Genomic DNA, 144,179 nt, shown 5'->3' on the forward strand with positions numbered 1-144,179 from the left:
TTCCAAAAAAGATGATTTGCGGCTTCGGCAGTGAAACTGTTGCATAGGAACTCCCAGAAGCACTCAGGAGAAGCCACATTTTTAATGTTCAACTTTCAGAGTTCTCTCCATGCTGTGACTAAATGTTTATGGTGACGTTAGTTTTAGTTTTCAGACTAAGTTTGCATGTGGCATCTGCTGAGATCTACAGTAACTGTAAGATCTGAGGGACTTTAATGAATTGTAGTTGCAGGGGGAAGGGGGACTGGGGTCCTCCACTCACCACCGATCCAGACTGAACGTGATGTAATTACAGCCGGGTCCGGAGAGAGTCCGTCAGCACAGCCTCCACGGGTTCTGTTACAACGCCGGCGGCGACTGCCAAGGATCCAGGGAACGGAGATGCTCAAAGACTAAACGAGCAAAACTCAATAGTGGATCCTCAACACAGATTTGATTGGAAGGCAAATGTTTGGTAGAAATGGTTACAATTCAAAATATTGGAGGATGTTGAATGGTCTCACTGACTTGACTGGGATTTCCCTCAAAATGTTGTCTTTTGACACTGTTGGAAGCTTTTTAATTTTTTTTCTGCAAAATGGAATCATCTAAAAACATCTGGTTGGGGGATGGCGGTTGAAACATGAGATCAATATTCAGGCTCGCCATTTGTCTTTTTGTGAATGGGCCCCATCACTAAACACCTGCTCTGCTAATACCATCATCTAGCTGACGGTGATGGATGATGATCATCGTTCTCCCACGATGGGAACAGTATGGCTGATTTAACCCCCACTCCCATCACACCTCCCCCCCTCGTCCTCGGTGACACACAGACGTAGAAGGCATCCCCCACCACCACCACCACCACCAAAAAAAACGAGGCTTTAACGAGCTCCTCTGCACCGTGTCAAAGCACTGGATGCTTGGCTGACCCCACCACCCCCAACCAGATCCCTGCGCAGGCCTCGGCCGCTTCGCCAGTCGGGGTGACGGATCAGACCGCTCGTTCAGACATGCTCATTAGTGGAATAACGAGATCTGCGCCGCATTATATCATCTCCATATCGATGTATTTGTGGTTAGCGACGGAACATTGGGCGCCAGCGCGTGCGTGACCATCAAATGGGGCGATGTCGGAGCAAATTAGTGAAGTTGACAGGATTCATCCATTCATCTGAGGGATCTGTGAGCGTTCGCAGCCTCTGATTCCTATTCCAACTTATTCCAAAGCGCGCTTCACACCGAATCCGACAAACAACGACAGCAAACCGTGGTCCATTCATGCCTACGGAGGATCAGAGCAAATTGGCAAAAACAGGCTTTCCCATTTTCCCCCGACATGTTTTGGGACGCAAACTCATCCGATGGCTGCTAGGAGGAGGATCCGACTGGCGGATGCTTTTTTGGATTCAATGTGAAGAGCGCTTAAATGACTGTTTGCTGGTAAAACGTGCCTATATCATCACCGACGGCCTCAGAACAAATATACAGACTTGGACAATTATCGATGATTACAGTCATAATGGCAATTATTGACTTCATTTTATTGTAAACTTCATTATTAACGTTATTGGTTATATTCAAGAATGGTGTCGAGGTGTAGAGTTGGGAGTTATTTTTGCTGTTGGTGAAACACTAATAACATTGGAATTACACGAATTATAAGTAAACATTCTATTTTTTACATATATTTTTTTATTTTATATTCTCTCTATATACTCTATTCCATGTATATACTGTACCGTTTCTGTGCTGCTGGAATCTTGAATTCATCCTGATGTGCCACTGGTGAAGGTTTGGGCCAGATAGGGTTCAATGTCAGGCTGATTTCCACCAGAGGGAGATGTTCTCTTTGGTTATTGACTTTAGTTGTTGACTGATATAATGTTTAAAATGGCTATTATTACAATGATGGATCTCTTCTGAACTTATAGGCCTGCACTTTAACATTTCTTTATTCTGTAACGAGAAACGTACTTATGTTAAAACAAGCGAAAATAGGTTGAATGAACTACACAAAGAAGAAGTAGAAGTGTTTGGAAGTATTTCTTTATGGCTTTATTTCTACAATAGCTTTCAAAGAATGGCATATTCACCAATTTCAGGTACATTTTGTGGCTGTGAAATGTTATTAGAGTGAATTATAGGTGAACCATCAAATTTTGTCTTAAAGTATTAAATTCTCTTTCTTGATATGGACTCAAAAAAACACCTCTACTCATGGGGCAGTAAATTGTACAGTTAATGAAGCTCAGTCGTTTGGAGAATTATGAAAAACCATTCGATTAAAGTCCATTACTTAGCATTGGGTTCGTTCTAATGAGTAGGCTACTTTATTCAATTTGTTATCGTAAAATATGAATAATTAATATTTTAATAAATGCCTGCACAACTCATTACAACATTCCAAAAATAAAGCATCATTATACTTGTATATGTAGACACAATGTCATTCAGAACACACAGTAAAATGTAAAAACATGAAGAAATATCATTGAAAAAATATAATATACCAGGGCGTTGTGAACACTAGTGTAGTGAATACTGACAGACTGCGAGAACGACACTGAGAACGGAGATGAGATGTATACCGTGTATATATAGTATAGTGTATATAGTGTCTATATTGTATACAGTGTATATAGTATATAAAGGGTGATGCGATGAGATGCTTGATGCCCAGACGCCGCGGTATTGTACATAGCATACAATACAGACTGGTCAGAGCTGGTCGTAAGTGCGAACGGTTGTTTAACAGGTAGGTCAATAAGTGAGGAGTACCTGTATATACCTGTTTGTGTAAAGGCAGTAATATGATAATATAAATGTAAAAATTATATATTATATACTTATATATACTTTATATAATTATATACCTGGTATATAATATAAGATAAAGGGTTACAAATATATTATGTATTAAAATGTATGTAAAAAAAAAAATCAAGCCATATGTGATTAAATTTGAATACAATTTAAAAAGTTAATTTCGAGGGGAAATTGCAGAAAACTTAACACTAAATAACAAACAATAATATAAACATAAACAAATAGTAGTATAAAAATACGATCCATTTCTTTTAACTGTATCGATGATTCATTTCAAATGACTGAAATCCCGTCTTCACTTGGCAAAAGTTGTCCCCGTCATACTCGTCCAGTTCCCGCACAGCTGTGCGGAAGTGACACAACAGGCGCGTGCCCCGTCACGTCACGTCACGTCACGTCACGTCACGCGAGAAAGCGCAGGGCGAGCGAGTGGGGGGGGGGGGGGGGGGGCACAGCAACAACACGGCAACAACATATGTCGCTGTGTGCGGCGGAACACGTAGGAACGGCATGGCCTCTGCCAACGAGTCGTCCACTCGCCTCAGCGCCCCCCAGGACTGCGTGGAATCGTAGAGGTGAGCGCGAACACACGCCAGAGGAACGCGACTCAGTCGTAGCGGCGGTGGAGGGGAAATACAACAAAAAAAAGCTCGTCCGCGCACACATTGCCGCGTCGTTACAGTTGATCGACACCCACCCACCCACTCCCTCCCTCCAGTGTTTTTGTCGTGTTTTTATTACCGTGGGGGTGTTGGCGGAGTGACGCCGGCAGCAGTGCGTTTCCCGCGGACGCTAATAACGTCCGCGCAGCCGCGTCGTCCGCTGTTTCGGTGCGCGCGGCTTTAAGGGGAGGAATGCGGAAGTGAGCCGGGTGAGGACAGGGGCAGGGGAGTGCACAGCCCCGACAGAAACACACACATGTCAGTAGCCGCAGAATAGGTGCGTTGACGCAGGTAATCCACCCATCTCGACCCAAACGCGTGATATTTGGTGATGCCTGAGCTACGGCCCGCAGAGCTGCACCTGCGTTCACATGGATATGTTGTTCTATTTTAGAGGGACGTTAGTGTAGGGACCCAGGCGGTTGACCACAACAATCTATTGCCATGCTGGGCAACTGTCGTCAGGTCTCTGAAGATGAGATCATAAAATGAGATAAAAACGTTATTAATCCCCGTGGGGAAGACAACAGTGCAAGTCAAGAAGGTATAAGAAGTAAGTAAAATTATAAAAAATAAACAACATCGTCTAATAACGTCTAATAACATGGAGTTAACCAGTGAGCCCAGTGTGGGCTTGAATTCAGGCTTACTAATATTATGGTTATAAAGTAATAATAATACAACCATTACTAATAAAGTAACAGATATACTTATTCCAATACCTAAATACTTACCCTGTTATCTAACCTGAAGGAAAGGCTTTAATAAAAGATAATGGAATAATCTAGTTCATAACCTCCCTGTTTATACCGGATGCTTGCAGTGAAATAGCTGATTAGCCCAAGAGTCTGTCCAATCAAATTCAATTTAGTCTTAAAAAGGTCAAAAGGTATTCCATTTTACTCTCTGATACCCGCTGGCAGCCTGCACTATTTAACCTTCCATTAGTCCATGCTGTCGTCATAAAGAATTCAAAACATTTTTAATAAGATATTGATACGGACCAAGTCCTACACTTGGTTTATTTCAATGAACCTCTTTGTTTCTGTTTCAAGGATATGAATTCCTCTCAGGATGGGGAAATTTCAAGTGAAGCAATGCTTGAGAAAGGTAGGTTCTACATATTGTAATTGAAAAAGTAAAGTCCAGATTTACGGCGTGTTGTATTAAAGTGAATTAATTCCAGATTATATAACTGTTCTCTATAACTAATTTCTCAATCTATCTTTCTTTCATATGTAGAAGAAACATATGTGTTTCATCCCCCTAACTCTGCAGAGCAACAACTTATCCAAGACTTTAAGGAAGAGAGGGAGGACTTTTCCATTTGCGAGCCAGTCGGCAGAGTGGGAGGATGTTCCCCCGGGCCCGCGGAGGCTGGGAAACGGACGTCTTCCGACATGGGATCTGAAATGAGCCGGTCCGCAAGCCGCAAGAGAATCAGAGTCTTGGGCAAGGTAAAGATTTTTCGATACGCTGCGGCTGAGCTTGGGTGACGGGTTCTACGACACAAAACGTAATAATAGAGTGGGGACCAGCTTAAGCTTCAACGTCATTTATTTGGAAAAACATGCTATTTTGGAAGTCTCGCCCTCACTTCCACTTTAATTTACAGCCAAGGAAAGTGATAAACACGTGTTTATCAGAAATATTATGCAGTAATGTTGGTCAACATTATACATAGGATTATACGTTTTTTTTACATTATAAGAAATTTTACATAGCCAGACATATAATATATGTCTGGTAATAGCGTCTTTTTTTCAACGCTCTGATTTGTTATTATTTACCTTTTATATATGACAAGCAGTTATTTTCCCTATGAGGTGCATTAAAATTCATGCGTTAGTTAATTCAAAGGGTCTTTTGTCTAATTTTAGGTGAGGCGGCAGTTGACAGAAGAGACCAGCCAATGCCTGACAGCAGGAGAGAAGAACGACTGTGGCGTGCAGAACTCGAGGGCCTCTTACAGGAAGCCTCTGTTTGGCATCTCCCATCGGATTATAGAGAAGAGGGTCACGCCAAGCTCGGAGCAGACAGACAGTCAAGCGGAAGGCCGGCAGCTCAACCACAGCGGTGCCTTCTCCCCGACCCTGGACAACGGCCCGTTCAAAGCCTGCCCCGCCACAAAGGCGACGGACGAGGCTTCCCCGGCGGACTCCAGCCTCTACCCGCTGATCGAGAAGATGTTCTTCATCCTCAACACGCTCAACTCAAGCATGACCCAGCTGCACAGCAAGGTGGACCTGCTGTCCTTGGAGGTCATGCGGATCAAAAGGCAGATCAAACCGACCGGGATTGTGACAGAGTTCCAGCCTCCCCCGGAGTACCTGCTGACCAGCGAGGAACTCAACCAGCTGATGGAGCAGACGTCCGGGGCCGGGGAGCTGGGGTGCCGCCTGTTGGTGCACCTCTTCCCGGAGCTCTTCAAAGCCAGGGACTGTGCCCAAGGCTGTGCGGCGAGCAAGGCCACGCTGGACTCTCTGCATCTGCAGCTGATACGGAACTACGTGGAAGTATGCTTCCCTTTGGTGAAGAACAACAGCATCTGGCAGGAAGAATGCCTCCTTCAGATCAATGACTTCTTTAGCCGCTTTTGGGCCCAGAAGGACATGGAGAGCGCCCGCTTGCACAGTAAGCAGACAATCACGGCCACGGGGATAAAGGCCGAACCCATGCAAACCTGCCGTTTTATCAACGTGGCGGGAGAGGAGGAGCACATCTCTCTGGACGCCCAGCAGGACAATACGGCTTTGCCCGACTTTGCCTCGGACACTCAAGTCACAGAGGACTTGGACGAGCTGTCGTCTCCGGAGGACTTTGTAATTTTCCTCATACACCGCCTTTTCCCGGAGGTTTTCGAAGAAGGGAAAATGCCGGAAAGCTCCAGTAGCTTCCACCGGGTCGGGCAGCTGTTCATGGACTCCGACAGGTTAGAAATTATTAGAAAATACATGGAAGCAAACTTTCCCAACATGCCCAAGGACAGCTGGCTCCAGATGTGCATCCAGCGCATGGAGGACACCCTAGAGGGTCTGCACAGCAATTGCAACGGGGGCGACCACGACAACAACACGGACGAGAGCTGCGACCTGGCCAGCCTCCCCGAGGAAGCTCCTCCCATCAAGGTCCCGGACTTGTGCGAATATGAAAGGCCCAGTCGAAGGTCTAAAAAGTCCCTCCTCGCACCCGTGGATTTTGACAACCTGGAGGTCCCGGAGCCGGACTTTGGCGTTCCCCAGGTGTATCTACTCTCCAAGGAGCAGCTGAAGAGCAACTACGACTGCAGCTTGTCCATCGGGAACTTCGCCTCGCGGCTCTTAGTGCTGATGTTCCCCGAGCTCTTCACCCACGAGAACGCGCGGAAGCAGTACAACTGCAGCGGCTCCCTGGGGAAGAAGCAGCTCGACCCCACTCGCGTCAACCTGATCCGCCACTACGTGCAGCTGCTATACCCGCAGGCCAAGAACGACAGAGTGTGGATGCTGGAGTTTGTGGGCAAACTAGACGAGCGGTGCCGAAGACGCGACACGGAACAGAGGAAGTCCTACCAGCAGCAACGCAGAGTCTACGTCCAGGAGTCGGAGCAGGAGGCCCCAGACTTGTTTTGTCAAGTGAACCAGCTCAATCCGGATAGTTTTAAGGAGGAGGCAGATATTCCCGCCTTGCCCCCTGAGAAAAGTAGCAAAGACTTTTGTAAGATACCACTGGAGGAACTGACCGCATCCTTACCGGACTTTCCCGTGCCCCCCATCTGCCTTCTCTCGGACGCCGAGGTGCGGGAAATAGTCCAGCAGAGTCTCTCGGTTGGGAATTTCGCCGCCCGCCTGCTGGTGCGCCTCTTCCCCGAGCTCTTTACCCAGGAGAACCTGCGGCTTCAATACAACCACTCGGGGGCCTGCAATAAGAAGCAGCTGGACCCCGTGCGCCTCAGACTAATCCGCCATTACGTGGAGGCGGTGTACCCTGTGGACAAGATGGAGGAGGTGTGGCACTACGAATGTGTGCCGAGCATCGACGAACGCTGCCGGCGTCCCAATCGCAAGAAATGCGACATACTAAAAAAGGCCAAAAGATCAAGCACTGTGTCATAGTCACAATATTTAACTTTTTTTCATCATAGGAATTATTGCACAGTTACATAAAGCGCAAAGTGCATTGTCAAACCTTTGCAGCTGTCACATGTAGGGTCAAACCAGGATGTTGGTGCTTTTCAATCACTACTGGCCTTGGTCATTTTGGTTTTCTTTCTGACCCCTGGAGTAGAAAACAGTTTATGTAGTCTTATTACTGTTGGACAAAGTGTTGTAAAAAAAAAAAAAATGCTTATATTTATGAGCCTCGATGAAAAAACTGACATAGCTTATCTAACATGTTAACTGATGTAGCCTTAAAAACAATAACAATGTTAGCCAATAGCATAGTCCACACAGTTGCTATAGGGGGATAGGACTTAATAACACCCAATGATATCTTTCTATTGTAGTTACTGATGTAGCATCGTGCCACCACTGTTTTAATAAGAATCTGCCTATGTTAAACCTTCTTATAGAAGTTTATATGATATAAAACAATTTATCCATGACAATGGGTCATGTTAACCTTTTCTAATAAAATCACAATTATAAATAGGATGTATGGTGGAAACTTTTGCTGCTTAAGTGATTACCAAGCCTAAGTCTGTCACTTTTCATTTCTGGTCTTGAAAAGAGGAGCCGATATACACCCATCAGCCACAACATTGAAACCACCACTAATAACCACTAATATTGTGTATGTTGCACTCATTCCGCCAAAACATGACCCATCGAGGCTTGGACTCCACAAGAACCTCTGAAGGTGTCCTGTGGTTTCTGGCACCAAGACGTTAGCAGCAGATCCTTTTAAGTTGTAAGTTGTGAGGTGGGTCCTCCATGGATCGGGCTTGTTGTTCCAGTACATCCCACAGATGCTGGAGCGGACCCTTACCCTGGTCATCCACACGATGTAGAAGAAAACATGATTCATCATTTCCACATCGAATTTCACCGCAAGGCCCCCAAATCCCATTAAAACCCATGACCTTACATGTGCTAATCACATGTAACCACATGTTATCACACCTTCAAGTTCAAGAGATTATGTCACATACATATACATACGGTCATACATATATGCAGTGAAATGTCATCAGCTTAGTCACCAGATTGACACATTTGACTTGTTAACCCTTCAGAGAAACTTTATTGTGCTAGTTCTCCAGTTCAAAGGATAACAGTAAATATTCAAATGCCTGAACACAAGTTGAATGTCAAGTCACATAACTGACGATCCTCCCAAGAAGAACGTCAGTATCCAGCAGAATGTCCGTTCCATTTTCCAAGTATTCATAACTGTAACCCTCAGTCCTCGGCTGGTATGGGGTTCCAAGCCATCTTACGGCCAGTCATCCAGGAGTCAGTGTTGCTCTGTGTACGTCACATCTTGAAGGCCTCCTCCTTGGGGAGCTCTAAACGTTTCCAGCGCCTCAGGGCAACTTTGTACTTGTTGGCGTCCCTGGATTCACCCAAGAGCTTCTTGACGACGACCCTGGTCAGCGTAACGGTGTTGGTGTCCTTGTTCTCCGATAGCACCATGTCCAAAGCATCTCCAACTTTCACCTGAATGAACAGACAAGCAGAAGCATGGACACAATGACTGACCGCAGCACTAAAGACGACACATAACAGGATACCAGTTTCCAGATAGCGCAAGCAAAGAACTCACCGATTTACTTTTCTTGATTAGCTTCTGTCCATTTAGCCGGAGCTGGTTGCCGTAGAAAGCATCTTCAACTTTACTGTTACGAGACAATAACAGAGGTTATTAGCGACCAGTTGAGCCAGTTCAAGAACACACAACAGCGCGTGCTCACTCACTTGCCAGCCATATCCAGTCCAGACTTCATGATGACGTCATAGCGAAAAGACTGCACAAATTTCTCCAAGTCTTTGTAGTCCTTGGGGAGATTGGGATCCTCCTCCTCCACCTCATTCTCTTCATAATCGCTGTCCTCCGGGTCTCGTTCGTCCTCATCGTCCCCCTGCGCCGTCTTAGCCGCGCTTCCTTTCTTCCTGCTGCTTTTGAACCTCAGCTGATGGAGGGACCAGCTGCGATCCGAGTCCCTGCCGCGGACGGCGGCCCTGTGGGGGCCCGAGGCGCAGAGGGCCGACGGCCCCCAGAGCTGCCGTGTGTGCACCGTCCTGGGGCACCAGCCGGTCGGCTTCAACTCGTATCCGGGAGGGAGGAGCTGACGGGGTTTGAGCCTTCCCAGCTGCCTGAGGGCCAGCGCCTGGACCAGCAAACCCCGCATGCTGCAAGCCGAGAAACTCCCTTCGAAGGGTTGATAATACGAAGGCGACAATATGAAAAGAAAATATGAAAGGCAGCGACCACAACTGCCTGACTAACGTGTTTACCCTCGACACTTTTTTCCCCTCAAAAGTAACGCCTTTTTCTAAATCGATTGATGTATTTATTTATTTTTTTTTTTTCTTGGTCACTTGAGGAGGTTGGGTATATTTTTTGGGGAGCGTTCATCCACAAAGACAGTTTCACGCAGCAAAATCAGCCACGCTGCTTCATCTAATTCCTGCTGGGAATGGAAAGTGGCGGACCCCAACACCACCCAGGTCAACAGCATACATAGGAGCACATATATCACCCAAAATACATTGAACAGCTGTTTCCCCATAAAGTGCCAGATACATTACAAATAAATTAAAGTGCCTAATACGATTTCCCTCCCGAATTACCTTATGGATTACCACTTTAAACTGATCAGAGACCCCGACCTCCAGCAGCTGCTACACGCCCAGCTAACGAAACACGAGCACCCTCAATGCTTCTAACCTCCGCTTTTTACGAACTTCATTTACCAGTTTGTATGTCAGAATCGCGGGCTTAAGCGTCTCCAAAACGGCAGCATACCAAAGGCTTTCGCGAGCAAACGTCACTTGACAACAAACGCACCTCTCCGGTCACCTTCCCCTCCTTCCGCCCGCGCCGCGCTCCGGGCCGGCCGCCGTCGACCGTTTGTTTTGATGGTGTGGTTGTGACTCCACCTGCAGGGCGGGGGTGGGACGACAGGCGCAGCGCCGTCGCCTTGCCCCCGTTTCAAAGCGCTTCGAGGGCCCCCGACGATGTAGCTACACTAAAAAACAACAACAACAACAACAACATTTTCTTACAGGTGCAAATCCATTTTCACAGTCGAACTGCGTTCATCGCTTGACGAGAAAGATTGAAGTCGAACACCAGATCGAATCCTCCACCCGATCCGCGCTCACGCTGCTTCTGCGCCGTCCAGGGCTTTGAGGGTGGATGCGCTGCAGGTTTCTTTCTGTTTCTGAAATGAATGCACCGTTTACCACGGTTCACTGCGAACCTCCAAATGTATTCGTTCTATATTAACACATGGGCCACATTTGGCCGCCAGTTGTGTAGGTCTGGTGTAGACAAAAAGTGCAACTACTTATCAAATGAACCAAACCCAAAATATTTTCCCTTTGTTTTTGTTCGAGTGTGGATTTATTTATTTCATTTTCTTTCCTTTTTTTTTTTGTTTGTTTATTTATTATTTATTATTTATGACTTAAAGTGTTCCTTAACTGAAAGACGCTTACAGTATAAAACAATTATTATTATAAATCTAGTATTATTAATATTATGATTATTATTATAGTTTATTGTTATTGTAGTGAAAAGTATATTACATAGGGAAATGGAAAAATTAAAGACAGTTATTTATTTCTCTGGTCAATAATGGTACCATTCTAACATAAAACATTTTTCCCTCTGACCCATAATATCAATAAAATAAATATATAAAATGTGTGTAAAACAATGTTCTCATCGCCTCAAAAACCTCAAAAACGGTTTTGCTTACAAAGTGTTTTTCTTTAAAATAATTAGATAAAAATTGGAATTGAGAAACATGCTTACCGTGCACGTTTATGTGTTATTAGTATCGTCATTCATAATAGCATTTAGACATTAACGCCTCACACAAAAAGGAGAAGAGCTCCCTACTCTGTTTCCCAACCCAATCCACCCTAGACATTTATTGCAATTTCTCCAATAAGTCCAGCATAAGATCAGAATGTCAAAACAGAACAGAACACATAACGGAAATGGAAATGTCCATATGCACGACGTTCGTAAAATGTTTATACAGCATATTTGAGAAGTAACAACAACACGAGGACGTTCATATTTTACAAGTGGGCGTGGCGTAAGTTAGTGGCACGTTCACACTCTTGGGATACGTACTCCATTACTATCATGGAGACGTACAGTACATCAACATTCAGCATGGCTACGATTCGTAAAGTCCAGTTAATAACAGTATGTCAATACGACACGTTTCGTTTAAAAAAAAAAACAAAACGGCATCTTACAAAGTTTGCGCAACGCCGACAGCGTAGAAACCCCGAACGCGCGTACCTTCTTCGCCTGTAAACTCCCTGCTCGCCCAATGCCGATTTTTATTTATTGATTTTTTTCTTCGATGTTTTGAGTTTTGTTTTTTTGCGAGGTGTGTGGTGACCTATAGGCTGGTGGTTTACATTCAGATACATGTTTGATTGGCGTGGATACATTCAGTGTTAGCGGTAGGAAATCATGCAAGTCGGGTGCACGGTTTCGATGTCGAATGTCGTTCCCATGGTCGCTCGCCTTAAGAGAACAATGAGGATATTTACACCACAGTTGCCGGCATGTTTCTTCATGGCAGTAGATTGGAAAAACAACAGCCTTACGCGATACTCCCAACATAGAGTAGTACCCATCGGACAAGCCCTTACTTATTTCCAATACCCACCCTCACGCTTGTTTTTTTTCCACGAAATAACCGTAGAGAACCGCTAGAGTACCGGCCTATGTGCCCTGTCATGTCTGGGAGCCATAGTGTGTGGGCTGTGATGTGTTCTTCCTTTTCACTCGCTCCGGTGAGATGGTGGCGTTGTCACAGTTATTGCTGTCGAAAGAAGCCGGTGGGTGGGCGAAGAGCGAGTCCGTCGCTTTCTGACAGTGTCCCGAGTGTGCGGGCGAGATGGTCCACATGAATTTACAGGATTCCGTCTCATATCCGTGGCCTTTGAGAGGAGTTCTTTTGAGGTAATTACAGCGGGTATGTTCGCCGGTCGCACGCTTGTGAGAGGGCGTGAAAGCTACGGCGTCATATAACAGCCTACGTCTTCGTGGTTTGCATTGGATGCCGAGTGAATACGTACTTTCACAACAATGTACTCTGGTGAACCGTGTCCACTGATGTCCATGTCACTCTATTATTGCTTTAGTGGGTTTTCTTTTTTTCAACGTGTTCTTTTTCTGTTTTACAGATGAATGGGTGTTGCAGCGCATGTTTGTCGCACTTATTTCGACACCTACAGTGTCGCCCAGGAAGCCTTGCTTGTGCACTCTTTCTTCTGAGGTCCGGTGTGTCCACGCGCTACAGGTGTTCCACTGCGAGCTGGGTTAGGGACTGCATAGTCATAGGGAGGTCTCCACGCAGGAGCCGTTCCTGTGGAAGGACCGGTGGTTGTGGCAGTTCTCGCTGCAGTGTACGATGAGCACAGGGAAGCAGAGGGCGTCCTGGTAGTCGGGGGGTTCTTCGTCGTCCGTGGCGAGGCGCTCCGACAGGCAGCGGGTGTTCTCGCTGGGGCTTTCCTGGTCGTCCAGGCTGCCGCTCCTCCAGAAGCAGCTGCGCTGGGAGCCGTAGCGCCTTGCCAGAGAGAAGCGGCTGCCACTGAAGGGTATGCGGGAGCTGGCGCCCGTGCAGATGCTCAGGGCGCTCCTGGAGAAGACCGACGAGCAGCTGATGGCCCGGTGGCAACGTTCGCAGTTCTGCCGGTAGCCGCTGAAGCCGGTCGGGCACTGGGCCAGGTCCATGAGGCCGGCCTCAGAGTAGCTGGGCACCAGCTGCTGGTTGGAGCGAATGTGCCACTCCAGCTCAGTGCTGTCGATGGTGTTGACGCGGGGGATGCGTCGGCAATATGGCCGATCGTCGCAAGGGGTCACCGGGAGGTAATCGGACCCAAAGAGCTTCTCCACGCGATAGTGGACGTATGCCGTGCGATATTCTGTAAAGACTCGCAGGGGCCAGGAGAAGGTGAGGAAGGAGGCCAGCCAGAAGACATAGTGGGACAGATACCAAGGGTGGTGGTCTGGGTCCGACAGCACCAGGACGTACTCCTTCAAGTCAATGTTTTTCAGATGCATGCCCTCCCGGGCTTCCATGTAATCGTCCAGGCCCTCGTTGTCGGTGAAGAACCTCGCTCGTTGGGTGAGGTAGGAGTTCTCAGACTCTACGTTGGCAAAGCTAAAGCACTTGGTGAATCGTAACTTTGTGAGAGCGGCTTTCTCCAGGCTGAGGAGCTGCTTTGAAACATCCTTCACCCCGCAGTGGTTGTAGTCGAACTCCGCCTCAGCCACGTGCGTGTTGACGCGCTCATGGTAGACCTGGGTACTGGTGTAAGCGTCCCCGTTGCGATAGCGGGTGACCTGACGCGTCCGCCGGACGTAGTGGTAGCTGATGGCCTTCCACCAGATGCAGGGCTTGGCATGCTGCATGCGTTGGATGCGCTCATAGATGCCCTCCACGTCCACTTTGTGCTGAAGCTCGTTCTTGACATGGCAGTGCCAGCATTCCACCAGGTACACCACGTAGAGCATCCCCAGCAGGGCCAGAGGAATGTAAATATAGCCGTCTGAGCAGGGGCTGTCATGGTACATCATGGATTTCCCTTTGAAGGCACTGTCAAAGGTGAGGCGAGTCACCTTCGTGACATGACACCAAACCATGGCTCCCATGCAGCCGTACATAAGGATGGAGAGCAGCAAGCACTTCCAGAAGCTCTCTCGGCAGAGAGACTTGCTCAGGGACTGCTTGAGGGGCCTTTGCTGTGGATTAAAAAAATGGCACACTCAAATCAAAACAGCAATTAAAAAATTGCTAATTTTTCATTACAGCTGTTACAATGGAAGACTTATTGCTGCACATGATATCCAAAGTTGACCATTTCTATAGACTGGCGCATGACAAATGATAACAACCATAGAATAATCAATGTAAGTAACAGTCCTTCTAAATATGCTATCACTTGGAATTATAATCCTTCTAAACATTGAATAGCAGGTCTCACATTAAACAATTCCTTGGGGATATTTGCACTTATGCTTGTTTTTCGGAATCTTGTACATGCTCAGTGTATTGATTATGTAACTGTTATTATTACTCTGATTATCATGAGTATTGGTATTATTATGATAATCATGAGGAATATTATTTTGTTCATTTATACAGGTAAAATCCCAGTAAGTCCAGGCTCTCTTTTGCGCGGACCTAATAAGACCTAATAAAAAAACTGAGGTTTTCCCAACACCTTCCCGCTGGTGTTGGAGACCACACACCTCCCACACCACCGTCGCATCTCAGCCTCCGTCCCTTTTCACCCAAGCCCAGATGAACATGCAACACCGATCATCGCTGTGCCATGATCTAATCGATGACAGCGAGAGGGAGGGAGAGAGGGAGAGAGGGAGAGGGAGAGGGAGAGAGAGAGAGAGAGAGAGGGAGAGAGTGAATTACATAAAGAAACGAATACCTCTTCTCTGGCTTCCTCCTCGAACACGGTGGTCGTGCTGCTCTCACTGGCCGTCGCGGCCGATGCAGGAGGGGACATGATGGGGATGGGGATGGCGACGGGGATGGGGGTGTTGGGGGGGGTGGGTGGGGGGCTTCCGACTGCAGGGTGTGGGATGTGCACGGAGCTTTGCCTCTGCAGCGCCCCTCTCTCAGTCTTCAAATCACAACAGGACGCGCCGCGGGGAGGCTGCCTGCCATCGTCGTCCGCAGAGAGTCCGCCTCCGTGGCCGCCTGCCGCAGTGGCATGACGGCGGATCGCGCTGTGTGGCGTGCAGAAACGAACATGCCCTGCCCCTGACGACCCGCCGTGTTCTTCTCGCCCCCGGGGGAGAGGGGATGGGGAGGGGAGGGGGGAGGTAAATACATGCAGGTAATGCCCTGCACCCGCAGCACAAGCTGGGGGGGGGGGGGGGGGGGGGGCGCAGCGCTCCTAGTCGCTGGCCGTGGCGCTGAACGGTGTCATGGCGGGATGTGCGACCTGCCGAATTCCGAGTCCCCGTTCCTGTTCCAACTTCCTCGAATCGCTTGTCTACAGAAAAAAAAGGTTGTTTTGAGATAAGATAAGGCGAGGGATGAGAAAGGGTGTCCCAGAAGCAGAGGTTTTGTACTTTTTAAACAGTTAATAAATTATTATTTTTACATAACTTATTTATTGGAATGTTCTTGGAGGCAGATGATCCGCTGTGACGACCCCTAACGGGAGAAGCCGGGAGAAAAATAAGAAGACATAACTTATTTATTATGGTATTATGGTAAAAACTACTAATATTATATTGTTTTAAACATATTGTTTTCCCTTTCCGCCCTTTAGCTCAGCAAACGAGTTCTCCTATTTTTCCTGACATCATTTGGGAACGCGAAACCCAGACGCGGTTCACCCGGCGGCCACCAGGGGGAGAATCCGACGGCCGGATGCGATCACGCATTCGACGTGAAATCGGCCAAACTGTCCATCTTGTCACACGTCTTCCCTCCTGTCACTTGACGCCGATGTTGAATTGTCCTGTTCTGTAATTAAAGACAGTCATTCTGATGTGCATTCATTCATTTATTCGTTCATTCACCATCGTTCCATTCATCCATCCATTCATTCATTCATCCATCCATCCATCCATCCATTCATTCATCCATCCATCCATCCATCCATCCACCCATCCATCCATTCATCCATCCATCCATCCATCCATCCATCCATCCATTCATTCATTCATCCATTCATCCATTCATTCATAACCTTTATTAACAAACCAAGGAGGAGACAGCACCGTGAAAGAAAGAGGATAAAGTTGATAAAAGTTATAGTGATCCCATTTCCTTTCAACACAACGATACTGTATTATCGAATAATATAGTACACCGTAATCACTAAAACATATGCCGTTTGCAGTGTGAAACTAGATCATATAACAGTGTGAAACAATAATAAAAATAACAAATAAGCCAAGTGAAGAGTGGGGTTTGCAGATTTATGTCTGTTCTCTATTTTAGATCAAATACCAAGCTTTAATCATCCAAAAAACAAGCAAATCAACATTATAAAACATCAAATAAAATACAACTTTAGGTTATTCCGGTGTTTGCTGGGCAAAACACCCACAAATAAATACCGGAATCATATCACATTTTAAGGTCACTGATATACAAAAATCTTAGAAAAGTAAAAAATAAAAACAATTCATTCCGAACCTAAATGTCATATGCTCAAGTCAACTCAGTTTGGGATGGATTCCAACCTGTCTGTTCCCCTGTCAGGTTAAACGTGCTGCTGTTTTGTAAATAATAAGCAGTTATACACTTGATTCTCTCAGACGTCATTTTGTATGGTAGATGAAGTGCAACAAATACATACATGTTATCTCCGTACATATATTTTGGCTCAGTTCTCTGCATTTTTTGTTAAAAAAAATGACAAACTATTTACTCAATAAATGCAGATAATCTGATTAAATATGAAGGAATTCTTGAACCATATGACTTGCGGGGTCAGTCCTTTTCCCAGGGTTTCTTTTTTTGAGGAAATCTGTTGCCACGGGGATTACCCTTCAAGAGATAAGAGATAGTTAGAAATAAATACATATTTTCAAACTACACATTTAAATGAATAAGTATGTAATATTTATAAATATAAGAAATATGATATATAAAAAATGTATAACATATTTAAAAATGTATATTTCTAAATATTTTTGAAATAAAAGATATTGATTTATATAAGTATTATTTGATAGTTTAAATAATATCAACATAATAAATATTGTTATAAATAAATATTTAATATTTTTACATATCTAAATAAAAAATAAAAATATAAACATATTTCGTTGAAAGACATATGTACATTTTATAAAAATAAATATTATTAGATAATTATTTACATTATTTTTATTTGATTCAAAATGAATACTTAATAAATATCAAATATCTTTTGGTATTTAAAAATAGGTAAAAAAAAACAAAAACATATTTTCTCATGGCTGCATAATCGACATTTACATTTTTGAATATTTAAAAATATTAGATGTGTATTTATATATAAAACATTTGATCAATCCACCCATCTAAGCAGATTGCGCTTCATAGTATTAACATTAAAGCTGCCGCTGGGACTGGACTCACAGCATTGGAGAGGTGGTTGAACAGCACCTGGCCGGCGCTCACTTTGTTCCTCACGCCCCGCACGGTGCCGTTCCTGCTGCAGATGTTGATCCGCCGGTGGGTGAAGAGCGGCCGCCTCTTGGCGCTGGCGTACAGCAGCAGGTCGTCGGGCTCCGAGCCGCTCTCGTCCGGGGGGTCTCGTCCCGTCAAGCCGCGGAGGTGGCTGTTGGCCTCGCTGGCAGGGGCCCGGCCATGCCGCCCCCGACCCCCTTCTGCCTCCGGGTTGCTGCCGCAGTCCGAGTCCGGCGAGTCCGAGGCGGACGTAGTGGTGGAGCCGCCGCCGAACTGGGGGGAGGCCGCGTCGTCCTTGAACACCTCCGTCAGGACCCGGCCGCTGTTGGCCGACGCCACCCGAAACCGCACCGTCTTCCCGGCTGCGTCTTTCCCCGGTTTGACCTTTGACCCCTCCATTGGAACACGCGTAAAGAAGACGGATTACATGATTATTATTATTTATTTATTCTCTCTCTCTCGCTCTCTCTCTCTCTCTCTCTCTCTCTCTCTGTCCACAGCCCTTTCTATTGAAAGCTCCTTTCTTTCAAACCGTGGGGCCGCTGGGAGTTTGCAATTATCACACAAATAATAAAAGCCGATGGTGTCGAAGCCTGAGCTACGGCAAGCACCGGACACCAAAGCGGTGAATAATGGAAGAGGCCTCGCCATGACAACAGCTAAAGCAGGTGAACAAGAAACCGATATCATCAACAATGAATTATTGATCAAGGTCACTTTTCACCTGAAGACGTGCTGTCTCAGGATGTGGTCCTTGTTGTCCTTGAAATGAACTTACAATCACCCCGAAAGTAAAAGAGCTGGTTCACACCATCTCTTTATACAATTCATACACCTATAGATAGATAGATAAATAGATAGATAGACAGACAGACAAACAGACCGATAGATAGACAGACAGACAGACAGATAGATACATAGATAGATAGATAGATAGATAGATAGATAGATAGATAGATAGATAGACAGACAGACAGACAGACAGACAGACAGACAGACAGACAGACAGATAGATAATAAGATAGATAGATAGATAGATAGATAGATAGATAGACAGACAGACAGACAGACAGACAGACAGACAGACAGGCAGGCAGGCAGGCAGACAGACAGACAGACAGACAGATAGATAGATAGATAGATAGATAGATAGATAGATACTGCTAGTACCGGGGGTCATGTATCTCAACTAAATTGAACTAAAATGAAATAAAATAGAATAAAACCAAAAAATATTAATAATAATAAAAATAAAAATAAAATAAAATAAAATAAACCGGTGCACGTTATGATGTGAACAAACCTGCATCTCATGAATTAAAAGAAATTCCCCTCCCGCGCTTATAGTGGCGCTGTGGACGCACACTGCCCCTAAGCACAGAAGAAGCTGAGCGAGCGGAGGAGGAGCGGCACACGTGGGTCTGTTCAACGCTGTCAACATGGGGAAAAGAAGGCAAAACAAACAACTCTTAACGAGTTTATCTAAAAAACAGAAGAAACATCTCAAGGAGTTTGGAGAAGAGCACCCATTCCATGACATGTAAGCTGTTAGATAAGTAGTGAGCCCCGAGAGGCAACCGGTGGCTGCTCGATTCAACAACAGCTTAATGGTAAAGTGAAAATCCGTAAGATTATTTAGTTTATTCCGTTTATTTAGCCCACAATTTCCCCCGTATTTGCTACTTTATTCGGCTGGGACTTTATGAGAAACAGCCTTTCGGTGTAGTCTGCGTCCTGTGTCCTCTACTGTATGTGCTGTCTCCGTTGTCGGTTTCCCGACGAGAACGCAGAACTCGGGCACAAGCAGCGTAGCACCGTGAAGGCGAGCGCGTTAACCAGGGTTGCCAGTTGTGGTCAGTAAACTGTCGCTATGGATGAACGTTCAGGACCCTCGGGGTGAAAGCATATCCCCGCCATCTCACGTGACCAAGAAACATTAAAAAAAAGAGTCGACCAGAAGGAGGAATAAGGCTCTAGAAATTAATTTAACAATGTTGTAAAGTTGTTGAAGTTGGGGGGGGGTTCAGGAGTTGTGGGACAGACGATCTTATGGATTTGCACTTTAAGCTCTCATTTGGTATGTGTTCTCAGTTGATACCAAATGACAGCTCTTAATAATCTCTGCTAATGACCAATCGTGAAGCGCACCTCAAGATCAAAGATGCAAATGAATCTGATTGTGTTTTGGTTTATACATTCATATATTTGTATTGATTGACAGTGTCAACGAAAGACCCGAAAGGACTCAAATAGTCAAGCTGGTGAGTGTCAGTTCACAAACATCAACCTCATTATTGTAAATAATAATGGGCTGATAATAAAAAAAATGTTTTGTCTTTCTACAGCGGAATTGCCCCCGCCCGTCAGAAGCTGAGAGTGAGGAAGAGGAGGAGCCGGAGCAGCAGACGGCCTATCAGAAGCTCCTGTCGGGTCTCGGTCAAGCGGCAGGCGACGACCAGAGTGACGAAGAGGAGAGCGTGGATGATGATGATGATGATGATGAAGAGGAGGAGGAGGAGGACAACGATGAGCTTCTAGACAAGGGCGAATGTGGGAGTGAAGAGGAGGAAGGTGACTGCCATGCCGATGTTGCGGATGGAGAAGAGGGAGATGACAATGTGACGGAAGGGAAGGAGGCAGAGGGCGAGGAGTTCACCGACAAGGAGCACGAGTCTCAGTTCTGCCTGGAGAGCAACTTTGTGGCGGAGGAGCCAGGAGCCCCTGAATCTACAGCCGAGGAAGAGGATGGTAGCGGTGAGGAAGACCTAACCTGATCTTTCTGAATGCAATATGCAGCTGTTGCAACGTCGAAAAAATTAAATAAATAAATAACCAAACAAATACATTTACATTTGAGATAAAGAATATTCATCGTGTCGCGGAACTTGCCTTCATTTTGACTGCAAATTTACTCAATAATGTTATTATCTGACTACGGGTGGGATCAGGAATTCCCGTATTTGCAAATTTATTGTTTTTTCGTTGACGTCCAGGGAATGATCGCTTCGGATTACATTAAATCAAAAGTTACTATATTGTTCTTTATAAAATGTCATTGTAGAGTTCAGATGCTAGATGCGGGGTTCTTACCAGGTCCTTGAAGTGCTTGACCTTCGTCCTCAGAAATTTCAGTGCTCAGAAATGTTGTCCTTGTGCTGAAAGGCACCAACAGCATTTGAAAACCTGTGATATTCCCCCTGGTTTATTTATTCATATCGTAACATCATAAAAAAAAATTACTTTTACTACAGTTGATCCCAGAGAAATGTAAATTGAATGCAGCATGGTTGGAAATAGACACTTATAATAGTAGATGACAATGAGATTACTAATAGATATATAAATATACTGTATATAATAGATATACTAATATAAATAATAGACAATGAGGCTAAGAATATATTTAAATGAAATAAATAATTATATAATAATTTAATTAATAAAGATAACATTACATTGATTCGATTTGTTATGCCTGAAGTCTTTAAGACTTAAAAGATAGTGCTTAAAAAAGTAGTACAATTATATATCAATCATTATGCTTTAAGTGACTTAACAGTCTTAAAAGTCCACACTGTTCTATAAAACAAATCGTTTCAGAATTGGCATCGATTGTGAAACAAGAACATTCAGACATCAGCAGTTAAGCGAGGTTGTTCTATCAACAGTTATTAATGATGGGAACCAACATTTAATACGGGCTGGGTGGGGAAAAAAAACAACCTGTAAATCTATCCTTTAAGTCAATGACGTGTACTATTGATATGTGATGTGTATTGAATTGCTATCCTCTGGTTGAGCTCTCTTGTGAGAAACTACTCTGTTTTGGTTTAGACCTGTTCCTGCAGCATGTGGACACCGAGCTTAGTGAAGAAGATGTGGCCAAAATGACATCTGGCACCAAAACCAAAACCCAGCTCAAGGTACTTTATCACTGATACAATACAAATATATTTTTGAATTCTCTTCTGTTGCTTCTTAAAAATAGGCTATCAAAATATCATTTCTGGGGGGGGTTTTTTGTTCGTTTTTTTGACACAGAAACGTGAGATGTCTCTAGTGGAGATACATGAATTATCTCTTAATCATGCTTAAATGACTAACAGTCTTAAGTTACAGCTGTTTAACTAAATACATAGAGAATTGGTATCGATAATGTATAGTACATTTTCTGGCTTGATTAAAATCAATTGGAAAAATATGTTTTGTTTATATTTTTAAGTTATCGTTATCCTTGTCAGTGCTAATCACACCAGTGTTCCCCTGTGCGACCAAGTGGCCAAAGCTTGGCACCCTGCTGTGCTCCAGTCCCCTGGAGAGGTTCAGCGCTGTTGACCAGGAGAAGGACAGCGGCCTCCCCGCCATCCACAAGGTCCTCCAGCCCCAGTGGCGGTGTGTGAACCGGGCCTCCGACCCCGAGGCTGGGGCGGAGGACCTTAGCACTCTCCAGCTGGAGCTGCTGGCCCTCATGGGCACCTACCGGGACCTCTACTACCCGGAGAGCTCGCCACTCGGCCGGGGCGAACAGGTCTGCGCCGTCTACTGCGTCCACGTGCTCAACCACGTGTTGAAGGCCAACTCCCGCGTGCTGGCACACAACTCCCTGCTCAAAGAGCAGCAGGGCGAGGCCAAGGCTAAAGCCAGGGCCAGAGCTGGGGCCAAAGCTGGGGCCGAGCCCCAGGACGAGCCCAGAGACCAAGGACTGACCCGGCCCAAGGTAAGCAGCTCAATGCGCTAACCTAGGTTCAGTGCTCACTCTTATCTCAGCGATGACCATCTCCACCCGTTATTAATTCCAGGTGCTGATAGTCGTGCCGTTCCGCGCCGGGGCACTGCGAGTGGTCCAGACACTCATCGGCTTGCTGGAGACCAAGGGCAAGAAGATCGACATCAGCAACAAGAAGCGATTCAAGGAGGAGTTCGGGGAGTACGCCGACGACAAGCCCCCCAAGGTGCAGAAGCCCGACGACTTCCGCGCCATCTTCTCCGGCAACGTGGACGATCACTTCAGAATCGGTAATAAATAAATAAATAAATAAATGGGGGAGAATTGTTGGGAGTGCTACTCAATGCCTAGCACTTATTCGTTTTTTGGTTAACAGGAAAAAATTAACTTTACTTCTGTTTCCACCTCCACCTCTACCCCTCTCTCCGGTAGGCTTATCCATCCTGAGGAGGAGCATGCGTCTCTACGCACCCTTCTACTCGTCGGACATCATCGTGGCGTCCCCGCTGGGCCTGCGCACATTGCTAGGGGCGGAGGGGGAGAGCAAGAGGGACTACGACTTCCTGTCCTCCATCGAGCTGCTGGTGGTAGACCAGGCGGACGTCTTCCTCATGCAGAACTGGGAGCACGTCCTGGTGAGCGAGTCCGCCCGTCCTGCTCACCTTACAGTAACCCTGGAGTGAAGGGCACCCTCTGCTGGCCCATAGCGGGGATTGCAGAACTTTTATCAGTTAATTTATCCTCAACTTGCAATAATCTGGTTATGACAGTGTTTACATCTCTGTCCGATTTCCGCCCACAGTAATTTAGTTTGCACCCTCTCTACTCTCATCGTTGTAATATGCATTTTGGCAGTTGCAGAAGCGTGGACCAGGTGAAGTTGTGGGAATGGCAGAAGAGCAGCGTCAACAAAGACACACTAAGAAAGAAAGAAAATCTGATGGAAAAAACTAAATGGAAAGATTTCTGTTTTTTCCCTTTCTACAATTACAGAATATCGCACTATGCCATGTAAGATAAGATGAAGAACATAAAGAGCAGGCCGGAAATATTATCACTAAATTCACAATATATACATAAAAAAATAAAAATAAAGTAATGATAGACAGTATAGTTTATGTGACCATGGCCTAGATGGCTGTGACTTTAATGAATTATACTATGTACGTAAACAACATACAAGAGGAAGTTCCCTTGTGCAAGTGATGTCTACATACGTTATGCAATATGTAAGAGTAAATAAAAATACGTTTTTAAAATATTTTTTTTTTTTTTGTTTTTCAATAAATAAGATAAGACTAAAGAGCAAATAATCAACACCCCATTAAACATCCAATGCCCCCCCCCCACCCCCCCTCATTCTACATTCCCGCAGCATGTGATGAACCACATGAACCTGCAGCCGCTGGACGCGCACGGCGTGGACTTCTCGCGGGTGAGGATGTGGAACCTGAACGGCTGGGCGCGGCACTACCGCCAGACGCTGGTGTTCAGCGGCGTGCAGGACCCGCAGGTCAACAACCTGCTGTCCAAGCACTGCTCCAACTACCGTGGACAGGTGAACGCAACTCACGACCTACTCACCATTTCCCCCTGACATTGCACTTTATCTCGCCAAGAAAAATAAAGGGAGACAAAGGGAATAGCGGAAATGAGCTCTCATGTGTTGCAAGATCAAAATTGCAACGCTGCGCTAATCTATCTGAATCATCGGTTCCTGCCAGAAGCAGCTCTGTGTTCACCAGAATGAGATTCACACTGAAAGTGAGAACTGTTAGTGGTGATGTAAGGTTTTTTGTGGGGGGGGTTAAGATTTGGTTCTCGAGGAGTCACTGTTAAAAAAAAAAAAAAGAAAAAAAAAAGAAGAGTTGTTTTATTTTCTGACTGGTCATGCGTTTGGTTCAGTCGGTGTGAGGTGCGGTGAGCGTTATTACTCATTATGACAATTATCTTGATAACTCCTTCCATATCACCCATCATAGTGCAATTTTATTTCAATTCAACCTCCACACTCTCTCAGCCCACTTCGTCAGTTTGCGGTAGATCAAATCTGCCGAAGGCGAAAGTCCCCAACAAGTTAGCGCTTGTAACGTATCGTATATTAATCGTCCATGAATGTTCCAGGTTGCCGTCAAGAACATTCCCAAAACGGGCTCCATCTGTCAGGTGCTGGTGCAGCTGCCTCACGTCTTTCAGATGTTCCACTCGGACACTTTCATGGACCACGACGCCAGGTACATGTTTGGTATGGCATTGCCACCGGCGCTCCCATCCCAGAATACACATTTACCGTTCATTTAGTTTGAGACAACGAGCATCGCTGTGTAGGGGTCCTTGGCAGTGGAGTGGAGTGGTTGGAACAGCTTGTTTAAGATAACCATAATATGGCAGCGCGCTTACGTCCTTGATCAGCTTTCTGTGTTTTCTGACGCTTGAATGTTGTTGTGTGTCGACAACCGCATGTGATCCAAAACCTTACATAGTCGCCTGTCGTACTCTGCTGAGCAAACGTGTGACGCTCCTGCTCCTGCGCTCCAGGTTCCAGTTCTTTGTGGACAAGGTGCTCCCACAGTACAAGGACTCGGTCATGTCCCACACCATGATCTACATCCCTTCGTACTTCGACTACGTCCGCCTGCGCAGCTACATGAAGAAGGAGGACATGAATTTCGCCAGCGCCTGCGAGTACTCCAGCAGGTCGGAGGTGTCTCGCGCCAGGCACCTGTTCCAAAGGGGCGAAAAGCAGTTCCTGCTCTTCACGGAGCGGTTCCACTTCTACAAAAGGCAAGTGGATAAAAAAAACAAAAACTCTTTCAAGGTCCAACAGGTTAACCTGTTACCTCATGCGATGTAAAACCTTCAAATTCATTTCTGACAGGCAACTCTTGGATTAAATTTGAAATGGTATTTATTTATTTGGCATAGTTTGAGTTTGGGCGTCTGGGCTCTGCTGCTCATCACTCCCAGCCAGGTGAACAGCAAACAGGCGTACGTAGTGAGATAGAAATATTGAAGTGGCGAGCTCAAACCCCCGCCATGGGACAGAAGAGTAGAGCCCAACAGGTCAATGCAGGGGAGGTGGAGGAAGCGCAGCAACGCAGGTAGGGCAGGGGAGGGATTGGCTGCTTAAACAGGCCGGCCCATAAGGGTGGGGGAGCGGGGGAGCGTGTGGCTCTGCGGTGCTGCTGAATCTTACCCATATTCAGACGAGACGGTCAATGGCAATTTCATCCTCGTGAGCCCTGAGCTGAGATAGTGACTTCCTGCATGCTAACTGTGTTAGCGCAATGCAAGGCGGTGGATGGAAGTAGCTAGCCTAGCTGCTGTGAATTTAGAGAAATGCGCCTTCCAGCATGTTGTGTCTATATGCAGCCACATTCTGGGCCATGTTTGATACATGCGTAGCACTGTGACGGTACGCCATTTTTCTTACATATAACCACGGTATTACGGTTCACTGGAGGGGGGGTTATCATCACAGCCCTATGCACCTAACTATTTCTCCATCCGTGATAATCAGCTGTGGTGCTGAAGGGTTGCCAGTTCAGTCTGCTATTGCATTGTCATCCATGTCCTCTTCCATGTGTTGGATGCCACCCAGTGGTGTAGAGGTGCGCATACGCAGGTGTACGGCGTATACGCACCTCCGATACATAATGTAGATGCCAAACAGTGTCCATGAAACAGCATAAACGGCGGAGAAAAGCATTCAATGCTATGGTGCAATCAAAAACAGATTGTTCAGCAACGTACTCGTGTTTCTTATTAACGTTCAGCCATGTACCAGTTGTGTCTGTCACAGGCGCATGGAAGATGGTTTGTGTTATTATATTGATGATAAACGGTATTTACACCTTCTGTTTTAATATGTGAAAACTTGGGATTTTCAAAAAATGGATTTCACTGTTTTTTCTACACACATTCGAGACTGAGAACAGCACTCGCTTCAAACGGCTTCTGCGTTATAAGACGCTGTTCATCTGCGGAGGAGGTGAGGGCCACAGAGAGGAGTACGGAGTGGAGATCCTGCGAGTACAGGAGCATAGACCAGTGCAAGTCGATCCGTCAGCATTGAATGACATCACAAGGAGGAGTGGGGCTGCTACTCAGTCACTGTTGCTAAGAAGGCGTCCTCATTGCTCACAGCAAACCAGTTACGGCCATCCCAGTTGTCTACTCACCCACCGACGCTGGCCCGGTGGAAGTGGTCGAAAAAGTTCTGTGAGGACGCTGTGCCCCATCAGTGCAGAGGGAGCAGGGCGTTTATAACTGGAACATAGTCTGTTGCAGTGTTCTCAGAAACCACGGGTGGCAGTAGAGAGAAAGTACTGTGTGAAGCAGGAAGTAGTAAACGAAGAAGAGCACTGGATAGCACGCAAACATGGCTGCACACTAGGCTTGGGCCAATTTAAGATTCAATCGTCTATCGGCGATCGACTCCATCGACATTGATGACAGACTTTTTCTTTTTTGTTTGTTTTTTTTAAATCCGCGATTTTAAATCAGAAATTTAAAATTTAAAAAGGGGCAGGTGCTCAAAAAAAAAAAAAGAAAAGGCACCTGCGATGTGCCAAGGTTCATGAGGAATTCATCACCAATATATTTTGCCCATATAATCGCTACCTCCGTGGCCGTTAATTAAAAATAAAAAAATTAAAAGCGTGCCTGGTAAGAGGGATGGGGGGGGGGGCCGTGGGGTCCATGGGGCAGGTGCTCGGACCCCCCGACATGCCCCCCCCCCCGCACGTACCTGCCGCTCAATACGCAAAGCTTGTGATTCTAATATGGCATATTAGAACATATAATATAATCTCATAGAGAAAGACTTTGATTTATTTTATTTCCTTAGTTTCTCACTTGTATGGAAAATGAAAAACATGAACCAAACTTGGAGATTTGGGGCGGAAGTTTTTTTTTTTTTGTTTTTTTTTTTGTTTCTCCTCCAGACAGCGGTGCGCGCTGGCTCCCGTTCCTGTGTTTTTATTTTTGATATTTTTATTACCGTTTGTTTCCTACATGTATCAAACAACATTTTGAACACAACTGAGTCATGGGTGAGCGTGGGGATGGAAGCCATAGTTTACCCACCTACCAAGACACCACTAACCCACTGATGGTACCTATTCTCCATCCAGACATATCACTGACTGTGAACTGGCAACCCTACAGCTGCAGATGGATGGATGGATAGATAGATAGATAGATAGATAGATGCTATACAAACACATTTGAAAAAGTTAATTTTTTTGCTTATCGGCTCATCAGCTCTTTCCCACGTGTCCCCTTCAGATTCACCATCAGGGGGATCCACAACCTGATCTTCTATGCGCTGCCCACCTACCCGCACTTCTACAGCGAGGTGTGCAACATGCTGTCGGCGGCAGGGGCGCAGGGCGAGGCTGGGTCCGCCAGCTGGACCTGCACGGCCCTCTACTCCCGCTACGACGCCCACAGGCTGGCCACCGTGGCCGGGGCCCCGCGGGCGGGCCAGATGCTGAACTCCAACAAGGCTGTTCACCTCTTTATCACCGGGGACGACGACCGAGCTTCCTGACCCAGCGCATGCGTTGCATATTTCCAACCCAGGCAGCGTCGTAAAAAACCCTTTATACTTTAGCACCCTGAACGTGTGCGGGTCTCTGGAGTGAAGGGTGTTCATAAGAGATAAGAGGCTGTAAAACTCTTCAGTGGGGTTTATATGTAAAGTGTTTGACTGTTGGTGTATCTTGGAAAAATGTTCTGCTAATACCACACTCACCTTTGTAATAACAGAATTTTTAAGATCCAAGTGTCCGCATGAATTAATTGATGATGTAAAACACGTAGTATTCCTTTTTTCTTTTTCTTTCTTAACCTTACCTTGTCTTCCTATGTTTTTTGGTGCCTTGGCAGCCACAACTCAAAATGACTTAGTCAAGTATAATCTAGGGTGGTTGTATTTGCGCTGCAGAAACTGAGATTTTCCCAGGCCTGTGATTGTGCGTTGAAGATTATTTCGTTTTACATTTAGCAGACGCTTTTATCCAAAGCGACTTACAATTATTCAAACACAGACGGCCGCAGCCATCAGGAGCAATTAGGGGTTAAGTGTCTTGCTCAAGGACACTACAGCATGCTAGCAGGAGGAGCCTGGGATCGCAACAACAACCTTTAGATCACTAGACCACCAGCTCTACCTCCTGAGCTACCATCCCCCACATTAAGTTACTTTGGAGAAAAATGATCCTCAACTACCTTGCAATAAAAATACTAATAAAAAAATACTGACGAAATTCGTCATAAAATGTTAAAAATAGTACTAAAAAATTGAAAAAGGTAATAGAATAGTATGAAATTCTAATTAAAATTGTGGGGAAAAAAAACGTTTTTTATGAACTATCTACCTTACAAATTCATTCTCGGGATATGTGTAAGTGAAATAACCTTTTAAAGCGAACCGCAGACCTTTGATCTGTATTCTGAAAGAGCACATTTCCTTAATTTAAGGATGGGTCCTGTGGACTGAGTTTCCAGGATTCTACCGTAAGTCGTTCCCATCATTTATAACTGACGTTTAAGCCTAAAATAAACGTTTTTTTTTTCAAAAATCGGAAAAACACTATTATCACACAGTAATGTAATGTAATGAAGGAAACAAATGTTCGGGAATCGAGCACTTCATCAGGTTTTTAATGGTTTTGTTGACTTTCGCTCTTTGCAAATCCCTTCTTTTGGCTACACCCACCCGAATGTAAGAGACTAGAAACAGGTAGTTGGGCCACTTCCTGGTGGTAACCCGCTGCAGCCAAAGTTACAGTCTGGATGTGTTGGAGCAATTGCAAATGTGATATTACCGTTACTTAAAACATGTTTGTATTCTACTTTGGGACATGTGACTAATGTTAATTTCCTGTTTTCGACAAGGAGATTTAACATTTAAGACTTGAAAACGTTTGCCCCATTGGGTTGCATTCAAGCAGTGAGAAGGAGGTTCTATGAACAGTTGAGCGATGGGCACCAACAATTTTATAAATTCTGGGTTGGCAAAAAAGCCAACCTATCCTTTAAAACTTTTGTACCCCAACTCAATATATTGTGACGTTTAGCGGGGTAGCTTGACAGACGAGGCGTGGAGACAAGATCCAAGTTGCTAACTCAAACACTGAGCCCAGATTTATTTTCCTGTCAGTCACGTACTGACGAACAGCTAACCCGAGGTTGAGGGCACTGGATTACAACAAATAACAGGGTGGCTAGCCCAAGGTAAATGATAGATGCGGGGCAGTGTCTCTCAGCTACTTCGTTCCCCGCGCGCACCACCAACAAAACACAACCACCACCTTCGCTTCCCTCCTTTTTTCTCCCTCCCGGAACAGAGCCTGCAGCCAATCCCCAACCAGTGACACCTCCCTCAATTAAAGCAACAGAACACACATCTACACAGTACCCCGGCGTTACACTGCCCCCCCTTTCTAAATTCCTCGTCCTCGAGGAACTAACTAACTTCAATCCAAGTAGCGCTGGGGGACTCTCCTGGGTCGCTGCATCCCCCATTCCCCGCTTCCTCTCTCCCCGAAATCCTGTGTTGGAACAACTGCTCCCAGTGGCGCGACCTGAATCTCCATCTGCTGCCGCCCCGATGTACTCTGTGGCCCCCCTGGGGAGGGCGGTGAGGATGTGGCTCCTTCAGCACGTGTAGATGAACGCTGTAAGCCCACAGGAGACTGCGGCGGGGAGAAGGCTCCGTCTTCAGGTTGTGTCTGCACAGCTGGAGGGGTGCGACGAGCCTGACTATAGTTTGGTTGACTCGCGCCCCTGTAGGGCGTCAAACGGTCACGGTGCAGCACCACCACTCTTCCCCGAACAGCCAGCTTCACCCTGTAGACCACCTCCCCCACCCGTTCCAAAACACGGCAGGGCCCGATCCATTTACTCTGCAGCTTAGGCGACTTCCCCTTGATCCTTTTCGGTGCATAGACCCACACCAAGTCCTCTGCGTCGAAGTGATTCCCTTTCGTGTGCTGATCATACGCTCACTTCTGTCGCGCCCCCGCAGTCTCAGCCTGTGCCCTCGCAAACTCATGTGCCATTTCCACCCTCTCTCTGAGCAGGATGGCATACTCTGTACCAGCCGGTACCTGGTAAGTGTCGGGGGGCAGGCCATATGCCAGAGCGGTCGGGGTCCGGAGCTCCCTACCGAACATAAGTAGGGCCGGTGTGCACCAAGTTGTCTCCTGTGTCGCTGAACGGTAAGCTATCAGGATCAACGGCAAATGCAGATCTCAGTCCTTCTGGTCCTCGTCAACCACAAGGGCCAGCTGTACTCCCAGCTTGTGGTTTAAGTTCTCCACCAGACCATCACTCTGCGGGTGAAGGGGCGTCGTCCGAGTCTTGCGGATTCCGAGTTGTTCGCACACCTCCCCGAACAGCTTGGACTCAAAATTGGTCCCCTGGTCAGAATGTAGCTCCGCAGGGACGCCAAACCGACTGAACATCGCATCAACTAACGCCGCACATACGGTCGCTGACTCTTGATCAGGAACGGCCACAGCCTCCGGCCATTTCGTGAAGTAATCCATCGCCACCATCACGTAGCGGTTGCCCCTCCGCGAGCGGGGGAAGGACCCTAGCATGTCCACAGCGACCCTGTCCATGGGCGCTCCAACCCGGTACTGCTGCAGTGGCGCTCTACTCTGGCCTGAGGGTCCTTTGCGGGCTACACAGGGATCACACTTCCGGCAAAAGGCTTCCACCTCACGCCTCATGGTGCTCCAATAGAACCCCTCCCGCACCCTATTCAGCGTCTTGTTAATGCTAAAGGCTCAGCACCTCTTCCTGACGGCTTTTCGGCACAACTACTTGCCACTTCTCTCTTCCCGATGCCGGCTCCTTACAACGTCTACAGAACACACCATCACGAAGCGCTAGGCCATCCCCTTGCGACCACAGTCCTCTCAGAGACGGGCCAGCTGCCGCAATCTCCGACCAATCTGGTCTTCGGTTAGCAGCCAGCCAGCCTAAAACCTCACACAACTCAGGGTCCCCTTGCTGCTCGCCTGCCCAGTCCATCGTCACATCCAACCTCAGGGCCATACATCTCTCAGCCTGCTCTCTCCTGCCCGCTGCATCATCATTCGCTTTGGCACGGCTGCGTTGTGCACACTCCTTCTCACATGGCCGCCTGGAGAGCCCGTCAGCATTCGTATGAGAACTTCCTCGCCTGTGCACCACTGAGAAGTTGTATTCTTGCAGCTTTTCCAACCACCTCGCTACTTGTCCCTCCGGTTCTTTGAAAGACATCAGCCATCTGAGAGAGGCATGATCTGTTCGAATGAGGAATTTCACCCCACATAGGTAGTGCCTGAAGTGGTGCACAGACTCCACCACCGCCAGCAGTTCTCTTCGTGTCACACAATAATTGCGTTCTGCTTTAGTGAAGGTTTCGCTGTAATAAGCAATCACCTGCTCGCCTTTTTCGGTGATCTGGGCCAGGACCGCTCCCATAGCATCATTGCTCGCATCCGTGTCCAACACATATTGCTCATCCGGATCTGGGGCAGACAAAACCGGGGACCGACACAGGGCTGCTTTCAGCGCATCAAATGCTTGTTGCTCGTCAGGACCCCATCCAAACTTCACATTGTTACATGTCAGACGGTGCAAAGGTGCAGCCACCGTTGAGAACATTGCGATGAACCGTCGATAATATGACGCCAGGCCTAGGAAGGAGCGGACCTCAGAAGCATTCTTCGGCACCGGCCAGTCCCGAACTGCCGCAACCTTCTTCTCCTCTGTGTCTATCCCCTGACCGCTCACTTTGTGGCCCAGGAAAATTAGTTCCCTCTGCATCATCTTGCACTTCTCTGGGTTCAGCTTCAGCCCCGCCGCCTGGAACTTGGTGAGCGCCAACCGAAGGGCCTGTAAGGCAGTGGTGAAGTCTGGACCATGGACCAGCACGTCATCCAGATAGACCTGCTTGTTCTGTGGTGGGACATCGGCAAGGACTCTCTCCATGAGCCTTTCGAATGTGGCTGGGGCGTTACACAATCCGAAAGGCATGACCGTGAACTGCCACAACCCAGAGCCTGTTGTGAAGGCCGTCTTAGGCCGGTCTTCTGGTGACAGAGGGACCTGCCAATACCCGCTCCTCAAATCAAGCGAGGAGAACCAGGCTGAACCTCTGACCCCATCCAGCGCATCATTAACTCGGGGCAGGGGATACCGGTCCTTCACAGTTATATCATTCAGTGGTCTGAAATCGACACAAAACCGCCACCCTGAATCACCTTTCTTCGACACCATTACCACGGGCGACAACCACGCGCTGCTTGAGGGTTCAATCACCCCAGCTTCCAACATCTCCTCCACACATCGTTCAGCAGCTTCGTGCTTCTTCAGCGGAATGCGCCGTGCTCGCTGGCGAATGGGGTGCCCCGTGCCTGTGTCGATTTCATGCTGCACCAAATGGGTCCTCCCCAGGTCAGTGGGCGACGTGGCAAAGACTGACCGGAACTCATACAGAACATCCCATAAATGTTGCTGTTGTTCTTCTGACATCCCCTCTCTATTTTTATCACGAACCATCTTGATAACTTGCTCCTGGGAAGGTGGTTCTTGTGGGAGACCATGGGTCTCGCCCCCACTCCCTGCTGTATTGTTGATCGCAGGCTCCGTGGACAGGCACGCCAGACGCTCTGGGCCTGATTCTTGTGGCAGGTGTCCTTGTGAATGCATGGTCTCTGCGGGGACAGTTGATGCCTCTGATTGCCCTTCCTCTTGGGCAACCTCCCCATATGTCTCTGCCCTCTCAAATATGCTGGGCGTCTAGACCGCCCCACTTCCTTCATCCCCGCATATCAGGGGTAGTGAGGGACCACCCATGAACGTCACCCTCTTTCGACCCACATCCAACACGGCATTAGCGTCTCGCAAGAAGTCAAACCCCAGCAGGCACTCTTCATGGATATCAGCCACCCACACAGTGTAAGGGAAAGTCTGTTCCCCCAACTGGATGTCAATTTCACAATGACCCAGCATTGCTGCTCTATCTCCAGTCACAGTGATGAGAGGCCGCACTGTAGAGCACCCCTGGAAATTCTCTGGAAACATGTCTGGGCGTACGATTGTCGCAGAAGAACCTGAATCAACAAGTGCACATATAGGCTTCCCATTAATCAGGGACAGCACTCGGGACACCTTGAGCCCTGACTGTGGTTGTACAGAACCCGCCACCCCGACGCAGTTATTCATAGCTGGCGAATACATGGAAGGTGAACGGCCAGGAGCGGAGTGACCTTCCTGACGCCCAGCTTCTCTCCTTCTCTGCGTGTTCTCTCATTAAACATTTGCCTGGCTGTTGACTTATTCATTGGATCACCAAACTGTCTTTCTGTGGCCTCTGCTATAGCTTGTGGGTCAGCCATTTCACTGTCTGAAAGGTCCAACAAAACCCTTCTAGCCGCCCCCTCCAGGGCTGCGGCTAACTGGACCGCCTTCTCCATTTTGTCCCACCCGTTGGCTCCGGCTATCAACTTGAATTGAACCCAATATGTCTCCCAATCAGTAGAGCCATCATATCGCCCAGCCTTAACTCGGTCTCTTCTCTGAGTGGCTGCCGGCGCTGCTGCGGGTATTCGGGGACGAGGAGGCACGAGCTATAGCTGCATTGAAGGCTTGAGCGAGAGCAGTAGTCAGCATTACAGTAGGGTCAGGAAGGGGCCGCTGACCGGAGTGCTGGGGGCTGTCAGGGGGCCTGTTATCACGGCTCATCAAGGGGGTGTCGTAAGCATGCTGAGTCACATTTTCCCCCCCTTCCGCTCCTGTAATCCCGCTCAAGGCGTCTTATTGGTTCAACATTAGGATTTTGTTTCCTTGATCCCTCAGGCTGGGCGAACACACGGTTAATAATAGTAGCCTGTTTATCTTCACCCATAAGGCTATCCTGCTCGTCTTCCAAACTCAGAACCCTCAGCTTTGGACTAGCACCCTCCCAACTAGCTCCAGATGCACGTCTCTGAGCTGCCGGGTTGCTGTTCCATCGCAGCCGCATAGCGTGTCTTCAGCCACTCTCTGAACAGTCTCTTTTCCATTTCGGGTGTGTATGCTGAACTATGATGTTGATAATCAATCGATTCGTCTCCTACTTTCCTCCGTCGTATCTCTGTTCCACCCGAACGTGCCTCCATCTCCGCCGGAGTTATATCCGAGCGCGCTTGACTCACTTTTGCTTCCACAGACGGAGGGGGGGGGGGGTTAGCGCTCCACTCAGCCTTCTTTTCTCCTCCATCGTCGTCGTTTTAGCCACCGTAGATTAGTGGGAAATCCAACACTTCTGACACCAATGGGACGTTTAGCGGGGTAGCTCGACAGACGAGGCGTGGAGACCAGATCCAAGTTGCCAACTCAAACACTGAGCCCAGATTTATTTCCCTGTCAGTCACGTACTGACGTACAGCTAACCCGAGGTTGAGGGCACTGGATTAAAACAAGTAACAGGGTGGCTCGCCCAAGGTAACTGATAGATGCGGGACAGTGTCTCTCAGCCACTTCGTGCACCACCAACAAAACACAACCACCACCTTTGCTTTCCTCCTTTTTCTCCCTCCCCGAACAGAACTTGCAGCCAATCCCCAACCGGTGACACCTCCCTCAATTAAAGCAACAGAACACACATGTACGCGGTACCCCAGCGTTACACTATATAACAAAAAAATATGCCGTCAGTAAAACCCACGTCTGTAATAATTAACTCTGTGTGTGACTTTGGACAAGGCATAGAAACATTCGACCTCAGTCTTCACATGATCGTCCGTCCACATGGAGGCCGAGGAGCAGAAGCTCAGACTGAAGCGGGAGGTGGGGCTGGTCGGAGCGGTGTCCCTCATCGCCGGCACCATGATCGGCTCCGGCATCTTCATGTCCCCGCAGTCGGTGCTGTCCAACATCGGCAGCCCCGGCGCCAGCCTGCTGGTGTGGGCGGCCTGCGGCCTGCTGGCGGCCCTGGGCTCGCTCTGCTACGCCGAGCTGGGCACCGTCATCTGCGAGTCGGGCGGGGATTACATCTACATCTTCCGGACCTCCGGCCCCGTGGCGGCCTTCGTTCTGATCTTCACCTCGGTGCTGTTCGTCAGGCCGGCGAGCGTCGCCGGCATCTCGCTTAGCTTCGCGGAGTACGCGGTGGCGCCCTTCTACGCGGGCTGCACCGCCCCGGTGCCGGTGGTCAAGTGCGTGGCCGCGGTGGCCATCCTGCTGCTCGCCACGGTCAACTGCCTCGACGTCCGCTTCTCCATGTCGGTGCAGGTGTTCTTCCTGATGGCCAAAGTGCTGGGGCTGGCGGTCGTCGTGGTCGGAGGCGCGGTGACGCTCGCCCGCGGACACTCCGGCAACTTCGAGGACTCGTTCGCCGGCACCAACGTGGGCATCGGTCAGATCGGCATCGCCTTCTTCCAGGGGTTGTGGTCCTACGACGGCTGGAACAATCTCAACTACGTGACGGAGGAGCTGAAACGGCCGGAGGTGAGAGATGGTGGGAAGGTGGGACGAGGCGATGAGATGGAGTGGTGGGGGGGGTGGATAGGGATGGGATGGTGGGGTGGGGTGGGGTGGTGGATTGGGATGCTGGGATGGGTTGGTGGGGTGGGGTGGGGTGGGGTGGGATGGTGGGATGGGATGGGATGGTGGGGTGGGGTGGTGGGATGGGATGGGATGGTGGGATGGGCTGGTGGGGGATGGTAATACGGTGCTGAGTACTAAAGTTCAGGACGATGAACTTAAATTCATATACATGGAGAGCCAGACACACTATTAATAAAAATAGCATACTTTTTTTTTTTATATAAAATATTAACAAGTATGGAAAATAGACAGAGAATGGTAATAGAAAAAAGAGTTATAAAAAAGTAAATGAAAATATTATACAAAAATAGAAATAGCACAATAAGGTAATACAACTAATAACAATGGTTTTAATAGTAATAATGTGTGGTTAAAATCGTAATAGTATAATACAAATAATAATAATTAATAATAATAGTAGTATAAAAGTGATTACAAATGCATAAAATTATGATACAATTAGTCATAAAATTATGTTAAAAATTGTAATGAAAATAATACTTCACAACTTCAATGTGAGGGAGCGGGTACGTTTTTTCAGGTGACGGCATTGGCCAGTGTCAATGTCATGTTGCTCCAAATGGGTTTGCTTACAGCCCTTGTCCCTGGCTGCAAAAATGTCCATGAACAGGTCCTGGAGTTCTTCAAGCCATTTCACTTGGTCAGCATCAAGGCCATCGCAGAGGTCTTGGACAGCCTGCACTATCTCGGCAGAGGGTGGTGTGACTGCCTGGTCTGGTGACTGGACAGCTTTCGACGTCCCTGGCATTGACCCTGGCTGGACTGCTGGTGGTGGTCGGACCCAAGTGACAACCCCGGCTTGACCGCTGGTGGTTTGCTGGATCACAGGCAACGCGCCCAGCTGGTGAGGGCTGGACAGGGGCCGAAAGCTGGACCGCTGGTGGTGGCACCGGCTGGACTGCTGGCGGGACCTCCAGGGAGAACGCCTGGCCGGACGATGGAAATGGTAGATCGAGTGTCCGCCAGGGCCTGGAGGATCAAAACATCCTGTAATAATTAAAAAATAAAAATCCTTGCCATGTCGGCACTCCACTGCTGATTGACTGCCCGTCTCCCTCCCTAATCCCGTACATGTGGGTAGAGACTCCCACAAGTGGCGTAGCTGGCAAGATACGGGAGGGACAGGGCACCGAAGGAAAGGCAGCCAGGGGCTAGTCTGCTGGCTGCGGGAGTGCTTGCAGACCTGGAGGACCAGCGGGACATCTTCTGGTGTCAGCTTCTTCTGCTGTCCCCTCTCTGTCCCCTCCCAGAGTGGTGCCGCCACGGACCCACAGACAGCTGCTCAAACGCTTGCGCAGGGGTGCTGGCGCTGGAGGCGACCTGACCACATTCGGCAGGACTGGCCCTTGATGGAGGTTGGACCGGTGACTTGTGTCGCTAGTCCGCCGGGTCCCCAACTGGGGGAGGGACCTACAACATACGGTTAAGAGTACAAGGGGGGAAACATGAGGCTTTACTAGACTCTGGCTGTTCTCAAATGATGCTCCAGCAACACCTGGTTTGTCCCTGGGCTTTGATGGAGGCATCATGGGTGGAGGTTCGGTGTGTGTGCATGGGGATATTCACACGTACACAGGTGCGGCTTGAAATTTGTTACCAGGGAAAAAGCATAAGGTGAAGGCTGTGGTTAGCTCCCGCCTGTTGCACTTCCTGCTTCTGGGTACGGATTGGCCAGGGCTGATTAGGGACAGGTTGTATCGAGTGAGACGTGACACTCAGTCGGGAGAGGATATAACTCAGTTGTTGGTGCCGAAAAGCTCACCATAACATGATCGTGGGGCACTTTGGACAGGATAAAACACGGCAGCGGATAATGATCCGCTTCTATTGGCCGGGAATTTGGACAGATGTGTGGAAATGGTGCGCCGTTTGGGCTGCTTGCCAATAAGTCAGTCTTCGAGCGCCACCAACTGCGCCGTTGAGTCCCCTTCCCATCGTCTAGGCGCCATTCAAAAGGCTCGGTATAGACCTAATCAGGCTGTTAGACTGCAGTGCGCACAGGTATCATTTTGTGTTAGTCCTAGTGGATTATGCAACCCGGTACCCAGAAGCAGTGCCCCTGTGTAGTATTACGGCCAAATGTGTGGCACAGGCGCTGTTTCAGGTCATCTCCCGTGTTGGGATTCCAAAGGAAATCCTGACTGACCTGGGCACTTTCTTTGTGTTGCGTGCACTTCGGGAACTTTACGAGTTATTGGGCGTCTGCTCAATTCGGACCAGCGTTTACCATCCCCAGACCGATAGTCTTGTGGAGCGCTTTAACAAAACACTGAAAAGCATGATTCGGAAGTTTGTTCATGATGATAGCCGTAATTAGGACATGTGGTTGGACCCCCTGTTGTTTGTGGTGTGGGAGGTTCCCCAGGCCTCCACAGGACATTTTCCCTTTGAGCTCGATTTCAGCAGGAGACCCCAGGGCATGCAAGACCTAATTAAGGAAAACTGGGACCTAGCACCAGTAAGAACAAGATACAGTACATTATGGACCTGAGAGCAAAGCAACATGCGCTGGGACAGCAGTGACGGGAGAATTTACTCCAGGACCAGGAACGGCAGTGCCACTTATACAACAGAGGGGCTGACTCAGTCAATTTGCACTGGGAGACAGAGTGTTAGTGTTGCTGCCTACGTCCAGCTCGAAATTACTCGCCAGTGGCAAGGACCCTTTGTGGTCACACGGCGGGTTGGGGAGGTCGATTATGAAGTCGCCCGGTCGGACAGGGGCAGGGTGAAGCAGCTCTATCACCTGAACCTCCTGAAGCAGTGGAAGGAGGCAGCACCATGTCTCTGGCCACCACCATGATCAAGGGGGATGAGTTTGGGCTGGAGGTTCCAACAACGACCAATTCCACCGTGGCCCTTTCCAGTAACCATCTCTGGCCGAGCCAGAGCATGGATATGGCCATGTCACAATGCCAGTTTTCTGACGTCTTCTACCCCCTGCCAGGCTGCACGTCCCTCATAGACCACCATGTGGAGACGACCCCAGGCATGCAAGTACGCTCTCAGCAGGATCGCCGGCCCGAACATAGACACAAAGGGCTGAAACCTGTGAGTTGCACATGCAGCATGTATGGGCAGTACTCAAGTCCCTGAGGCCGGGCGGGGCTCACTGGCAATCCTAAGAAGTGTGCGTTTGGCGGAGGGAGGTACGGTAACTAGGGTACCACTCGGGTGGGGGACTGGTCCGACCCCAGATAGATAAAATGGCCGCGATCATGAACAGTCTGAGACCCAAGACCAAGAAGGAGGTAAAATGGTTCTTAGGGATGGCAGGTTACTACAGAAGGTTTGTTACCAACTTTGCTATACTGACCGTCGTTTGTCTGATCAAAGGGGTGTGCCAGATCCACCACTGGCTGGGCGGTGAACGCTGCCTCCGCCGCTGCGGTCAACGCTGCCTCCACTGCCGAGTATTTGTCCGCCAACATCCTAACATTCACAGAACAACGTAAACACAAGAATAGACAACACATAATAATGCTAGAACCAAAACCTTCAATAACCTAAATGATTAGCTGCACAACCAACTAAAGTTAGTTGTGCTGTGAATGATTGTGCTCAACAGTGCACTGCATCCTGGGCCACCCTGGTAACACCCGCAATGCCATACGCTATCTCATTACAACAACTACAGCAAAATCGTTTAAATAAGTAACTGAGATGTTTTATCTTGTATAAAACATTTTGTAAGTTGGTTTGACAAGTTATTGGAAATAAGTGGTTTTAATAAAACCTTAGACATAGACACAACTTAGACACTTAGGCCAAAAGTTGTTTTTCCACCTCAAATCATTTAAACAGCTAAAACCATGAAGACCATTAAGACAGCAGCTGCGTTAAAAACAACTAAAATCTTGTTTTTATCTTTTAAATTTTACTTGTCAAACAATTTTAAGATGCTGGAAGGTCCTATTTCCCTAATTTCACAGGGGCTAGGCTAGCTGATCCCATCTACGGCCATGCATCCATCCAAAAAAGTAGCCTTTTTAAAGGTGTTTATATAGCAGCTTATTAATCACAAATAAACTTGCTGAAAATATTTTATGCCAGCGGTATTTTAATGGTGACTATATCATTTTTATGGGACTTGAGTATTATCGGTCATATGCTCGTATGCAATGTAAAACAAAAGTATAGCAATACACAATATCATATAATTGCAACAACTTATTATATTACAACATAATCTATGGTCTACATCTCATAAGTAAAGAAACAAAGTCTACTCGAGATGTTTGCGATAAAGAAGTGATCATTAACACAGCTGACAATATAAATACCACAATTGAAAAAAAGACGATTTACAATTGACCAACAAATTGCGATATATATTTACTTCAAATATATGTATGTTAATTTACAGGCAGCTTATGATCAACAATAAGCTGCCTGTAAAATAACATATATATATTTTTAATTAATGTGAATTTCATGGAATATTACACCTCAGACCTAAAAAGTGAATGCAAGTGTCAAGTGGGGTTGAGCTGTTTCTTTATTCAAACACAAACATAGCAAAAAATATATTTATATAATCACTGACTTTACTCTATAAAAAAAGAAGGCTCACCACATTTTCTACCCAAAAGTAATGTCATTCAATGCTGTTTTAACAAAATTCGACAGTACCCTTGACAAATATAGAAGTCATTCTGATGCCATACATCTTTTTTTTAAATCAATAATTAACATACAGTATATGACCAGTCCTCTTGTAGATTCCACTGGTTGTTGTCAGGTTTCAGTCTGTGTGTGTGTGTGTATCTAGCTGCTTCAAGTCACGCAGGATGGACTGTGACCAGCCGGGACTAAACTTGAAGAGGGAAGTAGGGCTTGCCGGGGCCATCTCCTTTATTGCGGGCACCATGATCGGTTCTGGGATTTTTATATCCCCGCAGTCTCTATTGTCTGCCATAGGGAGTCCCGGGGCCAGCCTTGTGATTTGGGCCGCTTGTGGACTGTTGGCCATGCTCTGTGCCCTCTGCTACTGCGAGCTGGGCACCGTCATCCCAGAGTCCGGCGCCGAGTATGTCTACTTCCTACGGTTGTCCAGGAAAGAATTGGCCTTCATGTTTGTCTTCAGCTACATCATGGTCATGCGTCCCGCCAGCGGCACAGGGATTGCGCTGAGCATCGCCGAGTACATTGTGGCCCCCTTCTACTACGGCTGCTCCCCACCGGTGTTGGTGGTGAAGTGCGTGGCTGCCACAGCCATTTTGCTGTTGGCCGTCGTCAACTGTGTTAGCGTCCGTGCGGCCATGGCCATCCAGGTGGTGTGCATGGTGGTCAAGTTGCTGGCCCTAGCTGTGATAATATTCGCAGGCGTCGTGATGCTCTGCGAGGGTCACATCGAGATCTTCTCTGGTTCCTTTGAGGGGACAGATGTTGCAGTCAGCTCCATCGGGATCTCTTTTTACCAGGGACTGTGGTCCTACGATGGATGGAACACTTTGAACTATATTACCGAGGAGCTGAAAAACCCAGAGGTACGCAGTTAATTTTTTACTTTTAATTTCATGACAATGATCAGTTGCTTGAAGTTCAGTTCAGTTCAGTTCAGTTCAGTTTAGTTTATTGTCATTCAAACATGTTAAAAATATGAAGGAACGAAATTCATTACCCAGGTACAGCAGCATACAGAATAAATTAGCATTTGCAATGTAATAGCTAAAAAACATAAATACATTTATTGTGCATAAAAACTAGCCGCATACAGTAGCAGCATTAAAAAGTGCAGTGGACAGACTTTAAGTCAGGGAGTCCATAAGGCTCACAGCCTCTGGGAAGAAGCTGCACTTTAACCTAAGAACTAATGTCGAGGAAGAGCAGCCCGACATAAGAATCCCTCCTTTCCAGATGGGTGAGAGCAGAGTGGACAACAGCTGACACTGCGTCAGACACACAGCAGTTCTTCCTATAAGCATACTGATGGGGGTCCATGTTGATGTTGATAGTGTCCCTTATGTGGGCCAAAACCAATTGTTCAAAGAATTTCCTGATTATCGGAGTGATGGCCACCGGACGTTTTATTCATGCTTCCCACAGATGAGCTTTTAGGCACCGGAACAATAGTGGACATCTTGAGACAAACAGGCACCACAGCTTGGGAGAGTGAGATGTTAAAGATAAAACCCATCTCAAAACCCATCCCGGGATGTTGTCCGGGCCTGCTGCTTTGCGGGGATTGATCCTCCACAGCGGTAGGTCCATCTTGTTGTCTAACGAGCGGACATTAGCCAGAAAGAGCGTTGGAAGAGAGGGTCTGTTGTAGCCTTTAGCCTAGCTAGAAAGCCGGCCCCGCTTGTCTCTCTTCTGTCTTCCTGCACACCGCGTCCTTTTTCCCCTGAGCCGGTGTGTCTTGCTCCTCCGGTCCATTGTCCTCAGGAGCTGCGGTCTGCCCAACACAGCTTTTAACTCTGGTTTGATCACTGGTGGGATCAACGAGTTGAAGAAGTTCAGTTGAACTGTACCTCACATTTAGTAAATATGCCAGTTGCCAGTAGCTGAGAAGGCGCTGCGCTGCTGCGTGCTTCCATGCTATGTCATGATGCGAAAGTGAATGATGAATGAAGGCAAATGAAGGTGAAGCATTTGTAAGTGCTCCTTAATGCTATGACAAAGTTTTGCTGTTTTTCTGGTGGGACGATCCTAATAAAGCCTTGACCACAGCATTCTTCTTCAGATTTGTTTAGGGTAAATCACTGAATAGGTGCTGTGCACTAAAAAATGGTTTTTGAGCTGTGAACTGAAATACAGTATGTGGCTGCTCTCTTCATTAATCCTGGTCATAATATCAACGTTTCTTAACAAATACTGTATGATCAATTTGTGCATGGTGCAGGAATGGATACTCCATGCTGCTTCTACTGTTTTGTTCCCAATCACACTGGAACCATGACACGGCCCTTTTCCGGTAGGTTTGTGACGTCCAAAGTGACACACCAGAAAAAAAAGAAATGCATACTACTATCCCGGCAATGGGAAAGGCATCAATCGCCTGTTAATTAACGCGTTTACCTGCATTAAAAATCCCGGGTATACCCGCTAATTTTATTGTAAAACAGCATTCAATTTACTGAAAAATTATCTTTATGTTTTCATTTCACCCTAATTTAGTTCTCGGGGATACATTGAGGGATGAACCCGCATTTTCAATGATGCCGAGATCACATTAGGCAGAAAAGAATATATGAGAACAAACCCCAGAGCAGATGGACAGCATGTCTCTACAATGGCTCCTCTCCTGAGTGTGTGTCCTGGGCCCAATTACCTAGACTCAGGACAGGTGTGATTGCTTAAATCATACCATCCCTATATCCTACTACGCCCCCCCCACCCCCCAAGCAGAGAAATAAAAAAGAAAGGCCTCTAGACTCCGACGCAGTGTAACCATACCTAAAATAATAAAACACTGGACACCAAAAGAGGGTTCCCCGAAACAGCACGGTCCACTGGTGACCCTCCCCCAGGGTGACGATGCAGACTCCCCTCCTCCCTTCCGTAGCGTAGGGCTTCGACCTGCTGTGTTAACTGGTGGAGGTGTAGCCGGGTTTGCTGTTGCAGGGGCTGCTTGGAGGGATGGCCTGGCTGCTGGATTATTCTGGTGGTGGCTGCTGAGCGGAGGAGCTAGCTGCAGACGGTTACCCATTGTGGTTGCTACTGGGGCCGCCTGTTGACCCGCTGGTGGCTCCAGGGCGTCTTCGGCCTACCCATCTGTGTCCCTTCCCTGTGCCCTGAAACTGCCACTGTTGCAGTTTCAAGGCCCTCTGGCACAGAGACACAGACAATGGGGTTGAGAAAACACAAGTTTATTGTGGAGAGGGGGCTTGATAAAACAAGCCCTGGAGCAGATGGACAGCATGTCATGACAAGGGGTCCTCTCCTGAGTGTTTGTGGGGATAGAGGTTTTACCTGTTTCTCGTTAGACCAACCAACGAGCAACAGATGAACAGCCACACCGATCCTGGGCCTAATTACCTAGACCCAGGACAGGTGTGGCTGCTCAAACCATACCATTCCCCACACCACAGAGCACTTTGTAAAGGAACATATACCAGTGTTGATCTCGTCTCCCAAAGAGAGGGGGCCAGCCCACTTTTTCATAGAGTACAATGATGGGTACTGTAGGCATCACTAGTTATAAAAAAGAGCAGAGTCATATATAGTGTCTAAGGGCTTTGGGGTGGTAGCAGCAGCATGTCTATATATTTTATCACCATAATCCTAGACAGAAAGTAATACAGTTTCTACAATTCATTTTCTATTAAACATGGGAAAGCATGCTCTATTTCGATAAAGAAAGCCAAATTTCGGCCACAGCTTTTCAAACAGTTTATCAAGATGAATTTTAAACGTGAGTTTATCATCGATCCAGATGCCTAAATATTTAAAGTGTGGGACTCAATAGCTATACAAATAACATGTGCTATACAAATAAACTTTCCTTGCCTTGCCTAGCTCTATCGAGTAAAATGGTAATTTGAAATTTGCTATTATTGACTTCCTTAGCTCTTATGTATAGGATCTATTTAGATTTTTGAGCATTTAACACAAGTTTGAGATCAATAAGTGCCTCTTGAAAAACATTAAAAGAAAATTGCAGATTGTCAATAGCCAATTGTATGGCGTTAGCCCAACAATATACGATAGTGTCATCTGCGTACAGATGGACACTATAGGTATGCAAAGACTGGACAATATCATTGATATAAATTGTGAAAAGGACCCGTCCTAAAATCGACCCTTGAGGGACGCCTTTTGTTATCGATAAAAATGCAGATTGAACATTACCTATTTTCACGCACTGCTGTCGATCAGAGAGGTTGTTTTGGAACCATATAAGGTGGTACTTTGACTTACGATTTTAATTCTTTCCGTGACAGAGCTCGTAATTCAATCTGCTTGTATAGCAAATCAGTTTTCCCCATTGAAATTAATTGAAATGCCATTAATCCGTTCCAGCCCCCAAAAAAACACCCACATTTTTTTTTGTTGCGTGTTTTTAAATAAGAAAAATGTATTTATAAATAACAAATATTGTATAAAAACATAATAAAACATAATAAAAGAGAATGTGTAGATCATTTTTGCCTTCTCGCAGATGATACCCTCTGTCACGCTGTCTCCTGCGAGCTGCTTCTCCGTCAACCACACCAACAGCAGATTCTCCATCTATTCATGGACGGCGGTCCGCAGCTTAGACATTATTTTAACACCCTTGGCTGGCGTAATACCCTTTATGCTGCTTCTGCTTCAGTATGGTACATATCGTAGAAGTACTACGCTCGTACTGCCTCGCCAATTCCATCACACGCACACCTCGCTCATGTTTTTCTATGATTTTGAGCTTTAAGTCAATGGACATCATCCGCTTCTTCTTCTCAGCACTTACTTTTTTCGGACCCATGGTTCGGAAAAAAAAAATTGGCAAAATAACTGCACAAAAAGCACAAATTGCGAGCACAAAACACAAAAGAGATGCTTCCACGGTCAGGTAACCACACGAAGTGAAGGAGTGAGATGTGCGATGCTGGCCGCATCCCTCGCCACGCCAAAATTAAAGATATTGTAGAGATGGTGCTGTGGTTAGCCCTGAAACCAGATTGGTTAGGGCTCAGTGCAGAATACCTAGCTAGAAAAGTCTTGAGTTGATTGATTCAAGTATTTTAGACATACAGGACAATTTAGAGATGGGAAGATAGTTATTAAGATCACTAATAAATTGAAAATATGTGTTATATATTCTGAAATCATCATGAAGAGAGCTGGAGAAAGAAAGGGTCCAGAGTGTCTTCTCCAGTTGCTTTCTTGGAGTCAACGGCAAGAAGTTCTCCAGAAACTGCCTTAGGAGTGAGAAGGCACATGGCACTGTGGTACAGTGCTTGTACTGCTTCGTCACAGCAAGAAGGTTCTGGGTTCAATACCCGCCTGAGGCACAGCTGGCACTGCGCTCCGGTGGGTTATCTTCAGATAAGGGGGCTTTCTGTGTTGAGTTTGCATGTTCTCCCCTTGCTCACATGGGTCTCCCCCAACATTAAAAAAGGACCCCAATTATAACGATTATATTATATTATATTATAACACTTTCCTGTCCCTGACCACGACATGGATTCATATCTGGAATTGGTCTACGGGTGCTGACGTAGTGAAGGCTGGCTGCCCCCTGGAGGAAGAACGGCTGGGGTGGGAGATACGTAGAGGCTGAATTTCTCCAGCTACCACTCCCTGCATGTGTTTGTGGTCATCACCACTCCCTGCTTGCGCGTGTTGAGCGCAGTTGCATCTGTGAGATGAATAATAAATGATTCTTCAGACATACATTTGTGGATTACTCATTGATTTAACCGATCCCGTGCTCTCATTTTCAAATAGGTGACCAGCTGCAGCAAAATGTTTGTTAATAGCTGTGCATAATTCCTTGCGATCACATATTTCACACTGACCAAAATTAACATGTGTGGGCAGGGAAATTGCATTTTTATTCTTAGTTGAATTCACTACCTTCCAGAATTTGGCTAGATTTTAATCACAACTAAATATTGCATTTAAATATTAATCAAATTTAGCTTTCCTCACTGACAATGTCAATTTATTTCTTAAATGCTTAAAACCAAGCTAATGGGAAGGTTCTCCAGATGTTCTCGCTCGGACCCAAGCCTTATTCTTTAATTTGAATGAGGACGATAGTTCAGAGGTCAACCAAGGACTAGACCTATCTTTAGTTCTTTGCTTTTTGAATGTGGCATGTTTTGTAATCACTGAGTTGAAGGTATTTTGATAAAATGATCCAGCGCTAGACCAACATCCGATATTTCTAATGTATTTGAAGTATCACCGTGAAAAAGATCATGTTAGAAGGCCTGCTCATTAAAATGTCTAAAATGTCTCGCGGTTAAACCTTTTTGAAATGCATTTAGGCTATGTGGCAATGGTCACTTATTCCAAGGTCAAAGACACCAGAAGCAATAATGTTATCACTCCGATTGGATAAGATCAGTTTAATTAAAGTTGACTGAGAAATGTTTTTTTAGATTCGGCGTGATAGGGTCGGTAATCAGTTGGGTTAGGTTGAGATTACCACATAACCCTCTCCAATAGTCAGACACATTGGTCAGCCAATTGAGATTAAAATCACCCAAGACTATTATCTCCATATTACTATATTGAGAGATGAAATCTGCCAATTTTTCAATGGCGACAGATTCAGCAGAGGGATGGATTATTGCATATCTGTCTACTCTTAACAAATGATATCTATTTAAAGGAATCTCAGAATCACTGATATTTTTCTTTAGCCAAGTTTCAGTCAGCACCAATAAATCAGAGTTCGTATGAGAAACCAGAATCTTGAGATGATCCAGTTTTTGATGTTGAAGCAGACTTCTAATATTCAGATGAATTAGACCTTTTCTATTTTTACAAGTACATGGATCAGGGATAAGGAAGCTGGTTTGGACTCATATGTATGCAATAAGGGAGAAGTGGTATGGGACTGTAGGGGAACCATAATTAGATTTGAAGTAGATATAGTACATTTTGAATGTTGAATATAAGCTCTAACAATGGACCTAACTGGAATGGTTTTATAGTTTGTGGTGGAAGGCATACCAGTTCTGTTCAGTAGAGCTGAGTGGGCTATTGCATCTTCACAAGCACACACACACACCAAATTATATTACAAAACATAAGGTCTTTAACAAAAGTTGTGAGATATTTGAATATTAAATCCTTGTGGTTGGAAATCTTTCCTATTTTCCATTCCATACTCCATTCCATAGGAGTAGGGGATGGAGGCGGTGACTGTATATAGTGTATATAGTGTATGCATGTGTGGGACTCGCTTTTTATTGTGCGTCATTTGAATTTGGCATCTGGGCTATACTGCTCATCACTTCATGTTTGCTGTACCCGGAGGTGTACAGCAAACACCTCTTAGTGAGCTCCAACCACTTTGTGAGCTCAAAATATAGGAGTGATAAGCTCAAATTCCACCACTGGATAGAAGAGCAGGGGAGGTGGAGGCAGCAAAGCATGTAGAGCAGGAGGGACTGGCTGCTTAAATATGGCAGCCCATTATGGGCATGGAAGCGCACCAAGTTGTCTGACAGAAAGCTACACTTCATTTTGCATTTAACAGTTTTGATTCACAAACAATATGACTACCGATTTTAATACAAAATACCATATACTTTGTAAAATCTTTTGACTATTTTTTTACAATTTCTCATACTTTCACCATATAAAGCGCATAATTGGTATTAGTGCAATAGAAAAATAAAACACTTTGCGTGGTTCAAAAGTCACAAGGCAAGTTAGTTTATATTGCAGATTTCATACACAATTGCAATTCAAAGTGCTTTACATAAGGCATAAATGACAGGTGCTACATAAACATATCTAAACTTTACTTGCTTACAATCTAAAAACGCTACCAAAAACGAATACAACAGTATATGATGAATCAAACTGAATATTGGCGACTCAACACATTTATTTGCATTCCCTGCCCTTTACTTGCCTAAGAGGTGTGTCATTTGAGACACATCAGGCGCTTGTACTGATTTCATTTCCCTTGTTAACACTTGCACTTTTATAACATTTTTTTTTTCAGATTTGACCTGTTTTTCAACAGTATTTTGAAGCACAGACACGCCCACCTTCCCACTCCCACTTCTTCAGGCATAAGCCAGGGGGTGAAAGTTAACAAGTTTAACAAGTGAATGGTCTTTGGGACAACTTCACAGATCCTATATAGTTTGCAAATCAAATACAGTATATACAAGGGTTACAGTTGTAAATGTAATTGTTTATGTAAGTCATTTGGAAGGCGGTTTATGGTTCACTGAAACTCTGAAATCATTTTAGAGTGGATAAGATGAGGCTATAAGGAATTCTTACTACATGCTGTTAAAACAATGCTGGATCATTTAATCATAATCCTAATCATGAGTGTGGCAGCTCCGCCTGCCACACGCCGCCCAAGTGCCGTTTTCAGGGCCCTCCCAGACACAGGTGATGGGGTTGAAAAGTGCAAGTTTTATTGTAGATAGTGGACAGTATGTGTGCTTCAACCACACCCCCCCCCCACACCACAATAAGTTAAGTTCACCTTGGGGTTAATATTAACTCCAGGCACTTCAAACCATATGATGCTGTCAATGATCTGTCATCTGCTTGATCCTTTGTTCATTTCATGTCAGTGGCACTCACAATTTCTCATTCCTTTCTGCACACGGATCGTGGATTGTTTTTTGCCATTGGCCTCCTGTTGTCCGTCTATATTCTGGTGACGGACGTCCTATCTTACCATGGCTGTCAAAGAATCAGAGGGACTGAAAATTAGGCGGGAAATGGGTTTGCTTGGCAGCATAGCCCTATTGGCAGGAACAATGATCGGTTCTGGCATATTTATGTCTCCGCAATTCGTGCTGTTCTATGTTGGGAGTCCCGGGGCAAGCCTGGTGGTCTGGGCTCTCTCCGGCCTGTTGGCTATGCTGGCAGCGCTCTGCTATGCCGAGGTCGGAACCATCATATCAGAATCCGGCGGGGATTTCATCTACATACTACGGATTTACGGCCCGACTCCTGCTTTCTTTGCCGCGTTCACATTCGTCCTTGTCGTTAGGCCCGCGGCCATCGCAGCCATTTCTCTCAGTTTTGCAAAGTACGCCATATCGCCCTTCTTTCCGGACTGCGCCCCTCCGCCGCCCATCCTGAAGTTTGCCGCTGTGGTGGCGATACTGCTCATCTTCATGGTCAACATTCTAAACGTTCGCCTCGCCATAAGAATTCAAGTGGTCTTCTTTGTCGCCAAAGTGTTGGGGTTGGTTGTCATTGTCATCGGAGGAATCGCGCACTTCGCGGAATCCAGTGGTGTCATGGTGGACAATCTGAATGTTGACAACTCATTCGAAGGCAGCCGGTTGAGCTTGAGCATTATAGGAATGGCTTTCTATCAATGCCTCTGGTCCTTTGCCGGCTGGTACAACTTGAACCTTGTGACCGAAGAGATGAAGAGACCAGAGGTGAGAGTAGGCTATATTGAACCACAGATGAATTGTGTGTGTGTGTGTGTGTGTGTGTGTGTGTGTGTGTGTGTGTGTGTGTGTGTGTGTGTCTATGTGTGTGTGTTTTCGTCTATGGCTTCAATTGAATAAAGGATAGAGCTGTCAGGGTTAATATTTAAGTAATTTCAACATTTGAAGTGATACATGAGCATATGTTCTGTCCAATTGGTGGGTGTGACTCTGTGTGTGTCGCATAGTTGTCAAGGTATTGCTGTTTTTCTGTTATCTCCTGGCCAGGTGAATCTTCCAAGGGCGGTGCTGATAGCCATCCCCATGGTGACGGTGTTGTACCTCCTGGTAAACATCAGCTACCTGGTGGTGTTGACGCCCAAGGAGATGATGTCCTCTAGTGCAGTAGCTGTCACCTGGGGGTAAGGTGTATTTATGTGCTAATAAATTTGAATTTCATGAAACAATTTGAATCAGGAATCAAAGTAAAAAGTACAGTGGGACCTCGACTTACGACTGCATCTACTTACGACTAATCCAAGATACGAGTAGCAGTTGGCGCGTCGGCAGCCAGTCAGCAGTCAGTCAGCAGTCAGTCAGCAGTCAGTGAGCAGCCAGTCAGCAGTCAGTCAGCAGTCAGTCAGCAGTCAGTCAGTCAGCAGGCGACCTACATCGTGTGTGCACGTAGTTGGTGGCTTATCGATATTCTTTTCTTATTTACTGTGTTTGTGCTGTGTATTTTGTTGATTTTCACCCTTCATGATGAGTCCTAAGAAGAAGGATGATGGGAAAAAGAAAAAGGCAATGACTCCCATTGAAACTAAGAAGGAAATCATAGAAAAATATGAGCGTGGTGTATATGGGAAAAATTGCTTCGACATACGACTGTTTTAACATATGACCGTTCTTATAGAACAAATTACAGTCGTTAGTCGAGGTACCACTGTACTCATAAATCCGTAATGGATTAACCATTGCAATGATAATTGTTGAGATAAAAGTGTTCAGCCAACTTGTGATTTAGGCTCAAACTTAGGGGTTAACTTATAGGTTACTTAAAAAAATATACAGTATGTTTGTACAGTATACAGCATAAATTGTATGTATTTGCTTTAAGATGTTGTCAATTAAGAAAGTTAAGATAATGTCCCCTACAGTTGGAACTACGTTAGAAAAAATAATGCAAAATTATTGGGTATTTATTTCCAACAGGAATAAAGTGCTCGGAAGCTGGGGTTGGGTCATGTCTGTGGCCGCAGCATTATCTGCTTTCGGTTCACTAAATGGGACATTTTTCAGCGGTGGCCGGGTGTGCTTTGTGGCCGCAAGGGAAGGACACATGGTGAGAATATTATTATTATTATAATTGTTATTATTATTTTGATGATTATTATTATTATTATTATTATTATTATTATTATTATTATTGTTGTTGTTGTTATTAATAATAATAATAATAATAATAATAATAATAATAATAATAATAATGTTAGTAGTAGTAGTAGTAGTAGTAGTAGTAGTAGTAGTAGTAGTAGTATCATTGTTAGGGTTATCGTTATTATATTCAGTTTCAGTCCTCTTCTCTAAAGCTTACTTCACACCGAATCCGTAATCACATCCAACAGTCAGATCCTCCCCTTTGTGGCCGCCGCATAAACTGTGTCTGGCTTCTGCGTCATTCGATTCGGTGTGAAGCAGGCTTCACCTTATTGACCGCACCCACAAGTTTGGAAGCACATTCAAAATAGCCGCCAGTATCTCAATCAGCTCCTCATTTTCACAGACAGGTCCTTGGTTTTTAAATCTAGCGCTATGCTTTGGTTTTATTTTTTTTCTTATATTTCTTATATTTCTTATATATATTAAGTTCTTGTGAATGTTGTTTTAAGTGTTTTCCCTTCAGCTTTTAATTGCAGTCATTACCTTTTTAACATGCTGAAGTAGATCCTATTTACAACGGCAAATGCCACTGCTCCTCCCGGGTTTGGGACAAATGACTCTGGTCAAAACCTTTTAGAGGTATTTGAATGTTGTAAGGTCTCATCAAATGAAAAAAAACCAATAACACAGAATCCAAACAGAATCAAGAAGGTTCCTACAACTTTGCAGTCAGGTCTAAGGCAGCGGTCTTAGCAGTATATTTCGTACAGGTGGAGTAGAAGGATACTAATAGTACTAAAACTTTTTTTGTTTGACCTTTAACTAATAGCCAGATATCCTGGCCATGGCCCACGTCCATAGACTGACACCATCGCCAGCTCTGATTTTTACCACAATCATCTCCCTTGTGGTGCTGATACCTGGGGACTTCCAGAGCATTGTCAACTTCTTCAGGTATTCCGACTCTTGAATCTTGAGTCTTAAGAAATATAGAAATATAAAGTAAATAGCATCAGTGTTTGTTGATGTTCTTATTTCCGTTTGAATTCCTTCTAATCAAACTAATAAAACTATTGTTTATATACAGTATATATATATATATATATATATATATATATATATATATATATATATATACAGTATATATAATTATTATTATTATTTTATCTATTATATATATCTGTTTTATAAATAGTGGAAAACTCTTATAGTGATCACGGCTGTCAGGGTCAAATTGATCACTATAAGAAGATGATTATTATAACCAAATACGTTTTCTTTTTCCTTATTTCTCATGCAGATTGCCATCTAATGGTATCAATGGCTCTGCTGAGCCTGACACGGGAAAATACATTGATGGAAAATTAAAACACGCTGTTTGTATTTGTTTTTTTAAGCAGGAGAAATGGGAAACACGGCTGCTCAGCGGAGGGTTGCGCACTGTTCTACATCTGCCTGTTTTACGAATAATCAGTCTTAAATACATTTTAAACTCAAAATAACTGTCGGAGACGATTTAAAATGTTTAATGAAAATGTAAAATTGTAAGGAAATCAGAACTATAGCAACAGCAAGCCCTGGCGTAGCTGCAGACGTGTTACCGCAAGACAAAGTATCATGGGAGTAAAGTTTTGTTTTTTTCCATATGTTGTCATGTATGAAAAGACCCAAAATGAACACCATAACCGGTCTAATTCATTACTATAAGCAAATTATTTAAACAGCATTTGTATAGGAATGATTCTGTCCTAAGCTTTTTCATCCATATAAGCGCTTTTATTTCACTGCATATATGTATGAACGTATGTACGTATATGTATGTATAATCTGTATATGTATAATCTGTTGAACTTGTATTTGAACTTGATATAAATATAATATACATATACATAAATATTATCTATGAGGCATGAACTCCACACCTCTGAAGGTTTCCTGTGGTATCTGGCACCAAGACGTTAGCAGCAGATCCTTTAAGTTTTAGGTTGTGAGGTGGTTCCCCCATGGATCGGGCTTGTTGTTCCAGCACATCCCACAGATGCTGGATCTGATTGAGAACCAGGGAATCTGGAGGCCAAGTCAACACCTTGAACTCTTTGTCATGATCCTCAAAGCATTCCTGAACAGTTTTTGTAGTGTGGCAAGGTGCATAATCCTGCTGAAAGAGGCCACTGCCATCAGGGAATACTGTTGCCATGATGGGGTGTACTTGGTCTACAACAATGTTTAGGTAGGTGCTACGTGTCAAAGTAACATCCACATGAATGCCAGGACCCAAGGTTTCCCAGCAGAACATTACCCAGAGCATCACACTGCCTACGCCGGCTTGCCTTCTTCCCATAGTGCATCCTGGTGCCACCTCCTTACCAGGGTAAATGACAAACATGCACCTGGTCATCCACATGATGGAGAAGAAAACATAGTTCATCAGACCAGACCACTTTCTTCCATTGCTCCATGGTCCAGTTCTGATGCTCACGTGCCCATTGTAGGAACTTTCGGCGGTGGACAGGGGTCAGCATGGGCACTCTGACCAGTCTGTGGCTACGCAGCCCCATACGCAGCAAGCTGTGATGCACTGTGTGTTCTGACACCTTTCTATCATAGCAGCATTAACTTTTCAGCAATTTGTGCTACAGTAGCTCTTCTGTGGGATCGGACCAGACGGGCTAGACTTCACTCTCCACACGCATCAATGACCCTGTCGTCAGTTCATCGGTTGTCCTTCCTTGGACCACTTTTGGTAGGTACTAACCACTGCATACTGAGAACACTCCACAAGACCTGCAGTTTTTGAGATGCTCTGACCCAGTCGTCTCGACATCACAATTTGGCTCTTGTCAGAGCCAAAGTGGTGCAGCTCCTTACGCTTGCCCATTTTTCCGGCTTCCAACACATCAACTTCAACAACTGACTGTTCAGTTGCTGCCTAATATATCCCACCTTGTATCCCATATATATATATATATATATATATATATATATATATATATATATATATATATATATATATATATATATATATATATATTATTATTATTATTATTATTATTATTATTATTATTATTTTTTTTTATTTATGTTCTATTGTGTTTTGGCCACTGTGTGTCCTGTAGATCCACTCTCCTTTTTCTGTTAAGAATTATATGTTTGGTTTTTATCTGACATCGGTCTTTGCATTTACTTTTAGTTTCACGGCTTGGTTTTTCTATGCCATCACGATTTCCGGACTGCTGTACCTCAAGATAAAGAAACCCGATCTCCCAAGGCCATACAAGGTAAGAAACGCACTTGTTACACATTTCATACAGTACATTTCATTTATATTAAATGTTTCTAGAACTACTGTGTTAACGTCTAAAGCTTGATTCACACCGAATCCGACACTCAGATGAACGCTGGGTGTCCTGCACCGGATTTTCGCATCATAAAATATGTCAGATCTTGTTTGTTACAGTACAACAGAGTGTAGTTTTAAAGTCTCCCCGTGTGTCTAAGGGGGAGACTTTCTCAGTCACTCACTTATCCCCGCCCGCCTGCCGAGCCTGACCCATTCGCTGGACGTTTTCAGGTGCCCAACCTGTGGGCGGTAATGGTGCCTGCGAAGTCTGAACAAAATATGCACATTTCACTTATATAAAAAGACATTCATTCATAGTGAATATACTAATGTAATAAGGTCATTATTTTGTATACGGAAGTCATTTTTCCCAATTCCATTAAAGACTGGACTGATGTCACTTACAGTAGTCCTGTCGAAAAAAAACTTTTCGCAAGAGTTGGACATTTTTTAACGTATCCTGGGGCCTCAATCGGACACGGGAGTTGAGTGCAGAGCGTCATACGGAGAGCGACTCTCCATAGCAATGAACGGACTTTCCATTTGTTCTTGTCGTTTGTCTGATTAGGTGTGAAGTTGTTTAAGTGTTTGTAGTGAGACTACAAATTAATTAATAGGAGCACAAAATGTTTTCCAATTTTAACTACACGACATCTAAACTGTCAAAGTGCTGTCTGATCTTGGAAATTTTGTAACTAAATAACAACTTATTACAACCTACTATAATTATAACTTCAACATTTTCTTGTGTTTTGCCAGAGGAATCTAATTCTAATCTTATTCTAATATTGGACATTTCACAGCTTTATTTTATTGTACAGCTTAATTTTATTCATTAAACGCCAAAATCGGCTTTAAAAAATACATTTGCAGAGAGATGCATTTACATAAAAAAAAAAAAATTCTATCACCCTGTGTTTTCTTATTATCAGTTTGGTCACCTCTTCACATAGCTTCATTTTTTACATTATAAGTTTAGTTTGTCAGTTATTGATCCCATCGATATATATACACTCACAAAAAGTTAGGGATATTCGGCTTTCGGGTGAAATTTCAGGATGAACCTAAAATGCACTATAACCTTTACAGGTGAACTTAATTTGACCTTCTCTTAACTTTTGAATGCACATGTCCAACTGTTCAATGTTTCAGTACTTTTTGTACAGCTTGCTGTTCTCTAACAAGGAGCTGAACGGCAAAATTCACTACAGGTGTTTGAGTCACGAATCGACCAATACATTTCCTGGTACAATTAGAATTGGAATTTAAACAGTCCCCTTCATCATGCTGTTCACATTTTGACATCATGAGACCAAGACGACACCAAACAATTGATCAACAGTACCTCGCCATTGCGAGGCTTCAAACAGGATGTTGTCAGAGGGAAGTGGCCACTGAGTTTAGAGTGTCACAGAGTGTCATCAGCAGGTTGCAACAGAGATACAGAGACTGGAAGAGTCACAGAAAGGCATAGAAGTGGACGTCCTTTGGCCACATCACACACTGATGAGCGCTTCATTGTGAACAGTGCCCTGCGGAACCGGATGATGATGCCACTCAACTCCAGGCACATTTAAGGGAGGTGAGAGGCACCCAAGTGTCACCTCAGACCATTCAAAACCGTTTCCATCAGTGTGGTCTGCTTGCTAGACGACCTGCAAGGGTACCTGACCACACCACCAGGCACAGGCATCATCGTCTTGCACGGGCCAGGGAGCATTTACACTGGACGAGGGACCAGTGGCCTCAGTGCTGTTCTCTGATGAAAGTCCATTCACGTTGAGCAGAAATGATGGCCGCCAGCGATGTTGGAGACGTCAAGGAGAGCGCTATGCATCAGCCACTGTTGTCACCAGATAAGCCTTTGGTGGTGGTGGTGTTACAGTGTGGGCAGGTGTGTCTAGTCAATACAGAACTACCCTACACTTTGTGAATGGTACAGTGACAAGCCCATACTACCTGAATAACATCATTAATCCAGTCATTGTGCCCCTGCATGAACAACACAGGCCTCATTTCATCCTCATGGACGACAATGCTCCAGCTCATGGAGGTGGCATCATTAGGGAACGGCTGCCCGAGACTGGGGCACCTCAAATGGAGTGGCCTGCACTTTCTCCAGACCTGAATCCCATAGAAAACCTATGGGATCAGCTGAGTCGCCGTGTAGAGGCTCGTAACTCTGTACCCCAGAACCTCAATGACCTGAGGGCCGCCCTTCAAGAAGAGTGGGGGGCCAGGCCTCAGCAGACAATAAGTCGACTTGTGAACAGCATGAGACGTGGTTGTCAAGCTGTACTTGATGCTCAAGGCCACATGACAAGTTATTGAGACATTGACATTTTTTGTTGTGGTGAACCCACCACTGTTGTTGGCTTTTGTTTCAATCAATTGTTTGAGATGAGGAAATCACCATTGCATGCTTCTGCTTAAATGCCCTACTTTCATAATATATTATCACTCTAGCGTAAACTTTTTACATTTTCCATCAATTTCACCCGAAAGCCAAATATCCCTAACTTTTTGTGTGTAGTGTGTGTGTGTGTGTGTGTGTGTGTATATATATATATATATATATATATATATATATATACACACACCAAACCCCAGAAGTGTGAGTGCAGCTACCAGCGCACGCCAAAAGCTACCGTAATAGTGGTAATATAGGCACATGTAAAAAAAACAGTGTAATGTTATTATAATGTAACAGCTCCGGTTCTGCATTGCACAATAACAGTAATAAATGCTATCCCCTCATCTCATACACATTTCATTGCTCTCTCTACAGGTTCCCATTGTAATTCCCATCCTGGTCCTCATTGCAGCAGTGTTCCTTGTGCTGGCCCCCATCATAGACAATCCACAAATAGAATATCTCTACGTTACTTTATTCATCTTCAGCGGGGTTTTAGTGTATGTGCCCTTTATTCATTTCAAACTCTGTCCTGGCGTGTTGAAGAGATTCACTGTATTCCTGCAACTCTTCTTAGAGGTCGCCCCGGCGGACAAAAACCTTTGATATGGGACTTTGGGGGTTAGGTACACATACGTATTATGAAGGGAAAATGATTTCACACATGGTGTTGACCAGTGGCTCACAATTTTTGAGTCTTCAGTGAAAATCCACAGGTGTACCAATGTTTAAAATGTTTGAAAAAATGGCCTGTCACTGAATGCAAAATACATGGCAATATATTTTAATCAGTTACAGAAATCCACCATCACCAAAAGCTCATCTGAATTATTTTAGATGTATTACTCTTGGTTTAGTGGCATCACTGAAATGAAGCCACAGGTAACTCCAAAGGTGTTGTGTTTCTTTGCAACACAATTATGTGCACCATATGTAGTCCTCAATAAATTTAGAGTCATACATTGAAGGCATTGATCAAGTTTTTCAACAAAATTCTCATGAGGGAGATGAGACAAGTACCGATATATACCTGTCATATCAGAACTTCTGTAGTTTTTTGTGTAGTTGTGTCTTTATTTGTGTTTATAAAGTTATTATTATTATTATTATTATTATTATTATTATTTCATGGATAATTATTTTAATTTCCATGTTTTTCATTATTTATTTTATGACAAAATAATGATATTGTACCACTATTATTATTATTATTATTATTATTATTATTGTTATTATTATTAATAATGATAATAGTAAAAATACCTTAACAAAACATTATTGGTACATTAATATTAAGGATAATAATTCATAATCTTAATATTCACGCTTACTCCCTGGTTAATAACTTGGTGTGTAAATGCTTGTTAAATAATATTTTAATATTATCTTATATTATCTTTGTTCAGTATTTTGTGAATTGTTTTTTTAATATCATGTTGCTTTTTGTCTTTTATGCACCAACCTCACCAAGTCACTTTCCTTGTATGTGCAAATATACTTTTTTCTGATCTATGGTCAAACACCACCAGCTACCACCTGGTGTTGGCTTTAGTCCAAGGATAGAAAGTCAACGATGAATTAAACTATGATGGTTTTGAGAGATTGAGAGAGAGATGAGAGATTGAGAGATTTGGGTATTGAGGGTATGGCTTACAAACAAGTGCAACATTGAAGTAACTCCGACCAAATGAGTAAAAGCAACATATCTTTCTGGAGCGTCAACATCAGGCTGACAGCGGAAAATAGAGATTTCACACGACGTTATTGGTGATTCAATTTAGAAACTTTAAATGAACTTATTTCAAGAAATGTAATTAGTTATGTAAAGTTAAAGCTTACATTAAAAAAAAATCATCATATATATCTTTAATTATTGGAATTATTTTTCTTAACAAAAAAATTAATATTTTTGCTTTCATTTTCTTTTGTTACTCCACAAGCGCTCCGCAGTTTGAATAGCACTGCTTCGAGTCTACCACCTCACAGGAATTGTTCAAAACTTGAAGACGAACCTGAATAGTAATTTAAATTTGAACAAAAAATACAATAACACCTACAGGCTCCAAACCTTATAATAAAATTAAAAAAAATTAACAAAATTAAGCCTTCCAGCCTTTGGGCAGGAAATCATAAATAAACAACAAAGAGTTTATTAAATAATGTTTTGCATCAAAATGATCAAACAAGTCTTGGTAAATCCATAGTGCAATTTTCACGTGACAAGAGATTGTTCAGCACAAAATAGGGACGAGCAAGGATAACCTTCTCCTCTGTACAAATGTTTTATGTTCTATTTTTGGAAAGTTTGAAATGGAGTCTGTTCCCATCCATCAGCGAGCCGTTTCCGTCACGTGGAAAGATAAAAACTTCTTAGAAACCTCTGTACTTCTTGCTGTAATTCCTTATTTTTTTACAAGCCCGTGTTTTTAATTGGTCGTTTTGGGGGTACTATACAGTATACACAACAGATGCTTTTCTATAGCGCTCGGATCTAAAAACAAATATCTTCACGGGAGCGAGAAGGACAACGTACCTTACACTAAGAAATGGTGACAAGTGGGTTTTTTAAATTAATGCTTAAATCGTGAAAAAAAACAAAAAACCCTTGTAAAGAACACTTTAGAGTTGTATATGTACAGTGCTGTGGAAAAAAAAAAAGTACTTGAGTACCCATCCTGGTTAACCTCAACGAATGGTTTCAGATATTGATATAAATTGTAATATTAGACAAAGGGAACCTGGGTAAACACACAAGACATATTTTGAAATTGTTATTTTATGTATTTAATGGGAAAAAAGGATAAATTCCCATATCATCAGTGTGAAAAGGTAATTGCCCACCCCGCCTTAAGCTTTTAGGTGCGATAACTGCGACCACACCCTTCCTGTCATTTGATATCAATCTTTCACATTTTAGCAGAAACTGGGTTTTTTTTCAGACACATAGTTTGGTTTTCGGGCGTGAGCGGCCGGTTTCAGGTTGAAATACCTCGGTCCGGAAAGGGGTCACAAAGACATTTTTAAGGCTCCAGGACTTCAACCGAACATCCAAACAGAGGAACACTTGCAACCATGGTGAATCTCAGTGACAGCTCGTCCAGGAAGTCACAAAAGAGGAAAAGGATGTTCCCAGAAGACCCTTCAAAGAAGAAGTGCAGGCCTCTCTGTTTCGAGACAAACACATGTATAAGACAATTGCATTTGACCACAATTATAGTACAGTGGTACCTCGACTTACGACTGCATCTACTTACGACTAATCCAAGATACGAGTAGCGATAGTGGCAAAAAATTTTATCGACTTGCGACCGACTGCTCCAAGATACGAGCGTGGAAATTTACAGTTGGCGCGTCGGCGGCCAGTCAGCAGTCAGTGAGCAGTCAGTCAGTCAGCAGCCAGTCAGCAGGCGACCCACATCCTGTGTGCACGTAGTTCGTGGCTTTTAGATTTTTTTTTTCCATATTTCCTGTGTTTGTGCTGTGTATTTTGTTTATTTTCACCCTTCATGATTTCATAATTCATATGGGAAAAATTGCTTCGACATACGACTGTTTTAACATACGATAGAACGAAATTACAGTCGTAAGTCGAGGTACCACTGTATTTGTTTTTTAATGTTATAATGAACCCATGATGTGCATATATAACTTGTTGTCCCTTTCTTGTCTTGGGGCATAGTTCCAAATTCTATAAAACATATTTCATAGGCATATCTGGCCTAAACATAATACAGCTAAAAAATCATTAAATGTTGGATCGTTCCACCAGGTCAAATACATACATTACTACAAATAAAATAAATCGTAAACAAGCAACTGACAGGATTGATTAAAAAAAAAAACAGTATGTCCCATAATACATCAGGACAGGTTGTGTCTGCAGCAGTCGCAGTCGATCACTGGAAGGCTTAGAATTCAGTGTGCTGCACGTTTTCTTTTCGAGATGAAGTAGAAATTGCTGTATCGTTTGCCTGCCCACATGGATATATTTTTGCAAAAGTGCCACTGTAAGCCGACGGATGTCGAGTTGACGATGAGGATTTAAGTACAGCTGGCCGTTTGGGGAAAACGGGGACGCGCAAAAAGTTAAAATAAATAAATAAGGGATCAGCGGAGAGTAGCGAGACGGGAAACGTAAATTTCCTCATCTTGTGTCTGTATGACGCAAGATGAGACACTCATGTCAAACGACAGGAAGCACTTTGGGTGCAGTCATTTCCACTGAAGGAGGTGCGACCAGTTATCATTATAATGAAAGAAAAATGGGTTTACTCAGGTTCCGTTGTCTCATATTACATGTTGTGTAAAGATCTAAAATCATTCAATGTGACAAATATGCAATGAAAGTGGTGATCTGGAAGGGCCAAGTGCTTATTTTCCACGGCACTGTAGGTGTTGACAAAATGGGATGAACTTGATGTTCCAGATGAGGAGTGTGATCTCTTCTGTTGTGTGTGTATGTGTGTGTGTGTGTGTGTGTGTGTGTGTGTGTGTGTGTCCAATTGACTTGTCCGATGGAGTCCAAATATGGGAATCACTCCACCGCCGACTTCTCTTCTTTGCCGCTTTGCTGCTTTCCCGCCGATCCGCATCCGCCGGCCTGCTTGCCCTTCCCGCTGGCGCCCCCCGGCGGCGCCTGGTTGTGTAACGCGTGGAGCCGCTGGGCGGTCACCTCAGCCTCCTTCACGCCCTCGCAACACTTGAGCCACGCCTCGGGAATGGCCTCCACGCCGTAGTGGGCCCCGGCAATGGCCCCCGCCATGCAGGCTATGGTGTCCGTGTCCCCGCCCAGGGCAAGGCTGTAGGCCATTGTCCTCTCCAGGCCTCCGTAGCACTGCGGCAGGCCTTCCCGTGGCTGCAGGCAGTGGAGGACGCAGAAGATGGCGGTGGGCACAGAGTGGAGCGCCGCGATGCCATTTCCTGGGGGAAAACAAGTAGTAATCAAGCTGCGCAGGGACTTTCAGAGGGGCTATTCACAGACGGGTCCGTCAGTGTGTCTACAATGACGTAAGATTTTACCCATTTTCATTTTTAGATAAAATAGAATATCAATATGTGGCGGTCAAGGTTGATATTGTGGCGGCCACCACAGATAAATCAATGTCTGGGAAACGCTGCATGCTTTTTTGAACAAATTAAACATTAATAGCGGTATTAATACCGGTACTGTTAACGGTATTGAAGTTGAAATAAGTTGAAGATATATTGAAATTAAAAAATATGGATTTTATATTATTTAGGCTATACAACCCATTGCTATATTGCAATAAGATTAAGAAATTTGTCTAAGAAGCATTTTCGCTATTGTCAGAAGAGACTTTTCTCCTCCCTTTTTCATTCCCGCTCCATCGCCATCAGAGATATGGGGACATGCGCGAGGGGGGCGGGTCCAGCTCCCTCCGTCTGGCTCTCACACACACGAGGAGACTCTGTGAGTGAGCGACGTCACTCACTCACAGCATGGAGAATGCATGGATGCGTAATGCGCAGAAAAAAAATCTGTGTTTATTCTGCTCTCAATTTGTTTTTCTCTTAAAAAATAAAAAAAGAACGGATAAGAGTGCTGTCAAAGTACTGGATCAATAAGCAGTAACTAAGAGTAGTAGTACATGTACCGTTAAAATCTTAACAATACCCATCCCTGCTCGTGCCCCGTTCCTCCGTACCCCGCCCCCACACTGTTTTTAGTTGTTGTATTTGGAGGAACCGGGTGCACGGAGAGCTGTGTTTGTGTCAGTGTCCAGACGCGCCGATTCACACATAAAAATATATTCATGATTCCCCTCATTTATAATTCCTAATTGAAATGTTATCCCTTTGCATTTTGTAAGCTGCTATCGGTTTTATCCTGTTATTGTTATGCACACTGACTGAAAAAACAAAAACGACTGCTCGACTTGGAGAATCTCAGTCGACTGACGGGTTTCCTACTGATGATTCGAATCGTCGACTTTCAGGGGGCAGCCCTACTTTATTCTGTCAAAATGATCGATTTTGGTGGAATGCAAAGTGTCAATCAGTGACATTCAATATGGATTATGCCAAATCCAAATATGGATAAGGCATTCTTTTGCCTTGGACTTTAATTTAGGAATGCACTGATCATGACTTTTCCCGGCCGATTCCAATTCCGGCCTTAAATAAAAAAAATCTCTGTGGCCATCTGAAATTAGAGGCAAGAACTGCATATTAAGCACAACGAGAAAAACAAAGATGCTACGTACATGTAGCATCAGCAGTTGTTTTTGTTTTAAATAATATTTTTTATTTCTGTATACTTGACTTACTCTCGGGGAAATTAGTTCTCTGCAAAACAGAATGGTCTGACTTGAGCCTTGTTTTGGAAAATGATTCCAATGCAGCTTGTGTACATGGAGCGCAGTGGAGTCACTTAGGGGGTGAGGACCGCACTGGGGGACAGGGCAGTGACACCAAGATGACTCTGATGTGGGGATGGGATGGTTTGAGCAGCCACACCTGACCTGGATCTAGGTGATGGGTCAAGAGTGGCTGCATACCTGTTGCTCATCTGTGTCTCTGTGCCGGAGGGCCCTGCAAACGCCACTTGGGTGGCGTGTGGTAGGTAGAACTACCACAGTGGCACCTGAACAGGGACATCGGCATGGGGAAGGGACACAGAAGGGCTGTCCAAAGACGCCCGGGTCAGTGGGCGGCCCCAGCACCAACCCTCTCCCGACTGGCGGCAGCAGCACCGAGGGGTCCGGTTGAGGACCAGGGGGGAGAAGCAACTGCAGCAACCACGATGGGTAACCGTCTGCTGCTAGCTCCTCCACCCAGCAGTCACCGCTGGGACCATCCAGCACACCAGCAGCCGGGCCAACCCTCAAAGCAGCCCCCGCTACAGCCAAGTCCGGCCACGCTTTCACCAGCCAGTGCCGCAGCCTGAGGCCCTACGCTCCAGAAGGGAGGAGGGGCCAGTCTGTCATCGCCTTGGGGGAAGGAGGCCGGTCGACCGTGCTGCTCCGGGGAACCAGGCCCTCTGGAAAGGGACCTGTTAAATGTTTTCATTTTAAATTTAAATAAATGTATTTTTTATAAAAATGTGGCGTGCATATGTCCACATACATCCTCTCTGTGTGCACAAATGACGAAGCTTTGTCCATGCGCCGCTCCATGTGCTCTGCTGCACTGTCCATCCCTCTCCGGCGTCTGTGTCTTAGAGCAAAAGCCAGCCGGTTCGGATTGATGGCCGGTCAACCAGTGCATCTCTAACTTATGTCAGTAATTTTTCAGTTTGTAAGAGTATAGTAAGAGCGATTTACGACTGCATTTAGTGGCACGGTGGCCCAGTACATCTAAATGCACAGCAAGAAGGTCCTGCGCTTCGATTCCTGCCTGGGTCGCTGTTGGCACCGTGCTCCGGCGGGTTATCTCCCAAATAGGAGCCTTTCTGTGTGGAGTTTGCCTGTTCTCCCCATGCTCACATGGGGTTTCCTCCACCTAACGTCAGTAAGGACCCCCACCAAAAACATGCACACATCATCGTCTGACCAGTGATGCACACACAAGCCAGGTGGGGTCAAATGCAGAGGCCCCATTTCACCGGCCACCATCCAAAGCATGTGCATGTGTGTGTGTGTGTGTGTGTGTGTGTGTGTGCATGTGTTGTAGTGGCGTGTCGTGTGACAAATAAAGATTCATCTTCTTCTTAAGGGTTGTGCACTACGAACGGATTGTTCCCGAGTCTTTCAGGGCTCAACACTAACTTTTAAAGTGGCAGGCATCAACTTTTGGTTGCCGAAACTGAAAATATGGTTGCCATTTTTAGTCACCTTATAATTTCAGTAATTAAGATATGCATTTATAAGTCAGCTTACTAGTGAAAATGTGAAAAAAGAATGTTTAAAAGCTTTATTACAGTAACCCAACAATTCTTTGGAGTTATGGTTTCATCTGATACTCTTGATACATAATTTGAACCTTCAGAGGGGAAGAAACAAGTCAGGACAGACAAGAGCTGTGATAACACTAACTCCTCTGGTCACACTTGGCCTGATCACACTTAGTCTCTGTCTCTCTCTCACACCCACATGTACAGTATATGCTCAACATACAGACAATAAGAATCTGAGCAGAGCTGTTTTTCCCCTCATTAACAATGGTAAATTCAAATTTGCAGCCTTCCATTTAAAAGTAATTCTCCACCAGATGAGGACTGAGCTCATTAATGCTGCCTGTCTACAAAGATAATTGTTTTTTGTATTATAACAACTATATGTTGACAAGAAAAAAAGATCAAGTTAAGACATTTCCTATATTTTAACTTTATATTTTAGTTTTTCTTAGTAAACAATATCGTTTCAGTTAGTTTTCGTTTTTTGTCTATTTTTAACTAAAATGTTTGAGGTAACTGTACAGGGATGAAGTATGTATGGTGAAAAAAGGTCGGAAATATACTTGTGGTGTGGTAGCCGACGGTCTTCCGAGTTGAACGCATCACCTACGACACGCATTACGGTTTTCTGAGCCCCTGAACGCGGCATCGCTTCCTGCTTTGGAGAGACTAGAGCCGTGTCCTAGTACTCGTTCTAACGTAATATCAGAGAACGGGTCCACTAGTTAATCAATCGCGGATGGTGCTGTTCTCCCGGACGGATACAAAAAGAAAATTAAAAATGCTAAAATGGGTTGACTTTTTTTTTTTTAGGGGTTAACAGGACAGTGGTAGTGTGCCGTGGGATTATTTCACCGCAAAAAAGGGAAAGACAACATCATCCTAGAAGATGAAAAAATAAATGAGTAAATAAATAAATAAAAACAGACATATTGTGGATACTGACCCAGTTCGGAGATGACCTCTTCGATGCTGACGTTGCTCCGGTCAACGAGGTCTTTGATTCTGTAGAGTCTCTCACAAAATGGCTTCTCTGCTTCCTTCAGCCTATCAAAAAATATCGATATAATTCACATACAGTATACCTGAAATGTCACATATAGTTTCAAAAGGTAACTTATTGGCCCCAGAGAGGACATGGATGTGCTCCTCACACTCTTGCGTCGTTGCGTGCGGACTCCTCCGCCTCCACCTCCTCCATCTCTGTTATGAGCGTGTCAAGGAAGCGGCAGGGCAGGTCCAGCGCCCCCTGCAGGGACAGGTGGACGGCCAGCGCCTGCAGCACCGCGCCGTTGTAGCCCAGCGAACACGAGTGGGTCAGCATGGCTCCCAGGCGGCTGTACTGGAGGAGGTCAGAAGAAATTCTAATTTTTGTCTTAATTGGTTCCTTTTCGGCTCAAACTGCACTCCTTGGATTGAATCCAGTCTTGGTTTCTTAACTTCCGACAGAAGATAAAAGTTAAATGCCTGTTGTGTGACTACCTTACTTACTTTCACATAACAGCCGTTTGCAGCATTTGCAACAGTGAGCTCAGTACTACTGTTAAGCATCGCGCTACTAGTAACAAAATGAAAATGCTATGTTCATAATGAACTGTCTAAAATGAATTAACAGTGTGTGACTGGATTATATATTATTTCAAGTAATGCGATCATTTTGTGTGCCTAATTGTGTGCACCCTCTAGTAAAAATGTAATTGCTCTATACATTGAATAAATACCGACGTCAAAATCGAGCACTCAAGTAATCATGCACATCCCGAAAGTCGTCAACAAGTCGGAATATTGTCATGATCGTGATATGATTTTCTTTACATTTGTCCTTTTTAAATAGTAGATTTTAATCTTGTAACGAGGATTGGCTATTGGTCGGAAGAAATATATATAGGGTTTTGGTTATTACATTGTTTACTTCATTACACTGTATGCAAAACACCTTACTTCAAGAGTCTCACACACACACACACACACACACACACACACACACACACACACACACACACACACACACACACACACACACACACACACACACACACACACACACACACACAGTGTACATATTATTTTTATCTTACATTTTTTTATCTCCACTCTTCTTTTTTCAATTGATTTTTTAGGTTGTTGTTTTATTGTATTTTTTACTGTTACTTTTATGGTTAATATGTATTGTTTATCAACAGGTTCATTGTATATTGCCATATTTTTATTAGAATTTGCTTGTTGCTTGATTGTTATGTTTATTGTGTATTTTCACACTATTTTCCATCTAGTTAACTTTGATGTTTGTGTATCGCCATGTCATTCTATTGCCTATTCTAGTTTCCATCCATCCATCTATTGATCATCGATCTATCTCTTCACCCATCTCGGTACAGTATCTATCCATCCATCTTATATATCCATCTATCCATCCCCTTTCTTGACTTGCACTGCTTTTTGCTGATCCGACACCTGAATTTTCCCCCAAAGATTAATAACATTTTATCTCACCAAAAAAGGTCCCTTTATGCGATGAAATATTCACTTTGAATTGCTATTCGCGTTGACCTCGCCAAGCCCCAATGAAACCACCAACAATAACTTGTGCAGCGGGACTCTTCATCAAAATTCACAACCTCGCCGCGATTCCAAACAGAACCAGCTCGTGTGTATATCTCCTTACCTGCTTGACGTCAGCGGGGTCGGGGAACGCCAGCGCGAAGGGCGCCGCCCTCATTGCGCCGCCGTTGCCGAAGGAGCCGCGGCCGTTGAACTGGTCCCGGGCCGGCTGGAAGACGTCGCTGAGCTGTGAGGAAGCCAACTTCTTCAGAACCTGGATCACACCGGAGCCGTAGCCACGACCTGGAGACATACTGTACTCCTTAGCAAACCTGGAGGGGAGAGAATTCGGATTAATCTTTTATTTTCAAGTACTTAGAACAAATATCATCAATTTTCAATGTAATCTTTATCAATTCAAATACAATATAATCTTAGTCTCATTGTCTAATATATATATACACATACACACACACACACAAACATGAACATTATAGGTAACAAAGCAAAATTCATGGCTGAGCGGGTGTATTGGATTACATTGGATTGTACAGGTGAACCTAATGACGTGCACACTGAGTGTATGTGGTAAAAGCCATCCTGGAATTTGTCTATTACGTAACAATTTTAAGAACAAAACCAGGGCGAATATCACAGGTTTTCATTTTTTTTCTTAAAGACTTTTTAAGCACTTCAGCACAAAAGGCACGATTTTCAAGGTACTTATTCCAGATGAAACTCAAGCGCTTCAAGCACCTCTTCATAACATTTTTACACCAGAATTAGTGGGTCTATACCCACTAATGCTGGTTGGAACCAGGTTGTTTTTTTTTTTGCTTTGTTTTCGGGGTAAACCCGCTAAAAATAAGCAACTGATGCCTTAACCATTGCCAGTAGACAAGTATGCCTTTCTTTTTTTTCCTGGTCTGGTGCATCATGTTCGATGTCAGGAACCTGCTGGAAAAGGGGAGTGTCATGGTTGCAGTGTGATCGGAAAAAAAACAATAGAAGCAGCATGGAGTATCCATGCCCACACTAGCGCACAGGCAGCCCCCGGTGCCGGTCCTTCTGCGGTTCGGAGACCAGCTTGGGGCGGTGCTGGAGTCCCTCGGAGCCCGGCGGGGAGCGTAGGGGTTCTCCACTGTGGTCCCCATGGAGCCTTCCCCACAATCAAAAAATGTCATGGTCCCACATGCAGGAAAAAAGTCAATAACTTCTGATTTTGGATTCTAAATCGTATATTAAATGATCTAATGACACACGGATATTCCTTTTTATTTAGGCCCCAACATCCAGAACTTCAAAGCGCGTCGCAACCCCCAGGTAAAGGGGCCAAAATTAGCGGGTGGACCCGGGTGTCCTCTCCACATCACAGCTGATCAGAGCTGGAGCCGATAAAACCCGTGACTATTGCAGGGTCATTTGTCCCAGGAAGGAAACCCTGACCTTTCCCACTAATGACAAATGGCAGATGTTACCCAGTTGTTGGAGCAGTGGGAAAAGGGTACAAGGACCCGGTAAGAATCCCGGATAATACTCAACAAGTCACCTGCGAGCCATGTCCCGCTCGTCAAAGCCGGCCCTGGTCAGCAGAGACTGGACGACGCACCGCGCCATGGCCGTGTCGTCGCTGTACTCCAGGGTCCCTGACACACACACACACACACACACACACACACACACACACACACACACACACACACACACACACACACACACACACACACACACACACACACACACACACACATACATTTTTAAGATACTGTTCTTGCTGTGTAAGTATAAAGTTTCCTTGTGACTTATATTTGTTTGCTATTTCTCTGCCACTTTTTCCTATGTGTTGCTGTATTTTATATGCGATTTATTTTTTGTTTATGAGATGTAAATAGATACAAGTATTTACGGAAAAAGGAGTATACAGAGAATGGTCTATTTGTGCAAACTGTGCATGTAATTTCATTGAGCCTCCAATGACTTAGATCTTCAAAGTCTCAATTGATGACAAACATCTTACGTTTGCATAATATTAACCTATTGATATTATGTTGCTTCTTCGCTTTTTAATGTTACGATTTGACAGGCCGCTGAAGTCGCGGCGCTTGCAGTGGCCGATTTGCAGCGTCTCACTTCACGCTGCGTTCAAAGTCTTCGGAATTTTCAGCAACGTGCCGCGTCTCCAATGAGACACGAACTGCTGCTGAACTTCAACGGAAACACACGGTAAATTGTTGGTGTTATCGTACGGACACTCAACCTCATCTCAAATTTGTGAAACCTTTATTCAATTTGTGAAAACAGGAAAAAGGTGGATTTTTTTTCAAAGCATTTTGAGTTGCATGCCGTGAATAATACACACACACACATATATATATATATATATATATATATCCTCACTTTTGTAATGAGGCGTTTTGCATACACAGCATAGAGTGAAATGAAGTAAAACAATGTGCAACGTCGTAAGTAAATAAAGCAGCGTTATTGGGTTATGACGCAAAAGTGCCCTTTAGTGCAACCTGAACCGTAGTGCAGCAACGTCATAAGTGGCGTCATAGCGTCCGTATGTGTTAGTGACAGACAGATGTGTTACAGCAGCTCAAAACAATACACTATAAACCTAAGAATTCACTAAGGATGATTTAATCAAAAAACAAAACACCTAAAAATCGACAATAGAAATGTGGACGAACGGATTTCCACAGGCATGGACAGAAACTAAGGCCCGTGTCAAAACAAAAGTGAACGGTTTTTCATTTTCGTGAACGAGATGAACCCGTCCCTCCCTCGGGCTCCCCCCGGATCTCACCGTCGCCCTTGGCGTCGTCATGCAGGCTGCTCAGATGCCTCAGGACGTGCTCCATCGGCACCTCTTCCGCGCCCTCGAACTCCCCGCCGACACAGTCGCCCAGCACGGCCCCGACCAGCGCTCCCTGGAACCGAGACAAAGACGCCGCCGCCGCTCCCCCGGCTCCGGCCCCGATCGCCCTGACCGCCGTCATCGCCATTCATCGGTCGGAAGACAACGATCCTCTCCCCCCGCCCCCGTTCTTCCCCTCGTGGTCGTTCAAGCCCCCGACGAGAGGTCCGGGATCCCGCGGGCAGAGTCGCTCTCCCACGCCGCGGCAGCCTGCGCTCGTCTCGCCTGCGCTGCTTCTACCCACGGAAAACCGACGACGTCCTACCGTAACTGACAGAGTAGAGCGGAACGCACAATCTGCCCTGGGACGTGGTTGTTTCTCCCCCAGTGCGAATACGTGCACATGTCCGCGAACGGGGGCGTCATGTGTCATAATTATAACTGAAGTATCTCGTCATTTTGATGAAGTACGTCGTAATTGTAATAATTTTTTTCTAGATTGTTTTTTTTTTTTTTCCATATTCTACATCCTACAGTGTGACATATTCAAGATCCAAGATTCAAGATGTTTTATTGGTCACATACATATACATACTTTCATACGTATATGCAGTGAAATGTAACGCAACGCACCCGGTGATAGCACACAATATACACACATACATACAATATGTCCTAGGAGAAAAATAAAAGTAGAAAATTCCTTTCGAATAGACCGACTTACTGACTCCTAAAACGTAATACAGTAAGTTGAATACTTGTAGAATAAGATAAAAATATATAGAATAAAATACAATAAAAATAAAATGAAATAAAATGGAATAGATAGAGGGAATATGCTTGTGTATATACAGATATGTGCATTAAGGGCGTATTCCCTCTATCTATTCCATCTTATTTCATTTGATGACATTTTATGACATGTAGGGGTTTTTTTTATTTCTTCGTTTACATACACATACATATTACCAGCGTACGCCACGAGAATCCCCGCTCGTTGTCATTGTGACGTCTGCAAAGCGGGATCCCAACGACCGCTCCTCCGAGGTAGTTCGTGTTGCACAGTGCGCCGTCGTTCCTTGTGCTGTCGCGCTCGCATGGGACCCCGCTTTGCAGAAGTCCCAGTGAGGAGGAGCGGAGGACCGGCGGGGCGAGCGCACCACCGGCGGGGCGAGCGCACCGTGCCCCGGCAGAGTGTCAAATGTTGATACAGCGGTTTAAATTACGAAACAAACCGTACGTTGGCAATTGTGTTGCCCTTTTGATTACCTTTATGAGGTGTGTTGCGTATTGTCACGTTTTAGACTCTTACTACTGTCATATTATTTTCTATTGTTTTGACGTGAGCTGCTGTCGTGTTACGCCGCATTTTCGGGGGCGAACGCGCAGTATGTCTGCGCGGACACTTATTGTGCGTTCCTCCTCAAGCCCGCGGAACTGCGCACATACGGGCGGTTTTACGGTATCGCTCCCAAGGGTGCATGGGCAGACGCCCTCCACCAGGGGGAGTCTGCCATCCGCGGGGCCTGGACACCGTTTGAATGGAGGTCAACGGGGGGGGCGCCCCGGGGCCCCCCTGGGGCGCCCCCCCCCCCCCCCGGGGCGCCCCGAACGAACTGCTGCTTCATGGACGCAGCTCGTCACATAACACTCCCATATATCTGGCACACCGTCATTCATTTTGGAGGGAGCTATGACGTGTCAACCCGCCTTTGCGAGATGAGTGTCAGTTCAGTGTTTTTGCGACAGTTAGTGTTATTTTTATACAGTTAAAAAAAATCTATATAATAATTATAAGAAATTGTGTTCAGTACAATTTATTATAATTGTCGAGAAAAAAAAATACCCCCCCCGAAGAATCGCCACCTTTCCGCGGTGGAGAGGTTTGTGTGTCCCTGTGACCCTGGGAGCGGTGTTGTCGGGGGCATTAGCCCCTGGTAGGGTCTCCCAAGGCAGAGTGGTCCCAGGGGAGGTACCAGACAAAGAGCGATTCAAAGGACCTCAATGAAAAAACACCAAAGGCAATATGGTACGTCGCCCGGAATAGGAAAACCGGGGCCCCCTACTGGAGCCAGACCTGGGAGGGGAGTTCACCGGCGAGCGTCTGGTGCCTGGGCCTTGACCCATGGGGCTCGGCCGGGCATAGTCCGAAGAAACATCATGGAGCCGCCACCCTGTGGGCCCACCACCTGCAGGGATGGGCAAGGGCTGCGGACAAAGGCTGGGGCCTGGGCCTGCTGATCCTCGGCATCGCCGACTAGTTCTAGGGACGTGGAATGTCACCTCTCTGGCGGGGAAGGAGGCGGAGCTGGTGCGGGAGGTGGAGCGGTACCAACTATATATAGTTGGGATCACCTCTACGCACAGCACTGGCTCTGGAACCAAACTCCTGGAGAGGGGCTGGACTCTTTCCTTTTCCCAGGTGGGATTTTTGCCCAGGGTGAGAGGCGCTGGGCGGGTGTGGGGATACTCACGAGCCTCCGGCTGAGTGCTGCTGTGTTGGAGTTCTCCCCAGTGAATGAGAGGGTCGCAAGTTGCTAAGGGGAAAGCTCTGACTGTTGTGTGTGCTTATGCACCGAACACCAGTTCAGAGTATTCGGCCTTCTTGGACTCTCTAGGTGGCGTCCTGGAAGGGGCTCCGCCTAGTGACTCTATAGTTCTACTGGGAGACTTCAACGCTCATGTGGGCAACGATGGAGAAACCTGGAAGGGGGTGATTGGGAGGAACGGCCTGCCTGCTCTGAATCCGAGTGGTGCTTTGTTATTGGACTTCTGTGCTAGTCATGGATTGGCCATAACGAACACCATGTTCGAGCACAGGGTGGCTCATAAGTGTACGTGGTACCAGACCACCTTAGGTCCAAGATCGATGATCGACCTTGTCGTGTCATCAGATCTGCGGCCGTATGTCTTGGACACTGGTGAAGAGAGGAGCAGCGCTGTCAACTGATCACCACCTGGTGGTGAGTTGGATCAGATGGCGGGGGAGGCTGCCAGACAGACCTGGTAAACCCAAACATATAGTGAGGGTGAACCGGGAACTGGTGGATGCCTCTGTCCGCGAGGTCTTCAACTCCCACCTCCAGAAGAATTTTCCGCGCATCCAAGGGGAGGTTGGGTACATGGAATCCGAGTTGGTCATGTTCAAAACCTCCATTGCAGAGGCGGCTGCTAGGAGCTGTGGTCGGAAGGCAGTCGGTGCCTGTCGTGGCGGTAACCCAAGAACTCGTTGGTGGACACCAGCGACGAAGGAAGCCGTCAAGCTAAGAAGGAAGCCTTTCGGGCTTGGCTGGCCCAGGGGTCTCCCGAGGCAGCAGACAGGTACGGGCAGGCTAGAAGGGCTGTGGCTTTGGCGGTCACTGAAGCAAAAACCCGGGTCTCGGAGGAGTTCGGGGAGGCTATGGAGAAAGACTTTTGGTTGGCCTGAAGGAAGTTGTGGAAAACTGTTCGGCGACTCAGAAAGGGAAAGCAGGGCTTGGTTCAGGCTGTGTTCAGCCGGGGAGGAGAACTGCTGACCCGGACTGGGGATACTGTCGGGCATTGGAAAGAACACTTTAAGGAACTCCTGATCCCGACCAATACGTTCTCAGGGGAAGTAGAAGTCTTTGAGGCAGTTAAAAAGCTCCTTGGGGGCAATGCGCCGGGGGTGGATGAGATTTGCCCTGAGATGCTCTGGACATTTTTGGGCTGTCTTGGTTGACACGCCTCTTCAGTGTTGCGTGGATGTCGTCCACAGTACCTGTGGAGTGGCAGACCAGGGTGGTGGTTCCCAATTTTAAAAAGTGGGACCAGGGGGTGTGGTCCAATTAAAGGGGTATCACATTACTCAGCCTCCCCGGGAAAGTTTACTCCAGGGTGCTGGAAAGGAGATTGTCGAACCGCAGATTCAGGAGGAGCAATGCAGATTCCATCCTGGACGTGGAGCAGTGGACCAGCTCTTTACCCTTGCAAGTATCTCGGGATCTTGTTCACGGGTGAGGGGAAGATGGACAGGCGGATTGGTGAGGTGTCAGCAGTGATGTGAGCATTGTACCGGACGAAGGGAGCTGAGCCGGAAGAGAATCGCGAATACAAGCGGCCAAAATGAGTTTCCACCATAGGATGGCTGGGCTCAGCCTTGAAGGAGCTTGGACATTCGGAGGGAGCTCGGAGTAGTGCTGCTGCTCCTTCACATCGAAAGGAGCCAGTTGAGGTGGTTCGGGCATCTGATCAGGATTCCTCCTGGGCGCCTTCCTTTGGAGGTTTTCCAGGCATGTCCAACTGGTAGGAGACCACGGGGTAGACCCAGAACACGCTGGAGGGATTATATATCCCAGCTGGCCTGGGAACCCCTCTGGGTCCCCCAGGAGGAACTGGAAAACGTTGCCAGGGAGAAGGGGGCCTGGAGCTCCTCGCTCAGCCTGCTGCCACTGTGACCCGGCCCTGGATAAGCGGAGGAAAATGGATGGATGGATGTGTTCAATACTATACCAATCGGTGTGTTAATGTAAATGTGAAATTCTGGGCTTTTACATATGCATTTACATCGTCATTTAGTAGACGCTTTTATCCAAAGCGACTTACAAGGGAGAATAACATTCAAACTACATTGCGACAGAGACATTAGTGTAACAATAAATACTGCTAGGTAGTGCTAGGTAATTGTAAGTTAGGAGAGGAGGTACTCACTGAAGAGCTGGGTCTTCAAGTGCTTCTTAAAGACAGAGAGGGAGGTCCCTGCTCTGGTCTTTTTTGGCAGCTCGTTCCACCACCGTGGAACTACAAATGAGAATAGCCTGGATTGCCGTGGCTGTATGGCCGGCAGAGCCAGGCGACGCTCATTTGACGAGCGCAGCACCCGGGGGGCAACATGTGCTCTTACAAGAGCATTTAAGAAGGTGGGAGCATTCCCAGCAATCACTCTGTAGGCCAGCATAAGAGACTTGAACTTGATGCGAGCGGCTACAGGTAACCAGTGGAGCTCGATGAGCAGCGGAGTGACATGTGCCCTCTTTGAACACCAGTCGCGCCGCCGCATTCTGTATCATCTGTAGTGGCTTCACCGCACAGGCCGGCAAGCCTGTTAAGAGGGCGTTGCAGTAGTCGAGAGAGGACATCGCCAAGGTTGGGACCAGCAGTTGAGTGGCATATTGGGTCAGGTATGGCCTGACTTTTTGGATGTTGAATAGTGCGAAGCCGGCAGGACCGGGAGACGGCGGCAACATGGTCCGAGAATGTCAGTTGGTCATCAATAATGACACCTAGATTCCTTGCAGCCTTGGTAGGAACAAGAGATAGAGAGTCGATTTTAATATCAATGTTGTGATAAATACCTTGTTTGGCTGGGAAGACCACCAGTTCCGTTTTCGCCAGATTTAGTTGAAGATGATAATCATTCATCCATGTGGATATGTCAGCGAGACAATCCGAGATCAGTCATCATCGAGACAGTGGGGTCGTTGGGCGGGAAGGACAGATAGAGTTGAGTATCATCCGCATAGCAGTGATATGAAAAGCCATGTGAGCGGATGATCGGGCCCAGTGAGGTGGTGTATATGGCAAAGAGGAGGGGTCCCAGCACCGAGCCTTGGGGCACCCTTGTGGTGAGGTTGTGAGGCACAGCCAGCTGGCCTTGCCATGTCACACTGAACGAGCGCCCAGTAAGGTAAGATTCGAATCAGGAAAGTGCACTGCCCGTTATGCCCATACTTGAGAGTATGGACAGGAGTATGCTGTGATTGACAGTGTCAAAAGCAGCTGATAAGTCTAGCAAAATGAGAACCGAGGATTTGGAAGCAGCTCTAGCAGTTTTTAAGGCCTCTGTCACAGACAACAGGGCTGTTTCGGTGGAGTGACCACTTTTGAAGCCAGATTGAAGTGTATCGAGAAGGTTGTTTCTTGACAGGTATTCTGTAACCTGTCTAGAGACCGCCCTCTCTAAGGTTTTGGAAGGGAATGGGAGGAGAGAGACCGGCCGATAGTTTTCTACTTGATTGGGATCGAGTGAGGGTTTTTTGAGCAGTGGTGCGACCCAAGCCACTTTGAAAGCGGAGGGGAATGTGCCGGAAGTTAGGGAAGAATTAATCATATGTGTGATTGCCGGGGTGATAGTCGGTGATATGGCTTGAAGGAGGTTAGATGGGATCGGAGCTAGCAGACAGGTAGTAGGACGGCTACATGTTAGTAGTTTAGATACCTCACTTTCAGCGAGGGGGGTGAAACCAGGGAACGATGAGCCTAGGGCTAGAGAAGACAGGTTGTGAGTAAGTTGTTTAGTGAATTGGCTGCTGATGGCTGCCACTTTGTTAGTGAAAAAGGAGGCAAGGCAGTCAGCAGTACTGACTGCCTTGAGCTGGGGGAGGTGGTGGAGGGTAAAGCAGAGACTTGAAGGTGGCGAATAACTTACGTGTGTCTGTGGCACCGTTGATCCTATCGTTGAAGAAGGTCTTCTTAGCAGCAGTGATACTGGAAGAGAAGGAGGACAGCAGTGTCTGGTAGCTTGCTTGCTTGGGTTGATCGAGCAGGTCTGGTGGATAGTGGACACAGGCTATCCAGACATGAGCTCAAGGTGGAGCAGAGATATGATATGAGATATGATATGTAAGACCTGACATTTTCATCTATAGGTACGATAAGCAAGGACCCGTGTTATTTCACGGTAAGGGGCTGTGGCGATTGTGAATGCTAGTGTAGTGAATACTGACAGACTGCAGGAACGAGACTGAGAACGGTGATGAGATGTATACAGTGTTTATAGTATACTGTATATAGTGTATATATTATTGTGGCAGTTTCGCCAACCACATGGCATTTTAGGGCCCTCCAGCACAGAGACAGAAGATGGGGGATTGTAAACACCAGTTTATTGTAGAGGGTGGGCTAGCTGGAATTAGCCCAGGAGCAGCCTGAACATGTCATGACACAGGCTCCTCTCCTAAGTGAGTGTGGGAATGGGGGTTTTAACCTGTTGTTTGCTAGACAAACCAACGAGCAACAGGTATGCAGCCACCCTGATCCCAATCACCTAGATCCAGTTCAGGCTGCCCACCACACCATCCCAACACCACATACCCCCAACACCAAACTGAGGTCAGGGAGCAGCTACACCTGATCTTCACATATGTAGGTAGATCCAAAGAGGACTAGAATCTTCTGAGCATGCCTCCTCATGTGTGGAAAGGTGAGACTGATCTAAAGTGCTCTGCCAGAAAAATGTCAGACTGCAGGTCAATGAGTTCCATCTGAACATCACTGAGCGCATTATTCACATTGCAGGTGAAGCGAGAAGAAACCATGTGCATTTCACTCTCAACTGTTTTAAAGTCTTGAAATCGCCTTGAAAACTCACCATGCAGTGCTTATTACATGGATGAGTACCTGTGGAGGTGATCACTTGATGGTGTGGCTTCCTTCAGTGTTGGCAAGTGGGTGAGAATGTTGTCCTCCATTTGGCTTGAGAGAAGCTGCAGCTTTCTCATGAAAGCCTTCACTGCGCTGTACATTTCATGCACAAAAAGGCCCTTGCATTGCAGTTTGACATTTAGTTCATTCATTAGCGCAGTCACATCTACAGCAAAACCAAGGTCTGCCATCCAGTCTGCATTTGAAAGCTGTGGGATGGCATTTCCTTTCTTTACACAGAACTTGGGAATCTCTTCTCTCAGGTCCCAGACACTTTTCGGCACTTTGCCCAGGCTGAGCCACCTGATAGCTGTGTGGTAGCTTATGTCACGATGTTCAGTCTCATTTTCCTCCAAAAGTGCAACAAACTGTCTGTGATTCAATGCTCTTGCCCTGATGAAGTTAACTATTTTAGTTACAACATCAACAACATGGTTCATGATTAACACTGTCTTACACAACACTTCCTGATGTATAATACAATGCAAAAATGTCAATATCTGCTCAGGGTTAATTTCTGTCACTTTATCCTGCATTCTCTTCAAAAGTCCAACATTTTTCCCCATCAGATTTGGACAAGCATCCAGTGTCACACCTGCCAGCCTGTCCCATTTCAGTCCCAACTTGTCCAAACATGCATTTACCTCTGTGAACAAATCACTCCCAGTTGTTGTCCCTTTCATTGACTGCATGGCTGCCAGCTCCTCCCTGATTTTAAAGTCTGTAGTTATCCCGCGTAAGAAGATGCGTAGCTGGGCAGTGTCACGTACATTGCAGCTCTCTTCCAAAGTCAGGGAAAAACAGTCAATGTTGACCGCTCTTTTCTTCAGCTGAAGCTCAAGATTTCCCGCGATGTCCTTAACCCTCCTCGTTACAGTGCGTCGGAGAGGGGCACGTTCTCAAATGCTCCCTTTTTCTCCGGGCGTATTAGTACTGCAGAGTCCAACAAACACTGCTTAATATACTCTCCGTCAGAAAACGGTTTACTTTTTCTAGCGATTTTGTGGGATATGACATAACTTGTCTTGACAGCTGCATCTCTGGATGTGCAATGTTTAGTAAAAAGGTCCTTGTTGGTTTTGCAGCTTATCTAGCAAAGCATGCGACTCTCTTGCAAGCGCTTGATCAGACAAGATCTTGTATTTCTCCTTGTGTTTGGTCATGTAGTGGTGACTCAAATTTGTAATCCGTGAACACAGCGACCTGTGTACCACAAACTAAGCACAAGGCTTTACCTTTGACTTCTGTAAATAAATATTTAGCATTCCACATCTTGTTGAAAACGCGGCATTCGGTATCAATTTTTCCTTTTTTGGCCTGAGCTGACATTTTGAGGGCTAGCTGGCCAGCATCACTTGTAGCTGTTCACCCATGCATGTATGCCCTTACGTAAATAAGAAAAAAACGGCACGCTTTCCAAAATAAAAGCAACACAGTTGTATTGCATGCACAGCATAAATACTTTTTAATTTATGGTCAAATTTACAATTGACCTCACGCGGGCCGGACAGGGATGCCCAAAGGGCCGGATTTGGCCCACCTCCTGTAATATGCCCAGGTCTGCCCCAGGTGCTGCTGCTGCCAGTCGGGAGAGGGTTGGTGCTGGGGCCTCCCGTTGAACCGCTGGTGGCTCCAGGAAGTCTTCAAAACAGCCGTTCTGTGTCCTCTCCCCGTTGCGGAGAGTCCCTGGTCAGGTGCGAGTGTGGCAATTTCGCCACCACACGCCACCCCAGTGGCATTTTCAGGGACCTCCGGCACAGAGACACAGAAGATAAGGGGTTGTAAACACCAGTTTATTGTAGAGAGTGGGCTAGCTGGAATTAGCCCAGGAGCAGATAGAACATGTCATGACAGGGCTCTTCTCCTGAGTGTGTGTGGGAATGGAGGTTTTAACCTGTTGCTCGTTAGCCCAACCAAAGAGCAACAGGTATGCAGCCACCTTGATCCCAATCACCTAGATCCAGGTCAGGGATGTCATCAGAGTAAATTCTACAAAATAAAAACCCAATAACATCACTGTTAGAAGTTATAGACATTCCAGAGATAATGTATACAAACTTTCTGAATTATAATTACTAGTAATAATAACCATAAGAAATTACATAACACATGGAACATGTATTTATTGTTTATGTGTTTTGAAATGTTTTTATTATTTTTGTGTTTTTGGGTTACCTTCCAGATGCCTCAAAGATTTGTTACAATTACAACAGAGCCCACTACACACAATTAATTTCATCCTCAACAATCAAAGTCAGGTAAACCACTTACCTTAGTTTATTTTTTAATAGGCTTCTTAATAGGCTGATTTACAAGCTGCCATAAGAGAATTGTGTTCCCCAAAATGGATGAATTATCATGGTAAGTAATCATGCTCACAATGTCATAGAATATCAATATCATAGAATTAGACTGAAACCAGGCCAGAGCAAATTAACTTCTGCAGTCCATGCATAAGATAAGATAAGATAAACCTTAATTTTTGCCACAGCAGAGAAATTTGCACAGTTACAGCAGCAAAAACTGACCGCAGAAAATAGAGAGCATCAATAAAGAGTCGTAGTAACTAAAGTAAGTAAGAATCAAGCTAAACACTATAAACAATATAAAATATATTGAAAAATATATACTTAAGTAGAAACAGCATAAATAGGAATCAGCGTAATGAAGCATATTGCACATATTCCGACAAATTGCACATCAGGGATTGTACTTTGTTTTTTTTTTAATATAAAAAATTGCACTTTGGATTTTTCACAGTTGTGTGTGTGTGTGTGTGTGGTCTACTCTGTTGGTTATATAGTCTGACAGCCGCAGGAAGGAAGGACCTGCGATAGCGCTCCATCCCACAATTTGGGTGAAGCAGCCTGTTGCTGATGGAGCTCTCCAGCAGTCAGTCTCATGCATGGGGTGGGATTCGTTCTCCAACATGGATGACAGCTTAGCCATCATCCTCCTTTCTCCCACCACCTGCTCCGGGTCCAGGGGGCGCCCCAGGACAGAGCTGGCCTTCTTGGTCGATTTCGCACATTTTATTTTTGGTATTTATAAAGCTTATTGTGCATAATCACCGGGTGTCATGACATTTCACTGCATATACACTACTCACAAGAAGTTAGAGATATTTGGCTTTTGGGTGAAATTTATGGAAAATGTAAAAAGTTCACTTTACAGTGATATTATATCATGAAAGTAGGGCATTTAAGTAGAAGCATGCAATGTTGATTTCCTCATCTCAAACAATTTATTGAAACAAAAGCCAACAACAGTGGTGGGTTCACCACAACAAAAAATGTCAATGTCTCAATAACTTGTCATGTGCCCTTGAGCATCAAGTACAGCTTGACAACCACGTCTCATGCTGTTCACAAGTCGACTTATTGTCGGCTGAGGCCTGGCCCCCCACTCTTCTTGAAGGGCGGCCCTCAGGTCATTGAGGTTCTTGGGTACAGAGTAACGAGCCTCTACACGGCGACTCAGCTGATCCCATAGGTTTTCTATGGGATTCAGGTCTGGAGAAAGTGCAGGCCACTCCATTTGAGGTGCCCCAGTCTCCAGCAGCCATTCCCTAATGATGCCACCTCCATGAGCTGGAGCATTGTTGTCCATGAAGATGAAATGAGGCCTGTGTTGTTCATGCAGGGGCACAATGACTGGATTAATGATGTTATTCAGGTTGTATGGGCTTGTCACTGTACCATTCACAAAGTGTAGGGCAGTTCTGTATTGACTAGACACACCTGCCCACACTGTAACACCACCACCACCAAAGGCTTGTCTGGTGACAACAGTGGCTGATGCATAGCGCTCTCCTTGACGTCTCCAACATCGTTGGCGGCCATCATCTGCTCAACATGAATCGCCTTTCATCAGAGAACAGCACTGAGGCCACTGGTCCCTCGTCCAGTGTAAATGCTCCCTGGCCCGTGCAAGACGATGATGCCTGTGCCTGGTGGTGTGGTCAGGTACCCTTGCAGGTCGTCTAGCACGCAGACCACACTGATGGAAACGATTTCGAATGGTCTGACGTGACACTTGGGTGCCTCTCACCTCCCTTAAATGTGCCTGGAGTTGAGTGGCATTTATCATCCGGTTCCTCAGGGCACTGTTCACAATGAAGCGTTCATCAGTGTGGGATGTGGCAAAGGACGTCCACTTCTATGCCTTTCTGTGACTCTTCCAGTCTCTGTATCTCTGTTGCAACCTGCTGATGACACTCTGTGACACTCGCTGATGACACTCTAAGCTCAGTGGCCACTTCCCTTCGACAACATCCTGTTTGAAGCCTCGCAATGGCGAGGTACTGTTGATCAGTTGTTAGGTGTCGTCTTTGTCTCATGATGTCAACATGTGAACAGCATGATGAAGAGGACTGTTTAAATACCAATTCTAATTGAACCATGAAATGTATTGGTCGATTCATGGATCAAACACCTGTTGTGAATTTTGCCGTTCAGCTCCTTGTTAGAGAGCAGCAAGTTGTGCAAAAAGTACTGAAACATTGAACAGTTGGAAATGTGCATTCAAAAGTTTAGAGACGGTCAAATTAAGTTCACCTGTAAAGGTTATAGTGCATTTTAGGTTCATCCTGAAATTTCACCGGAAGCCGAATATCCCTAACTTTTTGTGAGTAGTATATACTGTATGTATGTGACAAATGATCTCTTGAACTTGAACTTGAACTTGATCAGTTTATCAAGCCTCTTCCTGTCAGCTGTTGTGATGCTGTTGCCTCAGCAGACCACTCCATAAAAGATGGCTGATGCCACTAAGGTGTCGAAGAAGGTCCCCAGGAGAGCTCCCTGCACTCCAAAGGACCTAGGTCTTCTGAGCAGATAGAATCTGCTTTGACCCTTCTTGTAAAGTGCATGAGCATGTCCTAAAACGAGCCATTCTGCTTTGCTGCCCTAATATACGTCACCAAGGGTATTATTCTTATTAGGATGGCCCCCCATCTGAATAACTCCACCCACAGCTGTAGCACCACCCACTAGCATTGAAGAGCTAATCATGGGAATTGCTCTGTTGGCTGCAGTGACCAGCATAAATATTTTAAAAAGAAATAACAACAGAATAACAACTAGCCATGACAGAACTGCAGACGAGGGAAATGTAAGTGTTTAAATATAATTCTGCTTTGTGTTTCTTTCTGTGTCCACGATAGGTTGACTGTACTGTAGGCTGCGGTGCACGATCCGCTCCACATTTCTCCAGATCTAATATGAGTCAGATTCAGCAACTGGATTGCTTATTTCTTGCCTAAGATTTGTTCAGAAACAGATTTTGGTAGCCTGATTAGGGGAAATCAGTGAACGTTTATGGAGTAAATTGAACGAAACCCGGAAGCCCATGCTCAAACGCCATTGACTCACAGAACCTGGAACTTGTGCTTAAACCCCATTGGCCCACAGAGCTCGTGGCCTCAGGAGGGAGGCTCCTCCCACTGAAACAGCCAGTTTTCAGACAGGGTGGATTGGACGCATGTAAGAATGGCTCGAATGCGTAATCTGAGTGGTATTTTCAGCAAAATACATTAAAAATATGTTTTGGGGACCTCAGAGGCCGATATTAACTTGTTGATAAGGAGCATAATAGGTAACAAAGGGCCGATGACCCTGCGTATTGCTGCCTGCAGCAATCTTTTCATTAGTTATTGTATATGTTTGTATATTTAGTTATGTATATTTTTCCCGGTAATTTTTTTTGGCTCACTGCTATTTTAATGTATTAATTAAAACAATTGTATCTATCTATCTATCTATCTATCTATCTATCTATCTGACTATCTATCTATCTATCTATCTATCTATCTATCTATCTATCTATCTATCTATCTATCTATCTATCTATCTATCTGTCTATCTGTCTATCTATCTGTCTATCTATCTATCTATCTATCTATCTATCTATCTATCTATCTATCTATCTATCTATCTATCTGTCTATCTGTCTATCTATCTGTCTATCTATCTATCTATCTATCTATCTTTCTATCTATCTATCTATCTATCTATCTATCTATCTATCTATCTATCCGTATATTCCCCTGCCTTCCTTGATAGGGCTAGACAGTAGTGGTATTCAAACTGTGAGGATGCGCAAGATGAAAAAAATATATAAAAGTTTTTTTTTTCACATGGAATATTGTTAGATGGGGATGGACGAGGCGAGAAAATGGTTATTTTGCTTAGTTCAGTTAAAATGTTACAAGTCATTTATTAACATTCATTTTCATTTTTTGTTTCATTATTATTATTATTATTATTATTATTTTATTTTTATTTTTTTCAGGTGAAGCCGGAATCTTATCATATTATAAATATATGGAATGGACATAGAGATAAATATGACCAGATTCGCAGGGGTGAATCAATTCCGCACCCAGGTCTATCAAAGTCAAGGCCCCCTGTGAGGATGCTCAGCAGCGCTCTCCATGGAAACACTGGCCCCGCCCCCCGCACGCACTGCGCAGGCGGTGTTTCCAATTCGCGTCTACTGCGCATGTGCGCGCCACACGGACTCGCGCCGTAGTGCGTCGCTGGACGGCACCTGTCCGCTCGGTTACTGTCGGCGGAGGACGTCGCGTTGAAGAACCGAGGGGATGGCTTGTTCTGCGGTAAACTGCACCAACAGATATTCCGAGGGAACTTCTTTGCAGTTTTTTCGGTTAGTGGTTTGTTCATGTCAGCTGTTTGGGACACTAGAATATCAACGCGCGACGGGAGACGCTGGACGCTGTAGCTGTATATAATATCTATTCTACATATAGCGTCTACTTCGACTGCCAATTCTCTTTCTATTGTTTCTATGTTTTTATCTTAATAATTCATTATTTATGTCCATGCATTGGGTTCTTTATTAGGTGTTTAAAGAAAGCAGGCCTTGTGTAAAACTTATTTAAATGTTTTTTTTATATGAAGTGTGCTATTATAAAAAATACATGCGTGCCTATATAGAGACAATAAACAACAATACCGGTTTATTTTGCCGTTGTCTATCTATCTATCTATCTATCTATCTATCTATCTATCTATCTATCTGTCTATCTATCTATCTATCTATCTATCTATCTATCTATCTATCTATCTATCTATCTATCTATCTATCTGTCTATCTATCTATCTATCTATCTATCTATCTGTCTATCTGTCTGTCTGTCTGTCTGTCTGTCTGTCTGTCTGTCTGTCTGTCTATCTGTCTGTCTGTCTGTCTATCTATCTATCTATCTATCTATCTATCTATCTATCTATCTATCTATCTAACAACCAGCAGAGGTTTTGTATGTCAAGTAAATGATGTAACGGTATAATAACATGTGCATGGGCGTCATCTATGGTGCCTTATTGACCCTCCTGTTGTGTTGTGGGTCAGATGGACCCGTTTTAAAGTTGTGAAATCTTGGAAAATATATTCGAAAAAAATACATATATTCTTTTCTATTTCTTATTTTTTCATTAACATTGAACCGTTCCTGTTTATTTGTCTTGGTGTTTGCAGCCACTAATAGTTGACGCCATCAATTGTTGAAAAAGCACTCCCTGTAGAAAAAAAAAAAAAAAAAAAAGTACATTTTAAAACAAAACAATCTAATAAAATAAAAAAAGTCTACTTTTCATATTGCGCCTATATAGAAAAGGTTTTATTTTTTCAATGAAAATGATCTGTGAGGGGTGAAAAACACCATTGCACTAAATATTGATTGAATTCTTTGTTATTGAAGTTAAGGCGATATTTATTTGATTATTATGTATTGGAATATTTTTGGTGTTCCTGGCAGTTGAACATAACAGGAGGGTTAAAGGTAAAGATGCCGATCCAAAAACACTTTTAAAATGCTGGTATATGTTCTGCCATAGTTTTCCTTTAGGACAACCTGATGCGGCCAGACTGGAGCAGTGGGTAGAGAATATGAAACGAGAGGATTGGAAACCCAACAAATCCTCCCGCCTTTGCAGCGTCCACTTCCAGGAGGAGGCCTTCACCACCAATTGCAAGGTCTTTTTTTCTTTATTAAAATTTTTTTTAACATTCAAACTTCTGACAAGGTTGTTCATGGTTAATGACCATTTGGACCATGCATGTAAGACTATGAGTCCAAATGCAATTCCTCCCTGCGCCACTGTCTGACACGAGGCGCACAGGCAGCCATAAGGGGTGGCGCCCCATTCGCGATTCTGGGTTCTGGAATTATATAATAGAATTTATGGTCTGTGTTGTGTTAAATATGCATTTAAATCCCCCCAAATGAATTTTTAATGGATTAATTTTGCCCATGATAGCACAAATGCAGATGCTTCAGTTTGAAAATTTTCATAAATAAAAAAAAAAAATGTAAATAAAAGAATAAAATAAAAATGTATTTTCTGACAGTATTCATTTAATGCGGCTCGCTTTTTCGCACGGGAAGCCCCACCCCCCGCTGGCTCGCTGTTTCACACGGAAAGCCCCACCCCCTGGTGGCTCGCTGTTAGCTGTTTATTGAACTTTTATTAATATTACACATGTCGTGCATCCAAATTGCACTAGATTAAATTGGATTCAACTAGTTGTCATTGCACAGAGTACAAGTACTGAGGCAATGAAATGCATTTCTTTGCATTTTACCCATCCTAGCAACAGAGGTATCCAGGAGCAGTGGGCTGCCATGTAGCGGCATCCAGGGAGCAATTAGCACCATATTCGACACTGCACGCCCTTGGGTCCCTAGCGATACACCCATCAACTGTGAAGTAGATGGGATCAACGGTCGTCTGGATAATCAAAGAGCATACATACAGACAGAGATAAGATAGATAATGATATGATTAGAGAATTGTATGTTTGATGTTTTCTGTCCAAAGGGAAACCGGCGACTGAAGAATACAGCAATACCCACATTATTCTCAATTCCGAGTCATCCACTGAAGCCGCCTGTGAAATCAGGGGTGGGCCGCAGCGTCTTGGCCAGTGATGAGAATGAGGTTCGTGTTACTTTACTTTCATCAAGGGGGGAAATAAAGTATTCTAGGAAGATATTATAGGAAATAATCTCTTTGCATTGCATATGGAAATACTAATCTCAAATCGGATTAAGGAGAGTCATGATATTACAAAAAAACCCTCAAATGGTTACAATAACAATATATATTTGTTTTAATATGGAAAAAAGAAGAACTGAGTTAATATTAACATTATAGACATAATATAAATGGTGCAATAATGGCATATTTGACCATAATATCATACCAGCACCATCTAATGACTACAAAATTCTCTAGAAATATATATTCAGCGATCACAGCAGTTAAAGGATGTTTTTCAAATGGGAAATTTGAACTCCATATCAGTAAGGATCATAATAAATTATTTCTGTCAGGACAGGTTTTATCCTTAAAAATAATAATAAAATCAGGAATTACAGTTAAATATGTTGTAACTTATCTTGAATTATATATCTTGATATAAAACCCATTTTCTATTTGTTTACAATTTATCTTGAAAAGGATATAGAATCTATTTGTTGTGAAGTAACAGAAAAATGTAAACAGCACTTACAGAAAGCAATTCTTTCTGGCTGGTTTCAGGCTTTTAAAAAAATGATTCCGGTTGTTCTTCAGAAATTGTTTGCGTAATTTCCCGTGAGATAGTAAATTATAGCCTTTGCATAGATGTTCTCTTGCAAATGGTTCACCAACAAAAAATATCCGGATCAGCTACATGGTGGCGCTATAATCCAAAGTCACATTTTTAACGTTTAAAAATGCCCTAAATCCTACACCGTGTGTCTGATTTTCACTAAACTTGTTCTCTGTATCCAGACATCTGTCCTTTACAAAAAAAGTTAATCTGAGCAAAACTAGATTTCTGTCATATTGAATGTCCTGTACCAAGTTTGGAGCGATTGACACCAAACTTGGTACAGGACATAAATGGACCCAGCTTTACAAAAGTAGCCGTAACAGGCATTTGTTTGTAATAGTTATGTCACTTTGTGATATCCGTAACTGTCAAAGCATTAATCCAACAAAAGGTGACTGAGTGGAAGGCATTTTCCTTCTTAACATTTCAATGCTGTGGACACTGTACATATCTAGTTTGCAGTTTTGTACTGTGGGTCAGGCTATACTTATGTAATCACATAATTTATGCAAAATATAAGTGCTGTAGCGTGATGAGGACCTATAATTGATCTTTATAGTTTTTTTGGAAATTGGAAAATTAAAAGTCAGTCAATGGCCGCACGGTTGGCGATAGAGGTCCTTATTCTTCAGGGTCACGTGGTCTCCGGTCAGAAATTCTCACACAGAATATCAGATAAAAACCCATCTACTATTAATCAAACAATGAAGGTTTATTAGTAATAAAATAATTAAAAATTGTCATTTCTCATCCCTCCAAGTTGAGAATATTATCGTTCTTCAAAAGATCACCTGGGAAAAAACATAATGGTGGTTGCACATTGATTTAGAAATAAGTTCAATCCCATCTTGCTCTTAGTGAAACACAGAGCTGCAGAATGCAAATGTGACCTACCATGTCTGAATCCGCACATTTCGCAGTGCTGTACTTTTGGCTGTGTGTGAAAAACATCGTAAATTCAATCTGATTATAGCAGATTGATGTTCCTCAAGTTGTCTCTCAGATTATTTTCAAAACTGAGTTTGATTTCTAAATATTAGATAAATATAAAAAAATTGACGCTACGTGCTCCATCAGTATTAGTTGAGTTACTCACCAACAAGTTGTTCAACACAGTGATCTTACGGTTGGTTTCCTTTGATGCAAACATGCAGATCAAGATCATCCTTCCATATTCCAAGTCATGTGAAGTCAGAATGTGAAACCGTTTTGATAAAAAAGTGGACGCTGGCTCAGAGGACACGAAGAAGAAGAGCTGCCATCACTTCCATAAGCAATGTTTTACAGAAACGACAACAAATAACAACCAGAAGCAAGAATTTTCACTTTTCTGTGAAAATGTGATCTCCGTGATGTTATGGATTATGAGAAGAGGGTGGCCGATTCTCTCGATCATCTTGCTGAAATCGCCAAATATCGCCGCTCCCAGGAAACAGCAATTCCCAGAACTCAAATGGCTGGGAGGGCCCGCCAATTGCGATCTGGGAATTGCTGTTTCCTGGTGATTATTTCAGTAAAGTACATTCAACATTATCTCATTGAAGGAGTACAGCACAATCCAAATATAACCATTTAAAGCACTAATTGTGCTTTTAAATGTATGTTTTGTGCTGCAAAAGTCTGGAAATGCTTTCTAAAACTTTAAAGTCTGGTTTCTCAGAACTTCTGTTTTCAAAACCTTAAGGTTTGATCATATGATGTCATAGCTTCCAAAATATTTGCTTGATTCCCACAAGTGATACCTTGTTTCAAAGCTCTGATTCTCCCCTGAAAAAACAAAAATGTAAAATTTTGAAATGTGACCCTAAAGTGTCATAGCGTAAGGTGGGTCACAAATGTTCTTGTGAAATGACAAGCAGTCAATGAGCTGGCCATTTGCGCTGGGTTCCCTTCAATCAACCCTGCAGGTGTCCAGGTGTTGTCTGTGGGGGGGAAAAAAAGGAGAAGATGAATATGTCTCTCCCTATCTCCTCTTGGCGTCGTCTGGTAATTGTCTTAATTCCGGTCGTCTGTTGTCTTTAAAGTTGTCGTGGCACCACAGACTCGCATGTCACATGTGAAATGTATTTCAGAATGAGTTAAGTAGAGCAAAGACATTTTTTAATATCTGTCACATTCAACTCATTCCAAACATGTTGTTGCAAGTCATGGTAAGCAGATTGAATATGTAGCATATTCATTCTTTTCTTTTGGGTGCAGGGGACAATTATACAACAATTATACAAACGGTTAATTATTTCTATGTACAGCTGAGATAATTGCCATGATCTTTGCTGCGCAATGGGTTGAGGAAGTAAGAGCAGATAGGTTTGTGTTTCAATGGTGAATGTGATTTAAAATGGATTTTATGAATGGCTGATAAAGAATGGTAATGCAGTAGGGCTTTTTTGTGTAAATAGTCTACACACTCCGGTGCTGTAGGTGATGTTGGTTATTTTCAATCAGAAAGCAAATCCAGAAATCAGTAGAAGCACATTTCCAGGAACACTTGAACGCAGAGTGTTGTTTCCATACTGGGAAAAATTGAACAATGGTTTGTTGGACAAATGGCATTATTGTGTATTTGTGACCCACCGCAGCAAAACCCGCTTTGTTGCGCATTTCTAAAATGGCCAGGAGCAGCCAAATAAGTAGAAAAAACCTTTCTAGGAGGAAAATAATATTTTTCCAGATTCGTGTTCCTTTGTGTTTTTTTTTAATCTCGCAACGTATTTTCAAAACTGAGTTTTATTTATAAATAGTAGAAAAATGTTAAACCGTGGAGTTAAATATTCCTGTTAGATTACATGGGAAAACACAGTTCACCTACCGAGATACTGAATTGCGCTGAATAACTCCGATCGATCGTTTCCTTTAAAGCGACAGTCCAGGTGAAAATCATTCCTCCATATTCCATGTGATGTGAAGTCACAATGTGAAACCGTTTTGATAGAGTTCAACCTTTAAACTGTACTACTTTTACACACACAAAGACATTATTGTGTAGGGGGCCTATACCAATGAAGAAGTAATGCTGACTTTACTTCTGTAAACAAGAGGAGGATCCGGTTTCACTTGTCTGAAAACTTTTGTCTCTGTGTTGTTATGGATTACAAGAAGCGGGTGGCGGAAGATCTAAATCATATCGCGGACCTTAATCTGACCAGTGCGATAGATCCAAGTCAGTGTAAGCAGTGTGTACTGGACTTCATTTTCCGCGATGATAGTCAGTTCTCCGACAGCAATGTTGAATTTGATAGCGGCGTTATCCCGGACTTGGAGAACATTTCAAACAGCGAATTTCAACCTGAATGTGAAGAAGAAACTGAATATTTTCAAGAACCACCGGAGGAGACCGATGACACGTCCGTTGTTGTTACAACGGAAGAAGTTGATGACGTGATGAAGTCCGTTGAGGTTGGTGATGCAGATTATGAACAAGTAGTAATGGACAAGATTCTCAAGTTTACCTGCAAATGCAGCCAGGGTCGAAAATAAAATGAAAAGAGGCCCCAAACAGGCTCACAGAGTGTAACTGGCCTAGGGTTGGGGTTAGCCCACATAATAACTCTAAGAACTTTGAAGATATTTGGCAAACGCACATTTATATATTAAATGACACACCAAGGCTGATTTATAGAGACTCATATTATGATGGACTCTACTTTTTGTTGTGTTGTCCGCACTTTCAAACTCCTAAATAATTCCACTTTTAAAACATGTATATTATTACTGTTTAATAAAAGCCTTTTTAAAAACGAAATATTGTGTGTGTCGATGATGCTGTTCAACATTCCTTCAAAACACAAGAACAATGCAAAGATTGTCCCCATTCAACAGGATGTCAAGTCCCCATTTAGCCGGGTGTCAAGTAGCCATGTGACAAGGAGCCATGCGGCTTTGTTGGTCCTCCATCCATTTGCATTCTCAGATCTAGCTGAATGAGGCCAAATGTGTGGAAAACTTTGAAGGTGATTGTATCAGAAACACACTTGCCACACCCAAGTCATAGCTTTAAAAATATTTGCTTGATTTGCACAAGTGACACCTTGTTTTGAAGCTCTGATTCTTCACTTTCAAATGCTGCAAAAAAAAGTCAAAAGCCACCAAATGTACCTGAAGTCTGCGTTGGGTCACATTTGTAGTGATGGCCAGAACGAGGCATTCCAAAACACAGAGAAAACTGAAACATTCGATGCAGGTGGAGTCGATGCATCATGGAACGTTCTAAACATTTACTCAACAGTGACACCCTCTGGCAGCCAAAGTCTTTGCCTGGTGAGTAGATGTCTGTAGCTGAAGGGCAATGTTGGGGTCGTTACTCAAAAAAAGTCATGTATTACACATTACTCGCAATTTTTTACACTACTCATTACATTACTTTTGCGTTACTCCCAGGGGTGGACAGGTAATCTGGTATTCCGGGCATTTTCCCAGTGGGCCGATGCACCTTGGGGCCGATATAAGAAAAAAATAAAAACAAAAATAAAATTGTCCAATGGCCAGCCAATAAAGTAGGGACAGCGGCCCATTGGTTCATTTTCTATACTCATACTGGGCTGGCCCAATCACATCTATTACTAGAGACAGGACAGAGACGGACAATTTCTTTTACCATTCTAGCCCTAGTTACCCCGGAGGACATGGCATTGCAACGTCAATTCTGTGCGACTGTGTAACGCGTTATCCCCCAACACAGTCAGTCTTGTTGTCAGTATGTTATGAGATCAGATTCACGCTTTTGCTTCTCAATGTTTTGCCAAGAGTATGGTTTGTGTGAGACAATGAACACAATGTAGAAAATTCTTCCAAAATAGTTTCATACAACTGAGGTGGTGAAATTTCATACAATGGGGGAACTGAGGTTGCTGGGGGTGCTGCAGATAAATAGATCAAATAGCTGTCAGAGAAGTGCTTAAAAAAAAAACCCCAAAAAACAAAACAAAACATATATATATATACAATTTATGAAAATTCATTCTGAATCTTTGGAAACACTAATGGCTGTAACTGCAAGCGATTAATGACTTCATATTATTATTATCTTAAAATATTCCCTCATTTTTGGCGACGTGAGGAGACGCAACAGTCGGCCATGTTGCCGTGCCTGGGCCTTTAAACCTTGACAGCATCACGTCACCGGAAGTGTTTGAAACCAATCTCAGCCCAGGAGCCGAAACGCTGTTCCGATGCAGCGAGTGTTCGGAAAGTCAAGACTCGAGTGTTAGAGCCAAGCAGTCCACCCCCACTAAACTCACTGCTTCATATAAACCAGACCTTGCCTGTAATTATTTCATAGTTTGGAGAATATTTATCACGTAGCTGTCAATATGAATTTGGCTAGCTCGTTAGCCAAACAGCTAACACAGACAACAGCTCATTTGCTATTGTTCAGCGTTGTATGTGGGTAGGGTGTCATACCATGTCATCGTTTCTTAAAAAGTATAAACATTAAAAAGTACTTGTGAATTGAGTCTTTGATCGTTCATATGAAAATGACATTTCTGCGACATTTAGGTCATCCTTAGATTAAGTCTAGAATGTACAATGACCCAATGTGTTGAATAGGGTGACCACATTTTGAAAAACCCCCAAACTGGGACAATAAGCAAATTCTTTTCGGCACTCTGTTGGGGGGGGGTGGTACGAGACTGATGAGCAACCCCCCGTAATGCACAGCACATCCCTGAAATCACAGAATTCACAGCAAGCGAGCGGGCCAGTTGATAACGATGTCCACTTCTCCTGTGTGATTTTCATGCACACTCTTTTCTGCTTGTCTCTATACATTATATACACCGATCAGCCACAATATTTAAACCACTGACAGGTGAAGTGAATAACATTGATCATCTCGTTCCAATGGCACCTGTCAAGAGGTGGGATATATTAGGCAGTGAGTGAACAGTCAGTTCTTGAAGTTGATGTGTTGGAAGCAGAAATAATAGGCAAGAATAAATATTTTAGTGACTTTGACGAGGGCCAAATTGTGGTATCTAGGCGACTGGATCAGGGCATCTCCAAAAAGGCAGGTCCTGTGGGGTGTTGCACCCAGTATGCAGTGGTTAGTACCTACCAAAAATGGTCCAAGGAAGGACAACCGGTGAACTGGCAACAGAGTCATGGGCGCCCAAGGCTCATTGATGCACGTGGGGAGTGAAGTCTAGCCCGTCTGGTCCGATCCCACAGAAGAGCTACTGTAGCACAAATTGCTGAAAAAGTTAATGCTGCTATGATGTAAAGGTGTCAGAATACACAGTGCATCACAGCTTGCTGCGTATGGGATTGCGTAGCCACAGACTGGTCAGAGTGCCCATGCTCACCCATCCACCACCGAAAATTCCTACAATGGGCCATGGAGCAATGGAAGAAGGTGGCCTGGTCTGATGAATCATGTTTTATTCTCCATCATGTGGATGACCAGGTGCATGAGCATCATTTACCCTGGGGAGAGATGGCACCAGGATGCACTATGGGAAGAAGGCAAGCCGCCGTAGGCAGTGTGATGCTCTGGGTAATGTTCTGCTGGGAAACCTTGGGTCCTGGCATTCATGTGGATGTTACTTTGACACGTACCACCTACCTAAACATTGTTGCAGACCAAGTACACCCCTTCATGGCAACAGTATTCCCTGACGGCAGTGGCCTCTTTCAGCAGGATTATGCACCTTGCCACACTACAAAAACTGTTCAGGAATGCTTTGAGGAACAATGCAAAGAGTTTAAGGTGTTGACTTCGCCTCCAAATTCCCTGGTTCTCAATCAGATCGAGCATCTGTGGCATGTGCTGGAACAACAAGCCGATCCATGGGGGGACCACCTCACCACCTCACCACCTTTACAACTTAAGGATCTGCTGCTAACGTCTTGGTGTCAGATACCACAGGACACCTTCAGAGGTCTTGTGGAGTCCATGCCTCAATGGGTCAGAACTGCTTTGGTGGCACGAGGGGGACCTACACAATATTAGGCAGGTAGTTTTAATGTGTGGCTGATCAGTATAATATATATAAGGGGGACACAACTCAAAACCGGGACAGTCCCAGACAGACAGGGACATCTGGTCACCATAGTGTTAAATTAATTCTGTATCAACATCATTAAAAGTGAATTGGTTATGCAGTGTAAAGGACAGGACATGGGTAAAAAATAAATAAAAAAAATGTTCAAACTTTTTGCTTTAGATGCCACATCCCAAAGAAAAAGCAGCTTTAATGAACAAAAGATGGGCACACACATTGCTCACATTCAGATAATAAAGATTAAAAAAAAAAGTTTTTGATTATTAGAGTTTTCCACACATGAGACAACATAATGTAAAGTACTTGTGATCGACAATATGTTATATCATAGTACATAAAATGAGCAGCTATCTTGACAAGTGTAATAGAAGGTGATAATAATGTATGGAACAAACAATTAAATCAATTAAATAAAGTAAAAAGTGAGTTAACTTGGTCAGATCCATTTTTAAATTGAGGAAACATTTTCTCCGCATTTTTTAAATCCCAGAAAAGCCTTTCATTATGCACCAAATTTTTTCTATCTGTATATGATTTGACAATATCCTTTACCCATAAAGTGTGGGAAAGGGGTGTTTGTGATTTCCATTTTACGAGTATGTCTATGAGATCTGATTGGAGTTTAGGGAATGGAAATTACCCCAAATATTATTTAAATTATTATGAAGGCTCCAGCCCCGAAGGGACAGGAGCCCTCTTGTTTTTGCTCAAAACAAAATGGCCGTCAAAGTGTCTGGCATTCAGAAACTGCCAAACCCATGGACACTAATTAATTGTCATTGTATTAGGGGCAGTTCAGACACGCAGGCATCCAAGTTTTATCCATATCGGCCAATTTCTGTGGGAGAAATTAGTAAAAAAAAACAGTGTTTTTCTCATTTCCAAAACAGTCACATGATAGCACTGCACACTAGTGATTGCTCACAGACAATTGTCATTGCATCACTGGTCACGTGGAATACATGCAGACTACTGATTGGACTACGACTGACTGCGTCATTCATTATTGCCGGACCTGATCAAGATGGCGGCGCACATAAAGGCACCGGCTTTTCTTAATGTGTGGTTTTGTTTATACAATTTCACCAATGTAAAGTTTAGTCATGCGAATCCCACCTTCAGCCGCAAAGATGTTCTAATGATAGGATAGCAGTATAACAGGGTTTAAAAAAAAGTGAATTTAAGACATGGACTCCAGAAATACAAGCAGTTTATATACTGTCCAAGCAGAGAGGAGATCACACTGGACCACCACAACACCACCATCCACAACGCGTAATTACAGTTTGGATGAATACACAGACACTCACAACTCCGCGGTCAAATCAGGATACCATAGATGGATACACATTGACAATGTCCAGTTTTCAAAATAAGATGTCATAAAAAAAACCACAGAAATTGAATACAAGCATATGGAATTTATCCGAGTATAAATCAGTAGTCCGTGTCTTTTTGAAATTCATTATAAAGTATTTAAAAGTAAAAGAAAATGGCTTTATTATTTAATTTGGGGTTATGATTACCACACACCTGTGCACTTACACACAAGAAGTGAGTGCTCGGGGAACTCAGGTTAAATACAGGGAGAGTGACGAGGAAGGTGAGGACAGCCGGCAGAATGGTGTCAGGTGTGCAGCGGCAGGAATGTATCACCAGAGATAGATGGAGCTAGAGAGATGAGACAGATATCAGGACGGGTGGAACACAAGACGACATTCACTACTCACAAAAAGTTATGGATATATGGCTTCCGGGTGAAATTTATGGAAAATGTAACAAGTTCACGCGACAGTGATATTATATCATGAAAGTAGGGCATTTAAGTAGAAGCATGCAATGGTGATTTCCTCATCTCAAACAATTTATTGAAAACAAAAGCCAACAACAACGGTGGGTTCACCACAACAAAAAATGTCAATGTCTCAATAACTTGTCATGTGCCCTTGAGCATCAAGTACAGCTTGACAACCATGTCTCATGCTGTTCACAAGTCGACTTATTGTCTGCTGAGGCCTGGCCCCCCACACTTCTTGAAGGGCGGCCCTCAGGTCATTGAGGTTCTGGGGTACAGAGTTACGAGCCTCTACACGGCGACTCACCTGATCCCATAGGTTTTCTATGGGATTCAGGTCTGGAGAAAGTGCAGGCCACTCCATTTGAGGTACCCCAGTCTCCAGCAGCCGTTCCCTAATGATGCCACCTCCATGAGCTGGAGCATTGTCGTCCATGAAGATAAAATGAGGCCTGTGTTGTTCATGCAGGGGCACAATGACTGGATTAATGATGTTATTCAGGTAGTATGGGCTTGTCACTGTACCATTCACAAAGTGTAGGGCAGTTCTGTATTGACTAGACACACCTGCCCACACTGTAACACCACCACCATCAAAGGCTCATCTGGTGACAACAGTGGCTGATGCATAGCGCTCTCCTTGACGTCTCCAACATCGTTGGCGGCCATCATTTCTGCTCAACGTGAATGGACTTTCATCAGAGAACAGCACTGAGGCCCACTGGTCCCTCGTCCAGCGTAAATGCTCCCTGGCCCGTGCAAGACGATGATGCCTGTGCCTGGTGGTGTGGTCAAGTACCATTGCAGGTCGTCTAGCAAGCAGACCACACTGATGGAAACGGTTTGAATTGTCTGACGTGACACTTGGGTGCCTTTCACCTCCCTTAAATGTGCCTGGAGTTGAGTGGCATCATCATCCGGTTCCGCAGGGCACTGTTCACAATGAAGCGCTCATCAGTGTGGGATGTGGCCAAAGGACGTCCACTTCTATGCCCTTCTGTGACTCTTCCAGTCTCTGTATCTCTGTTGCAACCTGCTGATGACACTCTGTGACACTCTAAGCTCAGTGGCCACTTCCCTCTGACAACATCCTGTTTGAAGCCTCGCAATGGCGAGGTACTGTTGATCAGTTGTTAAGTGTCGTCTTGGTCTCATGATGTCAAAATGTGAACAGCATGATGAAGAGGACTGTTTAGGACTGAGTGGCGATAGTGGCGCCGCCCCTAGCGGTCGCCTGCGCCGGCGCTCCGGTTACTTTCTCACTCTTTAGTATTTTTTTCCTTTTTTTATCACAATGTTCGCCAGAAAAACATCAACAATTAACTCATACGACCGCGATGCACTCATGGATATAAAAATTTCCCTAAACGAACAACTTTGGGACTTTTTATCCGTGGGAGCAGAGTGGCCGGCGGAAATCCTACGCGGGAACACTCGCAACAACAACTACAACAAAAATGGAGTCGGTGTTCCACGAGCCGGCCCACGGAGGAAGCACCGTGGTAAACGAGGCGGCATTCGGGTCAGAATGAGGAAGCAACCTTACCGTCCACCTCTGCCAAGCATCCTTCTTGCTAACGTCCAGTCCCTGGAGAACAAGATGGATGAACTTAGAGCGAGGATTCAATTCCAGCGAGACACGAGGAACTGTTGCGTCCTCTGCCTGACGGAAACATGGCTGAACCCACTGGTGCCGGATGAAGCCATACGTCCAGCCGAGGCCTTCTCTGTGTTCCGCGGCGACAGAACGGGAGAGTCGGGGAAATCCAAAGGTGGAGGCGTCTGCCTAATGGTAAACAACCGCTGGTGTAACGCCAACAACACCAAATTCCTCTTCCACTCCTGCTCGCCGAACCTGGAACAGCTGACCATCCTATGCCGTCCATTTTATCTCCCCCGGGAATTCAGCACGGTCATCATTACAGCCGTTTATATCCCACCGCAAGCGGACACCGACGCAGCTCTGTCGGTTCTGCACGATGTGTTGTGCGGATTTCAGAACAGACATCCCGACACGGCTGTGGTGGTGACTGGGGACTTTAACAGGGCCAACCTTAAAAAAGTTCTGCCGAATTTCCACCAACACATCACGTGTGCCACCAGGGGAGACAGAACTCTGGACCATTGTTACACTCCTTACAAGAACGGATACAAGCCTGTGTCGCTCCCTGCTTTCGGGAAATCAGATCACGCCGCGATCTCGCTGTTTCCTGTTTACAGGCCTCTGATCGCGTGGGATCTGGTGATGACGAGGGAAGTGAAGCGGTGGACGGACCAATCAGAGGCTGCACTTCAGGACGCTCTGACTGACGTAGACTGAGACATGTTCCAAACAAGTTCAAGTGACGTCAGCGAGTTTACGGAGGCTGTAGTAAGTTTCGTGGCTACGCTCGTGGATGAAATCGTTCCCACGGTGAAAGTTCGGATATTTCCAAACCAGAAACCATGGGTTGATAAATCCATCCGCTGCGCTCTGAATGCGCGCACGGCCGCTTCCAACGACAGACTTGTATCTGGTAACATGGACAATTACAAAGCGGCGTCGTACAATCTGCGGAGGGCGGTGAGGCACGCCAAACGGACGTACAGAGACACCGTGGAGCTGCAGATGGAGCGGGGGGACACAAGACGCTTGTGGGAGGGGCTGCGAACAATAACAAACTACAAGAGCAGCTCCTCCCCAGCCACGAGTGTGGACGCCTCCCTGGCCAACCAACTGAACTCCTTTTATGCGCGGTTCGAGTCTGGCAACAGCACCGCTAGCTCGCCGGCTAATTGGAGTTACACCGCTGGGGACGAGCGCGCACGCTCAGTGTCCATGCACGAGGTCAGGAGGGCTTTGATGCGGGTGAACACCAGGAAAGCTGCGGGCCCAGACGGCATATCTGGGCGAGTACTGAAGACCTGTGCTAACCAGCTAGCTCCGGTGTTCACCACAATATTCAACATCTCCCTGGCTGAATCAGTGGTCCCATCCTGCTTCAAGAGGTCCACCGTCGTTCCTGTCCCGAAGATCGCCTCTCCAACCTGCCTGAATGACTACCGTCCGGTGGCCCTCACCTCGGTGGTCATGAAGTGTTTCGAGAGGCTGATTAAGGATTACATCTGCGCCTCCCTCACCCGCACCTTGGACCCGTTGCAGTTCGCGTACCGGCAGAACAGATCCACGGATGACGCGGTCTCCCAGGTACTGCACACCACGCTCACGCACCTGGATGGCCAGAAGGGGGCCTATGTGAGAATGCTGTTCATTGATTATAGTTCAGCTTTCAACACCATAGTTCCCACCAGACTGGCTGTCAAGCTGTTGGAGCTCGGATTGAATGGTCCGCTGTGCACCTGGATCCTGGACTTCCTCACAGGCCGCCCCCAGGTGGTCAAGGTGGGGAAGCACATGTCAAGCTCCCTCACCCTGAATACAGGATCCCCCCAGGGCTGCGTCCTCAGCCCCCTACTGTACTCCCTGTACACACATGACTGTGTGGCCAGGTCCAGCTCCAACACCATCATCAAGTTTGCTGACGACACCGTGGTCGTGGGCCTGATCACCGACTGCGATGAGAAGGCCTACCGCGAGGAGGTGGCTGACCTGTCACTCTGGTGCCAGGACAACAGCCTACACCTGAACGTCAGCAAAACCAAGGAGCTGATTGTGGACTTTAGGCGTGGATCACAATCGAGGACGCACGCGCCCTTGTGGATTAATGGGACTTCTGTCGATAGGGTGAGCAGCTTCAGATATCTGGGAGTCCACATCACAGAGGACTTAACATGGACTGTTCACACAGACACTCTGGTGAGAAAGGCGATGCAGCGTCTCTACCACCTCAGGCAGCTGAGGAAATTCCGGGTCTCGGTGAGGATCCTCAAGTCCTTCTACTCTGGAGCAGTGGAGAGCATCTTGACAGGCAACATCACTGCCTGGTTTAGGAACTGTACTGCCCAGGACAGGCGGGCCCTGCAGAGGGTGGTGCGTTCAGCTGAACGTACCACTGGAACTACCCTCCCCCCCTTGCAGGAGTTATACACCAGGAGGTGTAGTAGCAGAGCCCGTAGGATCATGAAGGATCCTCACCACCCCAACAACGGACTGTTCCAGCTGCTGCGGTCAGGCAAGCGCCTCCGCAGTCACGCAGCGAGAACAGAGAGACTGAGACAGAGTTTTTTCCCGCAAGCCATAAGAACTGTCAACGCTGACCTCACCAGGGGTCCTAACTGAGCCATACACTAGGCTCCACTACCTACTGTACTGTATGTAGCATACTGTACCGCATACTGTATCACTGTTCAGGGTTGTTCGTGATGCCGTATTGCTGCGCCGTACTGTTGTATACTGTGCTGTATTATCCCAAACACTACCTCACACTATTCACATTCACACGCCACTTTAATTCACATGCCACTTTAAATGCACATATCTGTATATACATACGCATATTCCTTCTATCTATTCCATTTTATTTCAATTTATTTTTATTGTATTTTATTCTATATATTTTTATCTTATTCTATAAGTATTCCACTTACTGTATTACGTTTTAGGAGTCAGTTAGTCGGTCTATTAGAAAGGAATTTTCTACTTTTTATTTTATTTTATTTGTTATTTTTTCCTAGGACATATTGTGTGCTATCACCGGGTGCGTTGCATTACATTTCACTGCATATATGTATGGAAGTATGTATATGTATGTGACAAATAAAAAATCTTGAATCTTGAATCTTGAATCTTAAATACCAATTCTAATTGAACCATGAAATGTATTGGTCGATTCATGGATCAAACACCTGTTGTGAATTTTGCCGTTCAGCTCCTTGTGAGAGAACAGCAAATTGTACAAAAAGTACTGAAACATTGAACAGTTGGACATGTGCATTCAAAGGTTTAGAGAAGGGCAAATTAAGTTCACCTGTAAAGGTTATAGTGCATTTTAGATTCATCCTGAAATTTCACCCGAAAGCCGGGTATCCCTAACTTTTTGTGAGAAGAAGAACAATCTTTAATCGTCACACAGCACACCACACTACAACACATGCACGCACACACACACACATGCACATGCTTTGGATGGTGGTCGGTGAAATGAGGCCTCTGCACTTAACCCATCCTGGCTTGTCCTTCCTTCGGGGGCACAGCCAGGAGCAGTGGGCAGCGTTCGCGGACGCGCCCGGGGACCTGGTGATGAGTGTCCATCGCTGGTCAGACGATGATGTGTGCATGTTTTTGGTGGGGGTCTGGATATACTGAATCGTATATGACAATAAAGAACTATGACTACACGCATAGAGGAAATTAAGGGGTTTTACACCGTACATTTTGAGAAATTCAAGAGTAAAACTCTCAAAATGTGGATACTATTACTGTATAGCATTGTTGGTGAAGATTGAGGTGCTCTGAAAACAAAATGGGGAATATATTATTAATCAAAGTCATACATTCATATTTTGGAATAATAACCCTACATGCACACACCTAAGTCTGCACTAATTATTATTATTTATAATTATTATTATTTATTTATTTATTTATTTATTTATTTATTATTTATAATAAACTTATAATAAACTGCTTTCTTCTCAAACAGTTTCACTTCCATGACTGGCCCATGTATCAGATCCACCCTCAGCTTCACTCAAACCCATGAATGTTTCATGTATTCATTCCTCTGGCACAACCTCACCCATTCCTGTGACTAGTCCACTTGTTTGGAATCTGCAGCATTCCTACCCAATCCCTGCCAGCTACACCCTTATTTAAAACCCATCTTGTTGCACAGTGTGCATCTTTTCCATTTCTTGGATCGCAGAGTGAGAGACTATCCTTGAGTTACCTCTAATATTGTATTTGTCCTTATTATATGCTTCTAAAGGTAGAAGGACCAGGTAAGATTGGGGTACCCCCTTTCACTGCAAATATGTTTTATTTTCTGTTAAACACACTACCTTAAAAAGGTTAGTTTTACCCCTTTTGTGTTTATTTTGGGACCCAGTTAGAGTATTTACTGTAAGTTTTCTTTTTTCCCTCATGCTCTTTTCTACTGTAGAATTTTGCAGTTTTGTTAGTTGAGTTGTATTTTTATACACTTATTGATTTGGCAGAACATGTGGCTACTTTCTTCCATTTAAGCTTCAGTATACAGGTACTCCTCACTTAAGAACCGAGATCCGTTCCTAGGACCAGGTGGTTAAGCAAGGACCCGCATTATTTCACGGTAAGGGGGCGTGGCCATTGTGAACGCTAGTGTAGTGAATACTGACACTATACTAAATACTATAAGAATACTAAATACTGCGGGAACGAGATTGAGACTGAGAATGGTGATGAGATGTATACAATGGATATAGTGTGTATAGTATATATAGCATATAAAGTATATATACTGTATAGTGTATATAGTATATATAGTCTATAAAGTGTGTATAGTATATAAAGGGTGATGCGCGATGAGATGCTTGACGCTGAGACGCCGCAATATTGTACGCAGCGTACAATACAGACTGGTCAGAGAGCTGGTTGTAAGTCTGAACGGTGGTTAAACAGGAAGGTCATTAAGTGAGGAAAGGAGTACCTGTATATGTATCACTATTTTCACGATTGTAAATATTGTAAGTACCTGTCATCTAGAAGGAAAGGAAAGCCTAAGGAAAGGAAGGCCTAAACAGAAGGAAAACAGTAGTTTAAGTGCATGACTTGTGAAAAGCCTTGTCCATTTTGTGAATGGACTTACCACTTCTTAGGCTACATGCACAAATACTATGAATTACTTTTACTGTAGTTTTTGTGTAACCCAATGTCAAAGTCCCTTCTAGAGAACAAGAATAAGCATTTTCGTTTAATTTTGATGTGGTATAAAACACATTTCCTCCCTAAGTAGTTCATGAGCCTAATGCTGCTGGAATGAGCATTTTGTAGACTACATACACAAATACCATGAACTACTTCAACTGTGTAGTCTTTGAGTAATCCGATGTTAGAGGCCCTTCCCGACAACAAAAATAAGCCTTTTCCCCTAACTTTGATGTGGGATAAAACACATTTCCTCCCTAGTAGTTCATGAGCCTAATGCTGCTGGAATTAGTACTTCTTAGTACTAATTCAAGACTTCCAATGGCACTCATACTACAAGTGACAGTTTATCCCAGAAATATAAATTATACCTTTAACTGATAATTTTTTTTATTTTTAATTTAAAAACAAGACCTTAAATGTAAACATAATAAAGTTTGTTCCAAGGATTTACTTAAATTGGGTAAGGCTAACCTAATCCTGCATATTGATGGTTCTAAAATGAAGGATTCTCCAAGGAAGATGTACCTCAAATGGTCTGGTCTGGCACAGTCTGGTCTAGGGTGGCGTCCGCGTGGCTGCTGCCCGGCTTGCTGCACTCCTGTGTTGATCTGGTTGTGCTTCGCCTATCCCTCCCAGTGCTGGAACTCAGTACATACACCTTAAAATAGGCTGTGGGTTTGCAGGACTGGTAGGGTGCGAGATATGTGGGAAGGGATGTAGCTGGCTGCTGTGCGGGGAAACCCTGTCACGCGGTGTGGCGCAACACACAATGGGGTCTCCGCGTGTAATGGGGTGGTGACCCTGGGTTATACTTAGTATTTTTAGGTTTATGTGCAGTGATTCTAAAACATTTAGATAGTATGACTAAATCTATCATTTTTATAGCCAGTTTTGACCACTTCCTCACATTCACTTTAACTTTTAGTTGTTTTTTCGATATCTTTTGAGTTAAATAGGATTTATAGAACCGTTTTTGTCAACGTTTGTAACGCCTAATAGCGTCACTAACTACGTATGGCTATTAGCGCTGGTGTTTGTGAATTGGATTATATTCGCAATGAGTCTCATTTGCATAAAAATGAGCCAATTTTGTCCCAAATGTATGAAAAGTACCTAATTTAAATACGTGCTAATTGCACTCGAGCACCGAGACACTATTTGTGTGACAGCGCAGTTAACAGTGCATTTCACCGTGCTTTGTGAATTAGATGCTCGATTTTGCTGTGATTTGCTCCGGTTTAGCAGCCGCAGAAAACGCGCAATCACTTTGTGAATTTGCCCCTCCGTGTGTAAAATCTGATAAATCCCATATGCTTGTCTTTTCATTTGAAAACCAGACGTCTTATTTTGAAAAAAAGACATCGTCAATGTCTATCCATCAATGGCAGTGGTCTCAAACTCAAATTACCTGGGCCAGGTTGTCTTCTTCTACGTGTAGGGGGACGGTGCTAAACTTCAAGGGAAAACCGACCTGTTTCTTGGTTTTGTTTTGTTTTTCTCCCACACATTAGTGAATAGCCTCGTAATCCCATTATAAATAGCGGTCTTATGATGTATTTAATTCTCTTTTATATCTTTAAAACGTTAAGTACGTAAGTCTGGATTAATTGAGCACTATTATTTAAAATTGTGCGGGCCAGATTTATTAATATATTATCACAGAGTAGTTGGCTACATTAAATTGTCTCCCGGAACCGATGTTTCCCCCAGGCCTGTACTTTGAGACCCCTAATCTGTGGTATCCATGTGCTAACTTTGCTAAGTCCGCCCCGTCAGCTCTCGTAAAAGAGAGAATACGTGCGCAATCCAATTTTAGGGGCGGCTGATCTGACCATGGAGATTTGAGTGACAGCTAGTCTGACTGCAGTGTGTGATGCCAGCTACTGTGTGGATAGAACCAACACCCACCACGTTGCTGCGTTTGGTCCCTCGCTCGTTGTTTTCATTGGGGCTTTTCTTCTGCAAAACGCGTTGCCTTTAGGATTTATAAAATTCCATAGATTAATTTTTTACAGATACCTATGTCTATATTTATCTGCATATCCCAGCATACATTTGTATTAGGCCTTAAATATTAAGGCAAATTACAATTAATTACATTAATGCTATACTACGAACTTTATATTTCATAGTCAAAACTAGATGTGTTGTCATTATAACCTATGGTTGTATTCCATTACAGACAATTCATTTGGGTATATGTCTTCCTGAATTGTAGTTAGTTATAATAATCACCATAATAAATTACCCAGTGAAAGGAACATGTGTTTACTGTGTGTTATGAAATAATTGCATTCTTTGTGTTTGTGTTCCAGATGCCACAGAGAAGCCAAAGGTCTATGACAGCGGAGAAGCGATGGGCAGGACGTGCTGCCTTAGAGGTCAGCTGCTCTCCTCTTTGTAACATTTGTTGTGTATATTACATTACAAACAATTTATGTTTTTTAATTGATGTTATACTGTATGTCATATTGAATTGTAGTTAGTTATAACATTAACCTTAATAAAGATCTACAGCAGTGTTTCTCAAATAGGGGTACATATAAAGGTACCCCTAGAGGTACTTTGGAGTACTCCAGGGTGTACTCAGAAAATAAATTTGTGTTAAAAAACATTGGTTATTGTAGTGGGTTCGCTACCCAGGTTCTTGCAAGGACGCGTGACACAGAGGTAGCAGTGAAGAAGTGCCGGCACAGCTGGATTTATTAATATCAGTTCCAGTCAACACGCTAACGTGCGGAACATTCAACAAAAAAGTGAACTTTAAAGCCGGGCTCCGACTGGGATTTCTTTGGAGCTTTCCCACACGTTCCCTGTCGTGGCTCTCCTCCCTGCAAGACATACAGACTTAAAAGAAGCCTTCACCGCTGCTGTGATTGGCAAGTCAGTCCAATTAGCCACAGCTGGCACCAAGGTGGGGAGCTTCAGTCTACCACGTTGACTTCCCCTCGCCTCCCAGAGCCCGCTCCACCACGCCCCCGAGTCTGCCAGTTATATATTATGTTTAAAAAAAAACACATACGATGCAGATACAGTACATCATTTATGTTAATTTTCATTTTAGAGGTGGTACACTGCTAAAAGAAAGTTGCGAACAACTGATCTACACCATTGCGAATAGGCCTGGAACATCATTAAGTCACAGACGTCAAAGACGTCACGCCGACTAACCTGGACCCTGTGTATTGCTGCCTGCAGCTATATTATTATAATTGCTGTCCCAGCATATTGGAAATGCCTGACTAGTAATAACACAGAGATGGGTATGATCAAAACACATGTACTGTGCATGGCATGGCTTGACAACATCTATTGCACAAGGGATCAATATTATCATCGATTTTTGAAAAGCCTAACTTTGGTTCAGTAAGTGCGGTGGACAACTTTGCATGGGATCAGACCAAACAGGGTTGCACTGATCTAAGAATTGTCTGCCAAAGTCCTCCACACATTATGGAATTCATTAGTTTAACACTTTTAACATAATGAATTTGATTGTAAATATACAATGGCATACCTTTCATGACAGGTACCTGAGTAAGAAAACCATATGAAGGCGAGTCATTAGGAAGATAAGGAAACTGGGGTACAAATTGCAGACAAAACTACAAATTTGCAAATGTAAAAAGAAAAGAAGATGTTTACAGGGGACAGAACAATACTAAAGAGCTGTTGGAAAGATGCAAATATATTATCAATATATTAAACCTTGAATGTTTTAATTGCGAGTTTGGACTGTACAGAAAATGCTCTGTCAGCCAGAGAGGGAGGAAAAGCATGATTTGCAGATAACGGAGTGGAGGTAGAGAATGTTTCCAAGTCGAAATGGCGTTAATACTGGTTCCAAATACTAATTAATGTAAAAATGTCTTGTAGAACACAGCAGGATATAACGTCCGGCCCCGGACATCTACCACACTACATAGAATTATCTGCCGTTGTGAGTTCATCAATAGTGATTTTCCCAATTGTTCAACACAGTCTAGATGAAGTTGGTGATATCTAGTGAATCAAAGAAGGTGTCAACATCTGAGGGGTCAACTGTGAGTTGAGACATATACAACGAGGTGTAATTCTCTTTGAATTCATCATTAACCTTCTGAGGGTAGGTTGGTCAGCCTGAGGCTGTTTGAAACGGGGGAATTTGACGAGAGGATGATGTCTGTCATAGTTGATGTGTTAGTAGTCTGCTGGCTGCCTTGTTCGTCGTAAGTACTGTATATCTAGATTTAAGCAGCATTTCTGATGTGTGATCTGTTGTTGGAACCTCATACTCTGATTGTAAGGAGAGGCGCCTCTTCTATATCTTTGGGGAAGGGGCAGTGCCATAAATGCTATCCAGCTGAGCAATATGTTGCGTTGACTCCGAAAACCATTCCCTCTTCAGCTTGTTCTCATAGCCAGCATACAAAATCATTTCTCATTTGATATACTGTATGCCCTCAAGTAAGGCTTCCCATAGCAGTGATGCAGACACATCTGGAGTTTAAAGAAGTCAATTTGGTTGGAAATAAACTGCACAAAATCCTCATTTGAAAGTAAACAGGTATTAAGACTCCATGGTGCATGAGTAGTGTCAGATCCTTTAAGTCTACCTCCATAGTAACTGGAGCATGGTCAGATATAACAATGGAATCATATGAGCATGATCTTACAGAAGGGAGGATTCTGTTATCTACAAGTAAGTAGTCTGTACGGGTGAATGTGTGGTGAACGTGTGGGGAAAAAGGAATATTCCTTTCCAGAGGGATTGAAAAAAAATGCCAGGAGTCAGAAACAGCAGGTGACCACGACAAGGTGGCCTTTATGAAGGACTGAATTACCTTGGCAGACCTCGAAGGCTTACCATTTTTGTAAGAGGAGCAGTCCAATTTAGGCTCGAATCTAAAAAAGAGTAAGTAATAAGTGTGAGGATGTATCAGGTAATGTAGCGAACAACATTTTAAATAGCCATCGTCATCCTAATTTGTAGCATGTATGTTAACAAGAAGCACTAGAGTGTTTTAGATCCCACCACTGACAATTAAGTATCTTCCATTTGGATCTGCAAACACCTTCTGTACCCATCTGTACTCTTGGGACTCCTGCTGCTGGTGATGGGGTGGCGTGGGATACAAGGCCAGGGGTCCGTATTGTCGCATCTATATGGGCCTCGAGTCGTTTTCCTGCTAACTGACCTTTTTCGGACACCCATGTTGCCCATGCAGGCTTCTCTTGAGCTTGGATGTTGTCCACTGCAATTCTCACTACAGGACTGGCGCTCTACAGCTTCAGCTCCCACAATCTCCCTTTCCAGAGCTAGCTCGAATGCCTCCTTCTGGATACGGGGTGTGCCAGTTGGGTCTGGATGCGCAGCCCCCTGGGAGTTATGACTTGCACAAACTGGTCCATGGCGAGCTCACTCTGCACTGCGGGGGGCAGATGGGCATATGCCCTCCTTGACAGGGTCTCAATGTCATTGGCTAACACCCGTAGCGGCTCTACGGGTTGTCTGTGCCTGCTACACAGCTCAGAGTGCAGGAGACCAGGTTGTTCACCATGTTCAAATTACCTCTGCAAAACCCCAAACAAAGTCCCGTAATCACTTCTTTCCTCTGGGCAAAATAGCATCAAGCCTGCTAATGCATCATCATGCATACGGCACAACGCCAACTGCAGAGCTTTATTGTCCTTGTAACGGGTGTGGTTAGGACCCAATTGCAGCACAAAGACAGGCAGGGATATTTGGTAATGTCTTTTATTTGTAGAGCAGATGGAAGACAGGCAGGGAGCAGGCAGGATACATCGTCGGGGACAGGTAGGTTCGATAACGAGGAGTGCAGACAGAAGACAGGCAGGATACGTGGTCGGAGTGAGGCAGAGTCGGTAGCAGGGAATCAGTCCGGAGAACGCTGGAGAGTGGTGCAAGCATCAAAGACAAACTGGCAATGGGTGACTGGTGAGAGAGGCATATATAGGGGTTAGATTACAGATCGGGAACAGCTGTGTGACCGGAGATCGGAGACCTCGTCCATCTCCACGTCCTCCGCTAAATGGGCCACGTGATCCTCATCGGAGTAGTTGGAGACCCCGTCCATCTCCTCGTCCTCCGCTAAATGGGCCACGTCCTCATCGGAGGAGGGACCCCCAGGGTCGACATCCTCCGCCTCTGAAACATCGCTGGAGGACGCAGACAAGAGAGGTGGTGGGGTCTGCGGTCGGGAGGGTTGACCCGGTCTGGAGGGCTGGTCAGGATGGCGCTGATGGAACCTCCTGATGAGGGTGTGGTCCAGAATGTGCCTCGCAGGGACCCAGGACCTCTCCTCCGGGCCGTAACCCTCCTAATCCACCAGGTACTGCAGGCCTCTCCCACGCCGACGGGAACGTAGGAGACGGCGGACAGAGAAAGCGGGACCCCCGTCAATGAAGCACGGAGGAGGCGGGGGAGGCGCCAAGGGGACCAGAGCACTCTCCCGGACTGGCTTGACCTTGGACACGTGGAAGGTGGGATGGACGCGCATGGACCTGGGGAGCTTGAGCCGCACTGCCACTGGGGAGCTGGAAGCCGTAGGCACACTGGAAGGGGGAGAGGCCTGTGGCCGAACTGGTCAGGGTGTTGTGGGCATATTCCACCCACAAAAGCTGCTCAGACCAGGACGACGGGTGTTGTGATGTCATGCAGCGAAGGGCCGTCTCCATCTCCTGGTTCTTCTGCTCTGTTTGGCCGTTGGACTGGGGGTGGTACCCTGAAGAGAGGCTGACGGTGGCCCCCAGGAACGCACGAACGCAAGAACTCCCTCCAAAAGACAGAGGCGAACTGGGGAGGCAGACGACGTGGTACAATAATAGCCTGGCGGTGCCCTTGGCCGACGGGAGCTTCGGTAGAGGCACGAAGTGAGCCATCTTGCTAAAGCGGTCCACCACGGTCAGGATGGTAGTGTTGCCGCTAGAAGGTGGCAGACCGGTAGTGAAGTCCACGGAGATGTGAGACCAGGGGCGATGAGGAACCGGCAGTAGGTGTAGGAGACCAGCAGGAGCAAGAAGAGAGGGTTTGTGCTGGTTACAGGTGGGGCAGGCATTGACGAACCCTCGGACGTCCTCACCCAGGGAGGGCCACCAGAAGCGACGCTGGACGACCTCCTTCGTCCTCTGGATCCCCGGGTGGCAGGTGAGTCGGGAGTTGTGGGCCCACTGGAGAGTCCAGGCAGGATGAACAGACGGTCGGGCGGACATGCGCTGGGTCCAGGTTGGTCCTGGGCGGCGGCTCTGACCCTCTCTTCCACCTCCCAGGTGAGTGTGGCAACTAGACGGTAGAATGGTGACGGTAGAATGGTGTCTACCGCCTGACACCATTCTACGGAGGACGGTAGAATGGTGTCAGGGTCAGCAGCGTCTTCCTCCTCCTCCTGGAACTGCCGGGACAGGGTGTCAGGTTTGATATTGCGTGACCCCGGCCGATAGGAGAGGGAGAAATTTAACCTTGTTAGGAAGAGCGCCCAACGGGCCTGACGGGAGTTCAGTCTCCTGGCGGACTGGATATACTCCAGGTTCTTGTGGTCGGTCCACACCAGGAACGGCAGCTGGGTTACCTCTAGCCAGTGTCGCCACTCCCCAGGGCCAATTTGACGGCGATATGCTCCCTATTCCCAATGTCGTAGTTCCTCTCGGCCAGGGTTAAACGCCTGGAGAAGAAGGCGCAGGGATGACGCTTCTGGTCGGAGGCGGTTCTCTGGGACAGAACAGCTCCGACTCCCACGTCGGAGGCGTCCACTTCAACCATGAACTGCCGTTCGGGGTCAGGCAATACCAGAATTGGGGCTGAAGTGAACCGTGCCTTCAGGGCCAGGAAGGCGTCGTTGGCGGCGGTGGACCACCGAAACGGCACCTTGGAGGAAGTTAGGGCTGTGAGGGGGGCAGCCACCGTGCTGTAGCCTCAGATGAACCTCTGATAGAAGTTGGCAAAACCAAGGAAGCGCTGGAGTTGTTTGCGGGTGTCCGGGGCGGGCCAGGTGGTGACGGCGGAGATCTTAGTGGAGACCATCTGGATGGTCCCCCTCCCTACGACGTACCCCAGGAAGGAGATGGACGGGACGTGAAACTCACACTTCTCCGCCTTCACAAAGAGTTCTCCAGGAGGCGCTGCAGGACCGTCTGTACATGGTGGACGTGCTCAGCTTGGGATCGGGAGAAGATCAGGATGTCGTCGAGGTACACGAAGACGAATTTGTTGAGCATGTCCCTGAGCACGTCATTGACCAGGGCCTGGAAGACGGTGGGGGCGTTGGTGAGACCAAAGGGCATCACCAGATATTCGTAGTGACCGGAGGGAGTGTTGAACGCCGTCTTCCATTCGTCCCCCTCTCGAACCCGGACCAGATGGTAGGCGTTGCGTAGGTCGAGCTTGGTGAACACTGTGGCCCCCTCCAGGAGTTCGAAGGCTGATGAGATGAGGGGCAGGGGATAGCGGTTCTTGACCGTAATGTCGTTGAGACCGCGATAGTCAATACAGGGGCGAAGCGACTTGTCCTTCTTCTCCACGAAGAAGAAGCCCGCCCCCGCCGGGGATGAGGAGGGACGGATGATGCCCGCCGCCAGGGCATCCTTAATATAGGTGTCCATGGCCTCTCTCTCCGGGGCGGACAGGGAGTACAGGCGGCCTCTGGGGAGGGTGGAGCTGGGCTCGAGGTCGATGGCAATATCTTACGGCCTGTGCGGGGGAAGGGATGTCGCCTTGGCCTTGCTGAAGACCTCCCTGAAGTCGAGGTACTCGGCGGGGACCCCCAACATGTCCGGTGCGGAGCTGGAGCTGTTGGGTGGCTGAGGTGCGGCGGCTTGCTTCAGGCAGACCTGATGGCACGCAGAACTCCATCCCAGAATAGCCACTGTGGTCCAGTCGAGGTGTGGGTTGTGACACCGGAGCCAGGGGGACCCCAGGAGGAGAGTGTGACAAGGTGAGTGCAGGATGCAGAACTGTAACGTCTCGTGGTGGTTGCCGGACAGGAGCATGCGGATGGGCACTGTCTGATGGGTGACTGTCCCCAGGAGGTGGCCATCCAGTGCAGTGGCAGGTACCGGAGAAGACAGGAGAACTCGACCAACACCCAGCTGCTGTGCTAGGTTATCGTCGATGATGTTTACATCGGAACCAGAGTCAATAAGTATGGCGAGGGAATGTGAGCCTTGGGGCAGGAGCAGCCGAGCCTGGCAGAGTAAGGCCAGGCCCCTCCAACCTACCTCCAAAAGTAGTAATGATGCCATCGAGAGAGGTGGGCAGGTCGTGGGAAACTAGCTCATCCTTCACGTACTCTGCTAATTCCATCAGGAACGCGTCAATCTGGGCTGCCGGGTTCCACTCGCTCAGTCGAGCCTGGGTGCGGAAGTCGATCGCGTAATCGACCACGGAGCGAGACCCTTGACTGAGACCCAGGAGACCACCAGCAGCATCGGGACCTTGTGATGTCACCCCGAACACCTTGCGGAGCTCGGCGGCGAAGGCGTGGAAGGAGGAGCAGGCTGGTGTGCGTCGTTCCCACTCGGCCGTTCCCCATAGCCGAGCGCGGCCCGTCAGGTGATTTACGGTGAACGCCACCCTGGCTTCCTCGGAGGCGAAGGTGTGGGGCTGCAGAGCGAAGAGGGTGGAACAGTTCGTAATGAACGGACTACAGCCGTCTGCGTCTCCGGCGTAGCGTTCTGGAACCGCCACCGGGGGCTCCAGGGAGTACCCAGGCTGGGCCGGTGCAGGTGGGTCCGGGGAAGCAGGAGATGGGATGAACTGACCAAGAGCGATGGCGAGCTGCTGGACCTGGGCAGCTAGCGTGGCGAGCCCTTGCTCCTGGCTAGCCGCTGCTAGCTGAACGTCCGCTGAGGTGGAGGCTTGGACAGCCTCCTGGTGTTGGAGCTGTGACTCCACCCTTCCCAGGCGTGCCAGCAACTCGGGGTTGTGTGCTGGGTCCATTGTTGGTCAGTTTGTACTGTAACGGGTGTGGTTAGGACCCAATTGCAGCACAAAGACAGGCAGGGATATTTGGTAATGTCTTTTATTTGTAGAGCAGACGGAAGACAGGCAGGGAGCAGGCAGGATACATCGTCGGGGACAGGCAGGTTCGATAACGAGGAGTGCAGACAGAAGACAGGCGGAGTGGCAGGCAGGATACGTGGTCAGAGCGAGGCAGAGTCGGTAGCAGGGAATCAGTCCGGAGAACGCTGGAGAGTCTGGTGCAAGCATCAAAGACAAACTGGCAATGGGTGACTGGTGAGAGAGGCATATATAGGGGTTAGATCACAGATCAGGAACAGCTGTGTGCGCAGGTGAATGGAGTTGGACTAATAGGGCAGGTAAGGAGAGGGAGGGGAAGTAGAAGAAGGCGGAGATCATGACAGTCCTCCGACCAGCCCGTTGCCTGTGAGCAGCTTGAATTGAACGTGAAACGCCTCCCATTCAGCCTTACCGGAGTACTTTGGCTTTTTAAGCGGCACCTGATTGCCAAGGGCACCGCCATCTTTCTGTACAGTTTGTGCGTAAGCCATGCCTCAGACGGAGTTGGCGTCACCGCGCTAGTGAGGGGATCTGCACCTTGTGCTCCACTCTGCTGAAGGTCGGAGGAGCTGAATCCCGCGTCGGCAGCCAGTCTCCTGACCGTCTTGGTCACACAGGTTTTGTGTTCCACCGAAGAACGTCCAAACTCCATCACCAGTCCCGACATCCATCCATCCATCCATTTTCCTCCGCTTATCCGGGGCCGGGTCGCGGTGGCAGCACGCTGAGCAAGGAGCTCCAGGCCCCCTTCTTCCCGGCAACATTTTCTGGTTCCTCCTGGGGGACCCTGCGGCATTCCCAGGCCAGCTGGGATATGTAATCCCTCCAGCGTGTTCTGTGTCTACCCCATGGTCTCCTACCAGTTGGACGTGCCCAGAAAACCTCCAAAGAAGGCGCCCAGGAGGCATCCTGATCAGACGCCCGAACCACCAAAACCGGCTCCTTTGGACGCGAAGCAGCAACTGATGTCCAAGCTCTTCACTCTATCTCTAAGACTGAGCCCAGCCACCCTACGGAGGAAACTCATTTCGGCCACTTGTATTCGCTATCTCGTTCTTTCGGTCACTACCCAGAGCTCATGACCATAGGTGAGGGTTGGGATGTAGATGGACTGGTAAATAGAGGGAAATTGAGCTTTGCCTTCGGCTCAGCTCCCTCTTCCCCACAATGGTCCGATACGACGCCCGCATCACTGCTGATGCCGCACCGATCCTACCTGTCCATCTCACGCTCCATTTTCCATCCCGAGATACTTGAACTCCGTCACTCCGGGTTGGCAGCAACTCACTCCCAACCCGGAGGAAGCAATCCACCGTTTTCCGGCAGAGAACCATGGCCTCAGACTTGGAGGTGCTGACTCTCATTCCGACAGCTTCACACTCGGCTGAAAACCGCCCCAGTGCGTGCTGGAGGTCACGGTCTGATGAAGCCAACAAAACCACATCATCTGCAAAAAGCAGAGATACAATTCTGAGGTTCCCAAACCAAACACTCTCCTCACCTTGGCTCCACCTTGAGATCCTGTCCATGAATATCACAAACAGAATCAGGGACAAGGGACAACCCTGGCGGAGTCCAACACCCACTGAGAACGTGTTTGACTTTGTGCCGAGAATACGAACACAGCTCTCACTTTGGTTGTACAAGGCTCGGATGGCTCGTACCAACGGCCCCTGTACCCCATACTCCCTCAGTACCCCCCACAGGATCGCCAGAGCCTTGAGCATCTCAGGGCAAATCTCATCCATCCCCGGCAGCTTGCTGTCGAGGAGCTTTTTAACTGCCTCAGAGACCTCTGCCAGGCATATGGACGAGACTTCCCCCGAGTCTTCAGATCTGCCTCTTCCCCTGAGGACGTATTGGTCAGGTTCAGGAGTTCCTCAAAGTACTCTTTCCAACGCCAGACAATATCCCCAGTCCAGGTCAGAAGTTCTCATCCCCGGCTGAACACAGCCTGAACCAAGCCCTGCTTTCCTTTTCTGAGTCGCGGAACAGTTTGCCAGAACTTCCTTGAGGCCAACCGAAAGTCTTTCTCCATGGCCTCCCCGAACTCCTCCCACACCCGGGTTTTTCCTTCAGTGACCGCCAAGCTGCAGCCCTTCTAGCCTGCCGGTACCTGTCTGCTGCCTTGGGAGACCCCTGGGCCAGCCAAGCCCAAAAGGCCCCCTTTTTCCAGCTTGACGGGTTCCTTCACCACTGGTGTCCACCAACGGGTTCTTGGGTTACCGCCATGACAGGCACCCACTGCCTTCCGACCACAGCTCCTAGCAGTCGCATCTGCAATGATGGTTTTGAACATGGATGAGCATCGGATTCCATGTCCCCAACCACCCCGGGATGCGCAAAAATTATTCTGGAGGTGGAAGTTGAAGACATCGCAGACAGGGGCATCCAACAGGCCAAGAAGAAGGCCGAATACTCTGAATTGGTGTTCGTTGCCTAAGCACCCCATTGATGCCCCATTCCACTGCTTCACGTCCAACAGGTGGTAGCAGGCTATCTGGCTAAGCTCAAGGCTAATGTAGCATCGCATTTAACTTCTGACACCAAATGTAGTGTTCTGCTCAACGCTTCGAATAAACACAAGGGGTGATAATGCTGTAGGCCAGTGCATTTTTTGTATAACAGCATAGGCTACTGTCGGCTGTAACCAGGCCGAAGAACAGACCTGCGCGCTCATCAACCTGGCACCCATTCCTCACATCTGGGCTCGCTCTCCCCACTTCCTTGACCCGCCCCCTTGTGTATCTAAGCCTGCAACATGGTAACCATAAACACATCAATAAGACAGTTTGAACATTTTGAACAGGGTTGCTACACTGCTCCCCCCTTACAAAGTCCCTAGTCTCGAGGGATCAAATAAAGTCTCTGAGATGACCCGGGGTCCGTCTCAGTCTCTGGGGTCATAATCCTGGTATTGGCATAGGCGACTCGGTCTGGTGAACGAGACTGCCCCACTGACTAGCAGGGACCACGGCTGGAGAAAGGGAGGGACAGGCAGTGTGCATTTCGTACAGGATTCCTACAACATTTTGACAATTCACTGTAAACAGCTACTCAATGAAACCCCTTGTGACAGTAGTAGGTCAGTCTTTCAATTTGGGCCTAATATCGATAACCTACGCACTTCACAACATTCAATCGGAAATGACACAATTACTCAAAATGACAGACTTCAGGTCTAATTTCTCAATGTAGCAAGAGTTCTTGCTTGTGTTTACACAGGCGTTGCTGTTATATGCCTGTCTTCATGGCATGATATTGTTGTAGATTATTTTGGTGATGCTAGTCTCTTTCATCACAATTTCAAGATTTCAAGATTTCAAGATGTTTATTAGTCACATACATATACATACTTTTATACATATATGCAGTGAAATATAATGCAACGCACCCGGTGATAGCACCCAATATGTCCTAGGAAAATGTCTTTCTACGAGACGAACTGATTCCTAAAACGTAATACAGTTAAGTCGAATCCCCCCTTCACCGCCCTCCGCAGATTGTACGACTCCGCTTTGTAATTGTCCATATTTCCGGATACAAGACCGTCATTGTAAGCGACCGTGCGAGCATTCAGAGCGCAGTGGATGGATTTATCACCCCACGGTTTCTGGTTTGGAGATATCCTAACTTTCACCGTGGGAACAATGCTGTCTGATAACGTAGCCACAAAGCTCACTGCTACATCCATAAACTTGCTGACGTCACTTGAACTTGATTGGAACATGTCCCAGTCTACGTCAGCGAGTGCGTCCTGAAGCGCAGCCTCTGATTGGTCAGTCCACCGCTTCACTTCCCTCGTCACCACCAGTTCTCGCGCGATCAGATGCCTGCAAACGGTCTTGTATCCATTCTTGTAAGGTTTGTAGCAATGGTCCAAAGTTCTATCTCCTCTGGTGGCACACGTGATGTGTTGGTGGAAATTAGGCAGAACTTGTATCCATCCTTGTAAGGTGTGTAGCCGCTGTAAGGTGTGTAGCAATGGTCCAAAGTTCTATCTCCTCTGGTGGCACACGTGATGTGTTGGTGGAAATTAGGCAGAACTTTTATCCGTCCTTGTAAGGTGTGTAGCAATGGTCCAAAGTTCTATCTCCCCTGGTGGCGCCGCGTCGGGATGTTTGTTTAGAAACAGAACACATCATACAGGTCCGACAGTGCTGTGTTGGTGTCCGCTTGCGGTGGGATATAAACGGCTGTAATGATGACCGTGCTGAATTGCCGGGGGAGATAAAATGGACGGCATAAGATGGTCAGCTGTTCCAGGTTCGGCGAGCAGGAGCGGGAGAGTAATCCCAACTTTTTGTTGGGGTTACACCAGCGGTTGTTTACCATTAGGCAGACGGCCCCAACTTTAGATTTCCCAGACTCCCCCGATCTGTTGCCGCGGAACACGGAGAAGGACTCAGCTGGACGGATGGCTTCATCTGGAACCAGTGGGTTCAACCATGTTTCCGTCAGACAGAGGACGCAACAGTTCCTCGTGTCTCGTTGGAATTCAATCCTCGCTCTAAGTTCATCCATCTTGTTCTCCAGGGACTGAACGTTGGCAAGAAGGATGCTTGGCAGAGGTGGACGGTAAGGTTGCGTCCTCATTCTGACCCGAATGCCGCCTCATTTACCTCGGTGCTACCTCCGTGGGCCGGCTCGTGGAACAGCGGCTCCATTTTTGTTGTTGAGCGTCTTCCCGCGTAGAATTTCAGCCGGCCACTCTGCTTCCGCGGATAAAAAGTTCCAAAGTTGTTTGTTTAGGTAAGTTTTTAAACTCGACTTTTTGGTCATTCACTTTCGGTCTAACTACAGTACATTTCAAAATAGTCGGGCATATTGCATGTATTATTTGGCTAGTGAACACTGACTGGACCCAGTGGGGAAAGACATTGATACTTACAAAATGTCTGTTGTTCATAGGTTAATGTAAGAAGTACCTGGTGGCTGAAGGTAATTAAAAATCCACAACATAATGGGACTCTGCAAAATCAGTACAAAACCATAGAAGAATATCCAATGACATACTCCATTCAAAGAGCCCACCCACCCACCAAACAGAACATGGCTTTGCTGCCTCTCATCTGTACTGCGCAGGCGCGGGTTCTAATTAGCGTCTTTGCGCATGTGCGACCAACATGGCCGCCGTTATGCCGCCATGTTTCCAGTTCCCAAACAGCTCTGCCAGTGAGCTCGAGTGGGACGGCGCTGCCTATTTTGTATGGAGCCCTCAAATCATCACATAGACCTAAAACACACTCCCCTATATGCATTCCCTCCCCTTTGGACTCAGTGTTTTTCCCGGTTATCCGGTTACATACTCCCGAAATTCATTAGCACAGTTTAGCTCCGAGCTTTAGCCAGTTAGCTTCCTGGCTAACTCTCCGTTGCAGTGGCTGGGGGAGCGGGTTCCGAAGCGCGGTGTGTGCGTCATTATTAAACATGGATCCGGAGGAGTTGCGACCTAAGCGATCAGAGGTAAAACATAGTAACGATATGCTAAACAGTTAAATGTTATGGTTTTTATCGCGGGTACTTGCGGACATGTACACGTCGCGACTCCCATTTTTTTTTTTATCATAGCCACTATCATTGTGAGCCCCCCCCCCCTTGTAAAGCTACAAAACTAAGGCTTTTGAGATATACCAGATGTTCTGCATATGTGCATGTTCAGGAGAAATGACATTTGGCATGGTTTCATTCCACTGGATTTTTTTTAAGCGAGAGGGAGGAATCCTACATTTACAATACATTTGTCCTCCTATTCTTCTTGTACACTAGGATCCCACCGACAAGCTTTGTATTCCTTCCATTTGTAGCCCTGGTCCCCTGGTGCTCCCACCATCCCCCATGCTTACACTCCTGGCAGTCTCCCAAAATCAGACACCTACACCCACAGACTGACTCCTTAGATGGAGGGATCAAGCTTTTGATTTATGAGATGTGTGATATGTGCATTTTGTAGGCTTGGTCAACAAATACACGCCGATTTAATGTGTTCAGCCCCTGCCGGCATTCACCTGGTGTGAAGTTCGGTTGGACCGAGCCAACTAGCATCAGGCTGTTTGTAAACCAGAAAGCGATGCGTCCGATGACGTCCTGTACCAACTTCCACACCTTCGTGACCCCCATCCCCTTGATTTCTTCAGCCCTGTAAAACATCCATTTGTTGCCATAGATGTTGTAACGTCAGACTACTTTGTTTTCCCGACTCAGATCTGCACCCTAACATACTAGACACTTGTGTTTTGGTCTCAAAAAAGTTTTGGGGAGGGATGATTTAATTCAACAATATGGACAGCCTGTGCAGCATAGTGACAACTGAACAAGGATGTAGTACTTCATTTACAGTGTGAATGCATTTAACCCCACCTCACTCAATGTTGAGGACTTGCATTTCTGATTAGGAAGTGCTTAATTTGGTGGAATAACCACTGTTGTAACAGCTCTTTTCGTTTCCCTCCCTCAGCACGAGCAGCGCCTGTCCAAGGTTTTCGACGAGGTGATGGGGCTGGGAGAGTTTGCAGAAAACTCCCGCGGCTCCTCCTCCTCCTCCTCCACCACCACTATCAGCAGCGGCAGCATGGCGTGGCAGAGGCCAAAGGAGGCAGAGCAAAGCTGGGTGCAACCGGAACGCATGGAGATGGAGGAGGAAAAGAAGGGCGACCACGGTGACGAGAGCGGGAGAGAAAAGCCCGTTGGAAAAGGAGAGGATGAGGCCCCGTGTGTGGGCGCTGCCACCACTATCACCACCGCTGCCGCCGCCACCACCACCACCACCTCCACCTCCTCCTCCTCTTCCCCCCCTGACCAGCACTCCCACCTATTAACCGCTGCCGGAGGAGAAAGGGGGAGTGGGGACACGGACGACAAGCTGAAAGGACTTCCTGCAATGGCTCCAGTGGGAGAGGAGGAGGAGGAGGCGGAGGAGCCCTGGCATTTTTCCCTGCCGATGGCCGGCCTGGAGGACACGGACGCTGGAAACACCTCCAGGAAAAGTAGCCCGAGCCGACCAGAGAAGGGGAAGAAGGAAAGGAGGGATGGCCAGGGCCAGCCGGAGGAGGGGAAGAAAGAAACTAGGGATGACCAGGGCCAACTGGAGGAGGGGAAGAAAGAAACTAGGGATGACCAGGGCCAACCAAAGGAGGGGAAGAAAGAAATGAGGGACGACAAGGGCCAACCGGAGGAGAGGAAGAAAGAAACAAAGGTTGACCCTGTCGCCGCTGGGCAAGAGGAGGAGAAACGGGGGAAGGAGCCAGAAAGAGGACTCTCCGAACCTGCGAGTGCCCCAAGCCAAGGTATCACTCTGTTAGATAAGCTAACTTATTTTACTCAGTTTTGGAATTACTCTAATAAAAACAAATTAAAATTATACATAAATAATAGAGGGTTTTTTTTTTATCTTTAAGTCATTAAAAGGTATGAGGTCTTCATTTCAAAATAAACATTATTTTTCTTTTTTTTTTTTTTTTTTTTTGTTTTTTTTTGGTCAAAATGAGTCCTGTTCTTCTGCTTCAGCGTCAACCATTTTTGATGTTATAAAGCCTTAAGCCAACTGCTGAACCTAATACTTACCTTCATACCTATCTTAACCGCTTTAATCACTTTATGCGTACAGCACCTGTAGAGAAATCCAAGAAAATCCTTGTACTTACTGAAGTTAATTAAAAAATGAAGTTATTTATTCCAGTACCTAAACACTTACCTTGCTCATCATTATCTCAAATCATCTCGTTCATAAACTAACCACTTTCTACCTGATCCTGACCTCTGCCCTGTACCAAATATTTAGTTACCTGCAATACTTTATTGAAAAAGAGAGAAGATCAGTCTTAAATTTTATTAAAATTGGTCTTAGATTTAACTCCATGACACTTGCAGAGATCCTAGGGGAAATCACTATTGATTTGTTGTTGAACACAAGTCAGTCATTATATCAGTTATAGACGTGTCTATTTGAGAGACCAGTGTCCAGGTTAATGAAGTTATTTAATTTAGCAGTGCTGCGGGGCCGAATCAAATAACCTTAGTTTTTTCTTCCCCGTCTTTTCTAGAGGGAGGTGTCCCGAGCCAGCGAGAGGAGCCTAAAAAGAGCCAAACAGAGGAGGTGGGTATCAGGGCACTGAGCTGGCCAGGGCAGGTGGGAGGTTTGCGTAAAATGAGTAATCAAGGGAAATAAACGTAAACAAACTGAAATTTGGTAGTGCAATAATCAAGTTCATAAACAGACACAGGAACAGGTGATAAGCTTTGATAATGGGCTTTGGATGGAAGGAAAATGCGGCTTGGATGAATCAAAATTCTGATTATCATTCCTATAACTTGGGTGGAAAAGTACAATCCGGTTATGGTGCGATGGGGGAAAACCTGTTATCATTCTTGTCCACTACACAATATGCAAAGGGTGGGAAGTGGTGTTTGTATTATTAATAGCGATATTATAAAGTAATATTAAATACAGTGGGGAAAAAAAGTATTTAGTCAGCCACCAATTGTGCAAGTTCTCCCCACTTAAAAAGATGAGAGGCCTGTTATTTTCATCATAGGTATACCTCAACTATGAGAGACAAAATGAGAAAAAAAATCCAGAAAATCACATTGTCTGATTTTTAAAGAATTAATTTGCAAGTTATGGTGGAAAATAAGTATTTGGTCAATAACAAAAGTTCATCTCAATACTTTGTTATATACCCTTTGTTTGCAATGACAGAGGTCAAACGTTTTCTGTAAGTCTTCACAAGGTTTTCACACACTGTTGCTGGTATTTTGGCCCATTCCTCCATGCAGATCTCCTCTAGAGCAGTGATGTTTTGGGGCTGTCGCTGGGCAACACGGACTTTCAACTCCCTCAAAAGATTTTCTATGGGGTTGAGATCTGGAGACTGGCTAGGCCACTCCAGGACCTTGAAATGCTTCTTACGAAGCCACTCCTTCGTTGCCTGGGCGGTGTGTTTGAGATCATTGTCATGCTGAAAGACCCAGCCACGTTTCATCTTCAATGCCCTTGCTGATGGAAGGAGGTTTTCACCCAAAATCTCACGATACATGGCCCCATTTATTCTTTCCTTTACACGGATCAGTCGTCCTGGTCCCTTTGCAGAAAAACAGCCCCAAAGCATGATGTTTCCACCCCCATCCTTCACAGTAGGTATGGTGTTCTTTGGATGCAACTCAGCTTTCTTTCTCCTCCAAACACGACAAGTTGAGTTTTTACCAAAAAGTTCTATTTTGGTTTCATCTGACCATATGATATTCTCCCAATCCTCTTCTGGATCATCCAAATGCTCTCTAGCAAACTTCAGACGGGCCTGGACATGTACTGGCTTAAGCAGGTGGACACGTCTGGCACTGCAGGATTTGAGTCCCTGGCGGCGTAGTGTGTTACTGGTGGTAGCCTTTGTTACTTTGGTCCCAGCTCTCTGCAGGTCATTCACTAGGTCCCCCCGTGTGGTTCAGGGATGTTTGCTCACCGTTCTTGTGATCATTTTGACCCCACGGGGTGAGATCTTGTGTGGAGCCCCAGATGGAGGGAGATTATCAGTGGTCTTGTATGTCTTCCATTTTCTAATAATTGCTCGCACAGTTGATTTCTTCACAACAAGCTGCTTACCTATTGCAGATTCAGTTTTCCCAGCCTGGTGCAGGTCTACAATTTTGTTTCTGGTGTCCTTTGACAGCTCTTTGGTCTTGGCCATAGTGGAGTTTGGAGTGTGACTGTTTGAGGTTGTGGACAGGTGTCTTTTATACTGATAACAAGTTCAAACAGGTGCCATTAATACAGGTAAGGAGTGGAGGACAGAGGAGCCTCTTAAAGAAAAAGTTACAGGTCTGTGAAAGCCAGAAATCTTGCTTGTTTGTAGGTGACCAAAAACTTATTTTACCGAGGAATTTACCAATTAATTCATTAAAAATCCTACAATGTTATTTCCTGGATTCTTTCCCCCCATTCTGTCTCTCATAGCCGAAGTGTACCTATGATGAAAATTACAGGCCTCTCTCATCTTTTTAAGTGGGAGAACTTGCACAATTGGTGGCTGACTAAATACTTTTTTGCCCCACTGTATATGAAAAAATGATATTTTAAGTTTTTGTATATTCTGTATATTTGGCTTTTTCTTATTTATTCGGCAATGTTATTTGTTTACCTTTTTATTCTGGTAATTCTCAGTGCACTAATGCACCAATCCTAACAAAAACAAATTCCTTGTATACGAAAATGTTCTCAGCAATTTCTTCCCCTTTCTTTGTTTTACCCCCCACCCCCCTCCCAGAGGTCTGATCCTGCGCCGCCGGAAAAGCCACCCGTCTCCCCCATCGCCAACATCAAGGATGAGCCCATCGACGAGGGCTACGACGCCGCTCTGCTGCCCCACAATTCCATCAGCAAGATCAAAGAGGAGCTGGAGCACCACGAGGTCGGTGGAGGCTCAAGAATGATCCTAAAAGAATGGATGGATGGATAAGAAGAAGACTTAAGTGTCAAAAGCCTCTTCTCAAGTGTTGCAAAGTAGTTTCTGCGCAATTAACCAAGCTTTTTTGGAGAAACACACACAAACGGTTGGATTCTATAGTCAGAGTTGGTACAGATACAGATGTGAGTGGATTTCTTGCTTTAAACCTCTTAACTTATCAGTTTTTCACTTATTTTCTATGTGTGTGATCAAGGAGGAGCTGAGGATCAGTTCTGTGTATTCTGTGGGAGGCGGAAACACTTTTGCCCCCTCAAGCGGTGAGTTAATATATTTTCTTTTTAGTTTTTATACAATTGATTCAAGCTTACTCCTCACTTCCTGTTGAATCTGAAATTGGATGTATCTGTTCCTCACATGTCTATTCTTATCATGTATTTATTTTTGGATCAACACTAAGGTTTGGAATTTGATAGTAAGCCTACAATATGGAGCCCCGTAACACACCCACATAAACACTCTTGCAAAAAAGTACAATATATTTTCATATTTATCTATTGCTCTAATACACACTCTAATGATACTGACCTTAGTCAATGCATGAAATCCTCCTTCTACACAAATGTTTTGCCTATGGGGGGTGAACCATTGTATCGCAATATCTTCACGATATGATATTGATACTTTGATGTACTGTTTGCTGAAGCAGAGCTTTTTCAGCTGAGCTACATTTATGTGCGGGGGGGTGAACCAAAGCTCAGCTGCAGCTCGATCCACGGGAGCCGGAGCACACAGCTTGTGCATTCCAATAATTTTAAGAAAAAGTGTGCTCAGACTTGTGATTTGTCTACTTGAGAGGGCAGCACAGAGTACCAGCAGCTTGTGAGAGGTGCCAGCACGCACCGGTATGACTAGTATACCGGTGTATACCGGAGTAGTTAACATTATGGATATGGTTTTGTTGTGATATCAAAGATAAAATTATAATGTTAAAGGAAACATGATGCTGTGATGAGTAGAATTAGGAAAAAAGTCTGAGAAGAACATACAGAGCAGCCACAGGCATGGTGGGCAGAGGAGAAGAGACTCGCACTTATAGTAGTGTTGAAGTTTTGTCTCTTTTGGCTCCCAAGCATCTTTTTATTATTATTTTGTGTGTGTGTGTGTGTGTGTGTGTCTGTGTCTGTGTCTGTGTGTGTGTGTGTGTGTGTAAAACTTATTTTACACTGGGCTGTCAGCATGCTGGGCAAACAACAGAGTATTTGTGCCGTTGCATCTAGGACAGAGCTAGTCTGCAAGTGGCGGTCAACTTCTAAACCTGCAATGTAACTTTTTATTCATTCTTTAATCATCAGCAACTGCTGGTTTATTAACAACTAATCATCATTACTACTCCACGAGAGGGGTATCACCATGCGTGAGACAAATAAACATAAAACCAAACAATATGTACATGGAAAAATGTAAACATAGAAACGTCAGATGACAACATGTAACGACAAAAACAGAGTTAATTAAGTCCAGGAGAATCGGAAAAGCAGTTTGGCATGTGGCCTCTTCTTGTGATAGCTATGGCAGTAAATGAGGGAGAAAGGTAGAGGGATGTAATCAGGATGGTGTTCGGGGTGTGTTCAAAGCAGGTGCTGGTGGTGTGTGCGAGTGATACAACGGTATACGGTATGTTATCGATCCGTTCGGTACGCCCCCTGGGGTTCAATACGCACACATGAACCGTGGTATTTCGGTATCATGGTAGAAGTCCGCTGTCTGTGCCACTTCCTATTGAATCCACTGCGTGAGAGGTCTATTTTCTTTTCAAGGTGTTCAGTGGGAAAATAACCCCTGCGATGACCCGTCATTCACGAACCATCCGGTTCTTTGAATGAATGAATGGAACAGTGTCCCGCTGGGTGATAAGTTCTTCTTTTTTTGTTTTACAGTTTTATGTGGTGTTGTTTGTTTAAGTTGCTGTCTCCTGCCGCCAGAAAATGTTTCCCCTTCCATGTAAGAGGTAGCCTATGCTACTCCCACGCCAGGAAGTGCCCTGGCTGAAACGGAGCGCACCCACTGTCACGTCAGCTTCACAAAGTGAAGGCACACACACACACACACACACACACACACACACACACACACACACACACTGCTGTGACTGTGAGGTATCATTTCAAAGTGATTTGTACTATTTAGTTAGTTATTTAACTATTATTATTCATGTGTGGAAAAATGCGGTTTATACCTGTTCTACACATTTTTAACATATTATATAAATAAATATTAACAAAATAATATTTAAATTATCCACTATCCACCTCCCCTCCAATCAAATGACTTATGCAAATTAAAAAAATCTACCAATGAACTTGAACCCCTGTCTCCCCCCTCCCTCCACAGTCATATTCACACAGAGCATTTCACTGTTTTTTTTGTGGCAGACTACTATAAAACACCTTTTTTACACCTTTAACTTAATTAATTTTTTTATTTTCTTAAATATAAACATACCGTACCCTTATCGTGTCCCCGAAACCGTGATACATTCCGAACCGTGAGCCCACTGTACGGTTGCATCCCTAGTGTGTGCCTGTGATGAGCCCGTGTGTGTGCAGGGCTCAACATTACCGCTTGCCTGGGGCAAGTAAAACTGTGTTCGGGCAAGTGGAATGCCTCATGCAGTTGTCTGATCAGGCAAATGAAAAGTAAATTTGATCTCTGTAAGGTTATCTGAAAATAAATTGCATACTGTATTGTTAAAGTGGAGCTTTTTGCGCTAGTCGGGGGGGGCAGCAGGGCGAAACCCGAGCGGCGGGAGCCCGATCCTATTGTTTGAATTAAATGTTATATTCCCAACACTTTTCTTGCTCCATTGTCTTCTAACTGAGTGAAGTGCATGAATGGTTCAATTTGAATAAAACAAGATCCTGCGGCGACTTATCGATGCCCTGCAAGAACCGCCGCCCTGCAGGAGAGCCCACCGATGACACGCGAAAAGGCGAGGCCCTCCATACTCCAACCGGCTAGATGCCCCACCTGGACCCAAGTCACTCATGTAGCAAAGTGAGCCCACCCACGTAGCACCCACATCCCGCGGACGCCCGCAGACAGACAGATATATGGGCCCTCTACCACCCTGGGCACCCACCGCAGAGAAGCCATATAGCAGGAGCAAGGCCGACAGCCACCTCCCGTCCCCCAACCCACACCCACAACGGCGAGCAGCCGCCAAGTGCCGCCAGGTGTAAAGCACCTGGCGGCACTCCCCGCATTCCGGCTGGAGGCAGGACCCAAACCCAGCCAGCAAGGGGCCAGGACACCAGGATGCCCCCCCGGCCAACCACACCCGCACCAATCCACCAGCACCCTGCCGCTGCGGAAACCCCATTGCTCAATGTGTGCTCCAACCATGTCCAACCCCCCCCAACCCAGGAGGCACCCAACCCATAGTGAACAGGTGCAGAGCGCCTGCGCCGCCCATATGGACCACAGAACAGACGACGGCAGGTTGCCCCACCACCCACAGCCTGACCCCCCAGCGACAAATACCCTGCGCATCGAGAGCGCCAGAGAAAAGATACCCGGACAGCCAGTTGCGAAGACGGGAGGAACCCCCCCGAAGGAGACCACATAGGGAGCCTGCACTAAGCACACCTGACCAGTCTCAAGCCCCTCCCGGGTCCCAGGACCAGACAGACAGGCCACCCCACCGACATGGGATGCAGAAGGACACGCAAGTCCCACCACCCTGCCTACGCGGTGGGCGACCCCAGCGCTGGGCCAACCCACTGACCACGGGGGTAGTTTATCGATTATCGTCAGTCAGCGATTGTGAAGCATTTACCCTTCTGTCGGTGCTCCTTCAGGATGTACAGGACCTTCCGTAGGTCGTTGATCCCCTGGGGGGAACTGGTCAATCATGCCCAACGTGGTTCCCTTCATTTCCCCTCCTTTGCTTTTAACCAGCTCCTTGTGCTTGAAGTGTTCAGACTTGGCAATGATGGAGCAGGGAAGGTTCCCCACGCGTTGTCCCAGTTGGTGAACTCAGTGAAAGGTAGCTGCATTTATTTTATCCATGAAATTGTATGAAATAGTTAGTTTATATTTATTCTACAATTGTATTTATATTAATTGATAATGATTGAATGTGAAAGAAACACAAGGGTAAGGAAATGGAAAGGTAAATATAAATGCTTACCTTTCCATCATCTGAAGTTTCTTCACGGACAGTTGGTATTCAGGGCTCCAGACTAACTTTTTCCTCTGGTAGCACTGGTGCTCCCTACTGCAAATCTTGGGAGCGCCAGCACAACATTTGGGAGCACCACTGAAATTGACATGCAACACATTCATATTTTTATCCATCGTAACTGTATTACTGATAAATGCTTTGGTAATAAATATACAATTTACAAAAATAACAATGGCTGTTTTACTTTAAAGGAAAAAGTCACAATTTCGTGGAGAGGGAGCTATTGTGGCGCAATTTGCGCACCTGTCGCCCAATTTGTCTCTGTGTCCGACAGTAATGACGATGCATTAGCGATGGGTTGCCCGCAATCGGCGCGCCACAATGGTCTGTGTTTATTTTAGATGTAGGTTCTTTTATTTTACATCTCCTTATGGAATGAAGCAAGCACTGTGCATAATGGGGACACTTTCTCTGCGACTCCTACTGATAAAAAATGACGATTTAAAAAAATAAATAAATAAAAAATGGTGGGCATAACTGCAAGTCACGCTGGCGCTCCTAGTTATAAGATTCTGTAGCACTGTCTACAAAAATGAAATGGTTGCACTCTAGGGCCCTGGTATTATTCCTCTTTTTTTTTTTTTTTTTATATAAGATTTGTTTGAACTACTCAAGAAGGTGGTGGTTCTAATTCTACTGTGGGCCCTATGACGAACAAAGGGATAAAGATTTTCTGACAAAGGCTGCCCACAAAAATCGGACTGAGTTGTGTTATTTCACAGTTTGTGTGTTAGTAGTAGAGTTGGGTTGATTTCCGGTTGTGTAGTCCGGTGTACGAGCCAAAACCGCTTTGACTTTATCTCTCTCTCTCCCTCTCTCTCTCTCTCTCTCGGTCAGCCTCAGACAAGCTTCCACCGGAGTCTCCAATCCTTCCGGTTCTCCATACACCTGGCCAGCTCCGAAGAGCTTTCAGCTCCCGCATCCTTCTTCGAGACGTCCACATACGTTTGCGCTGAACATCCTCGCGATCGATGCCCGTGCGTTGGTTCCCATAGGACCAGCCTGCTGGCCGGAAGATCCCGATGTCTGTGGCAGTGGCAGGCCAGCCTCATCCTCCTAGATGCTACCTTCTTGCTGAGCCTTGGCAGTTGCCCGTACAGGTCCTTGTTGGTAATGTGGATGTTCTGGTCCACATTCAGAACAGCTTGTAGCATTCTGGTGTAGCACCCATCCAGGGACTTCTGCAGGGTGGGTGTCAGCGTCCAGCTTTCACAGCTCAGCTTTATGTGTCGAGGGAGATTCGAGCACCACACTCTTGACATACGTTCAGGGCCCTCCACGCTAGTGCCTTCCTGACCTTAAGGTCCTGTTCTGTGGAGTTCACCCAGGAACCCAAGTATTTGAAGTCATGGACCTCTCGCAGAGCGTTGTCATCTGATGTTGTAATCGGCGGATGGTCCATGTGGAAGTTATAGGTGATTACCTCAGTCTTCTTTGCATTCAGTCTGAGGCCAACCTTAGCACATTCCACCTCCACTCTGTTCAAGAGTTCCTGTGCCTGCTCCACGCGGTCAGACACTAGGCAGATGTCATCTGCGTAGTCTAGGTCTGCCAAGGCTACAGCAGAGCTTCTTCTAGACTTCCTTGGTGTAATTGTGAAGCCAAGCTCCTGCTCCCGCCCGTTGATGGCTTTCCTGAGTACGTAAGTCCAGAGCTATGATAAAGAGGAAGGGGGCAAGAGTGTCTCCCTGCTGCACCCCTGCTAGGATTTCGAACTCCTCGCTGATGCCATCTGGGGTTACCACCTTGGCTCTTGTGCCCTTGTACATGGCCTCTATGGCCCGGAGTAGATTCGGGGGGACCCCATTAGCCTTGAGGATTTTCAGCATTATGCCTCTGTCTATTGAATCAAATGCCTTTTTGAAGTCGATGAAACACAGCACTGCTGTAAAGTTGTTCTTCTTCACCTCCAAAATGATTCTCCTTTAGGCCAGGATCTGGCCTACAGTGGTCCTTCCCTTTCTGAAGCCATTTTGGTTATCCCTCAGGTGTGGGTCAATGGCGTCCCTAATTCGGTTCAGTATCATGCGGTTGTACATCTTCGCTATGAAACAGGTCAGGCTAATGCCACGATAATTGTCTGGCTTAGACAGATCTCCAGATTTGGGAACCGGGATGATGTAAGACAGGGACCATATGTCGGGCTTGATGTTATCTATCAGAGCCTGGTTGCAGATCTCCAGTATGATGTTATCGAGATCGCAGTTTTTAGGGGCTTCTGGGGGGATACCGTCCGGCCCAGCACTTTTTCCTTGCTTCAGGGTGGACTTCACTGTGGCAAACTCCGTAGCTGTAAAGGAGCCATTGTCAATTTCAAGATTTGTGAGGACTACAGGTATCTCTTCCTCAGCTCTGTCCACTGCTGGGTGGGTGCCCAGGAGATCCCTGAAGTGGGTGAACCAGGAGGTTACGCTCTCTTCTGGGCTGCAGCCTGCCAGCTGTCCCTCTCTCGCCCTCTTGCGCCCACTCATCTCGTTTATGACCCTCCACGACTCCTTGTATCTCTGTTCACCATGTTCTGCCTCCACCCTATTCACTTTCTCCAACATCTCCTCCCCTTTGATCCTGTCGTAGGTGTTGAACAGCTGTTGTTTGGTGCTGTTCAGCTCCTCCCGACTCTCTGCAGTCCCCTCTCTCTCATAGTTTCTGCGTGCCTCTGCCGCCCGCGCTCGGACAACTTCTGGGTGTTTAGATCTAGTGGAGGCTCTGAATCTCCCCTTTGTCGGCACACCCAAAGTTGTGAGCAGGCACATGGTGGATCCCTGTTCTGAGGTCATTGTAGAACCTTTCCAATTCCTCAATCAGTGCCACGTTCGTGGGAGAGTACACACTCATGACCGTTGTTACTGGGTTTCCTTCGAAATCGGCACTAAGGATCCTGTTGGTGTGTGGTTGCACTCTACGGAGGACCTTTCGTGTTCGGGGGCTCACCATGAGTCCCACGCCACCTGTTGCTGCTTGGGCATCATTACGCCATGCAGATGAGGTGATGAACGTGCACCCCCCCCCCACCCTGTGATGGTGGCTGGTCCGTGTGGACTCTCCTATGTTCCTGGACTGCCAGGATCTCCACTCCCCTTTCCTTGACACAGTGTGCAAGTTCTTCCAACCTTCCCTCTTCCCTCACTGTGTTTGCGTTGTAGGTTGCCATAATACATGGCCTCCTACAGCGCAAGAGTGCATTGGACAGTGGGCTGTGGTCAGACTGAACCCTCCCTCCCCGGTGGAGAGGGTTTGGGGTCCGGTCGTCATAGTGCCCTCCCGAGGGAGGACCAGCACCACCGTCCGCTGCGTGGCTCCTGCGGACTCCCGGCGCTGGAAGTATAGGATTATCGGTGTCTTGTGTCTCCATGGAAGCTATACATTACGCATTAATAATGACTTGGGGGCGCAGCTCCTCGCAGCCATACTCAGGCCGTTTCAGGCTTAAAGCCTTCATCCGCCCTTGCTGCACATCTTCAGATGGTATACGGTGCGGAGCCAGGCGCGAGCAACGCCTGTGGTTTTTGTTCGGAGTGACCTTCTCCTAGATAGGTTGCCTACCATGGCGGAGCCCCATCTGCCCACTATTTTAAACATAGCTGGGACAGTGGTTGACGGGCACTAGGGCATGTCAACTCGCCGGTGGGCCTGCGCACCGCGTCTATGGGGCCCACTGCTGCTCCCCGATCCCCTACAGTTTAGCCTGGGACTGCATAGTCCCAGTTACCGTGTGTGGCTGCTGGGAGGCACTGCATGGGTCTGGGTGGTGGAGAGGCTGTATACCAGCAGGATGAGGCTTACGAATTCGGCTCCTCTTTTCGCCCCCTGCAAGGAGGGCTAGCCGGCAGCAGGAGCTGAAAGCAAAGCACAGCAAGCAGAAGCGACATGCAGCATGCACAGACACATGCACAAGCTACAAACACTACTACTACCACGCATGCACTACCGCACAAGACGCATCACACGCACCCACATGCACGCAAACACGTGTGTGTGTATTTGTTATTGTAAATTTTTAGGTTTGTGTATTACCAAATTCTTTATCTATTGTTTATTTTTATTGTTCATTTTAAGGTTTTTTGTATATTGCTAAATGTTTATTTCCTTTAGTAACTGTTTAGGTTTGTTTTATATTACACACGTTTTGACTTTATGCAAACCGATTGAACTGACATTTGTCATTATGGGACGGTCTGGTAAATTACTGTATTGACCAGAATATAAGACGGGTTTTTTTCCCTCTAAATACGTTGGAAAAAGTGGTGGTGTCTCATATTCTGGGTCTAGACTTTTAAATGTTTATATACGGTATAATAATAAAAAATAAAAAGTGTGCATTGGGATTAGTGTTTAAATCTGTTTCCACACACATACCCAACAACTGTTGAACAACGCCAACACACCGTCCTTGTCTGTTCCACCACTCGCTCTCCATTGGTGTCGTACTTCACTGGGAACCCAAAATTTTCCCACATGACTCATTTAAAAGAAGCAGGTGGGTCTCCTAGCTCCTGTGTCAGACTCATGGCACTCACCATAGTTTGACTGACTCAGACACGCAGTCAGCTTAAACTAAGAAGAAGATTCTTTATTTATCACACACACCACAACACATATGTTTCAAATGGTGGCCGGTGAAATGAGATCTCTGCTTTTGACATCCTGGCATGTCCTTCCTCTGGGTGGCAGCCAGGAGCAGTGGGCAGCATACAGCGACATGCCCAGGGACCAATTACAAATGTCCATCGCTAGTCAGACAACAATGTTCTGCATGTTTTTTGTGGGGCTTCTTACTGATTTACATGGAGAAACCCCATGCGAGCACGGGGAGAATATGCAAACTCCACACAGAAAGGCCCCTGATCGGGAGATAAGCCACCAGGGCAGGGTGCCAACAGGGCCCCAGGCGGGAATCGCCTCTCTTAGGGGAACCATTTTTGATCAACAACATAATTTTGTTTTCAAGGGCTTTAATGCATAATGGCAATGACAAAAGAATAGATCCGGGGATGGGTTTTTTTTTTTTGTATTTTAATTTCTGTAAAAAAAAAAAAAAAAAAAAGGGCTCCGGGGCTATTCATAAAACATCCCATTCAAAGTGTGCACGGAGAGGAAGGGCTATTCACAGACTGGTCCAGTGTCAATGAGAGAGAGCAAGCGAGATTGGGGCAAGGAGGGGCTGAGCGAATCAATGCGCTGCACACAGTTCTACAATGAAATAAGATTTTACCTGTTTAAATAGTAAAAAAAAATTGAAAATCAATATGTGGCGATCAATGCAGGGGGAAACACTGATATGTAAAGTATCACACAAAAATACTGTCACTTCCATGAAGCTCATTAAGTGCATATTATTTTCAAAGGTATGAAGTATTAATAATGAATGTGACAGGCAAGCAGCATATACTGTGAAGTGGAGTGTACAAATATGAAAAATAACTAAATATTGATTATTTCCAGTAAATGATGTCCAGGTCATTTGACATCTGACTGAAGTCTTGTCCTTTTTCTCCCACCCACCCCTCAGTGGCAAGTCTGGTCCAGGCCCCGCAGGCGACAGCCATCTTTATTCCCGGCCGAGGTTCTCTGCTCCAGGCCGCCGTTGCGCCGCTGGCCCTCAGACCCCCGATGGCTCCAGTCCCCGGCGCCTTTCCTACTATGGCCACGGTGCGGCAACCGCTGCAGCAGCCCCACCCTCCTCCACCCATGACGCCCGGCACCATTCGCTGCTCCGGCTGCTCCAAGGTGCGTAGGTTATTTAATTTTAGTTTTACTTTTTATTAGTGCTGTCGGGTTAATGCGATAAGGGGTTAACGCAAATTTGTTTAAATGGAACACATTTTTTTGATGCATTAATGTACGTTCTGTTATTTTTGACCGTTTGCCTGACCTGTGGTTAAGATGGCGCCGACAGGTGTTTGTAGCCCCGCGATAGTGGAGAGACACCTGTGAAGCGATGTACACGCAAACAAAAATGCCTTGTGAGAACTCCCTGGGCATGCCAGTAGCCCAATGTCCTGACTGCAGATAGTCATCTAAACAGTTACTGTATATGTCCTGGGTTGCACCACCTGATGCATCACCTGGCTGGCCAACAAGACCTACGAGCTGGCTGCCCTGGTGAAGAACGAGAAGACCTACAGGGAGTGTAGTTTACTGCTTCCAGGAAATGTTGCTAACCGGAAACACTCGGGACGCTAATAAGGATTTACCTGTTTTTACTACTGAAAGAGCGGACAGGGATGGGGTGAACATTGCTGCCGTGCTCTATTGTTTGTAGTGAGAGCAGCTGTTCCTTTCAATAAACAAGGTTTGCTCCACTGTCTTACAGATAAAAAAAAATGGTAGGGTTTCTGGACAATATTTGTCATTTTGTTTTGGGTTGTTAACTGATTTCCAATAAACATACATTTGTATAAAGTATTTGTCCACTCCAATGTTAATGAGTATTAAACAATTGAAAAATATCCCTTTTAAGGTACATTTTGAACAGATAAAAGATGTGTGATTAATTTGGGGTTAATCGCGATTAACTGGACAATCATGTGATTAATCGCAATTAAATATTTGAATTGATTGACAGTCCTATTTGTTTTTCCATAGTGGTAATGCTAAGTGTGTCATATTTGATACATAAGATGTATCAAAGTGAGTTTATGTCTAGTCTCTGTCATCAACATGAGCAATCGTTCCCTGAAAAACCTGTTGAATACAATCTGAGACACACTTTCTGCGCTCTGGATTATCCTTGCACTGCAGGTAGAGGGGCTTTGAAAACTACAACCAAAATGTCTGTCTTCATTCAGTGACCCTGCATCTGTTTTGCAGGGAAATCTTGGTTAATTTTGAAAAGGTTACGGTAAAAATACCATTTATGTTACTAATTACTATGTTACTATGTTCAGACGGGTCAGAGTGCCCATGCTGACCCCTATCCACCACCGAAAGCACCTACAATGGGCATGAGTGTCAGAACTGGACCATGAAGCAATGGAAGGTGGTGGCTAGGTCTGATGAATCATGTTTTCTTCTACATCATGTGGATGGCCGGGGTTAGGGTCCAATCCGATCGAGCATCTGTGGGATGTGCTGGAACAACAAGCTCCACTTCACAACTTACAACTTAAAGGATCTGCTGCTAACGTCTTGGTGCCAGATACCATAGGACACCTTCAGAGGTCTTGTGGAGTCCATGCCTCGATGGGTCAGACCTGTTTTGGCAGCACAAGAGTGAACTACACAATATTAGGCAGGTGGTTTTAATGTTGTGGGCGATGGGTGTATATATACAGTATATATTTGAGTTGGGTTGATTTCCAGTTTTACCAGTCCGGTGTACGAGCCTAAACCAGTTTGATTTCGTGCAAACCAACTTAAAAGGTATGCCATTGTGGGACGTTCTGGCAAATTTAAAAGTAGCCTACATCAACCTGACGGCCTCACGGTGCTAAATCCAACTTGTATTGCATTAGAAATGAGCAATATGATGTGAATAACAGAATATTATGTTTGTTTTAAGGATGTTAATTCAGAATTTTTTTTCTGACCAATAGCCGACCCTCATCAACCGACCATTAACCGTTATCAGACAAGATTAAAGTGTACTATTTAGAATGGACAAAATGTCTGTCAATTACAGACACTGGCCCATTCGTCCAGACATTTGTCGATACCGGTATGGCGGAATTTACTTACTAACCCCAAGTCAGTCAAAATCATATTCTGTTGATAAAGTTGATGAAAAGGGACATGCAGTGATTAGTCTGTTTGAATGGAACCGTGTTGTTGGGAACTTCCACACGGAGAGATTTATTCCACAGACACACACAGTGAGGTACGACTCTAGGGACCTGTATTTATTTGAGGACAGGTAGTAGACAGACAGCTACAACATCCAACAAGTGTATCGCCTCTAATAGCGATCTCTTTATCATATGCATCCTCCTACAGTCGTGTGCAAACAGGGTTCGTGAAACAGCTGCCAAGCCCCGTACGCCGATCTCTCACACAGACAGATATTAGGCCCAAAAAAGGACCGACTGAGACAGAGCTTTCTGACACTGGGCAGTACGTTTCGCTCCAGAATGCCTTGATAGCCTTGAGTTTTCATTGTGCCCTGCACAGATTCAAGCATGGTGTTCTTTTCTTTGAAAGCTTCATTTTTTCGTCTGTGAACATAGAGCTGGTGTGACTTGCCTAAAAGTTCAAGTTTTGACTCATCTGTCCAAAGGACATTCTCCCAGAAGCATTGTGGCTTGTCAATATACATTTTAGCAAATTCCAGTCTGTCTTTTTTTGTTTTTCTTTCAAAAGTGGAGTCCTCCTCAGTCTTCTTCCATGGAGCCCACTGTCACTCAAAAAGTGACGGATGGTGCGATCAGACTCTGATGTACCTTGACCTTGGAGTTCAGCTTGTACCTCTTTGGAAGTTGTCCTTAGCTATTTTTCTACCATTAGCCATTAACCAAGTGTCCTTGAGCGAGACACTGAACCCTAAAGTACTCTTGATGAGCAGGTGTGCACCTTGCACGGTTGTCGCTGCCATCAACGTATGAATGTGTGTGTGAATGTGAGGCTTGTATTGTAAAGCGCTTTGGAGTGGTCGGAAGACTGGAAAAGCGCTATATAAAATGCAGTCCATTTACCATTAGCACTATCCTTCTGTTTCATCTGGGGTCGATTTTCCTCTTGCAGCCGTGTCCAAGGAGGTTGGCTACAGTCCCATGGACCTTAAACTTCTTAATAATACTTGCAACTGTAGTCACAAGAACATCAAGCTGCTTGGAGATGGTCTTATAGCCCTAACCTTTAACATGCTTGTCTATAATTTTCTTTCTCTTTACAACTCTCTACTTGGCTTTTTCTGGTCCATGTTCAATGTGGTGCACAAGATGATACCAAACAGCAGAGTGACTACTTTATCCATTAAAATAGGCTGACTGATTGTAAGATTGAAGACATGTATGATACCAATTTAAGAAAACAGTTTGACAGTTTGAAATATCACTATAATCCAATTATTTATAATCTTTTCCAAGGAGTAACAACAAATCTGTCCAGGCCATTTTAGAATATAATTGATCTCTTTAGCAATACTCTATCTTTTTTCACAGTTTCTTTGCTTTAGTCTATGACATACCAAAGGCATGCAGGTACACATGAGAAAATTGCTTTTAATTTCATAACTTTTCAGGAAGAATGAAGCAATGTTTCAATGAGCTGTAAGAGTACCAACAAATTTGTCCATATTTGTAGGTCTTAAACAAAAACACAGGCACAGGAGCCGGCGCGCACCGCTGTCTGGAGGAGAAACAAAAAAACCTTCTCCAATTCTCTGAGTTTACGTTGTTTATTTCTCATACAAGTGAGAAACTAAGGAAATAAAATTAATCTAAATGTTTCTCTATGAGACTATATTATATATTCTAATATGCTATACAAGTGCTCCTCACTTAACGACCGAGTTCCGTTCCTACAACCAGGTCATTAAGCAAATTGGTCGATAAGCGAGGACCCGTGTTATTTCACGGTAAGGGGGTGTGGCGATTGCGAACGCTAGTGTAGTGAATGCTGACAGACTGCAAGAATGAGACTGAGAACAGTGATGCGTGGTGAGATGATGATGATAAGATGATTTTTCCTTTAATTTTGAATGGATGGCGACAAGGTTGCGGATTGTCTGGGCAAGATACTGCATATTCATGAGGAGCACCTCATGAACCTCGCACCTCGGCGCACCTGCGATGTGCGCACAGCGACTCCCCTGTGCTGCTCCATTTGCCCAGAGCGGCAAAATGCCTAGAACTGGAGCTTGGGGGTCCATGTGCCTTTTCTTTCTTTTTGAGCACCTGCTCAAACGGTCAGCCTATACGGGACTGTAGAGGGAAAGTGAAACCAGATCACCAGTGGCTACTGGACAGCTCTGAGCGGAGAAGGGGAGAGCCTCCGCCCCTGCCTCTCCTCTCCCTCCGCTCCAGTTTCAGAACAGTTCGCCGGTTCGCCGGTACGCAGTTCGCGTACCGGCAGAACAGATCCACGGATGACGCGGTCTCCCAGGTACTGCACACCACGCTCACGCACCTGGATGGCCAGAAGGGGGCCTATGTGAGAATGCTGTTCATTGATTATAGTTCAGCTTTCAACACCATAGTCCCCACCAGACTGGCTGTTAAGTTGTTGGAGCTAGGATTGAATGCTCCGCTGTGCACCTGGATCCTGGACTTCCTCACAGGCCGCCCCCAGGTGGTCAAGGTGGGGAAGTACATGTCAAGCTCCCTCACCCTGAATACAGGATCCCCCCAGGGCTGCGTCCTCAGCCCCCTACTGTACTCCCTGTACACACATGACTGTGTGGCCAGGTCCAGCTCCAACACCATCATCAAGTTTGCTGACGACACCGTGGTCGTGGGCCTGATCACCGACTGCGATGAGAAGGCCTACCGCGAGGAGGTGGCTGACCTGTCACTCTGGTGCCAGGACAACAGCCTCCACCTGAACGTCAGCAAAACCAAGGAGCTGATTGTGGACTTTAGGCGTGGATCACAATCGAGGACGCACGCGCCCTTGTGGATTAATGGGACTTCTGTCGATAGGGTGAGCAGCTTCAGATATCTGGGAGTCCACATCACAGAGGACTTAACATGGACTGTTCATACAGACACTCTGGTGAGAAAGGCGAGGCAGCGTCTCTACCACCTCAGGCAGCTGAGGAAATTCCGGGTCTCGGTGAGGATCCTCAAGTCCTTCTACTCTGGAGCAGTGGAGAGCATCCTGACAGGCAACATCACTGCCTGGTTTGGGAACTGTACTGCCCAGGACAGGCGGGCCCTGCAGAGGGTGGTGCGTTCAGCTGAACGTACCACTGGAACTACCCTCCCCCCCTTGCAGGAGTTATACACCAGGAGGTGTAGTAGCAGAGCCCGTAGGATCATGAAGGATCCTCATCACCCCAACAACGGACTGTTTCAGCTGCTGCGGTCAGGCAAGCGCCTCCGCAGTCACGCAGCGAGAACAGAGAGAGTGAGACGGAGTTTCTTCCCTCAAGCCATCAGAACTGTCAACGCTGACCTCACCAGGGGTCCTAACTGAGCCATGCACTAGGCTCCACTACCTACTGTACTGTATGTAGCATACTGTACCGCATACTGTATCACTGTTCAGGGTTGTTCGTGATGCCGTATTGCTGCGCCGTACTGTTGTATACTGTGCTGTATTATCCCAAACACTACCTCACACTATTCACATTCACATGCCACTTTAATTCACATGCCACTTTAAATGCACATATCTGTATATACATAGCCATATTCCTTCAACCTATTCCATTTTATTTCAATTTATTTTTTATTGTATTTTATTCTATATATTTTTTATCTTATTCTATAAGTATTCCACTTACTGTATTACGTTTTAGGAGTCAGTTAGTCGGTCTATTAGAAAGGAATTTTCTACTTTTTATTTTATTTTATTTTTGTACTTTTTCCTAGGACTTATTGTGTGCTATCACCGGGTGCGTTGCATTACATTTCACTGCATATATGTATGGAAGTATGTATATGTATGTGACAAATAAAAAAATCTTGAATCTTGAGAACACGGTCAACTGCACTTACAGTTTCAATTCTCAGATTTTTCCAGGCGGATAAAGAAAAAATGAAAAAAACATCTGCCATCAATGTCAACTGTGATTGATGGAGTCAATCGCCCATGACATTTTCAGTCAAAATGCGAGTGAAATGCTCGCACTGCCGAGCCCTGACACGGGGTTAGTACAGATGCCCAATGTACGAGTCTATTTGGAGATGGAAACAAAGCATCCAACAATTTGTGATGTGATGTCTCAATCAATTTCTGAAATTGCTGACACTGATTCACTTCCAGGACAACCTCAATGTGTCTGATGGTGAGAGGAAAGATACAATTTGCCATGGCTGTGGTTGCAAAAACTACAAGAACAATTTCTTTGCATCCCTTGCAAAGAATGTCTTGCAGTTGATGAGATTACGGTGCCATTCAAGGGAAAATCTCTTCTCCTTGTGGGTGTTACTGGAGACATGGTCCTGAAAATTACATCAGCCCTACCAGTGGGAAAAAATCACAAGGTTTTTGAGAGTAAACCAGGAAAACATCATTGAAAGATGGTGTGACAACAAAGCTGTGAACCTTGTTTACTCTTTTGTTGGCGTCGAACCAGTGGGAAAGGTGAAACGTTGGGATTGAAAATCCAAAACTTTCACTCAAAGTTCACTTCAAATTTGCAACAAGTTCATGGGAGGTGTTGACCTCCTTGATCTACTGTCTGCACTTCACATGTTCGGCTTCAAATCCTGAAGATGGTATACAGTACGTACATTTTGTAGCACACACTCACAGTGGCAGGCATCAATGCATGGAACCTCTACGCAAGAAACCCATGCCCCTGCGGAAGTTTCAAGCTTCGGTTGGTACTTCTCTCACAAGCACAGGAAAGGTCAAAATCATTAGTTGCAGACCACAGTCCTCTCCAGAACCGGAAGCGACACCCCCGCATAACTCTGATTCCTCCTGTTGTGAGAAGGGATGGCGTTTATCATTTTCCAACATGGGAAACCCGACAGATATACAAGCACTGCAAAGACAATCGCTTCACACGTCTCTGTGGGAAATGTAGAATACACCTTTGCCTGAACAAGGACAAACTGTTTTTCTCCATGCCACAATGCAAACTACCATAAAGGTTTTACAAAGGTTCCTGTTAGAATTTTTTTTTATGTTCCGAATGCAATGAAAAATATATGTTTTTGTTTCTAAAAACATGTGATCAAGGAATTGCCATAAATGTCCGACGTATCAAATATGATACAAAAAGACATCATGCAGATTTATTTTTGTCAAAAGGTCCAATATGCCGTTAAATAACTCTACTCACAAAAAGTTAGGGATATTTGGCTTTCGGGTGAAATTGATGGAAAATGTAAAAAGTTCACGCTACAGTAATATGATATCATGAAAGTAGGGCATTTAAGTAGAACCATGCAATGGTGATTTCCTCATCTCAAACAATTTATTGAAACAAAAGCCAACAACAGTGGTGGGTTTACCACAACAAAAAATGTCAATGTCTCAATAACTTGTCATGTGCCCTTGAGCATCAAGTACAGCTTGACAACCACGTCTCATGCTGTTCACAAGTCGACTTAGTGTCTGCTGAGGCCTGGCCCCCCACTCTTCTTGAAGGGCGGCCCTCAGGTCATTGAGGTTCTTGGGTACAGAGTTACGAGCCTCTACACGGCGACTCAGCTGATCCCATAGGTTTTCTATGGGATTCAGGTCTGGAGAAAGTGCAGGCCACTCCATTTGAGGTGCCCCAGTCTCCAGCAGCTGTTCCCTAATGATGCGACCTCCATGGGCTGGAGCATTGTCATCCATGAAGATGAAATGAGGCCTGTGTTGTTCCATGAAGATGAAATGAGGCCTGTGTTGTTTATCCAGGGGCACAATGACTGGATTATTTATGTTATTCAGGTAGTGTGGGCTTGTCACTGTACCATTCACAAAGTGTAGGGCAGCTCTGTATTGACTAGACACACCTGCCCATACTGTAACACAGGGGGACAGTAGCTCAGGCGGTAGAGCTGGTGGTCTAGTGATCTAAAGGTTGCTGGTTCGATCCCAGGCCCCTCCTGCTAGCATGCTGTAGTGTCCTTGAGCAAGACAATTAACCCCTCATTGCTCCTGATGGCTGCGTCCGTCGGTGTTTGAATAATTGTAAGTCGCTTTGGATAAAAGCGTCTGCTAAATGACTAAATGTAATGTAATGTAATGTAACACCACCACCACCACCACCAAAGGCTCGTCTGGTGACAACAGTGGCTGATGCAAAGCGCTCTCCTTGACGTCTCCAACATCGTTGGCGGCCATCATTTCTGCTCCACGTGAATTGACTTTCATCAGAGAACAGCACTGGGGCCACTGGTCCCTCGTCCAGCATAAATGCTCCCTGGCCCAGTTGGACATGTGCATTCAAAAGTTTAGAGAAGGTCAAATTAAGTTCAGCTGTAAAGGTTATAGTGCATTTTAGGTTCATCCTGAAATTTCACCCAAAAGCCGAATATCCCTAACTTTTTGTGAGTAGTGTATATATAAAAAAACGTTTACATCTATTTCATGGGTCAGGCTTTACAGGATTAAAATAACGTTATACATGAATGGTTTCTCCCTCCACGCCTCTCTACCGGTGGATGCCAGGTTCTGGTGAAGGGCCAGACGGCGTTCCAGAGGAAGGGCTCCACGCAGCTCTTTTGCTCCACCGTCTGCCTGTCGGGTCACCTGCCACCGAGCAGCAAAGCCCGGACATGCTACCAGTGCACCAAGTACGTCCTGACCCATCTCTTTCTTCCTCACTTTTCAGGGTTTTTTCATATGTTCTATATATATTTTCCTTTAAAGAAAACGACATAAGATGTGAATGATCAAACTATAATTGACAGTTGTGATTTGTTGGCAGAAAAGGTGTGTGTGTGTGGGGGGGGGGTCCTCTTATTATCAAATCTAGACAATAGTCATGATTAAACATGTATTTTGTTAAATAATTCATGGTCTTAAGTCACATGACTGCTATGGAACCCTGACGGGCAAAACAATGTTCCAACATAGCGGCTAACACTGGATACTCCATAGAGCTATTGCATGTCAAATTTTCATATTTTACAACCAAAAGTTTTTAGATCCTCTCAAATGAGGGGATCTAAGAAAACAAAGATATCGAAACAAACTGCAAATCAGCGGTATTGTAAACCATTAAAAACAGTCCCAGCCGTAGTTCTACTTTGGCTATGTTTACGGGTCAGAAATCTTATGTACTGGAGAACCCACCAAAAAACAGTTCCATATAATGCTTACCCAGATTCTTTGATTAAAAACAATATTAGTGTTATTTTTATTTGACTGAAGCTGCTACATATATTACTAATGGGTTAGGACAGCACTTTTTTACCACCAGATTCTGGATCAGCACTGCTTTGGGGACAGCTCCATATCTGATCCCAAATCTGTCATTGAAAACGGGTAACAACTGTTGTCCCCGACGCTACTCTTAGAGTCATAATAACAAAGTTGAAGACTGATACGTTGGATAAAAAGCTAGCCAACTAAACTTGCCATGATGGATAAGTGGATGGATAAGATAAGCATTTTGGAGATTTGAACAAGCGTAGCTGAAAACAAAAACAATTACAAGTTGCGGGCAGTGTTTGTGGGCAGCTTCGTTTTGCCCTCCAGGTGGAACGTTCCCATGGGCCTGTGATGCCACATGAACAGTATGAATAGAAGGCATCTTGTTGTCATCTTATATTCTGCAATCCCCAATGTAGAGCAAGTAGAACTAGCCCAGACAGCACCTGGTAGTCGAGGTGGAAATGTATTCAAATAAGATAACACTTTATTAATACCCAGAGTCAGGCATTACAGAAGCAAAAAACAGTTCAGTCAAGAGATGCAAATTAAGAAATAACAAATATGTACACTATCCATCTATCAATCTACACATAGTTAACATTAAGTAGCACTATGCTATCAAGTAGTTATTTTTTAGTTATTACGGTAGTTTGTTTTTTTTTGTCCTGGAGAAATTGGAAGGTACTCGATGTAAAGCGTTTATTATCGGCTCCAATGTTAGCGGCACCTGTGTTAGCATTTTTCCTGTAGCTGTGGAATATGGAATTCCCCACGTAAGTGGCAGATATCTAGTCTTGATGGATAATAAAAATGGATATCCTTTCCTCGTGAGTTAGCGTTAGCAATTAGCGTTGCACCTGGGAACATAGTTGACAGTGCATCTCCAAAGCAATGCCCGCTTCCATCTGTCACTGACACTTAGCAAGGCTTGAGACTGGATCCCATTTTCACAAACATGCCTAAAACAATTGTTTCTAGTTAGAATATCTGAAATATCTTTTGGATTATTTACGTTAATTGTGATGGGATCACCACTTTCAGTTGGACCTCGGATTTAAAACAATGTCGTTCCTCCGTGCATTGCAGCCGAATCAAATCGCAATTAACAAAATTCTGAGTCGGGTTTAGCCCTAGAAGTAATCAATAATAATTGGACACACACAGAAGTCCCCCCCATATGTTTAATGGACTGTCCCTCCCCCTTGACACTTAAGTGACGAGCCGAGCCAATGAAGATTTGTTTCTCCAGAAGCCCTTGAACATAGTATGGAAGACAGTCAATGATAACTTAACAACTGATCATAGTGTTATATCACACACCACATGCACTCCTGTAACTTTCACCAGCAAAAAAAAAATATATTTTATTATTTGGGGTGATGACGGTAATGAGCTCAACCCCGCAGTGATGTCACGTGACCGCAGTATAGTGGTTATCGTCACTGCCCTACCTCAGATATTAACTTCCTCGT

At 45.5% G+C, this 144,179-nt stretch overlaps 7 protein-coding genes across 8 annotated transcripts in view; 4 read left to right on the forward strand and 3 right to left on the reverse strand.

Moving 5' to 3' along the window:
- The first annotated feature begins 3,260 nt into the window (after nucleotides 1-3,260).
- Nucleotides 3,261-8,086, forward strand: bend3 (BEN domain containing 3). Its single transcript, XM_080012306.1, has 4 exons — nucleotides 3,261-3,386; nucleotides 4,529-4,583; nucleotides 4,752-4,930; nucleotides 5,354-8,086. Exons 2-4 carry the CDS (start codon nucleotides 4,532-4,534, stop codon nucleotides 7,565-7,567), a joined length of 2,445 nt encoding a protein of 814 aa, XP_079868432.1. The 5' UTR covers nucleotides 3,261-3,386; nucleotides 4,529-4,531; the 3' UTR covers nucleotides 7,568-8,086.
- A 587-nt stretch (nucleotides 8,087-8,673) lies between these two features.
- mtres1 (mitochondrial transcription rescue factor 1) lies at nucleotides 8,674-10,530 on the reverse strand. 2 transcript variants are annotated; one of them, XM_080012312.1, is made up of 4 exons: nucleotides 10,464-10,530; nucleotides 9,371-9,824; nucleotides 9,219-9,291; nucleotides 8,674-9,112 (listed from the first exon to the last, which is right to left on the reverse strand). In XM_080012312.1, the coding sequence occupies exons 2-4, from the start codon at nucleotides 9,802-9,804 to the stop codon at nucleotides 8,930-8,932; spliced, it is 690 nt and encodes a 229-aa protein (XP_079868438.1). In that variant the 5' UTR covers nucleotides 9,805-9,824; nucleotides 10,464-10,530; the 3' UTR covers nucleotides 8,674-8,929. The 2 variants fall into 2 exon arrangements, with proteins under 2 accessions (XP_079868438.1, XP_079868439.1); XM_080012313.1 differs by having other exon boundaries at nucleotides 10,370-10,507.
- A 2,453-nt stretch (nucleotides 10,531-12,983) lies between these two features.
- Nucleotides 12,984-15,175, reverse strand: tmem151bb (transmembrane protein 151Bb; the record flags this gene model as incomplete). Its single annotated transcript, XM_080012309.1, has 2 exons — nucleotides 12,984-14,393; nucleotides 15,098-15,175. The coding sequence occupies 2 exons, from the start codon at nucleotides 15,173-15,175 to the stop codon at nucleotides 12,984-12,986; spliced, it is 1,488 nt and encodes a 495-aa protein (XP_079868435.1).
- Nucleotides 15,176-19,211: 4,036 nt separating this feature from the next.
- On the forward strand, nucleotides 19,212-28,194 carry utp25 (UTP25 small subunit processor component). Its single transcript, XM_080012579.1, has 11 exons — nucleotides 19,212-19,345; nucleotides 20,027-20,066; nucleotides 20,151-20,559; nucleotides 21,640-21,728; nucleotides 22,082-22,522; nucleotides 22,605-22,821; nucleotides 22,964-23,166; nucleotides 23,907-24,089; nucleotides 24,656-24,765; nucleotides 25,070-25,315; nucleotides 27,821-28,194. The coding sequence occupies exons 1-11, from the start codon at nucleotides 19,245-19,247 to the stop codon at nucleotides 28,083-28,085; spliced, it is 2,304 nt and encodes a 767-aa protein (XP_079868705.1). The 5' UTR covers nucleotides 19,212-19,244; the 3' UTR covers nucleotides 28,086-28,194.
- A 7,210-nt stretch (nucleotides 28,195-35,404) lies between these two features.
- On the forward strand, nucleotides 35,405-57,902 carry LOC307238922 (uncharacterized protein; the record flags this gene model as incomplete). The annotated part of the gene is made up of 12 exons (XM_080012076.1): nucleotides 35,405-36,025; nucleotides 36,756-36,857; nucleotides 36,974-37,091; nucleotides 37,746-37,805; nucleotides 38,907-39,196; nucleotides 41,047-41,634; nucleotides 49,450-50,172; nucleotides 50,452-50,585; nucleotides 51,376-51,505; nucleotides 52,373-52,497; nucleotides 54,734-54,821; nucleotides 57,672-57,902. The coding sequence occupies 12 exons, from the start codon at nucleotides 35,405-35,407 to the stop codon at nucleotides 57,900-57,902; spliced, it is 3,210 nt and encodes a 1,069-aa protein (XP_079868202.1).
- Nucleotides 57,903-59,430: 1,528 nt separating this feature from the next.
- adprs (ADP-ribosylserine hydrolase) lies at nucleotides 59,431-70,795 on the reverse strand. Its single transcript, XM_080011853.1, has 6 exons — nucleotides 70,502-70,795; nucleotides 69,242-69,338; nucleotides 67,817-68,024; nucleotides 66,306-66,493; nucleotides 66,098-66,198; nucleotides 59,431-62,216 (listed from the first exon to the last, which is right to left on the reverse strand). The coding sequence occupies exons 1-6, from the start codon at nucleotides 70,698-70,700 to the stop codon at nucleotides 61,831-61,833; spliced, it is 1,179 nt and encodes a 392-aa protein (XP_079867979.1). The 5' UTR covers nucleotides 70,701-70,795; the 3' UTR covers nucleotides 59,431-61,830.
- A 47,771-nt stretch (nucleotides 70,796-118,566) lies between these two features.
- The window catches only part of LOC307238923 (zinc finger MYM-type protein 4-like), a gene marked incomplete at its 3' end in the record, with an annotated part of 52,044 nt that continues 26,431 nt past the window's right edge, over nucleotides 118,567-144,179 (forward strand). The window contains exons 1-7 of the mRNA XM_080012077.1: nucleotides 118,567-118,614; nucleotides 119,606-120,434; nucleotides 121,191-121,243; nucleotides 123,408-123,551; nucleotides 123,802-123,865; nucleotides 133,301-133,518; nucleotides 142,000-142,124. Of these exons, the coding sequence (XP_079868203.1) occupies nucleotides 118,579-118,614; nucleotides 119,606-120,434; nucleotides 121,191-121,243; nucleotides 123,408-123,551; nucleotides 123,802-123,865; nucleotides 133,301-133,518; nucleotides 142,000-142,124 (1,469 nt within the window). The remainder of the gene's footprint in view (nucleotides 118,615-119,605; nucleotides 120,435-121,190; nucleotides 121,244-123,407; nucleotides 123,552-123,801; nucleotides 123,866-133,300; nucleotides 133,519-141,999; nucleotides 142,125-144,179) is intronic.

The sequence above is a fragment of the Zeus faber genome (genome assembly GCF_960531495.2).
Source record: "Zeus faber genome assembly, chromosome: 13".
In the NCBI taxonomy this organism is placed as follows: domain Eukaryota; kingdom Metazoa; phylum Chordata; class Actinopteri; order Zeiformes; family Zeidae; genus Zeus; species Zeus faber.

Bases quoted from the DNA above. Each gene is read 5' to 3' on its own strand.
- bend3 (XM_080012306.1), top strand. From the start codon at position 4,532: ATGAATTCCTCTCAGGATGGGGAAATTTCAAGTGAAGCAATGCTTGAG. The intron at 4,584-4,751 runs GTAGGTTCTACA...CTAACTCTGCAG, and splicing joins TGAAGCAATGCTTGAGAAAG to AGCAACAACTTATCCAAGAC. The intron at 4,931-5,353 runs GTAAAGATTTTT...GTCTAATTTTAG, and splicing joins GAATCAGAGTCTTGGGCAAG to GTGAGGCGGCAGTTGACAGA.
- mtres1 (XM_080012312.1), bottom strand. From the start codon at position 9,804: ATGCGGGGTTTGCTGGTCCAGGCGCTGGCCCTCAGGCAGCTGGGAAGG. The intron at 9,292-9,370 runs GTGAGTGAGCAC...GTCTCGTAACAG, and splicing joins GGACTGGATATGGCTGGCAA to TAAAGTTGAAGATGCTTTCT. The intron at 9,113-9,218 runs GTGAGTTCTTTG...CTGTTCATTCAG, and splicing joins TAATCAAGAAAAGTAAATCG to GTGAAAGTTGGAGATGCTTT.
- utp25 (XM_080012579.1), top strand. From the start codon at position 19,245: ATGGGGAAAAGAAGGCAAAACAAACAACTCTTAACGAGTTTATCTAAA. The intron at 22,523-22,604 runs GTAAGCAGCTCA...TATTAATTCCAG, and splicing joins AAGGACTGACCCGGCCCAAG to GTGCTGATAGTCGTGCCGTT. The intron at 24,766-25,069 runs GTACATGTTTGG...CCTGCGCTCCAG, and splicing joins TTCATGGACCACGACGCCAG to GTTCCAGTTCTTTGTGGACA.
- adprs (XM_080011853.1), bottom strand. From the start codon at position 70,700: ATGGCGATGACGGCGGTCAGGGCGATCGGGGCCGGAGCCGGGGGAGCG. The intron at 66,494-67,816 runs GTAAGGAGATAT...GACCTCCTCCAG, and splicing joins ACCCCGCTGACGTCAAGCAG to TACAGCCGCCTGGGAGCCAT. The intron at 62,217-66,097 runs GTCAGTATCCAC...GTTTTCCCCCAG, and splicing joins AGAGGTCATCTCCGAACTGG to GAAATGGCATCGCGGCGCTC.